At 44.3% G+C, this 126,633-nt stretch overlaps 7 protein-coding genes across 7 annotated transcripts; 1 reads left to right on the top strand and 6 right to left on the bottom strand.

Annotated features, from left to right (window-relative positions):
• The first annotated feature begins 6,066 nt into the window (after positions 1-6,066).
• LOC124707671 (WRKY transcription factor WRKY24-like) lies at positions 6,067-8,693 on the top strand. Its single transcript, XM_047239333.1, has 3 exons — positions 6,067-6,348; positions 6,452-6,688; positions 7,190-8,693. Exons 1-3 carry the CDS (start codon positions 6,244-6,246, stop codon positions 8,390-8,392), a joined length of 1,545 nt encoding a protein of 514 aa, XP_047095289.1. The 5' UTR covers positions 6,067-6,243; the 3' UTR covers positions 8,393-8,693.
• Positions 8,694-25,707: 17,014 nt separating this feature from the next.
• LOC124707036 lies at positions 25,708-26,232 on the bottom strand. Its single transcript, XM_047238697.1, has one exon. The coding sequence runs from the start codon at positions 26,230-26,232 to the stop codon at positions 25,708-25,710; it is 525 nt and encodes a 174-aa protein (XP_047094653.1).
• Positions 26,233-53,701: 27,469 nt separating this feature from the next.
• LOC124650478 (aldose reductase) lies at positions 53,702-56,362 on the bottom strand. Its single transcript, XM_047189998.1, has 9 exons — positions 56,156-56,362; positions 55,861-55,911; positions 55,706-55,779; positions 55,501-55,588; positions 54,869-55,075; positions 54,719-54,790; positions 54,546-54,605; positions 54,287-54,463; positions 53,702-53,822 (listed from the first exon to the last, which is right to left on the bottom strand). Exons 1-9 carry the CDS (start codon positions 56,294-56,296, stop codon positions 53,733-53,735), a joined length of 960 nt encoding a protein of 319 aa, XP_047045954.1. The 5' UTR covers positions 56,297-56,362; the 3' UTR covers positions 53,702-53,732.
• Positions 56,363-56,879: 517 nt separating this feature from the next.
• On the bottom strand, positions 56,880-62,824 carry LOC124648722 (protein RETICULATA-RELATED 5, chloroplastic-like). The gene is made up of 7 exons (XM_047188436.1): positions 62,247-62,824; positions 61,358-61,487; positions 60,394-60,924; positions 60,153-60,260; positions 59,411-59,956; positions 57,826-57,948; positions 56,880-57,392 (listed from the first exon to the last, which is right to left on the bottom strand). Exons 1-7 carry the CDS (start codon positions 62,822-62,824, stop codon positions 57,207-57,209), a joined length of 2,202 nt encoding a protein of 733 aa, XP_047044392.1. The 3' UTR covers positions 56,880-57,206.
• Positions 62,825-63,233: 409 nt separating this feature from the next.
• LOC124707669 (sorting nexin 2B-like) lies at positions 63,234-67,581 on the bottom strand. The gene is made up of 5 exons (XM_047239331.1): positions 66,682-67,581; positions 64,924-65,133; positions 64,557-64,817; positions 63,670-63,756; positions 63,234-63,536 (listed from the first exon to the last, which is right to left on the bottom strand). The coding sequence occupies exons 1-5, from the start codon at positions 67,579-67,581 to the stop codon at positions 63,456-63,458; spliced, it is 1,539 nt and encodes a 512-aa protein (XP_047095287.1). The 3' UTR covers positions 63,234-63,455.
• A 3,515-nt stretch (positions 67,582-71,096) lies between these two features.
• Positions 71,097-72,254, bottom strand: LOC124650477 (PRA1 family protein B2-like). The gene has a single exon (XM_047189997.1). The coding sequence runs from the start codon at positions 72,026-72,028 to the stop codon at positions 71,378-71,380; it is 651 nt and encodes a 216-aa protein (XP_047045953.1). The 5' UTR covers positions 72,029-72,254; the 3' UTR covers positions 71,097-71,377.
• Positions 72,255-113,026: 40,772 nt separating this feature from the next.
• Positions 113,027-117,791, bottom strand: LOC124707667 (protein MALE DISCOVERER 1-like). The gene is made up of 9 exons (XM_047239329.1): positions 117,337-117,791; positions 117,071-117,206; positions 116,417-116,488; positions 115,666-115,809; positions 115,460-115,579; positions 114,402-114,832; positions 114,053-114,243; positions 113,842-113,974; positions 113,027-113,748 (listed from the first exon to the last, which is right to left on the bottom strand). The coding sequence occupies exons 1-9, from the start codon at positions 117,431-117,433 to the stop codon at positions 113,183-113,185; spliced, it is 1,890 nt and encodes a 629-aa protein (XP_047095285.1). The 5' UTR covers positions 117,434-117,791; the 3' UTR covers positions 113,027-113,182.
• Between the last annotated feature and the right edge of the window lie 8,842 nt (positions 117,792-126,633).

The following is a 126,633-nucleotide window of genomic DNA, read 5'->3' as shown; positions in this document are numbered from 1 at the left end:
CGTTTGGTCATTATAAGTAAACAAACCGGCTTGTCCTTTGTGCTAAAAAGGATTGGGCCACTCGCTGCAATTATTTCTCTCGCATTTTACTTACTCGTACTTATTTCATCCGTTACATCAAAACCCCCCGAATACTTGTACGCATGAGCATTTACAGTGAATCCTTCATCGAAACTGCTTGTCAACACCTTCTGCTCCTCGTTGGGATCGACATTCTTACTTATCGAAGATACTACGATACACCCCCTATACTTGTGGGTCATCAGCGAGGCATCCCGGCCATTGCCGCCGGTGAAATGCCGATACGGACCTCGCCCTAGGCTATAAATAGGAGCTAAAGAACCACCGTGATCTCCTTGTTCTTCGCCGCCCTTCGATTATCTCTCTAGCCCTCTCTATCTCTCACAGGAACCACTCGCATGTCCGGCCAGTTCTCCGGCTAACCGTCGACTGGAACCACCCCGGAGGCTATCGCATGGACGTGGAGAAGCGCACCGTCGAGTAGAGCATCTGGGCGAAGCCGAGCATCCAGGGGAGGTCTGAGTGCGGCCAATTTCAAGATCTTCTTCCGCTGTACATCGCCGGAATCGGCGAAGTTGAAGTCGATTCCGTCTCCAATCGACATCGGCGACCATCTAGGAAGCACCAGGGTGAGCATGCGCATCTCCTAAGCCCTTTAGATCATCCTCGCATGCCCTGTAACTCGCGTTTGATTCTTCACCGGAGTGTGCCGCCGCAGCACATGGTTGCCGGCGATGCTCCGACGAGTTTCTCGCCAAACCAACACCACCATCGTGTCCAGTAGCTCGAGGGGAGTCGGAATATCCTAGTCGCGCGTCCCGGGAGGTCATAAATCGGCGGCGTCGTCCTCAGCAGGCCGCCGGCGGTTAAACGCCGGTGAGGTCAAACCCGTGGTCAAGGTTGACCGGACCTTGCCGCGTGGCTGCTGAGGTGGACACGCAGGCCCCACCAGTCAGTCTCTGCGGGTATAAGTGAACGGGTAAGTTTAGTGTTTTAGATTTATTTCAAATTCCAGAAAATCACCGAAACTTTGCAAAATTGTATAAAATCCATTTCAACTCAGAAAAATATAAATAATATATCAAAATGTTCACAAAAACAAACTCTATTCAAATAAAATATAAAATAAAAATGTGTGTCAAAATAAAAATTCACTTATTTTTAATTTTGTTAATTATGCTTTTCCAATTATTTGAAATCCAATTTGAAATCAATAAATTAGATAAGTTCAAAATTAAATATTAGTTATTCAGTAACTAAGTAAAATGTTAGGATTAATTTTATTTATCATATTTGTATTAACTTAATTATCAGTGGTAATTCATAAACCCTAATTTGAAAATTCTAAGTTACTATTTTCTTAAATAATAATAAATCAAGAAAATACTAAAAATCAATATTAATTTAGTAACTTAAATATTGTGAACTTAAATAATTTTAATTTGCAAGTTATTATTTTTAAAACCTAGTAATAATTGTTAAACCCTTATCTCTGAATTAAACTTAATTAGGAGTTACCCTAATTATTAATTCTTGTGGAAGTTAATAAAATGTCAAACCATTATTAATTATGCTTCAAAGTAATTAGTTACCACACCTATATTTCCAATCATCATTTTAGGAGTTGTACCATAATTTAGAAACCCTAGTTTCAATTTGAGTAAGACATGGATCCCATTATTTCATGTGATCATGTAAGATTTACTTGACATATAGAACCCTAATAAGCAACAATTGAATGCATGCTTATGATCCACTAGCATAAAACCAAGTCACATAAGATTATCATTTCATGTTCCTATTCTTAATTAAAACCTACATGATTCACTAGTATCACTTAGGAGCAAACCCTAATTTGTTAATTGGATTAGTACCATTGATCACCACTCCTATATACCATACCATTAGGATTAACCTCAACCATCAAACCCTAGTAGCACCATAATGATGAACCCTAGTACCAACCTTGTGTAACAATTCACATCACATGCTCATATTCCACTAAACCCTACCTAGGTAATGATAAGCCCTTAGCTTAGAAACCATTAGAGATTATTTAGTGAAGCAATTGTGAAGCCATAGTAAACCCTAACTCATAGCAAACATCTTGATAAGTATCCTTTGGTATGATGCTTAAAAGAAACCATAGTAATAACCCTACCAATACTTGCTACATATAAACCAGTTCTATTTAAGAACCCAACTAGTTCCTATTAGAGAACTAAATGAATCCAATAGTAAACCCTAGAAAGCCATAGCTCCTATGTATAGTAGTTCATATTCTTATTTAACTTGTTCTTCAAAAGTTATTCTTTTGAAGTACAAATATCAATCAAACCATAGAAGCCATAGTTCTTATTTGAAATACTTATTATCACTTAAACAACATGTTCTTCAAAAGTTATTCTTTTGAAGTATAATATAAGTAATCATCAACCATGTCCTATAAAACTTAAAATTGACAACTGTTCTTTACATTTTATTCCACTACTATCCTTTGTGTGTATGCTTGTTATGTTGCATCATATTACTTGCTTATGATCTTACTATCACCAACCTTAATAAGAACCTTGTTTGAGAACCATCCTAAAAGTGCAACACACCCTAAAGAAATTTTTACAACTTATCAAACCTAAATCATCGAGGTTAGGTTACGCTCGGGACGATTGCATCTCATACTATGCATTATAGCATTTTTGTCAGTTCTTTAAACATTGTCCTTACCGGACGATGATGGTATTTCAGCATTTGGAGTTCTCACGTATCGAAGCTTTTGCCTGCATAATCTTGCGATCAAGAAAGGCAAGTTCATCGCTTGCTCATGTCATTTGATTATTTTTATCAAATTATATGCAAAGTACTATACTTATCACTCATGCATTGAAAAGCAAAGTATTATTTTACAATTATGAATATGACTATGTGGTGGGCAATGGAACCATGGTATGTGTTGATATGGTGGAGGTTCCATTGCATGGGTTATATCACCCTAGGATTAATTACCAATGCCGTCCGGTGATTCTAGCGCCGTACAAACCGCGTTGACCATGAGATCTATAATGGCCTGCGGGAAGCCAGCCGTATCTTTTCCCTTCGCACGCCAACGGATCGGAGAGCCGGTGGGGTGCTGGAGGCATCGCCGCAATAGGTTGGGAAATCCTTTTAAATCCCCATCCATTAGTGATGATAGGCTCTACGATCTATGAGGGATTGTCCGGAGTACACCATGAGTAAAGCCGTATTATCGGGAGAAGTCTACTGGAGGTGTACGGTTGGACAAAAGGGTGGGTTTGCAGTCGCGGATAAGGCGGTGTGGGCTTGGATCTTACACCTGGCCTCACACCAAAGGAAGTGTGGACGAGCATGCTACTCGGTTGGCAACAAGGATAAGTTCTCTTATGGGAAAAGTAACGCACCTCTGCAGAGTATATCAAATTGTGGCTGTCACTCCTCGTTCGGGAAGAGAAGCTGCGAACGCGGCAGAAAGGAACTCCATGAAGTTCTAGTCAACTCGTGAAGACCGACGGGCATAGTTTTCAGAATAAAATAAACCTTTTGAAGAAATGTTTATGAAAACTTGCATTGGCCTATGACTTTCCGGTCTATGGCTGTAGCTAGTGCATGATACACCTATTTCCTATTATGAACTTGCTGAGTACGCTCGTACTCATTCTATCCCATTTGAACCCCCTTCTTAGATCAAGGCACCGAAGGAGAAACTACAGTGGAACTCGAAGACAAAGGAGTCAACTGCAACAAGATGAAGAATCCAATCAAAGAAGTCAATGGAGTCAACTTCTGCATCAGCTAGAGTGGAAACTTAGACTAGTAATAGAGGGGGATCTTTCCCAAATCATAGCACCTAAGTAGCTAGAGTTCTATAGCAAGCCAAGTAGCTCTTGAACTTGAGTTAGCAATAAGATAGACTACGAGTCATTCTTCTGGAGCTTTATTTGAAGTTTTACCTCACTGTAACGTAGGAGGATGTGTTGATCTTATGTAAACAGCTCGTGTGTACTTCTATAGACATACCTTGGACTCGCATATGTTTCTGTTGTACCACTCTGAGAGATGTAATGTGAGTGGAACGGTGTTTCACTTGTGTTATGTCAACGACTTGTGTACTACACCATGCAGTGGTACGCTGGGTCATCACAAACATTGAAACAAACTGCTACTTATAGAGCCACTAGAGTGTAGTTGCCAAGTGGTCATGGGGTTCTGACGGTGAAGACTTGGTCGGGGACGATATGTGGCAACATCGGTGATCTAGTGGTGATCGTCGATACTGCCCTCGTCATGACCTATGGGGTGACGGTGTTCTTATCCCTTAATGCGCTTTAAGGATCATCGGTTGTGATTTGTCGTGGTTTACCCGTATTTGATCATGACAAGAGGATTATCGCTTATAAATATATGTCGGTAAAAAACATGAACCAAATCCCCAAAAACTTGTTGTTTGTACCTCAAATAGGGATATGTATACGGGGTTAAGCTCCCCTTTTTTTCTCGGTTTGTCCAAGGAGTCAAGCCCAAGAATAGAACTTCAACAATAGGTGCATACAATAAGCATGCAATGCACTGATTTTTCGAAGTACTTGATTAGCCGCATAGTGAGCTACTTTGCTACACTCCCTTATAATATGGAACAATTCAACTTGTGAGAAGGTAGATAAATTTGCTTTTGCTTCTTGAATTGTTGAACTCCATGTCTCCATCTCATTGTGTCCATGCAAAGTACACAACAATCACCATTCTTTAACAAGGTCTCTCGACACGTTTAGGTGGAACTTACAGTAGAAGTTCAATATTATTTCAAACCTAAGTTCTAGCATTCATTAGTTGTGCCTCGCAATGGAGATCCTTGTTGAAGGCATTGGTTGGAGAGTTTGGAATTCGTTCTAGTTGAAAACCTACAATCCTTGTTTGGATGGCAATGGCGTTGGTGCACTGTTTTCTTCTTGGAGGTGTTACTTTTGGAGAAACTCTTATGTAGTCAGGGTGTTGTATTTGGTGGTGGTTTGAGTCCAGTTGTGGTGAATAGTTGATCATTGTGGCGGGTGGTTTTTTCTTTGTTTGTTTATTTTCCTTTTTTCGCCATGTGCATCATTAATGTCTCAATTAGTTCTTGACATTATGTTGGTATCTTGATATCAATATATTTTCCTTTATCGAAAAAGTTCAACATGCGGTGTCTAGATTTTTTCCCTTGTTGTTTAACGACTTACTTTTTATTAGAAGGTTTGTTCCACTATGTGCATGCTTATTACGGTTTGTATATCCTTAATGTAGACTCAAGAAGTTTGACTTCCTTTATGTTTGTACCACCTAGAAACACTGTGAAGAATCACATTTAGAAAAGAACCAAGGTACTGTATAAATTCTAAGTTGCTTGACTTTTTTTTAATCTTATAATTAATAGCCATTTGTAATTCCTTTTGTCAATATGTATTCACATATCATCGTCATGACTGAAAACTGAAGTAAGATCTGGCCAAAATTTGAACGATTATAATCTCTGGTTTATAATGTGTAGGTTTAGTTGAGAGATTTACAAAGGAAATTGTAGTTGATGTGTAGCGCTAGTGCGCGGGAGACCGGTAGTATCATTTTCGAGACAGTCAAACAGGTGTTCAACTAAAAACATATAAGCGACTCCTACTTCGCAGGGGAAGTCGCCTGGTCGCCACTAATCACTGTGCTGATAGGGCTTAAACTGAAACTAATCAAATCAGCACATTGTGGTTGGCCAAGCTCATGATCCTCAACGACGTACAGGAACCAGTCAGAGAAACGATCCATGGCCGTCACACCCTCCGCCCACCAAATAACGTACCCGCCTGCGCAACACCTCCTGCAAAGAGGCCCCAGTGCCGCCACGTCAGCGCCCAAGCGCCCGCCCATTGGTGGGTACGTCCGTATTAGCACCCGGGTCGCAGCCGCCAGTCAAAGTTCCCGGGATTTGACCGGTCCACGGTCAAATATTCAAACTTCTATATAAGCCTCAGGCAGTCCCGTCCTGGAGAGTCATCGCTTACCATCGTGCTCTAAGCGCTCCTCTCCCTACCTCACCGTCTGTGTCTCCCTCGCTTCCGGTGACCTCGACGTCTACGAGCTAGCTCCGGTGCAGCGCTGGCCAACTCGGGACCCGTCTCGCTCGCCTACCCGAACACCTCGTTCTCTGCTGGAGGCCGCAGCGTTGGACCGAGGCCGTCGGAATCCATGGCCATGACGCCGCCGACCTCCTTCCCTCCGGCGTCGCCGTCGTCCTACTTCAACAACATGTCCGCCGGCTTCCTCGACTCGCCGATCCTCCTCACCCCCAGCGTAAGCACAGAGACCTCCGTGCGTACGTGCTCCAAAATGGACGCGGGTGGCTAAGAATGCTTTCGTGCCTGTGGCTGACGTTAATTCTGTGTGCGTGTTGCAGCTATTCCCATCGCCGACGACGGGCTCATTCCCCTCGCAGCCGTTCAACTGGATGGGGACGGCGCCGGAGAACGACGGCAGCCTGCAGCTGGGAAACGTCAAGGACGACCAGCAGCAGCGGCAGTACTCCGGCTTCACGTTCCAGACGACGGCGACGGTTCCGGCGGCCATGGCCGGAACCAACAACACGACGGCGTCCTCCTTCCTTCCGTCGTCCATGCCCATGGCGGCTCAACTGGTAAGAAAGCTTATCTGATCAAGTTCAATTGTGCATGTAAAGCTTCGAGAACGACACTTGCATTATTGCATACGTTGACTGAGATATACGTGCCGGCCGGAGTTCTATCACATAATTTTCTCTGAGGTCATCCCGGACTTGTTCACAATACACATACACATAACTTTCTTTGTCTTTATGCCAAGATCACATACACATTATCTCTTTGAAGATCTTTTATAAACATTTCTTATTTTACATTATTCATGCGGTTTGATGGTGAGTGCTGACCTTACAATGACCAAATAGGCCATGTCGTGTCACGTACTCACCGTGTGTCTTACTACAAAATTGTTAAGCGCAATAGTCAACCTTTTGTCCTACTCTAGGCCGCCCAAGTCAAAACCAGTGCACCAATCGTGCATGTCCACGTACGTATAAACTTTTGTAAGCCAAACTGTCCGTAGGTGTAGGATTATTGGTCCACGTATGTACCAGATGTCTAACATTCCGCCATTCCAGGGGCAGGACTCGTACAACAACGGCGAGCAGCAGCAGCAGCAGCCGTGGAGCTACCAGGACGCGGGAAGCATGGACGGGATGACCACGAGGCCGGCGAGCTTCAGCACGCCGTTCGAGGCGCCTGAGATGGCCGGCAGCAACGGCAGCTACAACAGCGGTGCCCAAGTGTCGACGACGGCGGGCGGGTACGGGCGCGTGCAGAGCCGGCGGCCGTCGTCGGACGACGGGTACAACTGGCGCAAGTACGGGCAGAAGCAGATGAAGGGTAGTGAGAACCCGCGCAGCTACTACAAGTGCTCATTCGCCGGCTGCAGCACCAAGAAGAAAGTGGAGCAGGCGCCCGACGGGCAGGTGACGGAGATCGTGTACAAGGGCACGCACAACCACCCCAAGCCGCAGAACCCGCGCCGGGGATCCGTCGGCGTCCCGGCGTCGTCGTACGCCCCGGACGCGTCGAGCGACGCGCTGTCCGGCACGCCCGAGCACTCGTCGGCGTCCTACGGGGACGACGAGGCCAACAACGGCGTGAGCTCGGCGCTGGCCGGACAGTTCGGCGGCGGGGAGGAGTTCGGGGACGATGAGCCGGATTCCAAGAGGTGGAGGGGAGACGGCGACGGCGAGGGGATGCCGTTGGCGGTGGCTAACGCGAACCGGACGGTGCGGGAGCCGAGGGTGGTGGTGCAGACGATGAGCGACATCGACATCCTGGACGACGGCTACCGGTGGCGCAAGTACGGGCAGAAGGTGGTGAAGGGCAACCCGAACCCGCGGAGCTACTACAAGTGCACCACGGCGGGCTGCCCCGTGCGGAAGCACGTGGAGCGCGCGTCGCAGGACCTGCGCGCCGTGGTGACCACCTACGAGGGCAAGCACAACCACGACGTGCCCGCTCTGCGCGGCAGCGCCGCCGCCGCCGCGCGCTACCGCGCCACCGCGCCGCAGCTGGCCGTCGCGAGCTACCACCAGGGCGGCGGCTACTCCAGCCTCCGTCCCGACGGGTTCGGCGCGCCGGCGCAGCCCGCGGACCAGAGCGGGTTCGCGCTCTCCGGGTTCGGCTACGACAACACGTCTGCGTCGTCCTACTCGTACGCCGGCATGCAGCAGCAACAGCAGCAGCAGAACGACGCGATGTACTACGACGCGTCGAGGACCAAGGACGAGCCGAGGGACGACATGTTCTTCGAGCACTCGCTCATGTTCTGAACTTCTTCTGATCACTGAAACGTTTCCAGCTTCAACGCCGATCGAAACCAGATGGGAGGAAATGGGTAGTACAAATCTAGGGATATTGTTCGTTTTTTGTTCGTTTTTTTGACTGTGTGGATAGGTCTCCGGTCACGATTTTTTTTGGAGGCCACTGGCAGCTGCCGAAACGGTGGTGGAGCATGGCCTTCAGTTAACACTTTGCACAAGGCAGGGACTTAGAAAAGATTTGTTAATTTAGCTTATAGGGAATAAGACTGTAATGTAGCCGATTAATGTTCTTTTTCTGCAGTTAAGACTAGCTGACTGCCTTTTCTTCTCGGTGAAAATTTGTAGTCACACACATAACATATGTTTGAAAGTTTTTCTCTTCGATAGAAAGTTTGAATAGTACTGTCATTTGATCGATCTATCCGCGTTGTTTCCTGTGAGTCAAGTCAACAACGGTTGGCACGAGCTTGGCACGTGCCTGAAGGAAAGGAAGCTAGCGGTACGGTGCTACTACGCTGGTACAACTGGCCATTTTGGTAGGGCATAAACCCTGTCGGGCAGCCGCTAGACAATCTAGTCGTCAATTTCGGACCCGTTGCAAGCTCGCCGTCGTCGACACGTCGCGCATCGCCGTCTGTCACAGTAGATCTGAATGCTCCAGATTTTTGCAGGGTGACCGGAGGCGGCTCCTCCATGACCTTTTATTTTTTGCGGGAGGCTCCTCCATGACCTGAATCAGCTCAAAGCAGAATCTTCTCGGTGTGTAGAATCATTTTGGTAATCACATTCTACATGCCACGCACTCAATGTTAGAGCAAGCTTGTGGTAATTTGCATGGCTACAATGTCTATACTAGGAAGTTGCTGAAACCGTTGTAAAGAAGACGGTAATTGGTATCTCTCGATATTAATATATTCTCTTTATCGAAAAAAGAGGTAATGTGTTTTCTTAAATAAAAGAGGTGACAAATGGTAAAATAATTTTTAGAAGTAGGCAGTAGTATTTTTTTTCTTGGGTAAAAGATACGAGAGAACAATCCTACAATTTTTCCAAAGTACTATAAAAGGCACTGACGGTTCGGCATTCTTTTCCCGATCGAAGTTTTGAAGAAACACTAGATCAAAACACTTAGTCCCGAAGCGCTACATGAAAGCACTTCAGCCCTGATAGTGAGGAGATAAACAAAAGAAGATAACGATATTTTTGCCGAATAAGGGAGGCGAGAAATAATTGAGCATTTTTTTTCTATCATCATAGTTGACATAGCGATTTTTTCCGGATAAATGAGGGGATGAATAATGGAACATTTTTCCTATACACCACATGTCAATCATGAGACGATCAACAACAAAAGGTCTAGTAATATTTCTCCTGAAGAAATGAGGTGATGGATAATAGAGGATTATTTTGTCTCGGTCGTTTCGGAAGATACTAAGAGTAATATTTTTCCCCGAAATAAAAGAGGCAACAAATAAAGGGTTTTTTTACGCCACGGTAGAAATGAGGATTGTTTCCAAATAAAAGATGTGATGAATAATGGAGCAATTTTTAAGACGCCACGGTATACATGGATGATCTTGAGGCGGTTAAAAAAACAACGTAGTAATATTTTCCCAAGTAAAAGAGATGGCAACTAATGGAGGATTTTTTTTGGAGCCATCATAAAAAGGTAGTAGTATGTTTCTCGAATCAAAAAAGGCGACGAACTGTGCGACAATTTTCGTTTCAAAGTTACTGCAAAATAAGAGAGTGGATGTACGACCCATCCACCTAGGTTCAATTCCTCGCAAATGTGAATTTGGGTTCTTATTATTTTTAGAAAAGTCGTTGTGGGGTTCTCTGAAAGATCGAGATGTCGCCTAGAGCGGGGGGGGGGTGAATAGGCAATTACAAACTCTTGCAGATTTGTCTTGTAAGAATGCGGAATTAAACTATCATTTAGTTTACAAGCACAAACCCTAAATATGCTAAGCTCAACTAAGTGTAACAATAGCGACTAGAGCTAAGCAAGATAGGCACAAGATATATGTAACACAAGTGATAGCAAGATATATAAGTCCAAAGAGGAAGCATTGCAATGGGATAGAGATGAAGAATCATCACTATTGAGCACAATATCAACATTGCAATTTTCCTCACCACTCACCATATCATTACCTCGTGTCTTGCTACACGTTGGTGAAGTGGAAGTAGATGATATATCATCACGGCCGGAGGTGGAAGCAACTTGGAGCTCTTCATGATGTGAAGAGGAAGAGAGCTCCTCGGAGGCACCACCAACCAAATGAGAAATGGATCCACCAAACATTTCTTTAAGCTTGATCCACATCTCATGAGACGACTTTCGCTTTATATATATCAAGAACCTACGAAAATCGGGTCTCAAAGAGAATAAAAGCTCATTAGATACTTGAGATTAAAGATGTAAGTTTTTCTCATCCTCTAAAGATAGATTTTGAGAATCCATCGGAGGAGAAAAACCGACATCTAGAAATTGCTCTATATGTGGACACAAGGTCCGAAGCTTACAAAGCAAGCAATTTCTTCACAAAAGATAATTTGTGCCATTAAAGATAATTGTGTCATTGTGCACTATACTAGCCGACATCTTTACTCTCAAGGCGGTGAAGCCTTAAACAAGGAGAGAGCTTGCTCTGATACCAATTGAAAGATCGAGATGTCGCCTAGAGGGGAGGGGGTGAATAGGCAATTACAAACTCTTGCAGATTTGTCTTGTAAGAATGCGGAATTAAACTATCGTTTAGTTTACAAGCACAAACCCTAAATATGCTAAGCTCAACTAAGTGTAACAATAGCGACTAGAGCTAAGCAAGATAGGCACAAGATATATGTAGCACAAGTGATAGCAAGATATATATACTTCAAGCACGATGGCTATCACAAGGAAAGAGAGCTCGGGTATAGAAATAACCGAGGCACGTGGAGACGAGGATGTATTCCCGTGTTCCCTTGCTTTGCAACAAGGTACGTCACGTTTGGAGGAGTGGAGGTCCCACGAAGGATTCCCCGCGCCACGAAGGCTCACCCTATTCTCCGAACCACACCCACGAAGGATAATGACCCTTTCCTTATGGTTAGCTTTTCCTCGATCCGCTCCGGAGATGGCAAGCTCCACAACCACTTCACAAGCTCCACGAAGGAGAAGCCCGGGCCCCTTCACAATCTTCCACGAAGAGATCACCGGGACACCAACCAAGCCAACTAGGAGGTCACCCTCCAAGAGTAACAAGCTCACGGTCTCTCACTCGAACAAATCATGGTGGAGAGCTCAACACTATGCAATGATGCAAAGCAAGAACACCGGAGGTGTTCAAGTCCTTCACACTCAAATCCCACCAAAGCAACGAATGCTAGGATGAGATTGGAGAGGAAGAACAAGGGGGAAAGTCAACCAAAGACTCCAAGATCTAGATCCCAAGAGATTCCCTCACTTAGAGAAGAAATGGTTTGGTGGAAGTGTAGATCTAGATCTCCTCTCTCAAATCCTCAAATATGAGCAAGAATGGTTGGAGGAATCAAGGGGGAGAGCAAGTTCTTCAAATAGCAACAATGGAGGTGAGAGAATGGGAAGAGCTAGTTGCTCAAGGTGGAAGAAGGGCTATTTATAGTCTAGGGAGAAAAATAACCGTTGGGGGAAAAAACAGGTGAAAATCGGCTCAAAAACGAGTTAAAAAAGTGCCCAGGCCGGCCGGCGGGCCGGCCGGCCGGCCGGAGCTCGGGCCGGAGAGGCCGGTGGCCTGTCGGGTCGGACCGGCCCACCGACCGGGCGGGGCGGAGCGCGCGCATGGGCGGCGAGGAGCAAGGGGGCGCGCGGGGAGGTGGGCCGTGCGGGGGCGCCTAAGGCCCGGCCGGCGCCGAGCCCGGTCGGGCGGGGAAGGCTGCCGGGTGGCACGGTAGCAGGCCGGCGCACGGGCCGGACAGAGTGGCGGCCCGGTTAAGGTCCGGTTGGACCGGAGGTGGAGCTGGGCTGCTCGGCGCGTGGGCCGGTGGCCGCCCGGTCGACCGGGTGGGCCGGCATGCGGTCCGGCAGGCCGGGCGGCAACCGGCCGCCTCCCCCCTTTTTTTCTTTTCTTTTTATTTTTCTCTTTTACCTTTTCTTTAATAACTATTGCTCCCGAACTCCGATTAACATGAAACCAATTTTGTTGAAAAGATAACGACGAATAGAACCCCAACAAAAGCTGGAAATATTGAGACTCCTCACAGAACATTTTAGATGATTTTTAGAGAGGGAGTCTCCCACCGTCAAGAAACGGTGAAAACATCCAAACTCGAAAACGCAATAGAAGATGCATGCGGATTCCGTTTTCGATGAACTTGGGCTTGTTGTAAAGCTAGCAACAAGCTCAAGAACCTCACACAGAGAAACACCAAGAAGCAATAAGGATATGCAAAGTATGCAAAGGATTGAGCTCCCTAAGACGATGTGATCAAGTTACTTAACCGAAAGCCCCTCTTAATAGTGCGGCTATCTATCCTATAATCCGGTCTCCCAACATCCACCTTGAGACCGGTAAAAGGAAAACCTAGCAAGGCCATACCTTTGCCTTGCGCATCCCGCTTGATCTTGATGATAACTCTTCAAGCTTCACTCAAGCCGGAATGCCTCTCTTGATCAATGTTGCTTCGTGAAGACTCGCAAATGCTCCCCCATACACTATGATGGGAAAGCTTCATTGATGCACATCTTCACAAGTCCATTATCATCAAATGGACGGCAAGCTTCAAGTATGTGATTCACTTGAGACGCTCATCTTGAACTTGCCCAACTCAACCTTGTATCTTCACATACTCACATAAGATAGAGCATGGCTAATATTGAGTTCCACATAAGAACTCCATCTTCATTTCTTCTTATTGATCATATCACATATATATATATCTTCATACCGATGATCTTGATGCCAATACACAAGATATACCTTTATCTTCATGGCATCCATACTTGAATCCAACACATGGAGAGCAAGTAGTACCTATGGAATATTCCTTCATATAAACTCAATGAAAACATTAGTCCATAGGGGTTGTCATTAATTACCAAAACCACACATAGGGGCAATGTACCCTTACAATCTCCCCCATTTTGGTAATTGATGACAACCACAATAAGAGGGTTTATATAATGAATATTAGTGACAAGTACGCAACTTATCCGAGAATAAGTTGTATACAAGAGGTTGTATTTGATATGGTCAAGTAACACAAAGCTACTAGCCCATATCAAAACCGGCTCTACTCACACAACTACAACAAATGCAATGGATGTGAGTAGAACCAATATTTATGGAGAAAACTCCGCCACAATGTATGCACGTGTGATGAACATGAATTCATTGCGTACATTGTCAAGATTAACCTTTGGGATAGTTTCCACTATATATATACAACCATGCAAGACATATAAATATGGAATGCATGAGAGGCAAAACACTTAAGCACAATCCAAACTTAAGTATAAAACCATTCCCTTAAACCCTCTAAACTTCTCCCCCATTGGCATCGATTGTCAAAATGGGTGAAAAATTTAGAAGGCCAATATAATGTGAGTTCCTCCCCAAAGTGTGCACTTCTCATAATTTGAGTGGAATCAAGTGCACATATCCAATGATGAATACTTGAAGGAAATCAAACTATATTGAGGATTAAAGATTGCATAAATATAACATGGTGAAGTGAGCTTCAACAAATAAAGCAAGCAATCAAAGATCCAATTGGACAAACAAAGATATCATGATAAGAGAGATATAGTGCTTCTAAAAATAGGAAAGCTCCCCAAGGTTCGTGCACAATTTATAATGTTTGCATTTGAATACAATATGCACAAACATGGAATCCTCACTCCCTATATATCTTTTAGAGCACAACTAAGATAAAGAGAGTATGCTTATCAAGAACAACTTTAGTCCAACAATTACGAGATATGAGTGCATGAAGAGAAACAAATAAACCAAGCACTCATAAATCTTCTTTACCAATAACACTAAAATCAAGAGGATAAGAAGGTAGTTGGCAAAGAACAAGGATATCAAGGTGATGGATTAACGCTCTTATGTATATGAGTTTCTAAAGTGGAAAAAGTGATCCATAAATAAACATGCACACACAAGAGGTTAACAAAATAGATAAGACAAGATATCCAAGATGAAGTCATAAAATATACCAAAGGATGTTTGCTTAAGAAGCATATATAGCCTATGGCTCCAATTTACACACTTGTGGTATATGAATGAGCTTCAACCAAGAAAATCTCAAAAACATCACAACTAACAATAAGGGAAGTAAAGCTAGTTGGAATGTTTTGAGAGAGGCAACAAGTATCACAAATACGGATTTATTTCACAATTTCATCAATATTGTACAGAAGAGCTCTTTGAGGAATTGATATGCAATAAATTGCTAGAGGGCATATTTGTGATAGGTGAATCATAAATATGATATATATATAACCTATCATATGCATCTTCTCAAATTACTCAAATGTACAATAAGAAGTTTTCTTTTAAAAGTATTTTTCAAGAATTGCAATATTTTCGAAATAAAGAATTTCATGCCAAGATACAACCTACAAGAGGTTGGATGCTATATGAGAATGCATGAATAAGATACTTGTTACCGAGATAGCAATGGCATGATGTAGTAGATAAGATTTCATCGAACATCCTAGCTTGACTCTAATTATCATATGTTGACAACACCTTCCTTATAGATGAGACAAGCCTCCATTGCATCTCCAATGTACCTAAAACAACATTCAAGTACATCTTGGTCCCCAAACTCATTGGTTCCAACATGGTTTAGACTAACCACAATATATAGGACACACTCCATATAAATATGTGCATATTTAGATGAAATTTGAATTTCATGCACATCTTAGCCATTTAGGATTTGATGGAGTATACCCTATATAATGGATCAAAGAAGACAAACATGCTACAAATATAAACAAATTACATATAAGCATGCATAAAAACTTTAAAGATCCAAGAAAGATATACTTTGGACAAAACACCAAATGAATTGAAGAAGGCATAAAGGTGTGAACAAGCAAATTTGTTGTCCAAAATATATCAAAGACGCAAATCACAAAAGATTTGTTCAACAAAGTTCAACAAATGAACTAAGAAGAAACCATTGAGCATAAAGGATGAAATAAAGCAAACATGCTCAAAGATTTATCTCATTCAACAAATAAAGCATAGAAGAAGGAATGAGATAGCAAAACTCCCAAAAGAGCAAGGTTCAAACAAATAAACCAAACCCTCTACACTTTTCACAATGGCACAATGTACCGTAAGGAAAAGGTTTGTCTTCCAAAACAAACACTTGATATGAATTAAGAGAATTCATCAAAAGATTTTTCAAAGGGACAAGGAAGACACATGGGAGCAACGAAGATTTCTTGGAAATAAAATAAGTAAATAAGAAGAAATCCAAGGTGAAGATGATCCATGAGTTCAACCACATACAAGGTTATCAATTGTCAAAGACAATGGGTATATTGGAAATAATTTCCGGTGGTGAATTGACAATGATAGTAAGGATTAACTTCGCAATAAAAGGCATAGGATAAGTATATAGAATTAAGCACTATGCACGGATGAAGATTCTTGATAGCTTCAACTAGTCAAACAATCACGCACGGCAATGATTAGAATAACTTGAAGCAATCGGTGTCCCAAATAAGATATAGAGATATGTATTTGAGGAAAACCGTACCAAGAATTTCTTACTCAAACAAGAACCCATAAGATGAGTAATAAAGGATTTTTATTAGGAATGGAGCTTGTTTGAGCAAACATGCCACCTAGGAATAAGATAATTAAGAGCATCAACTCTAAGTGGCATAACCTCATATGTTCACATTTTCTAGGCTTGTGATATGTACAAAACATATTACTCCCCCATAATGTGATAAAACATTTCTTCTAAACAAGAGGCAACTAAAATTCAACTAGAGATGATTAATGGATATTTTAGAATTTGAATTTCTCATGAGTATGGCACACCACATAGTGACTAGATAATCTTGCAATATCAATACTAAGTGGTGGTACCCATGTACACACATTTTAAAGGAAGAGAAATGCACAAAGCATATCACTCCCCCAAAATGGGATGTTCCATTAATCACTTCAAAGAGAGCCAAATAAGATATCATCAAGATGCATTAGGCTCAAAACAATACACAAGTATATGATGAGTCAAACAAACATACTTGAATACACAAGATAGGCAAGTAAGACACAACACATACATACACATATTTGGTACAAAACCAAACATGTAAAGGGGCAAGTAACTTACAATAAACATGAAGAGTTGAAGTACAAGTTACCGCAAAGAGGTACATTGGATATAAGATATAGATGATAATCCATACGACTTGGCTTGGTAAAAATATAATATATGAAGATCCCTTAATTCTTCATGAAGTAGCCAAATCTCCAATGCCCTCCAAATACACCTATTGATCAAATTTGAGCTTGTTGGTCCCCAACCAAGTTGGGTCCTAAGAGGTTAGTCACAATAGGCTTGGCAACCCAAATGGTTCTTTTCTTGAAACCACTTTGAGTTCCAACAAACTTGGCAAACACATTGACATTCTTATCCTTCCCTAGAGAATAATCATCATCAACAATTATAGGGTTAGATAAGGTACCACCTAAGCAAGAAGAAGCAAAGTGCCCCTTCTCACGGCATAAGTAGCAAGTGTTCCCCTTTCTCTTCTTTATTGATTTCTTCTCTTGGGGAACAATATCTTGATTCTTCTTGGGAAGTGGCCTATCTTCAACTTGAGGTCGAGCATGAACTTGACCTTGACCTTGTGGCCGTTTCCCTTGTTGTTTCTCACTCAAGTGCTTCTTCTTCTTCAATGGGCATGATCTAACATGATGCCCTTCAACCTTGCACTTGAAGCAAACCAACTTGGCCGGATCCTTGACTTTGTCTTGGCCCTTCTTCTTGTTGCTCTTGCTCTTGGACTTGTTCTTGTTATTGGAGTTGAATCCAAGTCCTCTCTTGTCATTGGGAGATTGTTGCACACTTAGCATCTTGTCAAGTGCGGATTTCCCTTCATGACGCTTTTCCAAGTCTTTCTTCAAAGAAAGGACTTGGGCCTCGAGCTCTTTTATTTCCTCTACATGGTTAGTAGAAATACAAGTACTAGAGGAAGTAGAAGCTTCATTGTTGGAGCAACAAGGCAAAGTAAGTAATCCAACACAAGGTGTATCACTAGTTTGACTAGATGGATTACAAGGACTAGCACATGGCAATATAACATTTTGGGTTGAGGTTGTGCTAATGTCCACATGAGGCTCACAAGATGTTACCTTAGTGATACTAGCCTCATGAGCTAACTTTAGCCCATCATAGGAAATTAGAAGGTCATCATGAGAGCCCGAGAGCTTTTTATGACTTTCTTCCAATTCCCTATAATTGCTAGTTAGCAACTCAAGTTGAGCCCTTAACTCAACATTCTCCTTTAAGATAGATGCTTCACAAGAATTAGAGTTAGTAGCACAAGCATCAACAATAGTTTTCTCATTTTCATGCATATAGGATTCAAATTTTTGTGTAAGCATAAAATTAGTATGCTTCTCATCTTTTAGCTCATGCTTGAGGAGAGTGAATCTCATTTCCCCATTTTCAACATGGGACTCCAACTCCACTATGGTTTCCCTATATTTACTCAAGGTATCCATAGAGTGTTCGAGATTAGCACGAGCTTCTTTATTATCATGAAGAGAAGCATATACCATTGCCATATTATGCACCAAGATATTATATTCTTCATCATTATCATCATCATCACTCTCATCATTAGAGGAAGTGTTAGGAGTCAAAGTAGGAGATACCTTTGAACCATTTGCCATAAGGCACATGTGCATACCGGAGGATGAGGATGAAGAAATTCTTGAATCCTCATTTGAAAACATGTCTTGATCCATAGAGTGTTCGGTTTCCTCTACATTGTTAGTCAACAAACAACTAGAGGAAATAGAAGCATTTTGATTATGGGAGCAAGACAAGGCAAGCATATCATCATGGGATTTATGTAAGCAATTTACACATGATATGCAAGGACTATCAACACAAGCATGTAGATTATTTTCAATGCTAGATGTGTTTAAGTCCAAAGAGGAAGCATTGCAATGGGATAGAGATGAAGAATCATCACTATTGAGCACAATATCAACATTGCAATTTTCCTCACCACTCACCATATCATTACCTCGTGTCTTGCTACACGTTGGTGAAGTGGAAGTAGATGATATATCATCACGGCCGGAGGTGGAAGCAACTTGGAGCTCTTCATGATGTGAAGAGGAAGAGAGCTCCTCGGAGGCACCACCAACCAAATGAGAAATGGATCCACCAAACATTTCTTTAAGCTTGATCCACATCTCATGAGACGACTTTCGCTTTATATATATCAAGAACCTACGAAAATCGGGTCTCAAAGAGAATAAAAGCTCATTAGATACTTGAGATTCAAGATGTAAGTTTTTCTCATCCTCTAAAGATAGATTTTGAGAATCCATCGGAGGAGAAAAACCGACATCTAGAAATTGCTCTATATGTGGACACAAGGTCCGAAGCTTACAAAGCAAGCAATTTCTCCACAAAAGATAATTTGTGCCATTAAAGATAATTGTGTCATTGTGCACTATACTAGCCGACATCTTTACTCTCAAGGCGGTGAAGCCTTAAACAAGGAGAGAGCTTGCTCTGATACCAATTGAAAGATCGAGATGTCGCCTAGAGGGGAGGGGGTGAATAGGCAATTACAAACTCTTGCAGATTTGTCTTGTAAGAATGCGGAATTAAACTATCGTTTAGTTTACAAGCACAAACCCTAAATATGCTAAGCTCAACTAAGTGTAACAATAGCGACTAGAGCTAAGCAAGATAGGCACAAGATATATGTAGCACAAGTGATAGCAAGATATATATACTTCAAGCACGATGGCTATCACAAGGAAAGAGAGCTCGGGTATAGAAATAACCGAGGCACGTGGAGACGAGGATGTATTCCCGTGTTCCCTTGCTTTGCAACAAGGTACGTCACGTTTGGAGGAGTGGAGGTCCCACGAAGGATTCCCCGCGCCACGAAGGCTCACCCTATTCTCCGAACCACACCCACGAAGGATAATGGCCCTTTCCTTATGGTTAGCTTTTCCTCGATCCGCTCCGGAGATGGCAAGCTCCACAACCACTTCACAAGCTCCACGAAGGAGAAGCCCGGGCCCCTTCACAATCTTCCACGAAGAGATCACCGGGACACCAACCAAGCCAACTAGGAGGTCACCCTCCAAGAGTAACAAGCTCACGGTCTCTCACTCGAACAAATCATGGTGGAGAGCTCAACACTATGCAATGATGCAAAGCAAGAACACCGGAGGTGTTCAAGTCCTTCACACTCAAATCCCACCAAAGCAATGAATGCTAGGATGAGATTGGAGAGGAAGAACAAGGGGAAAGTCAACCAAAGACTCCAAGATCTAGATCCCAAGAGATTCCCTCACTTAGAGAAGAAATGGTTTGGTGGAAGTGTAGATCTAGATCTCCTCTCTCAAATCCTCAAATATGAGCAAGAATGGTTGGAGGAATCAAGGGGAGAGCAAGTTCTTCAAATAGCAACAATGGAGGTGAGAGAATGGGAAGAGCTAGTTGCTCAAGGTGGAAGAAGGGCTATTTATAGTCTAGGGAGAAAAATAACCGTTGGGGGAAAAAACAGGTGAAAATCGGCTCAAAAACGAGTTAAAAAAGTGCCCAGGCCGGCCAGCAGGCCGGCCGGCCGACCGGAGCCTGGGCCGGAGAGGCCGGTGGCCTGTCAGGTCGGACCGGCCCACCGACCGGGCGGGGCAGAGCGCGCGCATGGGCGGCGAGGAGCAAGGGGGCGCGCGGGGAGGTGGGCCGTGCGGGGGCGCCTAAGGCCCAGCCGGCGCCGAGCCCGGTCGGGCTGGGGAAGCTGTCGGGTGGCCTGGTAGCAGGCCGGCGCCTGGGCCGGACAGAGTGGCGGCCCGGTTAAGGTCTGGTTGGACCGGAGGTGGAGCTGGGCTGCCCGGCGCGTGGGCCGGTGGCCGCCCGGTCGACCGGGTGGGCCGGCATGCGGTCCGGCAGGCCGGGCGGCAACCGGCCGCCTCCCCCCTTTTTTTCTTTTCTTTTTATTTTTCTCTTTTACCTTTTCTTTAATAACTATTGCTCCCGAACTCCGATTAACATGAAACCAATTTTGTTGAAAAGATAACGACGAATAGAACCCCAACAAAAACTGGAAATATTGAGACTCCTCACAGAACATTTTAGATGATTTTTAGAGAGGGAGTCTCCCACCGTCAAGAAACGGTGAAAACATCCAAACTCGAAAACGCAATAGAAGATGCATGCGGATTCCGTTTTCGATGAACTTGGGCTTGTTGTAAAGCTAGCAACAAGCTCAAGAACCTCACACAGAGAAACACCAAGAAGCAATAAGGATATGCAAAGTATGCAAAGGATTGAGCTCCCTAAGACGATGTGATCAAGTTACTTAACCGAAAGCCCCTCTTAATAGTGCGGCTATCTATCCTATAATCCGGTCTCCCAACATCCACCTTGAGACCGGTAAAAGGAAAACCTAGCAAGGCCATACCTTTGCCTTGCGCATCCCGCTTGATCTTGATGATAACTCTTCAAGCTTCACTCAAGCCGGAATGCCTCTCTTGATCAATGTTGCTTCGTGAAGACTCGCAAATGCTCCCCCATACACTATGATGGGAAAGCTTCATTGATGCACATCTTCACAAGTCCATTATCATCAAATGGACGGCAAACTTCAAGTATGTGATTCACTTGAGACGCTCATCTTGAACTTGCCCAACTCAACCTTGTATCTTCACATACTCACATAAGATAGAGCATGGCTAATATTGAGTTCCACATAAGAACTCCATCTTCATTTCTTCTTATTGATCATATCACATATATATATATATATATATATATATATATATATATATATATATATATATATATATATCCAAAATAGTGGGCTACCATGGTGGCTAGCTGTGCACCCCCTAGCTGCCGTCTGATATCCTGTATGTAACATGAGATCTACTTCCGGGAGCACACTATTCAAACTGAACCCACTAACGCCATCTCTTGCACAGCTGGCCGGGAGCACCCTTTTCAAAAATTGAATCACAACAATTTCTGGAATACACTTTGCAATACGCTTTTCAAAATGGAATCCACAACAAAACTATACACTCCTTTTTCCATTGCAAAGTTGATGTATAAAGGTTCTGCCATTCGATTCCTTTGATCCTTACACATCCCACTCCCGCTACATTTCATCAGCATGAACAGCTTTGGCTCTTCGTGGGCTCGGCCGCTCCCGCCGACGCTGTTGTACAGATAAGGTTTAAACTCTTCAATCCATTTTCTAGTACGTACGAACTTCTGCTGCTGTTTTGCTGAGCCAGCTCGAGTCCTTCCTCACCTCCTCCTCCTTTGGAAGCAGAGCAAATTCAGTGAAAAGAATATACCTGGCAGATTTCATCGACGGAGCGAGGTTAGATGTAATTCATTCTTGATCGATAACTTTCTCCATTTTTGTTTCACCTATCAAAAGTTTTTTCGGCCATCTAATTACACATCATACTCGACCCACAGTTCTGCAGGGTATCACGCACTAAACCAGATGTTGTGCAGCGGAGCAATGACGGTTCTTCAATTGCGCTGCTTCTCATTCGCCTCGCCAGCCCCACGCTCGACGCCGCAGCCCGTCCAGCAGCACCGACGTGGACGCATGCTGCCGACGCTGTCCGTCGCCAAGGGACACAAGGCTCTTGCTCCTGCTCCTATGTTGACACTGTCACCGCAGCCGCCGCCGCAACAGTTCCCGAGGACGACATGGTCGTCGTTCCTGCAGTCCCCGTTGATGTTCCAGAAGGACGGGCAGGCCAGCCGCGAGGAGTGGGAGCGCGAGTCCTTCATGCCGTTCCTGCGTTTCTACCGCCGGCCCTATGTTACCATCGTCGATGAAAAGTTCAGGCAGAAAAGCCCAACTTGTGGGAAATATTTTTTAGAGAGATCTAGATCAGATTATTGCTTCTTTCTCCTTTTTAGTCAGTTGCAATTTCTTGTCTAGCACGTGCTCAGTCTGAGAATCTTATAATAACAATAGTATAAACTCCTCTTTGTTTTTCTTGATGACTGAAGATATAAGTACTATATTTGTTGTTGGATGATCGGAACTAGAATCTAGAAGTTTTTCCTAAGAGGTTTCAGAACTCTGAGAAACTGAAAGTGGTTGCTACTCCTCCCTCGTTGATTCACTGAATCAGCTGATAAATCTAAACAAGGTGTTATCAAAATCTGGCATATAGTTAATTAGTCTTGTTCATTTTGTTATTTCTACGCCGTGATGCTCGGAAGATTTTTTTTCCGTCCTCTTGTGCATCAAAATGTACTCCTGCTGTTTTCAAGGATATTGCCGCCACCACGGTAATCGACGCATCTATCGACCGTAGGTGGGAATTGGAATTTCAAACGTAGACTGTAATTCCAAACTCATTACTGCAGTTTTTACGCTATGTGAAGTGTGACAAATAGGGATAAGTATCTGATTCATTGCTAAGCCTGGATATGCTATATTTGATGCTAAATTAGAGGGCAAATAGTATGCGTGGAACATGTACATATCAAGGTGGCTGCTCAAAGATACTACCCATGTCTGTATGCATGAGTTGCTTCGGGGCTACTACAGAATCGATCAATTGATTTATACTCCGTACTAGCTAGGTTGATACGTGCATACAATTAGTAGTACTAAATGAAATCGATCCAGCTGCTTGTGTAGCTGCTTGGGTGATAGCTGAATAATCGAGCGTACGTGCAAATCGCATCGGAACAGAGATTCGTGTGTACGTGTGTCTCTCCAGAAACGACTCGTCGTCGATCGCCGGACTGCAAAATGCCTGCAAATGCCACCTTGCATGCATCTCAGACGGTGACTAAAACTGCTCCCTTGAAGATAGTAGTTTGAAATGCATTTCCAACAGCAATTCAATGCTCGTTGCTATATCATTGCCAGCTTATCATATGACATATCATCTGTAATTCTAAACGTATTTGCAACTGTAGTACAAGGTAGTGTAGCATGCTTGTTCAGCATGGCAAACGAAACTATCAGCATTGTAATTCCAAACGTATTTGCAACTGTAGTACAATTCTAGTTGCTTCTTTCTTTTCTTTCTTACAGCTAGCAACACGAAGGCTGCCTAACGGCTCTAACGGCAGCTTGACAACCGTGAAGAGATACCAATAGCCAGCTTTTGCTATCTTCTACCATCCAAAGATTCTACTCTCTATATCAAGCGGTTAAGAGGGGGTGCATAGCTAGCCACCATGGTAGCAAATCCGCGTCGATATATATATATATATATATATATATCTTCATACCGATGATCTTGATGCCAATACACAAGATATACCTTTATCTTCATGGCATCCATACTTGAATCCAACACATGAAGAGCAAGTAGTACCTATGGAATATTCCTTCATATAAACTCAATGAAAACATTAGTCCATAGGGGTTGTCATTAATTACCAAAACCACACATAGGGGCAATGTACCCTTACATTCTCCCCCACCGCTTTCCCTTTCAGAAAAATTCACTGCAAAGAGAACGTCGCGGTAGACATGGAGATCGTGAGGCGATCAACAAAAGAAGGTAGTAATATTTTTCTGAATAAAAATATGACGAATAATGGACAATTTTCTTGGAAGTCAGAGAAGGTAGTAGTATGTTTCACAAATAAGAGAGGTAACCAACAGTGCAACAAATTTCGTTTCGTAGTTACTGCAAAAGGCCGTTGCTGAACTGTAGAGTTGGAATTTTCCTATTCATAGCTGAGTTTTCCTGAAGTTCCATATACCGTCAATTCTATCGTTGTCATTGTTCACTTTGTTAAGGGGTATTAGTATTTGTCTAGGTCTCCATGGTGCCGTATATATCTAGGTTTGCTATTCGTGTGATTCATGTCTTTTGTACTATATATATGGTAGGCTTTGGCTCCTGATAATACAAGTTGTTGTTTGCCTATCATGGTATAGGAGCTAGGTTAGGGTTCCGCACGTTGCAACTCTGAACTGTGGCCTAGTGCGTTGCGAGGCCATGGAGTAAGGATGTCAATTTTACCCACGGGTATGGGTATCTGCGGGACCGTACGTACCCGTATGGGTATACTTTTATGCCCATGGGTAATACCCATACCCTACCCGCTAAGTAATGGGTAGGGCACGTGCATAGTCTCGTACCCACGGGTATATCCATACTCTGCCCGTTTATTGTCAATTTCTTACATGACACATCTATTTTTATTAACTTATGATTTAGAATCTGAGAATGTGATTTTTATATTTTGTTAATTGTTGTGTACTCGACTACCTGTTATTGAGTTAAGATAATTTATTTTTTAGTCAAATTTGTTATCAATAAATGTAAAAATACGAGTGACTTGTGTACAATTTAACCTATCCATTGGGACCCATCGGGTATGGGTATGAGTAAAGTTTTATACCCATGGCTACGGGTATGAGCAAAAGTTTGTACCCATTAACTATATATACGGGGTTTGGTATGGTATTGCTCTACTGTGTCCATACCCTACCTATTGCCATCCTTAGCGTGGAGTATAGCTCTATGCATGGTTGTGAATATTTAGACTCGTTTTTACAGCTTGGCTATACATAGAAAATCTATATTTTCTCTCGCACGTGCAATACTTTAGAGCTAGAGAAGAGCTTGAACAAGAAAAATTGAACTAAAAATTATTATTACAATATGTTGTCAATATCTGATTTACACCCATCTAGACAAGCTGCTGGAGATGCTCGCTAGGCTAGTTCAGGGGTGAAAATTCAAGTTGTTCCCTGTGGGTTTTACGCTTTAACCCCTGTTTGGGTCATCAGCCCAGCGTCCATGACAAAAACTGAAGTACAAGGCCGAATAGCCCGCTATTAAACAAATCAAACCCCAGTCTAAATTCTGTTTGTACAACTTAGATCTTACGATGTCAATATTTTTCCATTTTCCCATCGACTTCTGAGCCAAAATACAAGCCCCAAACTGACATGGTTACTGTCACATCAGGAGGATTCAGGAGATCGATCTGGCGGAGAACCAAAAAGTCTCCTCATCGATCGACCATTTCGTCATACTATTCACAAACAGAAGATCGATGAATTAAGCTAGCAGAAGAAAAGAGGAGAAGCAAAAGGAAATGAAAGCCCGTGGTGCTTGCTAGTCCGAGGGCTCCTCCTCTGCTATGCTCTCCAGCCGCGGCCGCCACACGCCGGCGCGCGCGCTGCTGCTGCGCCGCCGCCGGTGACTCGTCTCCCGCTTCTCGGACAGCAGCTCCCTCAGGTAGTTGTCCTGCTCCGCCGTGCTAGCCGCCGCGGCCACCGCGCTCCCGCCGCCGCCGCCGTTCTTGCGGTGGCAGTGGCCGTGGCGCCTCTTGGTCTTGGCCGCCGGGCACGCGCCGTGCTGCTTCGGCCGCTTCAGCTCGGGCGCCGTGGTGGTGGGGATGAGGAAGTAGATGCGGCCGCGCCTGAGCTCGGAGTCGGGCGACACGATGACGATCCTCCTGGCGGCGCCGGCGGAGCCCGCCGCGGTGAGCGCGTGGCTGGGGTGCGCGGCGAGCACGTCGGAGGCGATGAGCGGGCAGGTGAACTCGTCCACGTGGCCGCTCAGGTGGACGACGCGGACCACGTCCAGGGCGCCGCAGGGGAGCATGCACGCTAGGCAGCACCGCAGGCTGTTCCCCATTGCCGCCTTTCTTCTTCTTCCCTTCGCCGGCGTCGGACTACTGCTGCTCTGCTTCGTGGGCGAGAGCGGATCAGCGGGAGGAGGAGGCGCGCGCGTGCTGGCTCGGTCTTGTTTGGCTCACGGTGAGACAGTTATGATGAAGGGTGTGGCTTGGGTCGGCCCGGCCTGTCTTGTGCATATATAGAGCTGTGTTGGACTGAGGCGCATCTGATTTGCTGCATGGTGTATTGAAACGGCCAACGCAACGGGTACATGCACAATTCCACACATTGAACATTCTTTAGACTTGGAGATCATTTTTGGTTGGGTTTTGAATAAAAAAGGCAGTAGGTGCTATGGTTTGAAAACAGAATTACTCATCAATGTAGGGAGAACTTGAGTAAATCTAACAGATACCAATATGATCGGTTTTGGCTTTGTCAAAATCAAACGTATCCGATAATTTTAGGAGAAGAGCTTACTTTACATGTGTCAAGTTTGAAAAAAAAATTCCATTGTTTGCCAACATATTAATGCCATCTTCGCTATAATAAATACTAACACAACTGGAAAATACAAGAAACAATATGCATAAAGATCACATGAACAACACAATAAGATCATAAATCTTAAATATGTAAGTTTCAAACTCCATTTTTTTTTGCTAAGCACCCTAAATGTGATGTTTTACTCCTAGTAGTGATTTATTTTGTTCTGGTAAGGGGTTTTCAATGGAATCTTTTTGACGATCATTAAAAATTATCGATCAAATTCATTTTTTTAAATATTGCAAGTAAGAAGGTTAAACTCTTGATGTCCATTATAAAGTTTCAATAAGATTCCACTATGTCTTTAAAATTTCCACTAAGAAAGTATCAACCAAATTCAAATATCATTTTAATAGATAATCAAAGTGTAGTACCTAGTGAGCGAACAAACTACTCTGAGCAGCCTTAATTGTTGCAAATCAACACCCTGCCATCTGGTTTATAAGGTTGGTTCATATATCTGGATCATTAGCCCGACTAACAAAATATAAGTGGTATGACAGAAATATATCATTGAGACCCTGTTTGAAACATAGGAAAAACATGAACTTTCGGGGCATGTTTCCTATAGAAAAAATTGTGTTGAATGTTTAGGAGAAATTAAAGGGACCCTTGGCGTAAAATAAACATGAGGTATTACCCCGTGTTTTCATCTCTTTGCGTATACAAATTTCGCGCTCTTGTGTGGCATCCAAACGACTCTCTCTGGGCCTTTGGTTCGCATGATTGTAGAAGAGGAGGAGTAGGTAAACAAACAGCTTCAGTGCCACGTTTCATTTCATTCCTATTGTATTCTGGTACGTTTGATTGTGTCACGGGAAAACGAGTATAGTTTGCAAGAGGTTTAAATGGGGGCGAAATTTTGTACGAAACATGGTAAAAAGTAATCCATATATCATATATGATTAGTCATGTTGTGAAGTGTATATGTGGTTTGCCTAGCCCTTTCCATCAGTTCGGACTTTTGGTTCAAGTGGCTAGTGCATGAAGCTTAACAAGTCATACGAATCAAATGACGCCACACAGAATCCTCCCAATACCTAAACAACTCATAATTTGGTTTTATGTAGGAATTGAGGATACATGACATCTCATTTCGTGTGAATAATTGTTCCTGTGTTTCTAGTTCCAGCATCTCAAATGGGGTGTGGCTTCATATTCGAATGAAGAGTTTCAAATGACATAATTTTCATGACATACTAACTCAAAATCTAATCGATGATCTTGAAATATATGCGAGCCTTTAACCAGAGAGAGAGGCGTATACAGTAACCAGACATGCCACGGGGTGCAAGTAGCATTTTTTTCCTGAACCGTATCCAGCACAGGCAAGACAAAAAAGGGCACCATGCATCATGTTCATTTCGCTTGCAGGTTGCTGTTGAGCTCCTTTTCTTTGGCAACTCCATTGTTTGCCGTGTCTAAAGATGCCTTTTGGGGGAATCTCTCACTAGTTTTTCACGGGCGATTCAGCAGCCAAGACACAAAAAGAGCTATAATTAGCTAGCGGGAAATCGTGCTCATTCGTGGGGTCATACGAACTTGGTTTCTCAGGCAAGGAAGCTGCTAGGAAACCTGTCACCGCCGGCCATCCGTGCCGCCAATGATCGATGGAGAATAAAGCCCGTGCTCGTGCTCAATAGTAGTATCTGTTTACGATTCTGGTGGAGAACATTCCTGGTATCATGAGAATGGCGCCACATGAAGCTCTCGACGTCCCTCCTTTTGACGATTCGATAGAAATTAAGGAGAGTTCCTCTCTTCAAATCGAGCTCCATTCAGAACTAGAGAAGTTTGGCCCGTTTGTTGAGAGAATTTCTCTGCGATCCTTGAATTTCCTTGTCTAGAAAACGTGCAGCATATCGAACAGAAAGTACACCATCGAATAGACAGGGGTTGGAGGAAGCTGGGCACTTTGTGCAAGCGGCCAGCGGTGATCATGTCATGCCAGTCCCCAGACCGGACTTCAAAGCCAGCAATCCATCCAGGCAGGCAGAACCGCAGGATGGGAGACACACCAAAAAAGTTGAGTCAGGAATTTGCCTGCCTGCAAGGAGACACGCGAAAAGCTGCTCGAGCACACACCCGCGCCGGCCGCAGCCGCCCTCCCACGGCCCGGAGCTCCCCCAATAATCGACGCGTGTCTGTGCAATGCAGATCACATAATCCATCTTCCTCTGTCCAAAAAAAAAATCTGCTCAACGTTTTCTAGATATGGGTGTATCTATGTAGTAAAAAATAGCTCCATAGACCATAGTACCGTATCTAAATAAGCTTTCGGGACTGAGGGAGTACTTTTTTTTTTCTTTTTGACTAATTCCTAAAATTATTTTAGAATTTGATTGAGTTCGGCGTATTCGAAAATAGAGTTAAAATTGCGCACATTGGCGCCAACGAATGACGCCGACCAGCGTCATGTTGAGTTGGCACTGACCAACCTGTTCTCTTTTTTTACAATAGGGTTCATAGTTTTATGAAAAACGCTATCGATCAGCCGGACGATCGTTCTTGTTTCTTCCTATGACTTCTCCGTACGCCACGCGTCCTCCTGGGTGGAACAAAACCACGCCAACCACATGCCTTATCCTTTTCCAAGGTGCCTCTCATCTGCTTGTTCTTCCTTATTTTTGGTTCCTCGCTCTCTCAACTCTCTCACACAGCACCGAACGACGACATCGACACCAAGGCCGAATTCCGCCGGCCCCCAAGCCAGAATCCGCTAGCCCACTGCCTGAATCCATCGGCTCTGCGCCGGAATCTACCGCCTTTGCCGTGGGGCGCCTGTGCCAGACTTCACCGCCGTTGCGTTGTCGCGTTGCCATGGGGGAGGCGTTCCTGCGGGGACCAGGAGGGGAAACAACGTAGCGTCGCATCAATGCTACTAAAAGCGGCGGTCGGGGCAAACTTACAGAATATTTGTGGCAAATTTCTTCTTCTTATGACGCATGTTTTTTCTTCGTGTGGTGCAAACTTCTTTGTAAGCTTTGTAGCAAATTATTTCTCCCTTTGATGCAATTCGAGGGAACATTGTAGCAAATTTCTTCTTGGTACGATGTATTTTTTTATGAGTTGCATATCATTGGAATGTTTGTACTCCCTCCGATTCATATTAATTGACTTCAATATGGATGTATCTAGACACATTTTAGTTCTAGATACATCCATATTAGAGTCAATTAATATGAACCGGAGGGAGTAGCAAAAAGTACCATCATTTGATGCAAGTTCAGAAAATGGTGTAGGAGAAATCCTTTTCTTATGAAAATCTCCCTTTCGATGCAAATTTAGAGAATGGTTGTAGCAGAAATCCTTCTTTTTCGATGCAAATCTCCCTTTTGATGCAAATCTGGTGGCGAGAAGCTGCAAATGTTTGCTAAAAATGCTTTGTAGGCACGCCGTCGGTGCTACAAGCTAGGCCACCGATACTTCCATGCTAGGTAGTTGGCGCTACAAAACTTCAACTGTTGTCTGGTGCAAAGGCGAATCACCAGCGGCGAAGGGCGGCCACTTCAATTTGCAGCTGCAAAGGGTGAGCGTATGTGCTCCAAACTGCGCTCCTCCCTACCGCCACGACGTCGCAAAGGGCATCACTGTCGTTGGAGATTCTTCCGATGAGGATGACGGTGCTCCTGATGACCCACAAGTATAGGGGATCGCAACAGTCTTCGAGGGAAGTATTACCCAATTTATTGATTCGACACAAGGGGAGACAAAGAACACTTGAAAGCCTTAACAGCGGAGTTGTCAAATTCAGCTGCACCTGAAAACAGACTTGCTCGCAAGAGTTTATCAGTAGTAACAGTTTTATAGCGATAGCAGTAGTGAAATAACGACAGCAGAATAACAAAGACATCGGTAGTGATTTTAGTAAACAGCAGGATTAAAATACCGTAGGCACGGGGCCGGATGACGGACGTTGCATGGATGAGAGAAACTCATGTAACAATCATAGCGAGGGCATTTGCGAGATAATAATAAAACGGTATCCAAGTACTAATCAATCAATAGGCATGTGTTCCAATTATAGTCGTACGTGCTCGCAATGAGAAACTTGCACAACATCTTTTGTCCTACCGGCCGGTGGCAGCCGGGCCTCAAGGGAAACTATCGGATATTAAGGTACTCCTTTTAATAGAGTACCGGAGCAAAGCATTAACACTCCGTGAACACATGTGATCCTCACATCGCTACCATTCCCTCCGGTTGTCCCGATTTCGTCACTTCGGGGCCATTGGTTCCGGACAGCGACATGTGTATACAACTTGCGGGTAAGACCATAAACAATGAATATCATGATGAAATAATAACATGTTCAGATCTGAGATCATGGCACTCGGGCCCTAGTGACAAGCATTAAGCATAACAAGTTGCAACAATATCATAAAAGTACCATCTACGGACACTAGGCACTATGCCCTAACAATCTTATGCTATTACATGACCAATCTCATCCAATCCCTACCATCCCCTTCGGCCTACAGCGGGGGAATTACTCACACATGGATGGGGGAAACATGGCTGGTTGATGGAGAGGCGTTGGCGGTGATGGCGGTGATGATCTCCTCCAATTCCCCGTCCCGGCGGAGTGCCGAACGGAGACTTCTGGCTCCCGAGACGGAGTTTCGCGATGTGGCGGCGTTCTGGAGGGTTTCTGGCGACTTCGACTTCTCCTCGTGCGTTTTTAGGTCGAGGCGAATAAGTAGTCCGAAGGGGGGCGTCGGAGGCCGGCTGAGGGGGCCACACCATAGGGCTGCGCGGGCCCCCCTGGGCCGCGCCGCCCTATGGTGTGGGGCCCTCGGGCCTCCACCTGATTTGTCCTTCTGGCTCCGTCATTATTCTAGGAAAATAGGGCCTTTCGTCAAAATCCCGAGGTTTTTCCTGAAAGTTGGATTTCTGCACAAAAACGAGACACCAGAACAGTTCTGCTGAAAACAGCGTTAGTCCGCGTTAGTTGCATCCAAAATACACAAATTAGAGGGAAAACAATAGCAAAAGTGTTCGGGAAAGTAGATACGTTTTGGACGTATCAACTCCCCCCAAGCTTAGCTTATTGCTTGTCATCAAGCAATTCAGTTAACAACTGAGCGATAAAAGAACTTTCACGAACACATTTGCTCATATGATGTATATATTCTCATGATATGGCTAATACTTAAGCAGTTCATAATAAGATACATGCAAATAAGATCATCTAACAACTATGTCAATCATGAAGAGGTACCAACAATTAATAATAAGCATCATGAATCATGTATATAAGCAGGATTGCAATGTTCATAAGAGAGTATGATAAAGTGGTATCTCGCTTGCCTGTATTTCATCGGCAAAACATAAATGCCCGGGCACCTCTGGAGTTCATAGAAAGACTAGAAGTAGTGATTATCAAAGATAAAAGCATCAAAGTTATACCACAATCAATAATATTTTGAGACAAGCATATTATACTAAGAATGACAGTTGTGCTCTCAAGAAAGTGCTCAAAGAAAGGATGGAGACACAACATAAAAGTAAAGGATTGACCCTTCGCAGAGGGAAGCAGGGATTAATATGCGCTAGAGCTTTTCATTTGTAAAGCAGGAGTAAAATTATTTTGAGAGGTGTTTGTTGTTGTCAACGAATAGTAATGGGTACACCAACTACCTCGCCAACCGGACTTTCAAGAGCGGCTCCCATGAATTATTTGCATTTTTATGTGGCACTCCTTCCAACCTTTCTTACACAAACCATGGCTAACCGAATCCTCGGGTGCCTGCCAACAATCACATACCATGAAGGAGTGCATTTTTAGTTTAGTTTTATTATGATGATGACACTCCCCCCAACCTTTCCTTACACAAGCCATGGCTAACCGAATCCTTCGGGTGCCGTCCAACAATCACAAACCATGGAGGAGTGTCTATTTAAATTAATTAATTCGGGACTGGGAATCCCATTGCCAGCTCTTTTTGCAAAATTATTGGATAAGCGGATGTGCCACTATTTCATATGAGAGTCCGTCAAAAGTAAATGACAAGGTTGAAAGCTAAACACCACATACTTCCTCATGAGCTATGAAACATTAACACAAATTAAGAAGCATTTTGAAGATTTTAAAGGTAGCGCATGAGAATTTACTTGGAATGGTTTGAAATGCCATGCATAGGTATTTATGGTGGACACTCTGGAATAACTTGGTTTTCATGTATTTGGAAGCACGAGCAGCGTTCTCGCTCAGTACAAGTGAAGGCTAGCAAAAGACTAGGGAGCGACAAATCAAGAGAGCAATAACTGTCATAATCATGCTTGCGGCAAAATAAATTAACTGAGGCATAAAAGTGATACAAGAACTCTGAAGCAATGTAAATCATTGAGGCTTAATTGACTCTTGTTCAGTCATATGCATGCGTGAGCATGTGCCAAGTCGATATAAACGAATTATTCAGAGGAGGATACCACAATGCCATACTTACTTATGAATAAAACAATGCAAGCAAACATCCATGACATGCTACTCATATTAATAAATTGGAGCTAAATATGAGAGATCATGAACTACAAGACTTTCTTAAATAACATATACCTCACATGAACCAACTAAGCATGCTCACATGGATGAGTATATGTACAAAAATGAAAACAAATAGAGTTCATACCAGCCTCTCACCACAATCAGATTGTCGTAGATCGTCATTATTGCCTTTTCACTTGTGTAGCTTGGATAATATGAAATGAAAACCAAGCTCCAGCCACCGAAGACCATTGAACTCATGATGAACTTTACAAACCAAAGAAGAACAACAAATATTTTTGGTGTTTTCGAATTTGAGAACAAGAACAAAAGAAAACAAGCAAACAAAGCAAAATCTTTTTGGGTTTTCTTATAGCAAACTAGCAATAGCAATTAAAGCGAAACAAATGCAAGAAACCAAGATAAAAAAATGATGAAGAGAAACAACATAAATATTTTTGGTCTTTTTGTGTTTTGGGAAAGAAATAAAGCAAGAACAAGAAATAGCAAAATAAAAGAAACACAGAAAAGCGGAATGGCAGAAATCTGCCAAAACCTGACAGCAGTACAGAAATCGATTTTTACAAAAATCTTACGTTGCTCATTTCAAAAAGTGTTCAACTAATGAAAGTTAGATAACAACCTGGGGAACCTGCAAAAAAATTTGCAACTCAAAATAACGTTCTGGCTGTGCGCACGAATTTTTACGGTAACAGCCCAGAATCTGTTTTCAGGCAGCACTTCCCCAAATATCATCTTCCTCTCATTAGAAAACCACTCAAACAAACTAAACAAATATATACAAGTATCCAGCAACCATATATGCAAAGAATGAGTGATGTCGGTATACCTCCCCCCAAGCTTAGGCTTTTGGCCTAAGTGGAGTTCAACCCCATCGAGGGTCTGGGTTCCACGCCGGTGGATCATACATGGAGTAGTCATAATAAGGTACCGATGCAGAGGAAAAGCGTGGGGGCTCCTCATACCCAGCTTGTGGATGCGAAGAGCTTGCTGCATCGGATGACGAGTCGAGGTGTTCCTCGACCTCATCTGTGTTGTCTCGTGCACGATGGCTTCCTCCTTCGATATATGCGTTAACTGCACTTTCCGTGACTGACCAATCCTCCCTGGAATCAAGGTTAAACAGAGAAGGTGCAGGCAATCCTACTAATTTTTCAACTTTCTTAGTCCTTGTCCAAGATTTCTTGTAAAATGTTATTCTATAATACAGGTTCCCTAAATTAGACGAACCAAAAAGAAATTCATGCTTAATCATGGAAGCTATGTCAAGTTTCTCCATGGGGAGCGGAATATCAAGATGGTGAGGTCCTACATTATGCATAGCTAATAAGCGAGAGGCGATGAGACCCCCACAAATTCCTCCCCTCTCACGGTTAGTGGCAAGTCTGTTGGCTATCAAAGCTCCCAAGTTATTAGTCCTATTACCTTGTAATGCAGCAGCTAGAAAGGCTAGATCCGGGATAGTTACTTTACCTCCATTCTTTCTCGCTAGAACGCACTTGGTAATGAAATAAGCGAAGTAACGAATAGCTGGGAAATGAATACTACTGATTTTACCATCATCCTCTGAGAAGCTCCTTCCATGACAAATCATCTTGAAGAGGTCCAAGAGCTCTTGCGACGATCCCTTTATCTTCTCGCATGATTCCCATTGCGGCACTCTGATTGCTGCACAAAAATCACTGAATGGCAAGTTGACAGTTTTATTATAAATTTTGTACTGAACCATGGGGTTAGATCGTGACCAACTAAATTTAAAATCTTGCACTACTGACATAGTCAGTTTCACATATTGGCATGGTTCCCCATCAACAAAATCTTCCAATCCTGCACGAGAGATTAAATTTTGGACGTCCTGCAAGATCCCCGCACTTCTCATGAAATCCGCACACGGATAGTAAGTGGGATATACTCCTTCTTCTCGGTGAACTCTCATGACCTGTGGCACCTCCAACTCATGTTGGTTGAGTTGGTGCCTACCTCCTTCCATTTTCTGAAATTTTCAACAAACAATATAAAACTTGATTTGGTGACATATAATTGAGGAAAACTACTATAGGAACTTGCTAGAGTACTAATCATGCATCAAAACTAGTTTCTAGCACTTAGAACAAGCATGCAAGCTCACTAAACATGTTACCTACAGCAGCAAAATATTCAAGATATACTCAACCAAACAAAATTCTACTTGGATAGGCGGAGGAGTCACATACCGGAGAGCAAACATGCCAAATTTCGGGCAGAAATCTGGGCTGAGCAAAGAGATCGAAAAGTCCTGAGCTCTTGAGCAAAAACGCGAGTGAGAGAAAGTTGGTTCGAGTTTTTTCGGGAGAGAGAAGATGCTGGGAGGAAGAGATGAATAAGTGGGGCAAGGAGGGGCCCACACCACAGGGTGGCGCGCCCCCCTCCTTGGCCGCGCCGGCCTGTGGTGTGGCACCCTGTGGTGCCCCACAGGTCATCCTCTGGTGCTCCCGGGTGCCTCGTTGAAAAATAGGAACAACGGTGTAATTTTCGCGAATTTTTGAAAACTATGAAAAATGCACATTTCTGGGTATTAAATTTATTATTACTGGCCAGGAAAATTTTTGAAATCTCAAATCAACTAAGAAACTTTGCAAATTAAAAATGCTACAACAACTAAAACAAGTGGAGAAAGAAAGAGATGTTGTTTACCTCCTCTATGCATATAAAAGGTATTTGTTAACAAGGTTGATCAAGTCTTGCCACCAAATAAATTTTACATAACATGAGAAGAAATAAACCTCAAATCAATCATGTTACCTTGAATTGTATTGATATGGATCCAATCACAAGAGTTTGATATTCTTCTTTAGGCTCATATATAGGACAATCAATAGTTCCCACTTTGATAGTTCTCACATTAGAAATAGTATTAACTCCGCACGCTTTTTCAATCCTCTTGGGGAAATAGACGGTGTGTTCCTTATCATCAACATTGAAAGTAACCTTTCCTTTATTGCAATCAATAACAGCCCTCGCGGTGTTAAGAAAAGGTCTCCCAAGAATAATAGACATATTATCGTCTTCGGGCATTTCCAACACAACAAAATCAGTTAATATCAAGCGGTTATTAGTAACTTGAACAGGAACATCCTCACATATACCAACAGGAATAGCAGTAGATTTATCAGCCATTTGCAAAGATATATCAGTAGGTATCAACTTATCTAAGTAAAGTCTCTTATAAAGAGAAAAAGGCATAACACTAACACCGGCTCCCAAATCACATAGAGCAGTTTTAACATAATTATTCTTAATAGAACAAGGAATAGTAGGTATACCGGGTCGCCCAACTTCTTTGGAACTTTGCCATTGAAAGAGTAATTAGCAAGCATAGTGGAAATTTCCTCATTGGGGATTTTCCTTTTGTTAGTAACAATATCTTTCATATACTTTGAATAAGGAGGCAATTTAATAGCATCGATCAAAGGGATTTGCAAGAATAAAGGTTTCATCCAATCACAAAATTTATTATAGTGTTCTTCTTCCTTTGATTTTAGTTTCTTAGCAGGAAAAGGCATTTGCTTTTGCACCCAAGGTTCTCTTTCATTACCATGTTTCTCGGCAATAAAATCTTATTTAGTATACTTTTTATTTTTAACATGCTTTTCAGGTTCTTCTTCAACCTCTTCTTTATCAGGAGTATCATTCTTATCATTATATTTATCATGTTCATTACCACTTTCAGTTTCAGCATCAGAAATAGAAATACTATTAGGATCATTAGCAGGTTCAGAGGATTCTACAACATTCTTATGTTTCTTCTTCTTTTTCTTAGATGGAGCACTAGTTTTAGTTTGTTGAGAATCTTGTTCCATTCTTTTGGGATGCCCTTCAGGATATAGAGGATCCTGGGTAGAGACACCCCCTCTAGTTGTTACTTTATAAGCATGTTTTTCTTTAGCATTATTTCCTAACAAGTCATTTTGCACTTTAGTGAGTTGATCAATTTGAGTTTGAACCATATGAAAATGTTTAACAAGCATCTTAACATCATTGGAGGTTCTCTCCACAATATCATGCAATTGACTAATAGCTTGAGAATTTTCCATTAGATGATTCTCTACTCTCATATTAAAATTTTCTTGCTTAACAATATAATTATCAAACTCATCTAAGCATTGCGCAGGAGGTTTTGAATACGGAATATCTTCCCTAGTAAAGCGTCGAAGGGAATTTACCTCAATCATGGATGAAGGGGGAATTATCTCACATATATCTTCTATGGGAGGTAGATTCTTAACATCTTCGATTTAATACCTTTCTCCTTGAGAGACTTCTTGGCTTCCCTCATATCTTCATCATTCAATTTAATTAAACCCCTCTTCTTTACTATCGGCGTTGGAGTTGGTTCAGGCGTAGTCCAATCATCATAATTCCGGCCTATTTTAGCCAATAATTCTTCAGCTTCGTCCGGAGTTCTTTTCCTGAAAACACAACCAGCACAACTATCCAGGTATGCCCTAGACTCAATGGTTAGTCCACTATAAAATATATCAAGTAGATCATGCTTTTCTAAATCATGGTCAGGCAGAGCTCTAATAAGAGAGCAAAATCTCGCCCAAGCCTCGGGCAATTTCTCTTCATCTCCCCGATCAAAATTATAAACTCTCTCGCAAAGCGAGCATGTTGAGCACTAGCAGGAAAGTATTTCCGGAAGAAAACAACAATCAATTCTTTTGGACTTTTAATAGAGCTAGGTGGCAAACTATTATACCAAGTTTTAGCGTCATCCTTTAATGAGAATGGAAAGATTTTAGCAACAAAGTAAGTACGCTTCTTAACATCATCAGAAAACAAGCTACTCAAAGTAGATAACTCAGTCATGTGTTCAACAACACTTTCTTTTTCAGTACCACAAAAAGGTGTTTTCTCAACAATAGCTATATGAGATAGATCAAGAGAAAAATCATAATCTTTATCCCTAATGTTTATAGGAGATGTGGCAAATTTAGGATCGGGAGACAGTTTGTATCTAACGAGTATGTTCCGCAAGCAACTTTTTAATTTTTCTTGCATCAGTAGTAGCATTGCATTTTTCAATAAAATCATCATCAAGTTCCACATAATCTTCATCAAGATCATCACTAGAGTATTCAAGTTCAGGTGAATTAACAGGTGCAATAACATCAGGAGTTTCAGTATTTTCTATTTGTCTAGACCTAGCAATTGTAGCATCTAGAAAAGTTCCTAATGAACCACTATCATCAAGCACAGCAGAAGCATCATCAATATTATAAGAGTTATTTTCAGATTCAGCAGAAGTACCAGCATTTGAAGCATGTGTCGGTGAAACAAGTTTATCAATCACAGATGGTGAATCAAGAGCAGCAGAGGTACTCAGAGTTGTACCTTTTCTTGTAGTGGATGGTAATATGGCGACCTTAGTATCGCGAGGTTTACCCATGATGGAGAATTTGCAGCGAACAATATCAATCCAAGTGAACTTCCAAATAAAGCTATGCTCCCCGGCAACGGCGCCAGAAAATAGTCTTGATGACCCACAAGTATAGGGGATCGCAACAGTCTTCGAGGGAAGTATTACCCAATTTATTGATTCGACACAATGGGAGACAAAGAACACTTGAAAGCCTTAACAGCGGAGTTGTCAATTCAGCTGCACCTGGAAACGAGACTTGCTCGCAAGAGTTTATCGATAGTAACAGTTTTATAGCGATAGCGAGTAGTGAAATAACAACGACAGAGTAACAAAGACAGCGAGTAGTGATTTTAGTAAACGAGCAGGATTAAAATACCGTAGGCACGGGGACGGATGACGGGTGTTGCATGGATGAGAGAAACTCATGTAACAATCATAGCAGGGCATTTGCAGATAATAATAAAACGGTATCCAAGTACTAATCAATCAATAGGCATGTGTTCCAATTATAGTCGTACGTGCTCGCAATGAGAAACTTGCACAGCATCTTTTGTCCTACCAGCCGGTGGCAGCCGGACCTTGATGACCCACAAGTATAGGGGGTGTATCGTAGTATCTTCGATAAGTAAGAATGTTGATCCCAACGAGGAGCAGAAGGTGTTGACAGGCAGTTTTGATGAAGGATTCACTGTAAATGCTCACAGACAAGTATTCGGGGGTTTTGATGTAACAGGTGAATAAAGTACGAGTAAGTAAAATGCGAGAGAAATAATTGCAGCGAGTGGCCCAATCCTTTTTAGCACAAAGGACAAGCCGGTTTGTTTACTTATAATTACCAAACGTTCTCGAGGACACATGGGATTTTAGTCTAGTGCTTTCGCTACATACAGTTGATTAATCTTCATTGTTTTGATAAGTGTTGTGTGGGTGAACCTGTGCTAATGTACCGCCCTTCCTAGGACTAATACATACTTGTGATTATACCCCTTGCAAGCATCCGCAACTACAAGAAAGTAATTAAGATAAATCTAACCACAGCCTTAAACTGCGAGATCCTGCGATCCCTCCTGCATCGATATACCAACGGGGGTTTAGGTTTCGTCACTCCGGCAACCCCGCAATTAGCAAACGAGTACAAGATGCATTCCCCTAGGCCCATAAATGGTGAAGTGTCGTGTAGTCGACGTTCACACGACACCACTAGAAGAATAACACCACAACTTAAATATCATAACATTGAATATTACTCAACCATAGTTCACTACTAACAATTAGACTTCACCCATGTCCTCAAGAACTAAACGAACTACTCACGAGACATCATATGGAACATGATCGGAGGTGATATGATGATGAATAACAATCTGAACATAAACTTGGTTCAATGGTTTCACTCAATAGCATCAACAACAAGTATAGATCGATACCGGGAGAGTTTCCCCTATCAAACAATCAAGATCAAACCCAAATTGCTACGGCGGTGACGATGTCCAGCGGTGGAGATGGCGGTGATGATGGTGGAGATGATGATGATGGTGATGGAGATGATGTCCAGCTTGATGGCGGTGACGATGGCGTCGATTTCCCCCTCCGGGAGGGAATTTCCCCGGAGGATTCCTGCCCGCCGGAGAGCTCTTTTCTCTCTGGTGTTCTCCGCCCGCGCGAAGCGGCCGTAACCCTTCGTGAGGATTCCTCTCGTGGCTTAGGTCTTCGGGACGAAGGGTTTCGCGAAGAAAAGGAGGCGAAAGGGGTCGTGGGCCCCCGGACCACATGGCGGCGCGGCCGGGGCATGGGCCGCGCCGCCCTAGGGTGTGGGCCCACCCCGGGTCCTCCCGGCCCCTCCTTCGGCTTCCTTCGTCATCTGGAAAAATAGGATTTTTGGTAAAACTCCCTTCCACAGTTGATCTTCCGAAATATTGCATTCTGACGGTGTTTTTTCCAGCAGAATCCTGGCTCCGGTGCTTGATCCCCAAATAATCGTGAAATAGATGAAATAACATAAGTATTGTGTCCCAATATGAAATATATCAATGAATAACAGCAAATTATGATATAAAATAGTGATGCAAATTGGACGTATCAACTCCCCCCAAGCTTAGACTTCGCTTGTCCCCAAGCGAAGCCGAACTCGTAAACAGGTCCACATGTTTATGGAGTGAAGAGTCGATAAATAGAATACGGACAAGAAGCATCATATTCATTCACACAAGACATTATAGTAAACAACTTCCTCATATAATTCAACTTGAAACAAGTATAAGGTAATCACAAATAAAGGTGCATAGGAAATCATAATTGGTGATGGCAAACTTTGTTCTTGGTCAGAGAACATTTAACAGATTATATTCATCTATTGAGCAGCGCTCTCATATTAAGGCTTATGGTAAATTTGCATACTCAATCATATTAATCATTGATGACTTTCAAAGCTATATTCATTCAGGTAAAACTTGTACTAAACAAGAAAGAGTAAAGACATGATGAAACAAATCACAATATAATAGTTTAATCACAACAACTCAAATGCTTGCTTGAGATGGAGGGAAATAGGTTTACTGACTCAACATAAAGTAAAAGACAGGCCCTTCGCAGAGGGAAGCAGGGATTAAATCATGTGCTAGAGCTTTTTCAGTTTTGAAATCATATAAAGAGAATAAAAGTAAAGTTTTGAGAGGTGTTTGTTGTTGTCAACGACTGGTAGCGGGTACTCTAACCCCCTTGCCAAACAAACCTCCAAAGAGCGGCTCCCATGAAGGACGTTATCTCTACCAGCAAGGTAGATCATCCCCCTTCTCTTTTGTTTACACATGTATTTTAGTTTATTTTAAGGATGACACTCCCCCCAACCTTTGCTTACACAAGCCATGGCTAACCGAATCCTCGGGTGCCTTCCAACAATCTCATACCATGGAGGAGTGTCTATTGCAAAATTAAGTTGCTTACCTGATGAATCGGGGCAAAACATGTGAAGAGAATTATTAATGAAAGTTGATTAATTGGGGCTGGGAACCCCGTTGCCGGCTCTTATTGCAAAATTATAGGATAAGTGGATGAAGCCACTAGTCCTTTAGTGGAGGCTGCCTAACAAGACCGAAAGATAAAACACCACATACTTCCTCATGAGCTATAAAACATTGACACAAATAAGAAGTAATAAGTTTTGAATTGTTTAAAGGTAGCACATGAAGTATTTACTTGGAATGGCAGAAATTACCATGCATTAGGTAGGTATGGTGGACACAAATGGCATAGGTTTGGGTTCAGGTTTGGATGCACGAGAAGTATTCCCTCTCGGTACGAGTCTTTGGCTAGCAAGGTTGATTAGCAAGCATAAGAGTTGAGGGAAACAAACAAATATACATGTGATAGAAACAATCATGCATCTTACTTGTAAGCACAAACAGTTTTAACTTCTAGAATACTAAGCTAAGAACTGATAAGAAAGATAATAATATCTTCTACATGTATTTCCTCTATTCTTCTTAAACTCAAAGTGTTGTTGCTATTGACCATTGCTAAGTTTGCCAAAACCAAATAGATTTACTTAATGCTCCCAAAGTGGTACCAATACTAAAATCAAGATCAATCATATAGTAGAAATTGCAAACTAAAATAAGGTGTGCAATATGTAAATGATAAGACTTCTCATTAATATTCCATAACGATAACTCACACCAAGGGATACATAGGCAAACTAAAGGAGAGATACTTCCACACCGCAACCCATCTCATACGATAACTTCCCTACTCATGATATGACACTACTTGATAGTAAAAAGTAAAAGGTAATGATAATGTGATACCGCGGCACTCCCCCAAGCTTGGAACAAACCAAGGGGATGCCAATACCGATGATGGATTACTCCTTTGGCGATGGTGGTGATGAATCCCTCATGCGCTTCTTACAGATCTCCTTCAGCTTCAGCTTCTCAGCTTGGCAAATCTGCACTAAGTCTCGAAGAGATTCATTGTTATCCGAAGTCGGTGATGGCGAACCTGTGACGGGCATCAAGTAATATCCCAACAATCTACGGAGTCGGTAATTCTCCTCCTGGAGTATCTCCACTTCTCTTCTTAGAGCCCGATATTGATCGCAAAACTCATCGGTAGTCCGTAGGACTTCTTCCAGCGCAGGGAAAGAGTCGAGGCCGAGAGCAGGGGGTAAGGGTCCCTGCAAGTTATGAGAGAAAGAACGACGGGTATCAACAGATCCCACCAAGACTTGCTTGCTCCCTCCGGTTTGATGATCTTGTCTTGATGGCACCTCCTTCACTTCTTCCTTCGAAGGCCCTTTGCCCTTGTTGTCGGAGGCCATGGTGCTCCTAGATTGAAAACAGATCCTGGCAGAAACAGCTCGAAACAAAACACGTCGAGAAAACGATATACGGACCTCCAGGGGTCCGGGGGATTTTATAATAAAAAATTTCAGAACAAACGGAAAGTACCAGGTCGAACCAGAGTCGGAAAGGGGCAACGAGGCGACCAAACCATAGGTCGGCGCGGGCCCAGGTCAGGCCGCGCCGGCCTATGGTGGCACGCCCTCGTGCGTCCTTTCCACTCCGTTTCGAACTCGTAATTTTTCATATTTTCCAAAAACAACAAAAATAATGTTCGGAAAGTAAATCGCGAACCTTTCATTACCGATCTTGTTACCTATTCAAAGTCGAGTTCGGCGGATCGTCAATTTGTCCTTTGATGAAAGCCTCCGGTGTTTCCACTCGAATAATATCAACATCAACATTATAAGAATCACCTGAAATATAATGCTTGAGTCTTTGTCCATTCACCACTTGCGTAGCATTGCCTTGGAGAGAGCTAATTTTAATTGCTCCTGAACGATACACCTCCTCAACAACATATGGTCCTTCCCATTTCGAGAGTAATTTCCCTGCAAAGAATCTGAGACGAGACCGATACAATAGGACTTTATCCCCAATATTAAACTCTCTTTTGATGATCCTTCTATCATGCCATTTTTTAACTTTCTCTTTAAAGAGTTTAGCATTTTCATAAGCTTCACTTCTCCATTCATCTAGAGAACTTAATTGTAGCAACCTCTTATCACCGGCAAGTTTTGGATCTTTATTTAATTCTCTAACAACCCGATAAGCTTTGTGTTCTAGTTCTAAAGGTAAATGACAAGCTTTTCCGTAAACCATTTTATAAGGTGACATTCCCATGGGGTTTTTATAAGCAGTTCTATAAGCCCATAGTGCGTCTTTCAATTTACTAGCCCAATTCTTTCTAGATTTATTAACAGCTTTTTCCCAAAATAGATTTAATTTCTCTATTCGATAATTCTACTTGACCACTAGTTTGAGGGTGATAAGCGGAAGCAATTCTATGATTAATACCATACCTAGCAAGAGTTTTTCTAAAACCTCCATGAATAAAATGAGAACCTCCATCAGTCATAATATATCTAGGTACTCCAAATCTAGGAAAAATAATATCTAAAAGCATTTTTAAAGAGGTCTCACCATCAGCACTTTTTGTAGGTATGGCTTCCACCCATTTAGTAACATAATCAACAGCAACAAGTATATGCGTGTTACCTTCTGAGGAGGGAAAAGGTCCCATGAAGTCAAATCCCCAACAATCAAATGGTTCAATAACAAGAGTATAATTCATAGGCATTTCGTTGCGTCTGGAGATATTACCAACCCTTTGACATTCATCACAAGATAAAATAAACTTCCTTGCATCTTTGAAGAGAGTTGGCCAATAAATACCTGATTGTAGAACCTTTTGTGCGGTTCTATCTCCGGCGTGATGTCCTCCATAAGCACTGCCATGACATTTACTCAATATCTCTTGTTGTTCATATTCGGGAACACACCTTCGCATAATACCATCCACTCCTTCTTTATATAAGTGTGGGTCATCCCAAAAATAATGCCTCAAGTCATAAAAGAATTTCCTCCTTTGCTGGAGCTGAAAAGGTTGGAGGCAAGTACTTGGAAACAATAAAGTTAGCATAATCAGCATACCAAGGACTGTCTCGCGAGCTCACCTTTATTACAGCCAATTGTTCATTTGGAAAACTATCATTAACAGGAACCGGATCATAAGCAATATTTTCCAATCTAGACAAATTATCAGCAACAGGATTATCAGCACCTTTCCTATCTACAATATGTAAATCAAATTCTTGCAAGAGAAGTACCCACCTAATAAGCCTTGGCTTAGCATCTTTCTTTGTCATAAGGTATCTAATTGCAGCATGATCAGTATGAATTGTAACTTTTGAATCAACAATATAAGATCTAAATTTATCACAAGCAAAGACTACGAGCTAACAATTCTTTTTCAGTAGTAGCATAATTTCTTTGAGCAGACATCAAGAGTTTTACTAGCATAATGAATAACATTTAATTTTTTATCTACTCACTTGTCCAAGAACAAGCGCCTACAGCAAAATCACTAGCATCACACATAATTTCAAATGGTAAATTCCAATCGGGAGGTTCAACTATAGGAGCAGCTTGTTAAGGCTTTCTTTAGAGTTTCAAAAGCTTCCTTACAATCATCATCAAAAACAAAAGGTACATCTTTTTGAAGAAGATTAGTAAGAGGCTTTGAAATCTTGGAGAAATCTTTAATAAATCTCCTATAAAACCCAGCATGTCCAAGAACACTACGAATACCTTTAACATCCCTTGCATAGGGCATCTTCTCAATGGCTTCAACTTTAGCTCTATCAACTTCAATACCTCTTTCAGAAATTTTATGTCCCAATACAATTCCTTCATTAACCATAAAGTGGCATTTCTCCCAATTAAGAACAAGGTTAGTTTCTTCACATCTCTCGCAAAACTTTATCAAGGTTTCGCAAGCAACTATCAAAAGAATTCCCGTAAACGAGAAAAATCATCCATGAATACTTCCACAATACTCTCACAAAAACCATGAAAAATAGCAGACATGCATCTTTGAAAAGTAGCAGGAGCATTACATAAACCAAAAGGCATACGCCTATAAGCATAAGTTCCATAGGGACAAGTAAAAGTGGTTTTCTCTTGATCTTTAGCTTTAACGACGAATTTGTGAAAACCCGGAATAACCATCAAGAAAGCAAAAATGAGTATTTTTAGATAACCTTTCTAGCATTTGATCAATAAATGGTAAAGGGTAATGATATTTCTTAGTAACTTTATTAACTTTTCGATAATCAATGCACATTCTATACCCTACAACTACTCTTTGAGGTATGAGCTCATCATTATCATTAGGCACAACAGTCATTCCTCCTTTCTTTGGAACACAATGCACAAGACTAACCCATCTACTATCAGCAATAGGATATATAATACCAGCTTCAAGTAGTCGTAATACCTCGTTTCTTACCACATCCTTCATCTTAGGAATTAGACGACGCTGAGGTTCAACAACAGGCTTCGCATCATCTTCCATATTAATGGCATGTTGGCAAATAGAGGGAGAAATCCCCTTCAAGTCATCAAGAGTATAACCAATAGCACCTCGGTGTTTCTTCAATATTTGCAATAATCTTTCTTCTTCAAACTCTGTAAGCTTAGAACTAATAATAACATGATATATTTTCTTATCATCAATATGAGCATATTTAAGATTATCAGGCAAAGGCTTTAAATCAAAAACAGGATCTTCCTTTGGTGGCGGTGTTGTACCCAAATCTTCCACCGGTAAGTCATGCTTGAGAATAGGTTGGCGAAGAAAAATCTCCTCAAGCTCATCTCTTTCTTTCCTAAAAACTTCACTCTCGCTATCCTCCAAATGTTGCTGCAAAGGATTATTAGGAACAAGAACAATAGATGCACACTGCTCCATTTTAAAATCATTACTAGGCAAATCAGCTTTATAAGGAGTTTTAGTAAATTTGGAAAAGTTAAACTCATAAGATTCACCAGCAAATTTAGTCAAAATTTTCTCTTTCTTGCAATCTATAATAGCTCCACAAGTATTTAGAAAAGGTCTACCAAAAATGATAGGACAATAATCACTAGCAGCACAACCAAGTACCAAAAAGTCAGCAGGATATTTAATCTTACCACATAGAACTTCCACATCTCGAACAATACCAATTGGAGAAATAGTTTCTCTATTAGCCAGCTGAATAACCACATCAATATCTTCAAGTTCACAAGAATCAATTTCGTGCATAATCTCCGTGTAAAGCTCATAAGGTATAGCACTAACACTTGCACCAATATCACATAAACCATAATAGCAATGATCACCAATTTTAACGAGATAGCATAGGAACACTAGCTTGTTTGGGTTTATTAGGATGTGTAACAATATTAGAAGCATCTTCACGAGAAAATAATATGACCATCCTCTACATTTTCAGTCACAAGATCTTTAACAATTGCAACAGCGAGGTTCAACTTTTATTTGTTCTTCGAGTTCTCTAGGTTTCTTTTCACTTTTATGAACTGTACTATTTATAACGAGTACTCTTTCATTTTAGCGAGGAAAAGGAGTTTTTTCAATATAAGCTTCAGGAATAACACGATCAGCGGTTTCAACTACAACACACTTATTAATAGATGAATCAATTTTATCTTTATACGGTTCATGATACTTATCAAAATTCTTCTTAGGCAATTCATAATGAGAGGCAAAAGCTTTATAAAGATTTGCAGCAACTTGAGAATCAAGACCATATATAGCACTCATATTACGAAATGTATTAGTATCCATAAAAGCTTCAATGCATTTATAATCATAAATTATACCTGATTCTCTATCTTTGTCGTTCTCCCAACCTTCAGTATTTTCTTGGATCCGATCAAGAAGGTCCCTTTTAAACTCTTCTTTATTGCGTGTAAATGATCCAGAACAAGAAGTATCCAGCAAAGTCTTGTCTTGAAAAGAAAGTCTTGCATAGAAATTATCAATAATAACATTACCAGGAAGCTCATGAATGGGGCATTTGAGCATTAAAGACTTCAATCTCCCCCAAGCTTGGGCAATACTCTCTCCATCATGAGGCCAGAAATTATATATGCGGTTCCGATCTTTGTGAATTTCGCTTGGAGGATAAAATTTGGAATAGAATAAAGGCACAATGTCCTCCCAATCAAGAGAATCACCATTCTTCAGCAATTTATACCAATGCGCCGCTTTACCAGACAGCGATATAGAGAATAGCTTCTTCCTAACTTCACTCATAGCAATACCTGCACATTTGAATAACCCGCATAATTCATGCAAAAACAGTAAATGATCACCAGGATGGACAGTTCCATCCCCTTCATAGCGGTTATCCATAACATGTTCAATAATTTTCGTAGGTATTTTATATGGTATTACTTCTTCACCTGGCGCCTCATCCACTACCGTTGCTGTAGTAGTAGATTTCCCAAATAGAAATTGAAGAGAAGATCTCTCCATAATGACTTATAGCGAGCAGGCAGAAATAAAATCAGCACAAACGAGTAAAGGTTTTCCTTACCAATTCCGCTTACCAATAGCGCTTCACTCCCCGGCAACGGCGCCGGAAAATAGTCTTGATGACCCACAAGTATAGGGGGTGTATCGTAGTATCTTCGATAAGTAAGAATGTCGATCCCAACGAGGAGCGAGAAGGTGTTGACAGACGAGTTTTGATGAAGGATTCACTCGTAAATGCTCACAGACAAGTATTCAGGGGTTTTTGATGTAACAGATGAATAAAGTACGAGTAAGTAAAATGCGAGAGAAATAATTGCAGCGAGTGGCCCAATCCTTTTTAGCACAAAGGACAGGCCGGTTTGTTTACTTATAATTACCAAACGTTCTCGAGGACACATGGGATTTTAGTCTAGTGCTTTCGCTACATACGAGTTGATTAATCTTCATTGTTTTGATAAGTGTTGTGTGGGTGAACTCTGTGCTAATGTACCGCCCTTCCTAGGACTAATACATACTTGTGATTATACCCCTTGCAAGCATCCGCAACTACAAGAAAGTAATTAAGATAAATCTAACCACAGCCTTAAACTGCGAGATCCTGCGATCCCTCCTCGCATCGATATACCAACGGGGGTTTAGGTTTCTGTCACTCCGGCAACCCCGCAATTGGCAAACGAGTACAAGATGCATTCCCCTAGGCCCATAAATGGTGAAGTGTCGTGTAGTCGACGTTCACACGACACCACTAGAAGAATAACACCACAACTTAAATATCATAACATTGAATATTACTCAACCATAGTTCACTACTAACAATTAGACTTCACCCATGTCCTCAAGAACTAAACGAACTACTCACGAGACATCATATGGAACATGATCAGAGGTGATATGATGATGAATAACAATCTGAACATAGACCTTGGTTCAATGGTTTCACTCAATAGCATAAACAACAAGTATAAATCGATACGGGAGAGTTTCCCCTATCAAACAATCAAGATCAAACCCAAATTGCTACAGCGGTGACGATGTCCAGCGGTGGAGATGGCGGTGATGATGGTGGAGATGATGATGATGGTGATGGAGATGATGTCCAGCTTGATGGCGGTGACGATGGCGTCGATTTCCCCCTCCGGGAGGGAATTTCCCCGGCGGATTCCTGCCCGCCGGAGAGCTCTTTTCTCTCTGGTGTTCTCCGCCCCGCAGAGGCGGCCGTAACCCTTCGTGAGGATTCCTCTGTGGCTTAGGTCTTCGGGACGAAGGGTTTCGCGAAGAAAAGGAGGCGGAAGGGGTCGTGGGCGCCCCAGACCACATGGCGGCGCGGCCAGGGCATGGGCCGCGCCGCCCTAGGGTGTGGGCCCACCCTGGGTCCTCCTGGCCCCTCCTTCTGGCTTCCTTCGTCATCTGGAAAAATAGGATTTTTGGTAAAACTCCCTTCCACAGTCGATCTTCCGAAATATTGCATTCTGACGGTGCTTTTTCCAGCAGAATCCTGGCTCCGGTGCTTGATCCCCAAATAATCGTGAAACATGCAAAATAGATGAAATAACATAAGTATTGTGTCCCAATATGAAATATATCAATGAATAACAGCAAATTATGATATAAAATAGTGATGCAAATTGGACGTATCAGGCCTCAAGGGAAACTACTGGATATTAAGGTACTCCTTTTAATAGAGTACCGGAGCAAAGCATTAACACTCCGTGAACACATGTGATCCTCACATCGCTACCATTCCCTCCGGTTGTCCCGATTTCTGTCACTTCGGGGCCATTGGTTCCGGACGACGACATGTGTATACAACTTGCGGGTAAGACCATAAACAATGAATATCATGATGAAATAATAACATGTTCGGATCCGAGATCATGGCACTCGGGCCCTAGTGACAAGCATTAAGCATAACAAGTTGCAACAATATCATAAAAGTACCATCTACGGACACTAGGCACTATGCCCTAACAATCTTATGCTATTACATGACCAATCTCATCCAATCCCTACCATCCCCTTCGGCCTACGGCGGGGGAATTACTCACACATGGATGGGGGAAACATGGCTGGTTGATGGAGAGGCGTTGGCGGTGATGGCGGTGATGATCTCCTCCAATTCCCCGTCCCGGCGGAGTGCCGAACGGAGACTTCGGCTCCCGAGATGGAGTTTCGCGATGTGGCGGCGTTCTGGAGGGTTTCTGGCGACTTCGACTTCTCCTCGTGCGTTTTTAGGTCGAGGCGAATAAGTAGTCCGAAGGGGGCGTCGGAGGCCGGCCGAGGGGGCCACACCATAGGGCCGCGCGGGCCCCCCGGGCCGCGCCGCCCTATGGTGTGGGGCCCTCGGGGCTCCACCTGATTTGTCCTTCTGGCTCCGTCATTATTCTGGGAAAATAGGGCCTTTCGTCAAAATCCTGAGGTTTTTCCTGAAAGTTGGATTTCTGCACAAAAACGAGACACCGGAACATTTACGGTGAAAACAACGTTAGTCCGCGTTAGTTGCATCCAAAATACACAAATTAGAGGCAAAACAATAGCAAAAGTGTTCGGGAAAGTAGATACGTTTTGGACGTATCGGCTCCGCCGGGGCGATGGTGTTGCTTGCTGGGTAGCAGTATGGGGCGGCAAGGGTACGGGCAGGACGGCGATGCCAGGTCCGTTTGGGTGTTTTTTTTCCTTTCTTTTGGTGGGTTGTGCTTGATGTTGACCCGGGACCCAGGATGGATGGTACAAATCGTCCCATTTAACAGTTGGCGGCCCGGAGAATCGGGGATTTGATCCCCGGACGCTCAGCGAGCCCCTAGTTTTATACCGCCTCCATTTCAAACTATAAGTTTTTTTAGAAAGCAATATTATTTTAAAACAGATAATAATATCGGCTAGGGTTAGATTTGTAACGAAAAACGCAGATCGCTTCGCCCAGCGGCTACGTACGGTGTACTGTACTGAGGTACTCCTGCTGAGCGCTGAATATACTGATTGGGCGCCCGCAATCGTACGTTTCGGCACGATTGGCGCCGTACCTACAGTATCATCAGCCACGCTGCCACGGCGTCGCGGACCGACCAGTTTGGGCGGCGCTTTTGGGCGCAGGCGCTTGGGGCGTCGGGTTGGAAAGCTGCTCCGTGCGCCCCGCGGCCGGAACCCGCCACCGGCACTCGTGCTGAATGCGACGACATGTACCGACGAAGAAAGATCGCGTGCCGTTGCGGCTGTCGGCTTGAGCTCGCCTATGCTATCATGCTTTGCTAGCCATGGGCATGGCTACCCACCCGTCTGCTCAGCTACTGCTCTTGGAGCGCCGCGCACTGTGACGTCCTTATTCCTCATCCATATTTATATAGTGCACATTCTTTGGATGAGAAGTTTTTCATCTCGGGGCATATGCTCCCGTTTTTTTAAATGATATCGTACATCTCAATATTATATGTTCGTTTCACGGAACACCGTCACCTTTTGGATTGTGTGGAAAAATGACAAATTCTGGTGCTAGAAAAAGCTTTTCACAGGACATTTTTTTAAATCTTTTTTACACTTAATTTTTAGCAAACTTGACGTGCGTACATATAATGCCAACATATACATATACGTGCCAAATTTTGTTTCATATATTTTTGACATATAGAGATGTTTTTCTCAGGTACCAGGAGCATATGCTCCCAAGCTCAAAAGTGGTTTTCTGAACTTTTTTTCATATCATTTTCATTCTTTGTATTCCTTCCTCTATGCTCCCTCCATATTGGTTTATTAGGCTTCCACCTACTTCAAAACTTTGACCACCAATTTGATGAAAATAATGTGAGATAGTATACACCACAGTGGTGCTTTTGTATTTACACATATGAGTGTGGGTGTTTTCGTCGCCGTTCATTTATTTCTCGAGATTTGTAATCATCATGATTTCTTTCTCTCTTTTTATTCGAATCTCAAAGCACAACGGACGGTGACTCATCCACACCCATGCGTGTAAGTACAAAATCCACTCTAAACTTTTGTGGCATATATCTCAGATTTTGTTGACAAATTTAATGATCAAACTTAAAAATGTTACGAGTATCTCTTGGGCTCTATTCTAGAAAACCACGGGAAAAAAACTAAACTTAACATGGAGTTGAAAGATTGAAATTGAGTTTATTGATGAAAAAATGTGTTTACTAATTTGTGTTCCAAAATTAGTGATTTTGACTATCCCATCATTGATTATTTTGGAGTACTGCCAATTGACTGTTTCCATCCTCTCCCTTAAGTATCGCTTGAAGTAGCATTAAAAAACACTGACATGCATTAAAAACACTGACAATGCATGTTGTATTTTCATTCGTATTCGCCTATTCCAGAAATCAAACCAATCGTATTTCATTGGGGGCTATATTAAATCCGAATCTCAGACAACCTATTCAACGTAGCGGATTACATCCTCGCGCGTTGCCGGGTTCCGAAAGTGCGGGTTGGTCTCTAGGTGGGTTATGTTAGGATAATTTGGGTGGTTCCGCTACATTTATGAGATAAAGTAGTATCTACATATCTAGCAAATTTTTAAAAATTTACGAGATAAAGTAGTATTTATGAGTACTATACCATATCTGTCGGATATCCGTTCCATTAATACCCTCATTTACATCCATAACTAGCAATTTTTTTAAAAAATGACATACCATATCCTGAAAAGCAGACAGACTTGTGCTCAAGTGTTCCGCTCTTGTAACTAAGCCTTCTAGACAGGCATATTTTCTGCACCTTCTTCTCGAGAAAAAGATGAAAAAGAACAAGCATATGCGCACTGAAACTGGGAACGGATTGCTCGGCCGTGCAAAAACCGCAAGCTCGTGAATTTGACCGGCGCATGAAAGCGTGCTTGACCCACCGGTGAGCGATGAAGAGCCCCGGATGGCGCCATGGCGGCTCACGTGCAAGGGAGCCGGGAGGAAGCCGCTGGGAAGCTTCATGGGCTGGGAGGCATCGCCGGCCGTGTCTGTGGCAACCACGGCGCCACCACCGACCACCTCGGCATGCTGCCCACAAGATCCAATCTCTCATCTCGGCTCGAGCCTACTACTATACACCTTCCTCTTTGGACCACGCTGCTTGGGCGACCTGGGCCTGACGACCTGCGTGTGTGTGTGTGAGTCCACCTTGTGCCACTTACAGTCGGACCCACCGGAGCTTGACATGTGGACATCGATTACAAATTTCTCATCCGTACCAGAAGACGATTTATTTGAGGGAAGAACAGCCGTGCTCGTGCATACGGCCCGTACAGTCCGTGCTGTCTGGATCTCCATTAGCCCACTAGCACCTGTGTTCCATTTAGTTAAGCACAATTTCTGGACATTTTTCAGGTGGTCCGGATGATGGCTGGTGGGAAAGACAGCACATTTCGATCTTACCAAATGCAGAACTGAATCTAAGCAGGTTTGCATGGCCAGAACGTGGGTTCAAGTCACAGCAACAGTCACATAGTGTGTGTCGCCGGTGCAAGGCAATAATACAAAACCACACGAAGCATGTAGGACAGTAGGAGAAGAGCTAGGGGAAAACCCTATCGCCGTTTTTATTTATTGTACACGACGATGCTTACAGAGCTTGCATATAGAGAGCCCGCAGATCCCTGCATCAGTCCTCACTTCTTCTGCACCCATTATTCGAGTCATGCCCACCTCTTCAACATCACAGGCTGCAGCACGTAAACTCAGTTCTCGTTATCCCAGACCTCCGATGCACTCTTGTACGGCCCGTGGGTCTTGTTCACGAACAGCTCCTCTCCGGTCAGGACACGCTTCTGCAGAACCAGGTATCATTCAACGTTATTATTACATCAGACTGGAACGTATACTTACTGCTAACTTGACAGGGTTTGTGTAGTTTTTCCATAGTGCAGTAGGCCTCAGAACTGACGACACTAAGCAGATCGAGTGATGCTCTATCTGAACACCACATTGTTTTTCACGCGTGAGCTGGCTTCCGCCTGCAGGATACCCTGAAGAAACGACTAACTAAACATAGTATGCAGCACATAAACTAGCTGATGGGCCAACTGCGGCCTCTGCATCCGGCCTACTGCTTTGCATTACCATATTTAGTGTTACAGATTTCTAGGGAACATAGATCTCGTTTCACGTTCGGGTGGGTAGGCGCATCAAGTGTCTTCTGCTCTCCTCTACCGATGGCTCAAACATTTTCAAATAATGTCAATCTTAGACAGAAAGTAAATGCGCAACGTCGGAATGTACCAGCCTCACTCACCTCATCTTTGATGCCGCACAAGACCTGGAAGTCTTCCTCGGGGATCTCCCATCCAAACACCTGGATATTCTCCTTGATCCTCTCATCTTTACTTGATTTCGGGATAACACTCGTTCCCCTCTGCAGAGCCCACATGATGAGCACCTGCCCTGGGGTCTTGTTTAGTTTGTTGGCTACCTGCAGTTTCAATAGTTGAATTAAGCTATACATTATTTGAATAGCTTGAACTGAACAAAAAATGACTTCTGAATATACATACCTTTTCAACAACAGGGTCATGAGCAAGGTTCTTTTCTGAAGAACCCAATGGAGAGTAGGCCTGCAAACAAGAATACCATTAATCGCTTTTGTTTCCGAAATGAAAAAAGCTGCTTAGGTATAACATCAGAGTTGTCACATTATCATTTCCATTTTTCAGAAGAAATAACTTACAGTAACATGGATTCCACGCTTCTTGCATGCCTCAAAAATCTTATCGTTCTTCCAGCCAGGGTGCATTTCCATCTGCCAAGTTAAGCGAATAAAGGATCAGAAAAATAATTCCGATATTTGGACTACTCATCAAGTTTGAGAGTTCACAACCTGGCATACTGCCGGTGCAATTTTTGCACATCGTAGCAGCCGGTCCAGCTTGGTCACCGTGTAATTGCAGACACCGATGTTCTTAACTAGTCCATCTTTCACAAGGTTTTCCATTTCCTTCCATACTCCCTCCATGTCGAATTCTAACACTTCCCCAGCTTCCGGAGGCTGGTGTGCCCCATCTTTCAGTCGGAACGGCCAATGGATCTGCATCCATTAGGTCAACAAGAGTTTTCGCTATAAGCAGATTCTGTATAAAAATGCATCTGTGAAGTATTTTTAAAGAAGGCACACCGTATGAAGTATTTAATAGGAGTACATATATGTTCATCGGGGAAGTGCAAAACCGCGCTACTTTACAAACTATTTCTGGCATGTGTAATGGACAAGCATGCATTTGGGGTGCATGTGTAGTGGGCTCTAAGAAAAACTTAAAAGTACTCCCTCAGTCTATAAAAGGATGTCATGTATCTTTAGTCTAGATGCATCTAAATTTAGACAAAACTTTCGACAGAGGTAATATTATAAGATAACACATACCAGACATAAGCACTAATCACGGTAAGTTGCAAACAAAATAAGGATTTTTTTTTGCGGGAAGACAAAATAAGGCATTAGTTGTGATTTCTTACAAGGTAAAGATCAATATAATCCAACTGTAAATCCTTGAGTGTGTTCTCCAATGCTGGTCGCACCCTCTCAGGAGTCAAGTTTGTGCACCTAGAGCAGACAAATATTGATCAAAAGTCACATATTATAAACACACTATTATGTTACTGACAATTAATTTTACTGTTTTTACATCAAAGGACAATCTATGGTTGTGCACACAAGTACCATAGTTTTGACGTCACGAACAAATCTTTCCTGTCGATTCCATTTTGCATTGCAGCCTTAAGCCCTTTGCCGACCTGAAATCAACATAGGGTGTTTAAAGACATGTTTAACCGCTAGCCTAGTACAGAAACAGAGTATCCCTTTAATGTATATACCTCCTTTTCTATGCCATATTGAGCAGCTGTGTCGACATGCCTGTATCCAGCCTGCAGTAACCATATATTCAGATTATTACAGAGTTCTACCGGTTTCTGTAACTGTGCCCACATGTCTAGACCAAGAAGCTGCAGTAACCATGAACAAAAATTTCCTAACACGTTGCAGCTTCTTGGTCCAATAGTAGCACGATATCATGACTTTTCTGAATTCAGACACTGCCCCAAGAGCACGGAGTCACTGAACAATAATACTTCCCCAAAACAGACCAGGATAATGGCATGTTGATGTTACCTCAGTGATGGCTGTTTGAACGGAGTGAGCAGTATCTGAGCCGGCTCTCCAAGTGCCTAATCCAACGGCCGGCATAGCATGCCCGCTCTTGAGAACAAAGTGATCTCTCTCTGCCTGCCCCATTGCCTTTGCACTCGCCATGATCTTGTCACTCTAAACCTCTCTTCTGACTGGTGTCTCTCCTTTCTTGTCTTCTTGGGCAACTTGTTTATTCCACGGAGGAGATGTGGCTTCGCACTTCAATATATAGGGAGGAACTTCTAGGAAGAGATGCCACGTACATCTTTATCCATGGACAGATGGCGAGAGATCTCCACCTAAAGAACATCTGTGTCCCATGCAACGGTGCACGGAGCACGGATTGCACTGGAAGAACTTGCCAGAACCCACAGGTGTCCAGCAACACAACAAAAGTTATCAGTTAACCGATGGTACCAGAAATGAGCATGCTTACCTACCTTATTTCTCTGGACGGTGACGAGGAAAGCTTGATTAGACTCTGGCAAATCTGGCCTTATATAGCAAGCAGAAAGGTTTGGCTGCAACAGGTCAGACCTTCCAAACTTTCTACTGTATCATCAACCCAACGTTCTTTCAAACTAAATATGAATTTACGGCATGGTTAAGTTACAACTGACATCCCTTGCTGCTGCGAATCCACTAGATACTGATGGTGTCCTCCATGAATATGTTCTTTCAAACTAAATCTGGATTTACAGCATGGTTAAGTTACAACTGACAGCCCTTGCTGCTGCGAATCCACTAGATACTGATGGTGTCCTCCTTGAATATGTACAGAGTACAGATTACAACAGTATATTTATATTTACTCTAGAGAAATGACTATTAGCTGACAACAACGTCAACAACAACATCACAGCCTTTTGTTCCAAGCAAATTGGGTAGGCTAAATTGACTATACTTGAAAATGTAGTAATTTCTGTTTTCTCCCCAATACAAAATTCCACTCCTTTTTGATTCAGGAGTGAGGCTCAACATTGTCTTGATCCTATCTGGTTATGGACTTTGAAGGCGCCGCAAAGTGACCAAATCACTTGGTCAGATCACTCGATTGGTCAATATTGCTCCTGTCATCCGAATTTTGTACTTCTGTTCTACCGCCCTCTAACTGGGACACTTCTAGCTGGGATGTTTCAGGTGGTGTGGGAACCTCTTCAGAAGGAAGCGGTTCCTTGGTCTTTTGTAGCCCTGTGTACCGAGCCAGATCAACCCATTGCTGCAGAAAACTGAATAGTTAGTATGGAGAAAGGCAGAGGTACCAATATGTGTTAGGGTTAGGGATCTTTATTATTATTGTGTTTGCTTGAAAGATCAAAACCGATGTAGATTACTTCCTAAGATAGGATATAAGCACTATACAAATATTAAGGAAGTTCAGAAAATGCATAAACTAATAGAGAGAACTAACAAATAGTGAAAGGATGATTAATCCTCGTTACATCATAATTTGTCTCGTATGAGTGCCGAGCTAGCAAGCACTATGAAACAAAATATGGATGGAAATTTAAATGGACATTACTCTTCTCCAGTGTTTCTTTATGAAAATTATGTTGCTTTGCGCGAACTTGCGAGTGTTCTGTTTGTTTAGTGTAAACAGTTTAAGAGTGCAATATGCTACTAGCAACTAGAAAGATGAAGAAGTGACCAACCTGAGTTCCCAAGTATGAGTTAACCGTCCTTGCAACAAACGACAAGAGACCAGCAAGAAGTGGCTGATTATAGCGAGTTGCCAAGCTCTCTCCTAGCCGATGCTCCAATAAGCCAGCAATGATCTTCAACATAAATATAAAAATATAGATAAATTGCTCTAGAACTGAAGTAATAGACACACTGCATTTTTTTGATTTAGTAGATATGGTCTCCTAGTACAGATAAGTATGTGACAGGAAAATCACTTTAACAAGCTAGCAATGGGATAAATTTTTATTAGAACCCACTCGTAAGGCAGTAAAGCTTGGTTTAGGACTATTTTATATACAGACAAACAAACGAGAGCAGCGTTTTGGCTCTACGGTGCATATGCTCCCTTTATTTAAAATGTATTTTACACGCATTTTGAAATGTCAATCCAAAAATATATGTCGAGTGGACATCTTCACAACCTATGTGCCGACCAAGTCATTTCACAAAAAACCGACTTTATGTGTGTGGCCTATGTAAAAGAGATAAAATCTATGCCAGCTTTTCTATTTGAATGGAACCAAAACTCTGCTTTCTTTTTTTTGACCTGGAACTCTCTGCTTTCTAGATGATCCTTATAGAATAGGAGATGTCATTTATAGTCTATCTCTTTCCAATATATGGAAAGTCAAGATTTGAACCTTGTTCCTACACGGACTGATCAAACCGATCAGGCACTTGCCATCTATCTTCATTGTTCAACTCTTTGATGAAAAGATGAAAAAACCAAAAAAAAAAAAAAGCTCTGCCCTTCCATCTCTTGGATAGATAGAGAGGGAGGGCCCGTTCAGTCAAGAATTGGGAAATATTCTGCCATAGTTAGGGCAGTTAAACCAACTCTCATACGAGCTCCCGGTGTTAGGGTGTTGTATCTCCTCTTTATTATTGAGAAGAGGAGCCAACTCGGGGTTGGGGACTCTTCTGTTTGGTTGAGGATGGTTCAGGGGCTTACTGGCTAGCACATGTGATGGTGTGCTAGACAGCCTGAGTTCGAGACTCACTTCTATCTTAATAACTTACAACAACAGGGTTCCTCCCCTGTTGGTTCATTTTTAAAAATAAAAAAACAAATTTCGGTGCTAAAATAAGGGTTTGCACGAGACACTTTTTTGTCTTTTTTACACATAGCACAAAAAGTGTCAGGTTTTTTTACGTGCGCACATAGAATGTGTACACGTGAAATATTTTTTCGGAATTTTTTTCACGTTGTGAAATGTGTCTTTGGTAAAGGGAGCATATGCAGCTGAGATCAAAAGTGAATTTCCGCAAACATTACCAACATACTAAGATATAAGGTGTTATTACCACATTCTGGAGCATGGTTACAAATAAACAAGATGTTTCAATTTCCGTTGAACTGAGACTTAAACGCAGAGAAGGTTATTTACAAGCAGTACATTTAAACAGTGAGTCAGGGTTCATGATGGTTAGTTAGAGACTTCGGGTGCCACTCTGGTAGAAAGAGCAGATCTAAAGTACAGATTTCATACTTTCATAAGTAATCATAACCTAGGCCTTTCAACTGTCAGAAATTAAGCTCATCAAACAATTTACCTGATACCGTAAATTTGCTGATGTTCCAAGAAAGCCACCATAAACAGCTGCTGACTTCAAAATAGGAGCTCTCTTTCGCCCTGCTTGCGCACTCACTGAAGGTTTCAGAACTCCTCGAACAGCATACAGGAGATCTGAGGAAACTCCAGCCCCAACACTAGAAACAAACCCGACACCAGCAAGTTTTAGACCACCGATTATTACTGCTGCAACCCTCTGGTTCGTATTCCAATTCTGACCAAAGGCATTCTTCTGGAACGCATTATCTGGCAATGATCCCAAAAGGCCTTTGACAAAGTCCAAGCTCTGACCAGAGTCATTATCAGTATAAGAAAGCACTGAAATAGTTGGAGCAGGAAGCCACACTGTAAAGAAATCGACAACAGAGCCTCTGACAGTATCAGTGATGACATAGTCAATTTCTTCAAAAAATCGCCCTTTCCGTCTTTCGTACTGTGCTAACAGAGTGGTTGTAATTGATATAGCCTCTTCAATGGCTAGTCTTTGAAGGAATTTGGGGTCTGCCAGCAATCTTTCCCGGAAGCCCTGCAGAAGTTGACTGACTTAATGAATTTTGTAATAAGGGATTCGTATTTATCTATGAATAGCTTACAGCAGTTATTATGTTTCTAAATCGATAATGCATGTGCTTCAATGATGTATTACCAGAAATAACATAAACTAACAAGATAGATGGAAAGGGCTAAGGAGCAAAACGAAATTAATGGCATAGTTTCTTTACTTGGAATCGGTGAATCAATTCAGTCATAACGGGGTATTTCTCGAGGTCAAAGAAGTTCTGCAATATCTCAGGAGAAACAACTCCAAGATCTAAGCCTTTCTGAAGATCCTGCAATAGTTCAGTAAAAGAGTAGCATTATCCAGCTGATATAAAATATGATGCTTCCATAACATCAAAACGTTTTGGCTATAGAAAAGCTTTAACTAATACAGCTCTGGCCATGGCTAGTTTCAACAAATACCTGAGGTAAAGCTTCCGGCCTCCTGCCAGCAGCATTCATAACTCTAGCAATTTCAGCACGGTCAAAGCAGTTTCTACTGCAAGGTTTAGCTGCTGAATACCATAAGAAATCCGCAACTGGAATTTCACCTTCCCTCCTTATACTTTGTCTTTCAGGATCAAGAAGTACCACAACTTGTTCTTTCTTTGCTATCTTTTTAGATATTCTGGCAGGTACACCAATTCCTCGTGGCCCATATATAAGATGACTGGCGCCCGTCACAACAATTAGCATCCCTGAAGGACCTCTGTCTTTAAGTTCTTTCACAATTATCTGAGACATGGTATAGTCATCAACTACTCTTGCCTGTGCTGATAAATATGAGTCCGGACCAAAAGAAGAGTCGCGAGTTGATGTAATCTTGTCTATCAATGACCGACCCGAGATAGATGTAAAACCAGAAATGAAGCCAGAGCCTGCTGGAGGAGCATACGCCTTTCTTTCTGCTTTTGAAAGACCACTAATCCCCTCCGCTTGGACAGTTCTTTTCACCTACTCAGTAAAGATAATTTAAATTATTTATGGTGGACTAGGATGGAACTTGGAAGCATATCAATTCATAACATAAAAAATATAGAAAAGAAAGTCGTAGGTTAAACAGAATGTACACCACAACAGTATATAGAAAATCGTACATCATGGTTTTCCATAACAGGACCATACAATTTACTTTACGCCAAATTGCCTGGCACCTCGATAGTGACATGCCTGCTAAGAGGTTATGCGGAGAGACTGTTTCATGGGATGTGGCACAAGATTTAAAATATATAGCATGGAATGTATATTCACGCGTATGCATTAAGGAAAAAGTTTGCAGGTGTAAAATATTAAGACTTGGATAGGTGTTGCAGCATGGAGTTACTAAACAAATCTGTAAAAAAAATTGTGCTATTGTATCGACGCTAAACAGGAATATCCCAATCACCTGCAGTGGGGTTCCACAAGCAACAAGCTTAATTCCATTATCGCGACAGAAATTTAGAAGAGGTTCATACTCCTGCCAGCGCTCTGCTGGCCAGTGCAACGTGTACAGCTTTAAGGTGCTGCCATCAATCCTACATAAAGCATAAGCTTGCAAGTGTTATAAAAATGAACTTAAGCCTTACTCAAGAATGCATTTTCATTTGTAGGCAATGAACTTATTTTCTGGAAGATGAATTCAATGTTAGGACTTCAGTAAAGTCCATGTGCATTAAAATCCTCTGGCTTAGATTGTGATAGGATTCCTATTCTATTAATTAGAAGCAGAGATGTAGCCCCAGAAGTTGCATTGTTTTTTACAATAACGGTTGGGCATCAACGAGCAAAAGATGCTCATCTTATCCGTCTACTAACTGGAAGTCTGGAAACCAAGTGTATTTCATCTGATGAAATGAACTTTGTGAACGAAAACAACGAAATGGAAATAGCGTAGCGCTGTAGAAGGGTTGCACGCCTTACAACAAAGAAGAAAGGTGCAGACATGTCCACAGCCCCACATCACTAATCAGCACTCGAAGTTAATCCCAAGCTCAATCTGTTACCCAAACCGATCTGAACCATCCATAATGCCATATGACTGTGATGGTTCCAGGTGACACTGTTGTTCGGGCACAATCTCTTGTTAATCGCACATATGACATTATGTTCCTAAATGGTGATGGAAAATAGAGTGATCAGAGTTCATTTCTACCCACACCCATCTCCTGTCCTCAGACAACGATATGCCAATGAAACATGACATGAACGCAATGTCAACAGAGCTAAATTTCTCCCTCCTTTTTGTTTGGATAGCTTAACTGAAAAAAAGGTACTAGAGCATAAGAGCAGCGCACCTTCCGGTCATGAACTGGTCGAGTTGCTGCTGGAGGTCGCAGGGGAAGGCCTCGAGCGCGAGGGCGAGGCCCCTCTGGGCCTCCTTGCAGCGGCTCGCGAGCTTCTTGACGATCTCGAGCTGGAGCACGCGGTCGTCGGGGTCGGGCACGAGCTCGGCCTCGCCGAGGTACACGACCTTCGCGGCCGCCAGCTTGTCCCACACCCGGGGCCTGGCCTCCTTCCCCACCGCCTGCGGCTCCCCGATGACGGTCGCGTCGTACACCCTCGACATGGGCGACTCCTCGGGCTGCTTCGGCTCCGGTGGGGGAGGCGGCGGGGTGGGGGTCGGAGGATCGGCGGGAGGAGGTGGTGGGGACGCCACTTCATCGGCGGCGGCGGCGGGGAGCGGGCGGAGGATGGCCGAGGCGGCGGCGAGTGAGGGGACGAGGAGGAGGAAGTCGCGGCGGGAGGAGGCGGAGGCGACTACGCTGCGGCGGGGAAAGGGAGAGGAGGGGGCGCCGGAGCTCAGCGGCTTGGCGCGGAGGCGGGAGCTCGGAGACGGGAGGAGCGGTTTGAAGGGGGCGGCGTTTCGTGACATGCTCGGGGCCGAGCTGCGGCTGTGCTTCTCCTTCGTGGTAGCAGAGCAGCGATCTCTGGCTCTGCACAATTTTGAGATCCTCGCTTATTTTTGTGTGATGGATAAACTCGCTTATATTTTCCGACCGAAGAATTTCAAAAAGAAGCAAAACTTCAGAGGTTGAACAGGAGACCACATCACGCAGCTTAGGCATCCACATCGATAAGATTCCTACTGGACAAGAGGACGAGCCGACGAGGGGAGCAAGGTGCAGATAACAACACGCTACTAATTCCTGCGATCCGATCCAGAGGCAAGATTCAACTTATGGCATAAGTGGACAACTGTGTTATGGGAAGCCTGTGTGGATAAGCAGACACCAGCCACTAGCTCGTCAGCCAGCACAGTCAGCAAAAGCATGGAAAGCAGATTAGTTGGTGTACCACTCGCCGCAATTAAATTTCACGCAATTGTACAGAACTCAGTTGTCATTACAATGAAACCAGGGTCGCAAAACTGTTGAGAACAAGAAAGGTTGTGTCGGTGTTAAAATCGGAGCAACATAGGTCGATCAAAATCCACTGCTATGCTATCACTGTACACAGAGCCGCCGCATGTCTGAATGGCTGCATCAGTTAAAATCAGAGCAGCATCAGTTGCTCCTGTTTGCAAATACTTTAGTTTCCTCTGCTACCTTTCCCCACATAGTGGCAAAATGGTCCGAATACGAAACCTGCGAGTAAGTACATAAGAAGATAATAATTAGTTTTCGTTAAACCAATGCTGCTACATCTCTTATGTTTTCTTCTGTCCATCAGCAACTATATATTGCAGTTTCTGAGATGAATTTCCTGCTCCTTTCATACCTGGTTTACAACAAATCCTTTCAGCATCTCGATAAGATCCCTGCGCCTATCATTGTCAAACCTTTTAATTTCAATCATGTTGTTTTCCTGCATTATAATACAAGAAGTTAATAAGGGCAAGACAAAACAGAATTCTTTCGGATACAGCATGGTTTCAAAGTTCAGTAACAAACACTACTAGCGTTCCCAAAGTTCCCAAAGTTCAAATCGATGTGCCAGCTCCACTAACGAAATCAGCCTGCAGACGTTTTCTGACTCAAAAATGATCCTAAAGTTCGTAGCATGGTTTGCCGGCCCCAAAACTACATGTTGATACTCCAAAAAAAGAAGCATATATGCTCCATTACCAGAATCTTAGCAAACACACAAAGACAAAGACCACCCTCTAGGGTCTCTTGAAGTGAAGTACTAATACATTATCATACAAAACCTAGTATTCATACTTAACATCCCTTAATAGCCATTTAATTTTTTGGGAAGCTCTAAAGGGTTGCTTCTAGAACTCAACAAACACATTACATATGGATTAGCATGGATAATTTCACTAGCTAAAACTCGTCTCTGCTTTGCATTATCCCCAGCTGTAGCTATGCTATGATAAAGAGGAGCATCAAGAAGAATGACTATGAAAACATCCATGGTTAAAATATTGTTTTAGCTAATTGACTCAGATTTAGTATAACTTTGTACTAAATTCGAGTCAATTAAAAAGGACCCGAGGGAGTACTATTCAAAACTCTCTCAAGAAAATAAACTTTTTTGCATAATTATGCGCATGTACCTTGAGGAAATGCAGTTTGAGTAATTAAAAACTATAACCTTGAGCTGATTTCCATTAATAAGCAATCCCAAAAGAAAAAAATCACTTCACATTTTTTGGCAATTACCTTGATACTTTCATATTCTCTAAGAGCGTTGTTTTTCGCTTCTTCTGTTGCGCTTATTGTTTCTTTTAATCCCTCTATCTTCTGATACCGGGTCCATTCCTGCCCAATACCTCTTGATGATACAGATTCAAGTCTTCCTGCCCTGGTGTGCAAGAAAAATAGATCTGCGGACAGACTTTGCACATGTTGTAAAGCGTTTGAACGATCAGTAAATGCATGATGAACAGATATCATCATCTCCAAGTAATCATGGATACTATCCTGCAAAGTCATAAATAATTCACCGTTATAATGAAATGCATAAGAAAATTCAAAATATGCTACTCATGCGGTCATGTCCCTTTAAGTTTGTGGTATATGCACATACCAGGTGATGTACAATTTCAGAATTTAATTTTGCGTGAGATCTGCTGAACTTGACAACAGAATTTGCAAAATTGTGGATATAAACAGCTCGTCTTTTCTGGGAAATACATGTTGCCTGCTCCCTTTCAAACTTTGCCAGCTTAAGCAATGTCATTCCCAAATGAGCTGTAGTTGTTCGAAGATCATCCTGAGCTTTAACAAGTGATTCTGCCTACATAAATTGTAAAATTAGAAGATGAATAGATGATAATAGTACTTTTGTGGACCAACTTGAATAGTTTCACTTAAATGGTGACCGCGGAAATTCCGAGACTTGTTCAACAGATAATAAAAAGGAAGTGCCGAAGGTCGAACATAGTGCATTTCTATACCTAAGTTCTTATGTAAAATATCTATTCAGAGGCGACCATGCAATATGTCATGCTATCTACTAGACATCATAAATTTCACAGGCATAAGGTGAACACCGTAATACCGTATGTTACTACTGTTTTGATAATAGTTGCCAGACCCAGCTCAACAGGTGGCCAGACTGTAAAACCAGTCTCAACAGCGCAGCCAGGCCAGGCTAGTCCAGCCCATTGGATTCTTACTATGTTTTACTAACAAAATTAGGTCTAAACAGGCCAGTTTTCAAGTGGCCCAGCGAGTTGAACAGAAACCCAAACAGACCATTCCCTCGGAAAAAAAAAAGTGGAAGCAGGCTTTGAGCCCAGCACATGGCAATGCAAAGGTAAACTACGATACATGGAACATTGTTTGTTGTTGTGGACACGCAATATAAGTCATCGATACGAAGTACCAACAGCATACATTTATATTCCAATACTCTTATAAACATACATAAATTATGTAGTCCAAAAAGTGAACTGAGAGACCTTGACCAGGTCGGAGGAAAGGGCGGTCTAGTAATGCTCCTTCTGATAGGCCAATTTGTCAACTCCACAGAAAACAAAACTTAATCATCATCCTTTTGCAAACCACGAAGAATTAGATAAATACCATTAGACTAGACTAAAGTAACCTAAAAAAATGGGGTTTAAAGTAACCTAATTATCCATTAGAAAAATGAAGGTAAAATGGTCCACATAGGAATTTCGTTTGGTTGATGGAAGTGTGTTCATGTCTGTTGGCTGCAGCTGGTTCCTCTCAAAGTAAGTGAAGGCGGGAGCTGACATAACTCACAAAAAGAAGGACCGAAAGAGTGTAGCCTTCTCTACACAGATACATTATTAGATATTTAAAGATGAACCGGACGAACTGAGATCAGAAGTTATCAACAACAGATCACAGGAACTCGCATGAATCAGTGTCAGAATTTTCTGCTATGACTACATATGTTGGTAAAGCCTACTAAAACTATGAAATGCCGATAATGTTAAAAAATATCCAAGGATTGTAACCGACACGAACAAATTGAAAAGATAGTCCCTGCGATAATGTTAAAAGTAGGCGAGCACTAGACGCTGCGACTAGTCTGAGACGGTGCCCCAGTGACTACGCTTGACTCGTAATCCTTGGGTGTTGTACTCCTATCTGTGGTGGTGGTACGTGGTTCCGTACTTAGATCTCCCCTATGTGATTCAGTATGCAACAGATTCCTACGAGATCGCTGTTACTTATAGTTAAGTTACATGATGCTGGTTATAATCTACTTTTTAGCTTTGGTATACGACCGAACATATATCGCAAATTGTATTTATACACTGACGACACTGATGCTCCATCAGAGAGGCAAGCAAATGGCAGTGCTCTGTACCTGCTGAGAAGTTGTGGTGAGCTGCTGCTGCAAGTCCTGGAGCCTGGACTTGTGCGACAGGAACTCCGCATCAGTCTCCTCCTCCACCGGCGGCGGCTTCGTCGCGACCAGCCCATTCACGACGGTCTGCTTCAAATCCTTGAACATCCCAAACAGGTCCCTCCCGGCCTTCGCCGGGACCTGCTGAATCGCGGCGTTCACCGTGGTGGCCCAGTACCGCGGCGCCTCGCGCTGGAAGGCGGGGGCGGCGCCGGGCTCGGTGAGGAAGGCGCGGAGGTCGGGGCTGCCGGCGACGGCGGGGTGCGCGGCGAGGCGGCGCAGGTAGCGCTGCAGCGCGGTGCAGCGCTGGATGACGAAGTCGTGGCGCTGCATGACCTGCCCCTCCACGAGGCTCTTGTCGGGCCGGGCCGGCACGAAGACGCCGCGGTGGGCCGCGGCCAGGCGGTCCGCGAGGGCCACCACGTCGCGGAAGCGGCGGCGCACGCGGAACTCGCTGGCGGCGTCAGAGGTGCTGGCGAGGCGGGTGGTGACGAGGTAGGAGAAGTAGCTCCCGGAGCCCGGGATCACGCCGGCGGCCCCCGCGACGGGCTCCGCGTGCTTCTTCGGGTCGGAGACGGTGATCAGGGCGTACTCGGGGGAGGCTTCGGTGGAGGTGGCGGATGGGGCGCGTGAGCTGGGGGGCGGCGGCGGGGGGGCGTTGTCGTCGGAATCGTCGGAATCGAGGAAGTCGTCGATGACGAAGGGCTGGTGGTGGTTGGCGGCGCCGTTGGAGGAGGAGGGCGGGCGGAGGAGCGGGTCGGTGGAGGGCGAGGAGGAGGCGGAGTCGAGGGCGAGCGTCTCGAGGTCGTCCGCGGCGGCGGAGACGGAGGCGGCCGGCGGCGAGGGCTCGGCGGCCATCATGGTGGGAGGCGGGCGGGTGGGGTTTGGGAGGATTTAGACGCCAAGATGGGGAGATCTGAGAGCAAGGAAGACAGGAACCGATCGGGGCAGCCGAGGAGCGGAAGCAGGCCGGAATCCGGGGCTGGGTGGTGGCGTGGCGTGTTCCGCCGCGGGTATGCGTAAGGGAGGGGGCAGCCCGGCGAATCTCGAAGAGGCGGGGGACTGAGCAGTCAATGCCAAGTGGGGCCGGGATATGAACAACCAACCAGGACCGTTTATCGACGTCGATATTGTCTTCGTATCAGATGCCACACGCACACGCGTATGATGGTGCTAGATGTCGATAACCTTTGCGAAGTCATCAAACAACTTTTTATCCGTCTGTTTCCCGTTTCAACACGTGCGAGAGCCCTTTGTGCCCTCCGTCCCGTCCCGGTCAAACGCGAAATATACAGAGCCTCATTCTTCATCGGCAACACTTGAAAATTAAAATGCTGCTGACTAGTGACTATACTCATTCTTTTATTGAACATAGTTTGATCAAACTGCCCTCTCCAAAAACAGATAATACAGCGTTGGTTCAATCGAACTGGACTCTATCATCAACAAAGGTAACATAGCTCCACCAAAAGAGCTCTAAGTACATGTGGACAGAGATGAGTACAGTAGTACAAACTGATTTGCTTAAGGTGTTCGTGTAGTAGTTAGGGCATCTCCGGCGGCGCGACGCAAACGGTCGTGTCCGCCGTGACCGAAAATGCGTCGTGCACCACCTCCAGCGGCGCGACGCAAAGTGACCGGGCCGTCCGCGGAGACGCAAACCTGGCGCAAATATGCGACAAGTTTGCGTCTCGGCAGACGCTCGCCGGTCGCGGAAAATGTCCGCTCGGTCCTCGCACGGGCCCGCCTGGCAGCGGCACAACTGCTTCGTCTTCCGCTGCATTACTTCCGGGCGGCGCGCTGCAGCCTTTGCATGGCCGCGTAAATGGCGTGTCTCGGCTTCCGCGAGCGTGCGTAGCGTCGATGCGTCTTCTCCGCCAGTACTGGCACCGAGGCGTCGCTTCGGCAGTCTGCGGCCGCGTTAATGGCGAAGCCTCGCGTGCCGCGCTTGGCGATGCCCCGCGTGGCGCGGCCGTCGCCCTGTCTCCGACTTATATAAACAGGGGCGCGAGCATCTCATCTCCTCCTCACTAAACCCTAGCCGCTGGTGCCGTAGCGCCGCTTCCGCTTAGCCCTAGCAAATCCGCCATGAGCAGCGCCGGACGCGGCCAGGCTGATGCGCCTCCACCTTCACCTCCCACTCCACCTCCCCCGGCCTCGAGCTCCGACGACGAGTTGGACTCCAAAGACAACACCGACCTCCTCCACCCGGTCAGGGAGGCCGTGGCCCTGGCTGAAGCGGAGAAGGAAGCACAGGAGGAGCTGGCAGGCCACGCGGCGTTGGACGCCGAGCTGGAACAGCGCAGGCTGGCGGCCGTCGCTGCAGCCGAGGACTCCGACTCGGAGATATCTTGATCCTCCGATGACCCTGATGCGCCGACGCCGGAGGAGAAGGCGGCCAAGCAGCGGACCCTCGTCGAGTCTTTCGAGACGCTCAATGACAAGGCCGCCAGCGCGAGGCTGGAGCAGTGCCTACAAGAGGACGCGGCGGCGCACCGAACCATAGCGGCCGCGCGGGAGGCGGCGGAGAAGCAGGCGACGGGCGACGGTGTCGGCCCATGAGGAAGCAAGTAGTCTAGGCCTATAGATCTACTTTGTATAGTTTTTATGCATTTTATGTACTACTTTCAATGTTTGTACTATGTTGCAATTCAAAAAAATGGGTCGCTCCGGTGGGAGCACACCCAGACGCAAACGGACAAGCGGACAAAATATGTCCGCGAGGCGACGCAAACAGACGCTCGCGACCACTTTTGGGCGTCCGAAATGCGTCGCACCGCTGGAGATGCCCTTACGCAAAGATAGAGATCAGAGCTATTTGCTCCCAAAAATATTCCCAAGTTGCACGAATAGTATAGAACTCGTCAATAAGTATAACTTTCAGAATCATGGCATCTGTACCCATCATGTAAGCTTGCTGTCCGTATAGACAGAAACTGGTATACAATCACAATCATTTCAGCCGGTGTCATCGACCAGCTGGTATGGAACTAGCACAAAAGCATACCTGAAACATTACTATTCAAGATCATATCTATCAAATGAATTTCTCGTTGGAGCAATTCCCACTTCGGATATTCAGTCCATAAGAGCATCTCCAGTCGCGTCCCCAAAACGGCGTTTGGGGGACGGCGGACAAGAAATGGAGAAAATCGCGTCCCAGTCACGTCCCCCAAAGCTAAATAGCGCCTCATTTTGTGTCCGGCGTCCCCGGTAGAGACTCTATGTATAGAGTCTCTACCGGGAACGCCGGACACAAAATGAGACCCATATGCATGCATGCAGCCCCTAGTCCCCACATGCCATTCTCTTTCCCACACTTTCTCTCACCTACTTTTCCCACATGGGGTGGTCACTTCTATTAAAATGCATGCATCCGGACGCTGTTTGAGGGACGCGGCTGGAAAGGGTCTCTTTTCTGTACAGATTTTTGATCTCTTTTTGTCCGGCGCGGTCCTAAACGTGCTCCAAATCATTTGTGCCGGACGCTTTTTGAGGGACGCGACTGGAGATGCTCTAAGTACGATCAGGTTAAAGTTACAACATTGACTAACATTCTACAGTCAGGTAAGGAAACAAAAGGTCAAGGTGCCATTGTAAACACAATAATATCATGCTTAACTTTTGTAGTACTGTACTAAAAATAAAACCATCATAGGACTAGGCAAGTATGATTTAAAAAAAGCTGGATGATGTGCACATAGGAGTACTTTTAGCAGGTACGATACTCACTTACTCAACATGAAAAACAGTAATACATCACCAATAACATTATCGGTTTATAGGAAAGCTTCGGGAGACAGTTCAACAAGCAAGACATAGCATCTTGATCATTAGGAATCCAGCATTCTTAAGGTAAAAAAAAACAGATAAATTCTGACACAGGTTGGCATGAATTTGATGCTCCTCAGAGGCTTACCATATCTTGAGCAGAACAATTATTTCTTCAATTTCTATGGGCAAACCGACACAAAAACAAAGACCGCTGAAGAGCTCTCATACAGAAGGGCGAACTCAGAAAATCAAAGGAAACCAAGTGCTGAGCTCTAGCCTAATCTGAGAGCACTAGCACTACCATACAGCAATCTCAAAATAACATGAGCCCAAGTGCATGCTGCTGCAGCGCACCATTTATCCTATATTCCTATTCCCCACATCAGCTATTAACATACCCCAGCTTGAAAAAAATATAGATTGTCGCAAATCTCTGTTGACTACAGCACTACTCCACCAGTGCAGCATTGCAATGTCAGCTAGGAGTATTATTAAGTGAACAATGACCAGAAAATACTCAAAACATTCATTTATAATCACAAAGTAAATAACACATGCAACCAAAGAATTGTAGTACTACAGTTGTTTCATTACCATCTACATATCTGATAAAGTTAACCATCATACATTGATAAAAGTACTTGATGTATCGAACACTAAACTTCAACACAGCGTGAAACTTACAGGAGATAGGTTTGCATATATTGGTAACAGTCGGCGCAATCAATCAAGTTCAACAATGGACCAATAGATCTGTAACTACAGAGCGATGAACTGGAGAGGAAATAGGGCACAGCAACAACAGTAACAGATCTAGAGTAACTCCAGTGCAAGACGAACTTCTCGAGCCCAAAAAGCCTACCAGATCTTGTCGCCCGCCGCCTCAAACCCTAGATCCGGGTGCCCCGAGGAAGGATAGCAGACCCTGGGCCGCGCTGTTGGGGTTGGCCGCGTCGGCGTCGTCCAGGAAGAGGTCCTCTGGCATGCGGAAGGCGCCGTGGGCGGCGACGATGGCGGCGCCGACGAGCATCCCGGAGATGATGAGCGAGGCGACGGGGGTGAAGAAGAAGGCGACGATGGACGCGCCGACGAGCCCCAGTAGCGTCTCGCGGTCGGAGAAGGTGCGGCCGAAGAGCGCCACGGGCTGGTCGGAGGCGCGGAAGATGTAGAGGAAGCACCAGGCCGCGAGGACCCCGAGGAGGATGAGGAGCGAGAAGGGGTGCGCCAGGAGCGAGGCCCCGAGCGCGAAGGCCACGACGGCGGTGTAGTTGACGCGGAAGTAGGTGAGGTTGCGGCGCAGGCGGGAGGTGGCGTCGGTGAGGGAGTCCGGCCGCGAGAAGGCCGAGCGGTCGACCATCTCGGCCCACGGGCGCCGGTCCGAGAGCGAGCGCCGCGCCGAGTCGGAGATCCGGCTCAGGAAGAGGCGGAACGCCGGCGTGGCGATCGGCGCGTCGGAGCCGGCGGCGGCTGCCGAGCCCGCGGGCGTGGGGTTGGTGACCGGGAGGAGGGGCGGCGGTGTCGGCGCGGAAGCCATGGCGAGCTCTCGGAGCAGATCTCGGCGTGCTCTCCAACAATCGGGAAGGGTTGCTGCAGAAGTGGTGGTTGCCTCTTTTGCCTGGGTCCTTCCGCTTCGAGTTATTCTTCCTTGGTTTGCTCTGTAGGATCGACGGCACGTTAGGCTGTTACGAGGGTCCGCATGTCAGTGTATACCTCGTTTTGTTCGATGGAGTATTTTTCAGCATTTCGTCGGCTGAAGGAATGAGGGTTTTTTTCGTCAAAGTGGCTGAGAGAATGAGTTGTTACCAGTCATGACTCATTGACTGTGGACCGGGTCCATGAGACTATGAGATCGTCTACTTGACGGATTCGGTTCAATTTCAGCCGAACAGTGGAACAGATCGCAAAGGGTTGAATTAACGAATCTATTAATCGAGAGTTACATCAAAAATTACAACAGTAAAACACATGCAAAAAAAAACTACTATCAGAAAATAACATCAGAAATGACGGTTGAGGGAGTCTTGGTCTTCTGTTGCACCGAAACGACCGCAACCATGTCCACACCAATAAACCTCCACCGCACCAACATTGTAGCTCAGGAGGGAACTCGACGGGCTAGCAACCTAGCAGAACTTGAGGATTCAAAAGAGTAGGGGTGTTGCGGCAATGCCTTCAAGAAGGTGAATGGCACGAAAATGTGTCATCACCGTCGATAGAGACCAAGGTCCTACAAAACTTTCACCCAAACACCAAACCACCAACCCTAGAGCTCGGGCTAGAACCAAACCAAAAATAACATATTCCAATAATATTGGGAATAAGAACATCGGCCACATCTATGGTCCGACGCTAACCTAGCAAGCCTCCCAAGGCATTAGGAAGGTGGCCAGCAACCGGAGTGAGACCGTGTAAATGAATCCATGGGAACACATCTGTAGGTACATGAATCTACATCCATCCTAAAAAATTCAAATCCTCAAAAATAAAATATGTTCTTGTAAACATAGGAGCCCTGGAAAGGTCTAAGAGCATCTCCAGCCGCGTCCCCCAAAGGAATTTGGGGTGGGCCGGACGTTTGATCCTCCCCTTTCGTGCGTCCTAAAGCCCTTTTCCGTCCGGCGTGGCACAATGCGGTGTCCGAAGCCCCGAGCTCATCCCAGCTACACAGGAGACGTTGTGGGGGCGTCGGACGAAAATAAAACCCGCGTCGCTAGTGGCGGGCCAGCCTCATCAGCGACGCAGACTGTCGCGCACCCCGTCGCTTACCTCTGTCCAATGCAAATTAATTTCCGGCCAACAAAGTTGCAGTTTCCCGCATACCGAGACGTCTCGTCATGCCTTGTCGTGCGTGCCGGCGTTAAAGCGCGCTACCGCCCCCTCGTCTGCCTCCGGCGTATAAATTGTTGTGCTCGCTCATCGTCCCTCACTCACAACCCTAGCCACAGGCCGCGGACGAGGCCGCGGCCGCCGCGACCGTGGCAGGGGCAGGGCGCCGTGTTGCATGAAAGCTATCGACCGAGGAAGAGGAGTGCCCCCACGAGAAGTACTTCAAGTTCGTCATCATCATAAACGACGAACCTTTCGGCAAGAAGAAGCTCCCGGACAAGTTCGCTGAAATTCTCGCCGGCCGGCTGGCCGAGGTGACACTGCGGGAAGCAAGCTGCGGCTTCTGCCGGTGGACCGTGGAGGTCTTGTGAGATGGGGAAGGCAAGATGTACCAGCACACCGGCTGGAAGAAGTTTCCCCGCACCCACGACATCAAGGCCGGCTTCTTGGTGAACTTCTTCTACGAAGGCGGCGACGAGATGAACATCAAGGTGTTCGACAACAAGTGTTGCCGTATCTAGTACCACGGTGACGACTCGAGGGACGACAACGACAATGACGACTACGAAGTAGACGAGGGCCATCAGGACCTCTAGTCTAGGTTTTTATGCCCCCCCCCTTGGTGTATTCTAAGGTTTATGTATGTGCTTCGTGGGCCGTTTTAATAATTTTTCCATGTAAAATCTATGAAGCATCTCCAAAATTATAAATAAATCTTTAGATTTTAATAAAAATTATTTAAGGGTCGCGTTTAGGAGACGCGGCTGGAGAGGACGCCCCCAAGCGTGGCACCAAGGTGCGACGCCCCTCAAAATACTAATCCGGCTGTTGTGGGTATACTTCATGGGTGTACCATCGACGGTGGCTAGATCCGGCAAGACTGGGTGGCCCATAGACGGTGATGGTGGCGTATGGCCCATCGGTCGACCCAGTTGTTGTAGATCAAGATGGATGAAGTCCAGCCTATGAACAAGGAGCCAGATCCACCGACCAACTCTGGAAGTCGAATCCGGCCTGGCCCATCAGAGGTAGCCGGATCCAGTACGGCGTATAAGGAACTCTTCTTTAGATCTGCAGATTTTTATCATGCATATGCCACTCTTGGCGAGAGCCGTGAGAGGATCTCACGAGGATAGTCAGGTCTTGGACATATCAGCCGCATGTCTCCACACGAATGCACAATGGTGCAATGTCATAGGATTAGGTCCTTCAGGTCTAGGATGTACTAGATTTAGGATATTCATATCTGGTGAGGATAACCACACGACACGGTTCATTTGGAACCACGAGGCATGGTTGACCAATGGAGCGACACATTTGTGTCGCCACAGGATGGTGCGCATGAATAATTGGCACGATCATCATGATCTTAACCCGTTCAGTAACTTCATCTATCTGCAAACTCTGTCGCCTCTGAGTCTCCACACGTCTGCCGTGTTTCACTGTTCACTCCGCCGAAGTGTGTGTGCTCTAGAGACCACAACCACAAGCCCTACCTCCCCATCGATCACGCTAGTCCGGCAACGCCGTCTTTTCCCATGGCCCGTGCCGCGCTTTCCTTTCTGACTTTTCCACCTCCTGTCACGCTCGCGCATGTCACAGCCCTTGCCTTTCGCCTCTCTGTAAGCCATGCCATTTCACCATCGACAAATCGTCTCGTGCGCTCCCGCTCATCCAATCGTCCATACCCACCACATCCTCCGCCCTCGTCGAGTTACCCGTCCCCACGCGACACTGCCACTCGAGCGCGACCACCCGAAGCCGCGTGCGTGCCGACTGAGTGGTAGCGACGATCCATGGCGGAGGACGGCGAGGAGAATCTGCTTGCGACGGTGCATCACATCATGCAGAAAAAAAAATTCAGAAGAAATTTACTATGCCAAACATCATATGAGAGGTCATTTTTGCCGATTTTGCGTTTCCTAGGATGGTGCGCAAATAATGTAACCATAAATCCAAACTGAGGGCGGGAAACTCCCCACCCTTTACAAGATGGACTTGGTCCATGTTCGATTAAAGTGCCAGTCCATGGCAGGCGCTGAGGTCGTCAATGACGCCTCTGCTGGCAGCTTGTGCCGTCCACCCAGCCTTGCACTAAAGAGGCAAGGGCAGGGCCTTGGTCCTCTGGTTCTCGTCGAGCCCGCTTTAATCACCAAAGGGGCAATGAAATCTGGCCTACTCGGGACGGAACTTTGTGAGCTCAATCATGACGTGAGGGACGCATGCCTTGCTTGTCTTGTAGCCTGGGAACCCACTTTGGCAACCCTTGCAGCAGGCTTGGTGGATAAGGAATCCTAAGCTCCCTGATAGGTCTTGTAACCTTCAACGGGACTTTCCTGCGTGGGCAAGTCCGTGACTCGGGGACCTTTGGGAGGGAGTTCCTCCTCGAGCCCGTCTTCTTCTTTGGCTTGATGTCTCCACGAGGGTTTTACACCTCGCAGAGCCTCACTCGAGAGTTGCCTCCCGGAGTAATTGTTTCCGAGGAGCTATCATTGGCCTAGCAACCTTAGGTCCGTAGCACCCTAGTTGCCAGGGATCTCACAACGAGAAAGGATTTTTTGTGACGATACATTGTCTTCTCCAACATAATAGACATGGGTGATGTGTGTGGGTGGCGAGCACATAATTGGCGCATGAGAAGGCGGAGATTAGCAGTGAGGCTAGTAATGTAACAACGCAACATATTAGCTATGTTGATGTAAAGGAATTAGCCTTGGATTTTACCACAATATAGTCCAGTGATTTTTGTTCAATATATGCCCGTTTATACTCGTCAAGCATGATGAAACTTAATTCAAAGCATTTATCAAAGCACGGTGATCTACATACCTACACTATGAACTTTGCTATATACTTTTAATTGAAAAAAAACAGTATATAAAATCAAAACGCTTACCATGGGTCATAACGAGAGCACATGCTCACAACCATATATGGTTGCCTTTGTGGCATTTAACATTTATCACATGGTTGTTGTACAACGTGATTGTTATACAATGGTTTCCCTATTTAAGCAGGAGAGCAAGTGGTCATTGTTCGTAGAAAAAATCACATACATACCGAGGCCGAAAAGGGGTAGAGCCTAACCTTTGCTCGATCCATATTAGTTCGTACCACATGGCAACATAAGTTTCACACTTTGTTGGAATTCCCTTTGCAATGCCGTTCCAATCACCGAGCATTGTAGGATTTGGAAGCGTTGGGATTTGCGGCTTGATTGACACGGGCTTGTATATAAACTAACAAGGTTCTGGTGGTCAGTTAGATGAGGATTCTCCTCCATCCTTGAGGGTAACCATGACAATCAACATGGCTAGGGCTCTTCTTGAGATCTTTAGATTTTTGTCATGCATATGTCACGCTTAGCGAGATTCCTGAGTGGAGACCAGGATAGTCGAGTCTTGGACATATCAACCGCATGTCTCCACGCAAATGCACACTGGTACAATGGCATAGGATTAGGTTCTGTAGGTCTAGGAGGTAGTAGATACACAATTTTTTGGTCTGGCGATGATACCCAGACAACATGCTTCATTTGAAACCACGAGGCTTGGTTGACCAACGGAGCGACACATTCGTGTCGTCACAATTCCAGCTGAACGCATGTGTTACACAGGATGGTACCCATGAATAATTGGCACGATCACTATGATCTTAACCTGTTCAGCAACTTCGTTTTGCTGCAAACTCTGTCGCCTCTCACGTCTACCGTGCTTCACTGTTCACTCCGCCGAAGTGCATGTGCTCCTCCGCAAAGAAAGAAAATTGCGTGCTCCAGAGACCACAGCCACGAGCCCTACCACCCCGTCGATCACGCTGCTCCGGCAACGCCGTCATTTCCCATGGACCCGTGCCGCACTTTGCAAGCCTGCATTGGAACTCTCTAGAGGAACTTTGAATCTTATATAAAACCGAAATGTCTACCCTGGGTCGTCGTGAGAGAAAATGCTCACAATGATACATGATCGCCTATGTTGTACTTATTGCAAAATTAAACCGCATGAAAAGGCATTCATCATATCGTTGTTGCATAGCCTGCTATACAACAGTGTCCCTATTTAAGCACGAGAAGAGAGAGTGAGCGGTCAGCGTTGGCAGAAAAAACCACAAGCCCCAACAAGGGTAGAGTAACTATTCCTAGGTCCATATTATCTCGTATCATGTAGCTATACATTTTTGCACTTAGTTGAAGTTTCTTTTGCAATGTCATTAAAATCATCGATCATTATGGGACTTGGAAGCATCAGGATCTACGGCTCGATTGACATCTGCTTTTCAATAAACTAACAAATTCATGGTGGTTAGCTGGATAAGGATTCTCCTTCATCCTTGAGGTTATCCATGACAAGGAGCCTAACCAAAACTCCTTTTTGGATCTTCAGATTTTTATCAGGTACGTGAAAAGCTTGACCATAGTTGCGAGAGGAGACAAGAATGTTCCGGTCTTGGACAAACCTTCCCAATGTCGTCACCAAGAGATGGATAGCGTCATATAGTTAAGTTGTTTAGGTCGTGGATATATCATATGCAACATCTTCAGATTTGGTTGTGATAACCACACGACTATCTTGATTTATAACTGCCACACATCCGTGATCAAGATATCAAAGCATTCATGTCGATGCCAGTTCCATCTACGTACACACATAGGTTGCATTAGAATCTGAAAAAATACTATCCTGAAAAGAAAAAAAATCTAACCCCTTTTCTCCACACCCTACACAAGGGGCGTGGATGTTATAGAGGTCCACACCCGCTCCATGGAGTGGACATATTTTAGCTCTACGACACCATGTTCTATAGGCTACATGCCTTAGGGCATGGCGTGTAATCCACAATGGTTCCACAACCTCTTCCATGTCCTGGACTTGTTCTAGCTTCACGCCTCCGTGTAGGGCGTGAAGCTAAAGGATTAGATCAAAAAAATATTTTCTGAAGAATTTTGCCATGACGAACTTCTTGTGAGAGGTTATTTTGTTGATTTTCACGTGTTTCTTAGGATGGTGCGCATGAATAATGTACCTGTAAGTTGGCATGATTCTTCGCAGGTGTCGTTGTTCGTCCGGCTACCTATACGATACCATCTCACTTAATGTAAGACTTGTCTCCTACTCTCGTGCACCTAACCCGTTCAACAACTCTATTTCTCTAGAAATTATGCAAATTGCTTATGAACTTGAATTCTGACTCTCCACGCGTCTATGGCGTCGCCGTGCCTCACTCCACCAAAGTGCATGTGCTCTGGATCCCACAATGGCATGCCCAACCTTCCCGTCGATCACACCACTTTCACTATCATTTCACGTGGGTCTATGGCACACTCTCCTTTCTGACTTTCCCACCTCTTGCCGTGGATGCCACGATGCTTGCCTTTCACATGCCCGCTAGTTCCGTCTGCACACATGCGTTGCATAGGATGTTGTAATAATGTACTAGCACATGGTCACTATTCTCCATAGATGATAAATGATTTTTCATGACGATACATTGTCTTCTCCAACAGAATAGACATGGGTGATGTGGGTGGGTGGCAAGCACATAATTGGCGCATGAGAAGGTGATGACTCGTCATGTAACAACACAACATGCTAGCTATGGTTGCTATCTCTTTCATGTTGATGCGAGGGAGTTAGACGGGGATTTTATCACATCAAAGTTCGGTGATTTTTTACAATACGTGAATGTTTCTACTCGTCAAGGATGATGACACTTAATTCAAAGCTTTTCTCAAAGCATGGTGATCTACATAAACAACATTGTGAACTTTGCTATATACTTTAACTTGAAAATCAGTATATAAAAACTAAATGTCTACCATGGGTCATGGTGAGAGCACACACTCACAATGATATATGATTGCCCATGTGGTCCTTATTACAACATTGAATCACATGAAAAAGCATTCATCACATGGTTGTTGCACATTGTGATATGCAATAAAAAGCATCCAATTTTTTTATTTGAGAGTAGTATGATAGTGTGTTTGGAGGAAGTCTGGTCGCCCACTGTTTGCAATGCATATCATTTTCTTATAAATTAAATTTCTACCTTTTATAAAAATATCGTACATCATTGATGTACTCTCGAAAATAAATAAAGTGTCCCTATTTAAGGAGGAGAGGAGAGCGTGAGTGGTCATAGTTTGCAGAAAGGCCACATGCATAGTGAGGCAAACAAGGGGTAGAGCCCAACCTTTCCTCGGTCCGTATTAGCTCATACCACATACCTACAGAAATTTCACACTTTGTTGAAATTCCCTTTGCAACGCCGTTCAAATCATCGAGCATTGTAGGATTTGGAAGCGTCAGGATTTTCAGCTTGGTTGGTATGTGCTTGTACGTAAACTAACAAGGTTCTGGTGGTCAGTTAGATGAGGATTCTCCTCGATCCTTGAGGGTAACCATGACAACCAGTTTACATGGGGTTGTTCTTTAGATCTTCGGATTTTTGTCATGCACATGCCGCGCTTGGCGACAGTCGTGAGAGGAGACGAGGACAGGCAGGTGACATAGGCATCCCCAATGGGCCTGCCGAAGATAGTACCCGGGAGGCCCACGACCCGAAGGATAAGACGATTCGGGAGCCCAAGATACTATTAAGGAAAGCTAGAGTTGTAATAGGAGTCATTGTTTGTAATCTTGTGGGATGGGTTAGAAACCCTCCCGGACTCTGTAAACTTGTGTATCACGAATCCCTCGGCTCCACCTCCTATATAAGGGGGAGTCTAGGGACAAAGAAAGTATCAAATCATTGTCTCACAAACCCTAGTTTTTACATCGTCGAGTACTTTTCGGCTGAAACCTTCGAGATCTACTTGCCCTCTACATCCAACGAAACCCTAGTCTACAACTTGTAGGCATTGATAAGTTAATCCCTTGTCAATTGGCGCCGTCTGTGGGATTTAGAGGCGACAAGGAGCTGATCTCGATGGCACGTTCAAGATCGTCGACTTCATCGGTAGCAAGCAACATCATGGACAGAGGTAAACAGATCGAAACTGGTCTCGTTGATTTTGTTCCTCACCCGCCCTCCCGTTTGGATGCATATGCATATTTGGAGGAGCCCACGGAGATGACGTTCAGAAAGTTTCACTTCCGCGTCGAGAAAGAAGGAGTGTATCGTCTCGAAATTCCGATCTCGTCGGGATTATCGGCGGTTGATCCTGATTTTTCGAGCTCAGCATCATCCATCGAGTCAGGCGACGAGGAAATTTCGTCGCCACGCTTCATCAGCACCAAGGCAAGCGAAAAACTCGCCAAGATCTTCAGCGACATATCCTTCGAGTCATCCGCGGACTCCTATATAAGCGATGACTCGAGCGACACCGACAGCTTCAACTTCATCGACAAATCCATCACTATTGGAAAGGTCTTCGCCAATCTCTATGATGGTGTCACCAAACCAAGCAAGGTTCAGAATTCAAAATATCATCAGATTTACGCCATTGGAGAAGCAAGTCGCGATCAGGAGGAGACATCAGAGGCTTTCGACAAATTGGGAAATCCATATGTCGATCCCTCTGACCTAAGGCGAGGTTTGGGCAATAAATATGTCGGGCCTACACCACGTATTAGGGTTCAACTACCACAAACAGCATGGGATAGAGCCGCAAGAGCTATGGACGGTTCAGAACCAATGGCGACAACTGCTACAATTGAAGAATTGCAGGCCTACCAATATAGGCTTGCTCGAGCTGGAAGAGAATTGGAAAAAGAGACAGCTGCTCTGAATAGAAGAAAGGAGGCAGCTTCCGCATCAAGCAGGCGAAGAGCGGAGTTAAGTCGATGATGACCCACAAGTATAGGGGGTGTATCGCAGTATCTTCGATAAGTAAGAATGTCGATCCCAACGAGGAGCAGAAGGTGTTGACAAGCAGTTTCGATGAAGGATTCACTGTAAATGCTCACAGACAAGTATTCAGGGGTTTTGATGTAACGGATGAATAAAGTACAAGTAAGTAAAATGCGAGAGAAATAATTGCAGCGAGTGGCCCAATCCTTTTTAGCACAAAGGACAAGCCGGTTTGTTTACTTATAATGACCAAACGTTCTCGAGGACACACGGGATTTTAGTCTAGTGCTTTCGCTACATGCAGCTGATTAATCTTCATTGTTTTGGTAAGTGTTGTGTGGGTGAACCTATGCTAATGTACCGCCCTTCCTAGGACTAATACATACTTGTGATTATACCCCTTGCAAGCATCCGCAACTACAAGAAAGTAATTAAGATAAATCTAACCACGGCCTTAAACTCGAGATCCTCGCGATCCCTCCCGCATCGATATACCAACGGGGGTTTAGGTTTCTGTCACTCCGGCAACCCCGCAATTGGTAAACGAGTACAAGATGCATTCCCCTAGGCCCATAAATGGTGAAGTGTCGTGTAGTCGACGTTCACACGACACCACTAGAAGAATAACACCACAACTTAAATATCATAACATTGAATATTACTCAACCATAATTCACTACTAACATTTAGACTTCACCCATGTCCTCAAGAACTAAACGAACTACTCACGAGACATCATATGGAACATGATCAGAGGTGATATGATGATGAATAACAATCTGAACATAAACCTTGGTTCAATGGTTTCACTCAATAGCATCAATAACAAGTATAAATCGGTACGGGAGAGTTTCCCCTATCAAACAATCAAGATCAAACCCAAATTGCTACAGCGGTGACGATGTCCAGCGGTGGAGACGGCGGTGATGATGGTGGAGATGATGATGATGGTGATGGAGATGATGTCCAGCTCGATGACGGTGATGATGGCGTCGATTTCCCCCTCCGGGAGGGAATTTCCCCGGCGGATTCCTGCCCGCCGGAGAGCTCTTTTCTCTCTGGTGTTCTCCGCCCCGCAAGGCGGCCGTAACCCTTCGTGAGGATTCCTCTGTGGCTTAGGTCTTCGGGACGAAGGGTTTCGCGAAGAAAAGGAGGCGAAAGGGGCTGTGGGGGCCCCACACCACATGGTGGCGCGGCCAGGCCATGGGCCGCGCCGCCATATGGTGTGGGCCCACGTTGGGTCCAGCTGGCTCCCCCTTCTGGCTTCCTTCGTCATCTGGAAAAATAGGATTTTTGGTAAAATTTCCTTCCGCAGTTGATCTTCCGAAATATTGCATCCTGACGGTGCTTTTTCCAGCTAGAATCCCGGCTCCGGTGCGCGATCTCCAAATAATCATGAAACATGCAAAATAGATGAAATAACATAAGTATTGTGTCCCAATATGAAATATATCGATGAATAACAGCAAATTATGATATAAAATAGTGATGCAAATTGGACGTATCAACTCCCCCAAGCTTAGACTTCGCTTGTCCCCAAGCGAAACTGAACTCGGTAAACAGGACCACATGTTTATGGAGTGAAGAGTCGATAAATAAAATACGGACAAGAAGCATCATATTCATTCACACAAGACATTATAATAAACAACTTCCTCATATAACTCAGCTTGAAACAAGTATAAGGTAATCACAAATAAAGGTGCATAAGGAATCATAATTGGTGATGGCAAACTTTGTTCTTGGTCAGAGAACAGTTAACAGATTATACTTATCTATTGAGCAGCGCTCTCATATTAAAGCTTATGGTAAACTTGCATACTCAATCATATTAATCATTGATGACTTTCAAAGCTATATTCATCCAGGTAAAACTTGTACTCAACAAGAAAGAGTAAATACACGATGAAGCAAATCACAATATAATAGTTTGATCACAACAACTCAAATGCTTGCTTGAGATGGAGGGAAATAGGTTAACTGACTCAACATAAAGTAAAAGACAGGCCCTTCGCAGAGGGAAGCGAGGATTAAATCATGTGCTAGAGCTTTTTCAGTTTTGAAATCATATAAAGAGAATAAAAGTAAAGTTTTGAGAGGTGTTTGTCGTTGTCAACGACTGGTAGCGGGTTCTCTAACCCCCTTGCCAAACAGACCTCCAAAGAGCGGCTCCCATGAAGGACGTTATCTCTACCAGCAAGGTAGATCATCCCTCTTCTCTTTTGTTTACACATGTACTTTAGTTTGTTTAAGGATGACACTCCCCCAACCTTTGCTTACACAAGCCATGGTTAACCGAATCCTCGGGTGCCTTCCAACAATCTCATACCATGGAGGAGTGTCTATTGCAAAATTAAGTTGCTTACTGATGAATCAGGGCAAAACATGTGAAGAGAATTATTAATGAAAGTTGATTAATTGGGGCTGGGAACCCCGCTGCCGCTCTTATTGCAAAATTATAGGATAAGTGGATGAAGCCACTAGTCCATTAGTGGAGGCTGCCTAACAAGACTGAAAGATAAAACACCACATACTTCCTCATGAGCTATAAAACATTGACACAAATAAAGAGTAATAAGTTTTGAATTGTTTAAAGGTAGCACATGAAGTATTTACTTGGAGTGGCAGAAAATACCATGCAGTAGGTAGATATGGTGGACACAAATGGCATAGGTTTGGGTTCAGGTTTGGATGCACGAGAAGTTGTAAGGGTATTTTACCCTTATCCATTATTTTGGTAACAATGACACCGTGCTAGTGTATTTGGACTAATACATGACTACTAGATGATTCCCAGGTATTAGCCAAAGAGGTCATGATCTAAGGCGGAATCCTCACTAGGAAGTTCCAGCGTCTCAGATCGGATCTTCGCGACTGCGTCCTGCTCAGCGGCGGTCGCGTCAGCGCTACTTACCAGTGGGTTTCCATCGGAATCGACGGTTTCCCCGATGAAGATGTGTATGCCGCCAACTCGGGACGATGGAGAGCTTGATGGGGTCGGTTTTAGCCGGAATCCAAGCACTCATCCGGAGGGACGATCGGCAGATTTCCGGCGTAGAGGACTCGCCCCACGGCGATGGTGTCGTCGTAGCTTCCCATGGCGGAACCCTCCCGGTTCCGGCCTCCGTACGCCACAGGCCCCACGGTGGGCGCCAACTGTCGTTGCCTAATCGACGGTACCTCGGAGGAGGGATCCTCACGAGGGGGAGAAGAAGTAGGGGCCATAGGGCGGAGTGCACACGGGACGGTGGTACGCGAGTTACCCAGCTTCGGAACAAACAAGACAGTAAATAAAGTATGACATGGTATTCTCTATCCATCGGATCCCGACAAACACAACATAGAGTATTACAGATAGATGATCTTGATCATGTTAGGCAGCTCACAAGATCCAACAATGAAGCACAATGAGGAGAAGACAACCATCTAGCTACCGCTATGGACCCATAGTCCGAGGGTGAGCTACTCACTCATCACTCCGGAGGCGACCATGGCGGTGTAGAGTCCTCCGGGAGATGAATCCCCTCTCCGGCAGGGTGCCGGAGGAGATCTCCAGAATCCCCCGAGATGGGATCGGCGGCTTTTTGGAAGGGGAGGTGATCCCTGAAGGATTATGTGACTCCATCATCGTCCTAATCCCCAAGGTAACTAACCCAGACAATTTGAAAAATTTCCGTCCAATTAGCCTTTGCAATGTGCTATATAAAATTGCATCTAAGGTGTTGGCTAATCGTCTGAAGCTCATTCTTCCAGTCATTATCTCTGAGGAGCAAAGTGCCTTCGTCCCAGGCAGATTGATTACTGATAATGCCTTAATTGCCTATGAATGCCTCCACACTATCAAGAAGCAAAGGGCGAAGAAACCTTTTTTCGCTCTCAAGATTGATATAATTCAAGGCAAGATGTAACTAAACTTCTAGATATAAGACGCCACTTTGGCAGCCCACAACTCACCCTAGAGTTTGATTTGAAGTGTAAGATGTACTTTTGTATTTTTTGAAATGGATATGTCTTACTTTTGTCTATAAGAAAGCTAATGAGTAACGAGTGAGGATGTGGGATAAAAGTTTAGTTGTTGCATCGTGATATTTTTTCTTCTTTAGTATTTACCCCATTTAACATTTCTGTCTTTTTATGTCCTCTTCATTGTGCTAATTTGTACTCAAGTAATAAATGCAAAAGATTTGTGACGCCTATTACCAATGCTGAAAAAGATAGTTTTAGTGTCAGCTCGAGAAAAGTGAGCCGAGTCACACAAAGATGCGCCAGGTGCGCTCTTTCCATATGCTCCTTCATTTCGCCATCTCTTTGGAAGAGTCTCCCTCGCCGTCCGACATGGTATCGTGGGGAGATGGTGAGGAATCGTCTCATGACCACAGCTCTACCGACAACGAGGGTAGTGCCTAAATTTATGATTAGGGTAGTAAAATGAATTAACCTGGCCATCCTAAAAGGTAAAAAGAGTTGGCAGGTTGGTTAGTAGGCGAAGCCATGCTCCACGCAAGTGGCTCCCGTGTGCGTGGAAACCCCGCAGGCACTATCTGAAATGTTTCCACCCGAGTTATCCTCGGACGCGGGGTGCCAGGCTTGGGGGCCCAAGTCTTGGGGTCGTTCAAAGGGCTCAAGATTCCGCTCGACCACGGGCAGCCTCCACGGGTTGCTGGTTAGTTGTCTAAGGGAAGCGAAGCTTAGACGTAGGCAGACCCGTATTGGGCCGGTCCACAGTCGGTGCGGCGCCCTAGACGGTGCACTGCAAGACCCTGGCATGGGCTCGAGCCTACTGACCAAACGGTGCCAACTCTTTGGCCCTCCTAAGCTGGAGTCGAAGCGCTCGCCACCGCGCTCGGCCGATGCTGTCGCTGGGGCGTGCCTATTTGTCCAGCTAGCTCCTTGGCTGTAGGTGCAGACCGATCGATCTATCCGATTCTCCCCTTGGTTACATGTTGTCCATGCCGTAGTACACGACGTCGAGCTGGGTGTCGAACAGGTCGGACTGAAGGTCTACGACGACGCCGGCGTTGAGGTCGATCACGTCCGGCTGGGACGTGTAGGGGTGTAGTACGCATAGATGCTGACCATGAGGTAGGAGCCAGTCTGCTCCAGGAATTCGATCACTCGAGCATGGGCTGGTCGATGTCGTCCTGGAACGCGCCCGGGAACAACACCTTGAGCGCGGTGAATGCCATCGGCGGCGACGGCCAGCTGCCAGCGCCGCCTTCATGTTTTTCATGGCCGGGAGGAGCTTCTGCGTGAGGTCCGAGTCCGACCTCGTTCGCAGAGGCCACGCCCAGGTAGTAGCCTAGTAGGTCATGAGCCTGCTCTTGGCCCACTGGAGAGCGACGGGTCAGCGGCCACGGAGGACACCAACTCGTCGTTGGGTAGGGACACCAGCAGATCGAGCTCAGCACCGCGGCGGCATCGGTGTCGGACGCCCGCACCGCCGTGACGTCGTTCCTCTTGAGTAGCTGCACCACCGCCGCTGGCTCCATCATGTTGTCCTGCCCGGCCGGCCGATCCTCCCGTAGTTCCTCGCCATTGCCAACGTACACAAATAAACATCGGCATTGTTACCCGTGCTAGCTATTTCCATAATAAAAGGGTTATCATCACCGTGCCAGCAGATGAGAAGAAGAGATGTGGCAATGCGGTGCTAAGAATGAGAGGAGGAGGAGGAGGTGAGTGAGCGCCATGCTTTGGAGAGGCAGAGTAAGACAGCAACGGTGGGCAGGAACTTATATCGCCGTCCAGCGCCAGCCAGGAAGCCTTACCCACTTTTTCCTTTGCCATTACACTATGAATAAATGGAAGACTAGCAAGGGCGACTAGCCGTTGACTAAGTATGACTCGTCATTTGCCAGTTTACATGCTTCTTCATTTCAGATCAGGGAACTAAAGTTTTTGTGCTCAAGCAAAGACTTCCACAGAGCACTCCATTTTGACATTCTGCCAGTGTTTATTAACAAAATGAAATTCTGCAATTGTAATTTTTGGTTCTATGTACGAGTGTCTAATCATCTTTTCTGGAACGGCCAGAATCAAATCACCAGAATGAAGAATATACTGCTGGGATGTCTTTTCCTCTACAAAGACGTACTCTCCTACTACTACTGAAGATGAACTCCTATAGACAAGGGTAATTGATTCTTTCCCTACCATCTGGTTTGTATATATTCTGAAAGTATCTGACGATTAAAATGCCAGGACATTGACAGAATTTGTAGCAAAGATTCTGATTTATAACTGAGAATACACACTCCATGCTGCCGGTAGCTTCCCAGGTAACACCAGTCGCAGCCCAGCAATAGTAGGGCAGAACAATATCTCCATCTAATCTTATCAGACAAAAGCCTTCAGCGTTCACCTAATTTTCATAGAAACCAAGGCCATCAAAATGTACAAAGAATACCTGTGTGGTGTCTGGGTTCGTCTTAAAGATGGCTTCGTGCATATTGTCGTCGAAGGCATCCATGATGAGCGCAGCAATGATCAAGCCGACCAGGCTGAAATTATTGCGCATCCTCGAGCATGAAATGTACAAGTCATTCTCCATCAGTACTCAGTTTCCCCTGGGCTAGCCGATTGAGGCATGTGCTCGGCTTTCAGAAACCTGCACCCCTCCTGATTTTCCCCAACCTTCATGAACACAAAGAAAGAAAAATCCAGCTGAGCCGACCGCCTCACATGCACCATGGTCTGAGGCAAAAAGAGAGAAGCAGCAGGAAAAGAAAACAAGAGAAGATCAGAAACACTGAACTGAACCATGACACGGAGATGGAGGAAGACTCTTTCATACTTACAAGAAAAAATATTAAACTAACAAAAGATACCTCGTGACAGAATTGCTCTCTTCTATAAATTTCCAAAAACTGAACATTGACAAACCTTCTGAAAAAGAAAAAAATTGATGTTTTGGCGCAGATGAGATTAAGTGAGCACAATGACAAAGACATTTGACGCCACATAGAAGGAGCTCTGAAGTAGAATGCATTGTGCCTTTTTTTCAGGTCGGTAATCTCTGCGCCACTGCATATAGTTGTAGAACTGCATTCTTAGACATCTCATGTACGCACACCCAGCCGAAATTTTTAAAAAGATAGACAGACACATGTTTCTAATCTACAGAAGTAGGGATTTCAAAAATATTGAAAGATTGACCGCAAAAGTAGTAAAACTGAAAACTGACGAAGACTGCAGAAAAAAAAGAAAAATAAAGTACCACTGAAAAACCTAAAAACACTTGAGGAAGAATTAACTGAAAATTGAATTACTAAAAGCAGAGGGAATAAGTTGCTAACAGCTAAAGAAAGAGTGTATTAGTGAATGAAGAATGTCAATTAACAAAAAAAAAAAGAAGACCTTGCAATCACATGGCTTCTTATATACAGAAGTAGGAATTTCAGAAACGAAAATATTGACTGCAACAGCAAATACAGTCAAACTGAAACACTGATGAAGACTGAAAAATAAAGAGAAGTAGGACTGAGAAACCTAAGAGCACCAAAAGAAAAATAAACTAGTAAATGCAGAGGGACGAGGTTGCTACTTACTGAAGAAAAAAGGAATAAGGTAATGAAGAATGAATGAATGAATGAACAATGATGGACTAAAGACAGAGGAACTTAGTAGTTAAATACTGAACAAATAATTGAAGAGTTACAAGAGACTGAGACGAAAGGGTTAGTGAAGAGTTGCTAAAGATTGAAAAACTGAAATCCCTGAGTCATGAGTGAAAATTGATGAATGAAAAGATAACAACTAACGAATAAAAAGACCAAGAATGAATATAGCACAGAAGAATGAGTGAAAATTGAAGAATGGAGCACAGAAGAATGAGTGAAAATTGAAGAATTGAGCACTGAAAACTGAAGAAAGAAAGTGAATGAAAAGGAAGCTATAGAGTGAATGAGTGAAAATTTAAGAAATGCATGATCAGACTGCAACGGCCATAAAGGTTACTAGGCAAATAGCCAAGTGCACTACCTGTCGATAAAATCTGGGCATGGATGGTTCTCAACCTGCGATGATAACTATATCAATGGCAGTATGAATATATAGAGAGGAAACTTACGTCGCTAGCTTACCAGAACGAGTGCACAAATGTTTTTCCCAGCCTTTCTTTCTGTTATAGGTGTTTCCCAGGACCTTTTCTTTATCGGTGCGATCAGACGTGCAAACGAGGTTGAACAGTGCAATAGGAAAAAAGATAAAGAGGAATGGACTATCCCCAAACCTATGCCTTCACTAAACCAGGTTGAGGTCCAACATATCATCCAAAATAAAGTCCGACATATAACCAGTTTTTGCAAAAAAATAAATGATACAAGACTGCTGTAGAAGGAACTTTATGCAGTCGAAACACAGGAGACCAGCTTCCGTTATGCATACTATAAGCATTAGCAATGTTCTGACCAACTATGGCATTACAACTACAACAAACTAGAAATCACCTTGCTCAGCTGGACCAGACAACACGAAGCCAATGTCCAGCACAGGACCGAAGATTGAAAGCGAGCTAAACATAGTGATAACAACCAAAAGTCTTTAGACCAATATCACAGCAGAGCACACATCTCAGTTGCCATTACTCGCCTGGAGCTGAGATGTCTTCCTCGAAACTCAAACCTACACAAACATGGTGAGGCATAGTAAGTATGGATCCGAGATGTCCTCAATTAATATAGTCAGGAATGTCAAAGAGCATGGCTGTTTGATCTAAAAGAACTACCATGCAACTAAACCAAATTTCTTCTTTTTTACTTCAGAGAACCGGTAGGATTACTTCCCTAGCAGAAAAGTAGTTTAGGCTTTGCCATTTTGAGATGTGTCATGGCTCAAGAGGGATCCAGACTTCAGGTACTAAGTGTGAAAAAGGTACCAAATGTTAAAAATAAGCAATTTCGCCATCAATCTCTATCGATCAGACTGACAACACGCTTGGGACAACAGTAAAAAACCAGTGAGACAAAGACAGTCCTTGTTGGATGGATGTGAAGCACTACAATTTATCCCCTAATAGTTGGTGATTTTTGCCGGAATGGAATCTACCAACAGGAACAGGAGAGTGGAGATAAACCACATATCAAAATGAGAGAGCTACTGTTTTCATCAGCAATTAAGCAATAAAAAGAGAAGAAAAATCGAACCCAAATTATGTTGGATGGTACTAAATCATAGAATCGATTCCAATGCAGCCTAACTATTTTAGTCCACCACTAATTGCAGGGTAATCAATTTCGTTGAAGTTCAAAAACCATTCTAAAATCCATCAACATGCCATCGAATTAATAAAGGATACATGGATAGAGAATATGAATATATTTGTTAAAAGGTTTCATACACTGCAGTTGATCTCTAATAACAGCTTACATGCTAGAATAACTAGCAAGATTGCAGAAGCATATGATGCATGAAGAACAACAATAAGTAACTTACGGTTTGAACACGCCAGTTGAGCATTTATGCTAATTTTCTCACGAGTTATGCCACACGTATTCAATAAATTGCAAAGTTTGCGAACTCCAACATCAACTTCCCAACATTCAATGTTAACAATAAGGTGCACACACACAAATGCATGTCTTAAGGTTTCTTGGGCTCCTGTTGCTCCTACGAGGTTCTATAGGATACAAAACATTTAGTACGGTCAGTAGAACATATGTGATAACAGTAACATATTTCTATATACAGAATTTACCTTAGTGCTGCCGAGCTGAAGAGTGAGCCTCTTAAGAATTGGAGGGTGCTGGAGGATGCAAACTAGGTCAATTTCCGTAAACCACTCATTGAGTAACAGAGACTTTAAATTTCCAAATATGGGGCACCATTCCATATCCCATTTGTAGATAAACTGGACAATTCACAGATGAGCAAAATATAACCTGAGACTTTCATTTTGCATGCTATAAGACGAAATAATATAAGCTACTAGGAACTTTGGTCAGATACTTCAATTTAGAAAAACAACTAAGGAAATGCAAAACGAGGCCTTAAGCCTCTGAGCTATCGCACTTTATCCAATCAAGCCACTATGTTATTAATTCAATGACTGAGATTATTGTGGTAATGAAAAGAAGGATCATGCTTATTATATGCATGGACAGAAATATTTCAGGAGAAACTGAGGGTCGCAAATAACAATAGGAATTAGCAGTTGGTACATGCAGGCTTACCGTTGGAGGTGCAGATATCAACTCCAAATTTACAGCATTGGATAAACCATTGAGAAGCACCCCCTTGTCATTAGGATAAGCACGACAGCCGCAACTAGGATAATCGCAATGTTCCGAGATGCCATTACAGAAATCAAGGCATGCATCACCAAGCTTAACATAGGCTGTTTCTAGCAATGGCATGTTTTCAGGTAGAGGGGTCAAGCCTTAGCAAAGGGAGCAGAAATCTGAGTGTGGTAGTCGGCAGGCAAAACGCAAGAGTTCGTGATGCAGAGGCACTTGAGTGATCCGGATGATATCTTGCGTGTGTAAATGTAGCATTGTTGCATCGCTAGATCCTGTAATACCGGGCAGCCAGAGAAATCCGTGGCGGAGCATTGTAGTCTAACCCCTTGAAGGGTTAAGGTCTTGAGCTTCTGTGAGACGATGATAGGGACGTAGAATTTTGGTGGAAGTGGAAAGCACCGGCCGTCGGGAGCGCTGAGAAGGAGCGCCTTAACTGGCACGTCAGAGCGTACTCCATCAAAGACAGCGTGTTTGTGTATGTGCACTTCATCTCATCGTCGGGATATGCCTTGATTTGGCAGTTGACGAGAGGCGAGTCTCTGCGGAGGCTGATGATCAGCTTCACCAGCCGTCGGAAACGCTCGCAGCTCGGAGAACTCGAGCTCGCGTCGATGACGAAATCCAGGCTGGTCGGGCGCCTGCGGAGGTCGCGCCACCGGGTATCGAGCACGCAGGTCTGCAGGGCATCGTCCCCAGGAAGAAAGGATGTCAGGTGCCATAGGAGGTCGTCCGTTATCGCCGAAACGGTTCCTGCCGCTGTCGGCGACCGGCTCGCCCATGCCGTCGAACAGGTGGCGGGCGCTGCGGGAGGGGAAGGAAAAGAATCAGCAGAAATACGAGAAAAGAGGCAAATCTGTCTCAGCATTGCCAAGTCGGTTTGAGGAAGAGTGCCGCATCACCTGAATCGTGGACAGGCGGAAGCTCCGGCCACCGGCAGCCGCCGGCCCGCGGGGAACAACGAGTGCAAGACACCTCATCCAATCCCTCTAGTATTTCGATCACAAGGGGAGAACAGACGATTCGCCACCGCCCCTCGATCTTCCTTCCGCCATTACTGGTGTTCTCATTTCCAAGAAGACTTTTCACTGGAGTGGAGTAAGAGAACACCGCCACCAGCCATGAACGCGAGCCGAGAGGATGCCAGCTGCCACCTCCGCTGGGGTGTACAAGTAATTTCAAGATTTCAGAGGTTTGCCAAGTATCTTTAGTTTCCATATCAACTACTCCATCTATTTTAAGTTAATTACAAATTAATTGAGACAGATTTATATAGATACACAATTTATTGTGTAGATACATGTAAATCTAGATAAATCTATGATAATTAATCTAAAATTGGAAAGTATATTCACGTTTCGGAGTTTAAGAAAAATTATATAGGTGGATTGCCACCACAAGTGTCGTATTGGTTCGTCGCCTCTCTCCAATGATACCAACCCTAGCATTATGAGAATCAATCTAAAGAAAAAACCTTTGGGGCGGGGCTATATCATCTGGTTGAGCCGACCATTTTGGACAATTCTCTATGGGTCCTACTCCTGAATTTCTTGTCTTAATTTGCAATAAATTAAGACAAAGAACTAATCCCTCAAATTTGCAACAACTGAAATTTAACACTCTTTAACAAAGCCACGTGAAGAAGATAAGGAAATACTACCAAGCAAAGTTACCTGGTTTCGGGAGATCAACCTGATGTTGGTCATAGGCACTTTTTTTAAAACATAAGGCCATAGGCTCGGCTTTATATCTAAAGCCATACCGGCAACCATTAGTTAGATACAACCATCGTCTGAATGCCAAACACACACCCACCCACTACAACAAGAGTTCATACAACAGCCCCTCGGCCAGACCACACCACGCAGCACATACGGTAGTAAAGCAAGATTGACATCATGTGGCCTCCGTCCTTGTTCTCGCGTGTAGCCTCCTAAGCTCGCCCAGCGCTGCGTCCAGAAGGTCTTTGTCCGCTGTTACCCTCCAGCTCTGCATGTGAATAGACATGGTGAACAACGCGTCAGCTGGATGGCCGATCACCTTCCCCTCGATTGCTAACTTGTTACGAGTGTTCCAAAGCGTCCAGCCTAGGACTGCGAAAGTGAACCAAGCTAGCCTATGGAGAGGTCCGGAAAGACCTTGAACAATGGCGATGAAGCCACCGACCCTAGCCAGATTCTAGGTGCATGGGAGGAATTCCGTAACCCCGCCCACAAAAACCCGGCCAGGTGGCACTTGAAGAAAATGTGATCACAATCCTCCAACATGCCACAAAGTGCGCAGCTCTCGTTAGATGGACCATGTCGCTTAGCAACCAGCTCAGCTGACGGGAGCTTCCCCCTAATCATTTGCCAAAGAAAGACTCTGATCTTAGGCGGAATCCTTGTGAGCCAAAATTCTTTGAAGTAGGTAACTGACGCCCCTTGCGACAGCCTGAGGTACATTGAGTGTGTGGAATAAACCCTGGAGAGATCCAGTGCTCATAGAGCCTGGTCCTCCCCATCAGCAAAGGGGTGCAGATCAAAGATTCTGCATAGGTTCTCCCACTAGACCACCTCGTCTGTACCGAAGGTTCTCCTGAACCTGATGCGCCATCCCCCTTCCGTTCTCACCTGGTTGTCACACCAGGCGAACAACCGAGGAAACAGCTGATGGAGGGGTCCCCTCCCCGTCCACCAATCCAACCAAAAGTAGGCTCGTCTCCCATCATGGACCCGATGACGTGCCCCAATCTTAAAATTCCATTTCACCTTCTGGCCGCATCACACTTAGGGACCCTTTGGTTGGAACCGCCGGGGAAAAGAAGTCATTGTCCCCTAGGTACTTAGCCCTCGGAAGATCTGCCCACATACCATCATCCCATTGGTAAAGTTTCCATATCTATTTTAGCATAAAAGCAATGTTCATGGATTTCATATTGAGGATCCCTAATCCTCCATACTCTCTAGGCAGAGGTCATAGGCACTTTTGGGAATGTTACCGGATTGGTTGCCAATTGGCAAAAGATATTTGTTGCCCATTCCATGTGAGGATCTTGATCTTGATGAAGGTCGATTTACGGTGGTGGCGTGCCGAAATCGGCCAAGGTTCGGCCAACAGCGGCGTAGAAGGACGAGCGGGGGAAGCTAGGAAAAGTCCAAAACGACTGTTGGGGCTCCTGTGCGACGGTTTCTTTTTTGTATCGCGTGGATACATCACCCCCGGTGATGTGTATTTGCATCACCATTAAAAAAATAGGCCATTTGTTATATCTACATTATCTGCTGGAGCTGGTTTTTTGGCTCATGTGATGTAAAACGACTGCTATTATACATCTACTTCATCTACTGAAGATGCTCTGGCATGTAATGGCAAGGTTTCCAAATCAAACCAAAGTTGTTAATCCCTAGAGCCTAATATGATCTTTCATTTTCTGGTGGTTACTCCTAATGGATGAATGTCAGGCAATAGAGATTACTACTTCACGTTGCTGCGTCACCATTCGACTAACCGTATTACTCTTGATTTCCAATCCTGAAAGCAATTGCTACATGCTTACTCCTTAATCCTTGTTGATATTTTTTGATTGACCAATATACACTTAGTAGGTTTATACATATAAAGAGATCCAAGTTCAAATTTGCATTTCTCATGTTCACGTCAGAACATGAGATCCGGAACCCCCGATGTCAGATGGTCATGTGTCACTGGGGAGCACCGGCGGCGGCCGCCAGCACGGCATCAGATTCTCTAGGACTCCACCGGGTGACAGTATCAGGCTATCAGCAGGTGAGCTCCTCGCCAAATTAATCAGGTCAGCGGCTTAAAAATAATGGCAGACTGCAGACAAGTTCAGCAGTGCTCATATCTTCTGCCACAACCGCAACGATGTTACCGAAAGATGCTTCTGGTAGCATCAGCATTGAACACCTCCATACAGTACTTCAGGTAAAACAACAAGTCAGAAGTACTGCTGTTGAGTTGCCCTTCGTTTCGTGCAGAGCAGAGAGGGAATGCCAGTGACCCGATGGTACCGTTAAGGCTGTCGGCCTGTGCTTAACCACTAACTAAACGTGTCTCGTCAGAAGTAAAATCTCTCTAGTAAACCCTCTCGAGCCTGGATCCATGTGGAACAATCCAGATGGGAGCTTAAAACGGCACTAAACAAACTTACCAGATATGGCTATCGATTTGTTATGTGCTAACACATATCTTTCCACGACATACACGCTTGAAGCTGCTTTGCTATTCCTGGAAGGGAACTTTTATTGCACAGCTCGTAGTTCTTTTTAATATAGCGGGTAGATTCTTTGAAAAATTCTACTTCCTCCTACCCATATTATATGTCCCTAGAACGAGTGATAAACACATTAGATGTGTGTAGATACATACGAATTAGTGATAAGTAATATGGATAGAAAGAAGTACCAATCACTAACTGTTAGATTTTTATCAAAGCAGGGATGTCGATGCTTCGTAATGACTTTAAAATGAAGAAATTTATATGTGAAATAAAAAATCAAGAGTCTTTTGGAAATGTTGTGATATCAATTTAAAGTCACTTTTTTGGGATGGTTCACCGAATCTATTAATAATTATTAACAACATAGTATAAAGAGATCAAAAAGTAATAAACTTTCAAGTAGGTTCTTGAACCACCTAAAAATGACTACGGATACTAGAGCAAGCCAAGGGTGTGTTGCCGTCCTCGCCCCTTCAACACCAAAGCTAGGCAATACTTTTTTTTGTTTACCAACATGCTAGGCAAAACTTATCGTACACATACGAGAAATCATCGTACTAAGCCTCAAAAGGACCATCGCAGCAGAGCAACAACTATCGCCATGATGGGACCCGTTGATCAAAAGAGCCGTGCCATCAACAAAAATGAAAAATCGGCTATGTCCAAGTAGGTCTACCAGATACACAACTTCAGATGCACTCCGTCACCTCCTAGCGCATCACCGGAGCGAGGATAGGGCAAATGAACTTTTTTATTTTAAGATTTGTCCGTCGTCTCACCATTTCGAAGAAGACATTGAAGAAAAACTAACAAAAAACAAGGACCCTCTATCCGGCGAGATGTCGTGCTCCGCCGCATCTCCAAGACCCCAAGGCCATCGGAGCCGAAGCTGACCCTTGCATCACCGGCTAGGGAGAGGATAGCCTAGACGTTTCTCTCCCTTGGGTCAAAGTATGAAGTTACTTGAACCTTTTGTAGATGTACAAGCTCGGTTCAAAAGTAAGTGACTTAATTTTTTTCTAGATACGGATGTATCTACATATTAAAATGTGTTTTATATCCGTATTTGCATAAACATGAGACACTTATTTCTAAACGTAAGGAGTACTTGATTTAACTCTACGCCGATCAATCCCCCGCTCGCTAGCCTCCCCAGAGACTCCATATTGCGGAGTTGCCAGTTTTCTAGGGTTTCCTACCGCTCTGGCGATTAGGCGATTCTAGGGTTCTGTGGCGAATTTTGGTGCCCTTCGAGACCCTCTCGGCGGTGCATCTTGGTTTCTGCCCTCGGCATCTCGACGATCCCTCCCTGTCTCGCCGTGTCTCTCTCGAACCCGGTCCTCTGTCTCGTTCGGGGTGAACAAGGGGCAAACCTAGTTTGTTTCCCACCCTTGGCGGCGTGTGAGATCGGTTTGAGACGGGGCATAGATGGCTGACGGGAGGATTGAGATGGTGGTGGGCGCGGTGGCGGCGGGGTGAGATCCGTTGCGGATCAATCTACGGCGCGGCAGGTGCAGCGGCGGTCGGTAATGGCGGCGAGACCAATCCGGAGGCGAATGCCGGCGACGGTGTTGCGGCGATGATGGGACGTCTGAAGCTTACGGCCAAGGAGGCGAAGGTCTTCGTCCTGGATGACTCGAATCAGGACGTCTTCGGCGGCCCGGAGTGGGCGATTGTGGGCAAGGTCTTGGCACCCAATACCCTACACCTGGATACGATCAAGGCCGTTCTCAAGGCATCCTGGGGAAACCCTAAAGGTATGATGGTGCGATCGATGGGTCCTAATCTATTCTTGGCAGAATTTGATTCACAGACTGATATGCAACGGGTGATGGCCGGCTCACCCTGGATGCTGGGGAAAAATGCTATTCTGTTGAAAATCTTTGATCCAAGAGTAAAGGCAACGGAGGTAGTTTTTGATAAACTTCTGCTCTGGGTACGTATCTATGATCTTCCATTCCCTCTTATGAATCTCGAGAGAGGAACAACTCTGGCTAGCAACATTGGCGAAGTGGAGAAGATCGATGTGGATGAAAAAGGAAGAGCATGGGGTGGATACTTACGTGCTCGGATTAACGTGGATGTCTCCGAACCCCTTATGAGATGGGTGGCGGTGGAGTCGGCTAGTCCGAAGAAGACGAGTCTACTTTGAGGTTAAGTATGAGAAGCTTCCAATGTTCTGTTTCTCTTGCGGGTTGATTGGCCATTCCTCGCTGGTTTGCCCAACACCGGCTAGCAGAGACGAAGAAGGTAAACTGCCATGGAGCAGTGAACGTGTCTGTATTCCCGAAGACAAGAAGAGGGATCGAGAGATCCTTCTCCGGCCATGGCTCGCACTCGGGCCAAGGGTCGAGCAACCGCCCTTCAGTGCGGAGAAGAAGAATCCGGAGGTGACCTCCCTAGCTAAACCCCGTAAAACTCGTGCGCGGAAGGACCCGTCGACTGATAAAGGGCAAGCTTCTGAGCCCAAAGCTGGAGGGAGGAAACGAAAGCAAGTCTACAAGGCAAAAGTCCCAGCTCCTTTGGCAATCACAAACTTCGTTGTTAACCCAGTAAGTGGAGCTCGGTGACGAAGGAAATCTTGCTCGTTGGGGTTGCGGAGGAAGCTAACACCGGCCGGGCCTCTAGTGATGATTCAAACAAAAAACAAAAGAACAAGTGACTGCGGGGCAACCATTCGATCGGCGGATCAAGCGGCGGCCGTGGATCAGCCCCGCTGCACGCAATGAGTCTTCTTGGTTGGAACTGTCGAGGCTTGGGGTCGGACTCGACAGACGGCGAGCTTCGTTGGCTTGTCAAGAAATTCCGACCGGAGTTCCTTTTTCTTTCGGAAACGAAGATGAAGGACAAGAGGGCACAACGTTTCATGTGGTCTCTAGGTTACACAAACAGCATTGGTGTGAGTAGCGAGGGCCAGAGTGGTGGACTCGTACTCTTTTGGAAGTCGCCATATTCCGTGGAGCTGAAGGGTTGTAATTCTTATTGCATCGACGTGGTCGTCTCAGCTGATCTGGAACCTCAATGGCGGGCTACCTTTGTTTATGGCGAGCCTCGTAGGGAGAAGCGACATGAGTTCTGGAGTCTCATGCGGCAAAGGTGTACGCAATGGTCCGGTCCTTGGATTTGTTGCGGTGACTTCAACGAGGTGCTCAGCCATGATGAGCATTATGGCTCTCATGACCGCTCCGACAGTCAGATACGTCAGTTTCAGGACTGTTTGGATGACTGCGGTCTGTCCGATATGGGGTTCTCTGGTCCCATGTTCACTTGGACAAACAGACAGGAGGGGGACTGTAATGTCCGTGTCCGTCTTGACAGAGCGGTGGCAAATGGAGCGTTTACGCAACTGTTTGATGATTGTCAGGTTGAAAACGTGATCACTACCACCTCCGACCACTATGCCGTCTGTGTCAGTTTGAAAAAGCATGGTGATGCAATACTGGACAAACCGATGCAGTTGGGATTCAAATTCGAGGCAGCTTGGTTGAGATCGCCGGATTATGCCAAGGTGATGGAGCAGGCCTGGAAGGACGGACCGTCTGGGCCGTCTTCCCTGACTTCTACGTGGGCAAGGCTCCACCGAGTGGCTACTTCGTTGGGCCAATGGAACCGAGATTCTTTCGGCTCGGTTAGCAGGCAGATTCGCAAACTCGAAAGGAGGTTAAAGTATCTGCGTTTGGCGCCATGGGACGACACCTCTGATGAAGCTAGGGCCGTGGAGCGCGACCTCTGCGAGCTCTTTGAAAGGGAGGAGGTCATGGCACGGCAAAGGTCCCGAGTGGAATGGCTCAAAGAAGGGGACCGTAACACAAAAAAATTTCATGCAAGAGCATCGGCCAGAAGGAGGACAAACAAAATTAAAGCTCTTGTCCGGGACGATGGCTCGCGCTGCATGGAGTTGGTTGAAATCAAGGCTCAGGTGGAAGGATTTTATGATATGCTGTTCTCCTCTGAACCCTGTATCGATACTGATGTGGTGCTCGATTCTATTAAGGGGAAGGTTACTGATGAGTGCTGGCGTGTAGTTGACGTGGGAGTTAGAAATCTTTGTGGAGTAACTTTTCTTCGGTTCCCGACAACGGCGCCGTAAAAAGAGCTTGATGGCGTGTATTTCACACGTTCGTTGGGCAACCCCAAGAGGAAGGTATGATGCGCACAGCAGCAAGTTTTCCCTCGGAAAGAAACCAAGGTTTATCGAACCAGGAGGAGCCAAGAAGCACGTTGAAGGTTGATGGCGGCGGGATGTAGTGCGGCGCAACACCAGAGATTCCGGCGCCAACGTGGAACCTGCACAACACAACCAAAGTACTTTGCCCCAACGAAACAGTGAGGTTGTCAATCTCACCGGCTTGCTGTAACAAAGGATTAACCGTATTGTGTGGAAGATAATTGTTTGCAGAGAAAATAGTAAAAACAAGTATTGCAGCAGATTTGTATTTCGAGTATTAAAGAATGGACCGGGGTCCACAGTTCACTAGAGGTGTCTCTCCCATAAGATAAAAGCATGTTGGGTGAACAAATTACAGTCGGACAATTAACAAATAGAGAGGGCATAACAATGCACATACATGACATGATAAGTATAGTGAGATTTAATTGGGCATTACGACAAAGTACATAGACCGCCATCCAACTGCATCTATGCCTAAAAAGTCCACCTTCGGGTTATCATCCGAACCCCCTCCAGTATTAAGTTGCAAAGCAACGAGACAATTGCATTAAGTATGGTGCGTAATGTAATCAACAACTACATCCTCGGACATAGCGCCAATGTTTTATCCCTAGTGGCAACAAGCACAACACAACCTTAGAACTTTCGTCACTCGTCCCGGTGTCAATGCGGCATGAACCCACTATCGAGCATAAATACTCCCTCTTGGAGTTAAGAGTAAAAACTTGGCCGAGCCTCTACTAGTAACGGAGAGCATGCAAGATCATAAACAACACATATGTAATAACTTGATAATTAACATGACATGGTATTCTCTATCCATCGGATCCCGACAAACACAACATAGAGTATTACGGATAGATGATCTTGATCATGTTAGGCAGCTCACAAGATCCAACAATGAAGCACAATGAGGAGAAGACAACCATCTAGCTACTGCTATGGACCCATAGTCCAGGGGTGAACTACTCACTCATCACTCCGGAGGCGACCATGGCGGTGTAGAGTCCTCCGGGAGATGAATCCCCTCTCCGGCAGGGTGCCGGAGGAGATCTCCGGAATCCCCCGAGATGGGATCGGCGGCGGCGTCTCGCAAGGTTTTCCGTATCGTGGTTTTTCGCCTCGTGGGTTTCGCGACGGAGGCTTTAAGTAGGCGGAAGGGCGAGTCGGGGCCCGACGAGGGGCCCACACCATAGGGCGGCGCGGGCCCCCCCTTGGCCGCGCCGCCTTGTGGTGTCGCCACCTCGTGGCCCCACTTCGTATGTTCTTCGGTCTTCTGGAAGCTCCGTGGAAAAATAGGCCGCTGAGTCTTCGTTTCGTCCAATTCCGAGAAAATTTCGTTACTAGGATTTCTGAAACCAAAAACAGCAGAAAACGAGAACCGGCACTTCGGCATCTTGTTAATAGGTTAGTTCCGGAAAATGCACGAATATGACATAAAGTGTGCATAAAACATGTAGGTATCATCAATAATATGGCATAGAACATAAGAAATTATCGATACGTCGGAGACGTATCAAGCATCCCCAAGCTTAGTTCCGCTCGTCCCGAGCGAGTAAAACGATAACAAAGATAATTTCGAAGTGATATGCCATCATAACCTTGATCATACTATTTGTAAACATATGTAGTGGATGCAGCGATCAAAACAATGGTAATGACATGAGTAAACAAGTGAATCATAAAGCAAAGACTTTTCATGAATAGTACTTCAAGACAAGTATTAATAAGTCTTGCATAAGAGTTAACTCATAAAGCAATAAATCAAAGTAAAGGCATTGAAGCAACACAAAGGAAGATTAAGTTTCAGCGGTTGCTTTCAACTTGTAACATATATATCTCATGGATAATTGTCAACATAGAGTAATATAACAAGTACAATATGCAAGTATGTAGGAATCAATGCACGGTTCACACAAGTGTTTGCTTCTTGAGGTGGAGAGAGATAGGTGAACTGACTCAACATAAAAGTAAAAGAATGGTCCTTCAAAGAGGAAAGCATCGATTGCTATATTTGTGCTAGAGCTTTTATTTTGAAAACATGAAACAATTTTGTCAACGGTAGTAATAAAGCATATGAGTTATGTAAATTATATCTTACAAGTTGCAAGTCTCATGCATAGTATACTAATAGTGCCCGCACCTTGTCCTATTTAGCTTGGACTACCGGATCTTTGCAATGCACATGTTTTAACCAAGTGTCACAATGGGGTACCTCCATGCCGCCCGTACAAAGGTCTAAGGAGAAAGCTCGCATTTTGGATTTCTCGCTTTTGATTATTCTCAACTTAGACATCCATACCGGGACAACATAGACAACAGATAATGGACTCCTCTTTAATGCATAAGCATGTGGCAACAATTATTATTCTCATATGAGATTGAGGATATATATGTCCAAGACTGAAACTTCCACCATGAATCATGGCTTTAGTTAGCGGCCCAAAGTTCTTCTCTAACAATATGCATGCTCCAACCATGAAGGTGGTAGATCTCTCTTACTTCGTACAAGACGGACATGCATAGCAACTCACATGATATTCAACAAGGAATAGTTGATGGCGTCCCCGTAAGCATGGTTATCGCACAACAAGCAACTTAATAAGAGATAAAGTACATAAGTACATATTCAATACCACAATAGTTTTTAAGCTATTTGTCCCATGAGCTATATATTGCAAAGGTGAATGATGGAATTTTAAAGGTAGCACTCAAGCAATTTACTTTGGAATGGCGGATAAATACCATGTAGTAGGTAGGTATGGTGGACACAAATGGCATAGTGGTTGGCTCAAGTATTTTGGATGCATGAGAAGTATTCCCTCTCGATACAAGGTTTAGGCTAGCAAGGTTATTTGAAACAAACACAAGGATGAACGGTACAGCAAAACTCACATAAAAGACATATGGTAAACATTATAAGACTCCATACCGTCTTCCTTGTTGTTCAAAACTCAATACTAGATATTATCTAGACTCTAGAGAAACCAAATATGCAAACCAAATTAGCAAGCTCTAAGTATTTCTTCATTAATGGGTGCAAAGTATATGATGCAAGAGCTTAAACATGAGCACAACAATTGCCAAGTATCAAATTATCCAAGACATTTTAGAGTTACTACATGTAGCATTTTCCAATTCCAACCATATAACAATTTAACGAAGAAGAAACTTCGCCATGAATACTATGAGTAGAGCCTAAGGACATATTTGTCCATATGCTACAGCGGAGCGTGTCTCTCTCCCATAAAGTGAATGCTAGGATCCATTTTATTCAAACAAAAAAAAAACAAAAACAAACCGACGCTCCAAGCAAAGTACATAAGATGTGACGAAATAAAAATATAGTTTCAGGGGAGGAACCTGATAATGTTGTCGATGAAGAAGGGGATGCCTTGGGCATCCCCAAGCTTAGACGCTTGAGTCTTCTTAGAATATGCAGGGGTGAACCACCGGGGCATCCCCAAGCTTAGAGCTTTCACTCTCCTTGATCATATTGCATCATACTCCTCTCTTGATCCTTGAAAACTTCCTCCACACCAAACTCGAAACAACTCATTAGAGGGTTAGTGCATAATAAAAATTCACATGTTCAGAGGTGACACAATCATTCTTAACACTTCTGGACATTGCATAAAGCTACTGGACATTAGTGGATCAAAGAAATTCATCCAACATAGCAAAAGAGGCAATGCGAAATAAAAGACAGAATCGGTCAAAACAGAACAGTCCGTAAAGATGGATTTTATTAGGCCACCAGACTTGCTCAAACGAAAATCTCAAATTGAATGAAAATTGCGTACATATCTGAGGATCATGCTCGTAAATTGGCTTAATTTTCTGAGCTACCTACAGGGAGATAGACCCAGATTCGTGACAGCAAAGAAATCTGGAACTGCGCAGTAATCCAAATCTAGTACTTACTTTTCTATCAAAGACTTTACTTGGCACAACAAAACTCAAAACTAAGATAAGGATAGGTTGCTACAGTAGTAAACAACTTCCAAGACTCAAATATAAAACAAAAATACTGTAGTAAAAACATGGGTTGTCTCCCATAAGCGCTTTTCTTTAACGCCTTTCAGCCTAGGCGCAGAAACTGTATCTCAAGTAACATCAAGAGACGAAGCATCAACATCATAATTTGTTCTAATGATAGAATCATAAGGTAACTTCATTCTCTTTCTAGGGAAGTGTTCCATACCTTTCTTGAGAGGAAATTGATATTTAATATTACCTTCCTTCATATCAATAGTGGCACCAACGGTTCGAAGAAAAGGTCTTCCCAATATAATGGGGCAAGATGCATTGCATTCAATATCCAAGACAACAAAATCAACGGGGACAAGGTTATTGTTAACCATAATATGAACATTATCAACTTTCCCCAAAGGTTTCTTTTTAGCATTATCAGCGAGATTAACATCCAAATAACAATTTTTCAATGGTGGCAAGTCAAGCATATCATAGACTTTTTTAGGCATAACGTAAATACTTGCACCAAGATCACATAAAGCATTACAATCAAAATCTTTGACTCTCATTTTAATGATGGGCTCCCAACCATCCTCTAGCTTTCTAGGAATAGAAGTTTCAAGTTTTAGTTTCTCTTCTCTAGCTTTTATGAGAGCATTTGTAATATGTTTTGTGAAAGCCAAGTTTATAGCGCTAGCATTGGGACTCTTAGCAAGTTTTTGCAAGAACTTTATAACTTCAGAGATGTGGCAATCATCAAAATCTAAATCATTACAATCTAAAGCAATGGGATTATCATCCCCAAGGTTGGAAAAAATTTCAGCAGCTTTATCACAGGCAGCTTCAGCAGCTTTAGCAGCTTCAGGTAATTTTGCGCGCTTTGCACTAGGAGTAGAAGCATTGCCAACACCAATTATTTTACCATTGATAGTAGGAGGTGCAGCAACATATGAATCATTAGCATTGCTAGTGGTGGTAATTGTCCAAACTTTAGCTACATTTTCCTTTTTAGCTAGTTTTTCATTTTCTTCTCTATCCCACCTAGCACGCAGCTCAGCCATTAATCTTATATTCTCATTAATTCTAACTTGGATGGCATTTGCTGTAGTAAAAATTTTATTTTCAATATCCCTATTAGGCATAACTTTCGATTTCAAAAGATCAACATCGTAGGCAAGACTATCAACTCTAGAAACAAGAATATCAATTTTATTGAGCTTTTCCTCAACAGATTTGTTAAAGGCAGTTTGTGTACTAATAAATTCTTTAAGCATGGCTTCAAGTCCAGGGGGTGTATTCCTATTATTGTTGTAAGAATTCCCATAAGAATTAGCATAACCGTTACCATTATTATAAGGATATGGCCTATAGTTATTACTAGAATTGTTCCGATAAGCATTGTTGTTGAAATTATTATTTTTAATGAAGTTTACATCAACATGTTCTTCTTGGGCAACCAATGAAGCTAATGGAACATTACTAGGATCAACATTAGTCCTATCATTCGCAAGCATAGACATAATAGCATCAACCTTATCATTCAAGGAAGAGGATTCTTCAACAGAATTTACTTTCTTACCTTGTGGAGCTCTTTCCGTGTGCCATTCAGAGTAATTAACCATCATATTATCAAGGATCTTTGTTGCTTCACCAAGAGTGATGGACATAAAGGTACCTCCAGCAGCTGAATCCAATAAATTCCGCGAAGAAAAATTTAGTCCTGCATAGAAGGTTTGGATGATCATCCAAGTAGTCAATCCATGGGTTGGGCAATTTTTAACCAGAGATTTCATTCTTTCCCAAGCTTGAGCAACATGTTCATTATCCAATTGTTTAAAATTCATTATGCTACTCCTCAAAGATATAATTTTAGCAGGGGGATAATATCTACCAATAAAAGCATCCTTGCATTTAGTCCATGAATCAATACTATTCTTAGGCGAGATAGCAACCAATCTTTAGCTCTTCCTCTTAATGAGAAAGGAAACAATTTTAATTTTATAATTTCACCATCTACATCTTTATATTTTTGCATTTCACATAGTTCAACAAAATTATTGAGATGGGCAGCAGCATCATCAGAACTAATACCAGAAAATTGCTCTCGCATAACAAGATTTAGTAAAGCAGGTTTAATTTCAAAGAATTATGCTGTAGTAGCAGGTGGAGCAATAGGTGTGCATAAGAAATCATTATTATTTGTGCTAGTGAAGTCACACAACTTAGTATTTTCAGGGGTAGCCATTTTAGCAGTAGTAAATAAAGCAAACTAGATAAAGTAAATGCAAGTAAACTAATTTTTTTGTGTTTTCTGATATAGCAAACAAGACAGTAAATAAAGTAAAACTAGCAACTAATTTTTTTGTGTTTTGATATAAGTGCAGCAAACAAAGTAGTAAATAAAATAAAGCAAGACAAAAACAAAGTAAAGAGATTGAGAAGTGGAGACTCCCCTTGCAGCAGTGTCTTGATCTCCTCGGCAACGGCGCCGAAAAAGAGTTGCCGGCGTGTAGTTGACGTGGGAGTTGAAAATCTTTGTGGTGTAACTTTTCTTCAGTTCCCCGGCAACGGCGCCAGAAAAGAGCTTGATGGCGTGTATTTCACACGTTCGTTGGGCAACCCCAAGAGGAAGGTATGATGCGCACAGCAGCAAGTTTTCCCTCAGAAAGAAACCAAGGTTTATCGAACCAGGAGGAGCCAAGAAGCACGTTGAAGGTTGATGGCGGCGGGATGTAGTGCGGCGCAACACCAGAGATTCCGGCGCCAACGTGGAACCTGCACAACACAACCAAAGTACTTTGCCCCAACGAAACAGTGAGGTTGTCAATCTCACCGGCTTGCTGTAACAAAGGATTAACCGTATTGTGTGGAAGATAATTGTTTGCAGAGAAAATAGTAAAAACAAGTATTGCAGCAGATTTGTATTTCAAGATTAAAGAATGGACCGGGGTCCACAGCTCACTAGAGGTGTCTCTCCCATAAGATAAAAGCATGTTGGGTGAACAAATTACAGTCGGGCAATTAACAAATAGAGAGGGCATAACAATGCACATACATGACATGATAAGTATAGTGAGATTTAATTGGGCATTACGACAAAGTACATAGACCGCCATCCAACCGCATCTATGCCTAAAAAGTCCACCTTCAGAGTTATCATCCGAACCCCCTCCAGTATTAAGTTGCAAAGCAACGTGACAATTGCATTAAGTATGGTGCGTAATGTAATCAACAACTACATCCTCGGATATAGCGCCAATGTTTTATCCCTAGTGGCAACAAGCACAACACAACCTTAGAACTTTCTGTCACTCGTCCCAGGTGTCAATGCGGGCATGAACCCACTATCGAGCATAAATACTCCCTCTTGGAGTTAAGAGTAAAAACTTGGCCGAGCCTCTACTAGTAACGGAGAGCATGCAAGATCATAAACAACACATATGTAATAACTTGATAATTAACATGACATGGTATTCTCTATCCATCGGATCCCGACAAACACAACATAGAGTATTACGGATAGATGATCTTGATCATGTTAGGCAGCTCACAAGATCCAACAATGAAGCACAATGAGGAGAAGACAACCATCTAGCTACCGCTATGGACCCATAGTCCAGGGGTGAGCTACTCACTCATCACTCCGGAGGCGACCATGGCGGTGTAGAGTCCTCCGGGAGATGAATCCCCTCTCCGGCGAGGTGCCGGAGGAGATCTCCCGGAATCCCCCGAGATGGGATCGGCGGCGGCGGCGTCTCGCAAGGTTTTCCGTATCGTGGTTTTTCGCCTCGGGGGTTTCGCGACGGAGGCTTTAAGTAGGCGGAAGGGCAGAGTCGGGGGCCCGACGAGGGGCCCACACCATAGGGCGGCGCGGCCCCCTTGGCCGCGCCGCCTTGTGGTGTCGCCACCTCGTGGCCCCACTTCGTATGTTCTTCGGTCTTCCGGAAGCTCCGTGGAAAAATAGGCCCCCGGGTCTTCGTTTCGTCCAATTCCGAGAATATTTCGTTACTAGGATTTCCGAAACCAAAAACAGCAGAAACAGAACCGGCACTTCGGCATCTTGTTAATAGGTTAGTTCCAGAAAATGCACGAATATGACATAAAGTGTGCATAAAACATGTAGGTATCATCAATAATATGGCATAGAACATAAGAAATTATCGATACGTCGGAGACGTATCAATGAGATGAACTCGGATCTATGCAAACCTTACTCCAACGAAGAGATTAAAATTGCTTTGTTCCAAATGGGCCCTACAAAGGCACCAGGGCCGGATGGATTTCCCGCCCTTTTTTACCAAACCCACTGGAACCTTATCGACCATGAAATATGCTCGGCTGTCAGGGGCTTTTTGGAAGGGGAGGTGATCCCTGAAGGATTATGTGACTCCATCATCGTCCTAATCCCCAAGGTAACTAACCCGGACAATTTGAAAAATTTCCGTCCAATTAGCCTTTGCAATGTGCTATATAAAATTGCATCTAAGGTGTTGGCTAATCGTCCGAAGCTCATTCTTCCGAGTCATTATCTCCGAGGAGCAAAGTTCCTTCGTCCCAGGCAGATTGATTACTGATAATGCCTTAATTGCCTATGAATGCCTCCACACTATCAAGAAGCAAAGGGCGAAGAAACCTTTTTTCGCTCTCAAGATTGATATGATGAAAGCTTATGATAGAGTGGAATGGAGCTATCTACATGGCTGTTTGGTGAAGCTCGGGTTTGCCCCGGCTTGGATTTCATCGGTCATGAGATGTGTCACTATGGTTCGCTATGCAGTGAAAGTCAATGGTGATCTCACAAAACCAGTGATACCCACCCGTGGTATAAGACAAGGGGACCCCATTAGCCCCTATCTGTTTCTGCTCTGCACGGAGGGTTTATCATGCTTATTGCATCAACAGGAGGAGGCAGGACAGTTACAAGGTATTCGTAATGGCCGATCGGGTCCAGCCATCTCTCACCTTCGTTTGCCGATGATAGCATCTTCTTCGCCCGCGGTGACCGAGATGAGTGTTGATGCCCTACAGGCCACTCTGAAACTATACTGTGAAGGGTCGGGGCAGAAGATAAACCTTGACAAGTCCACGATTTTCTTCGGCAATCACTGTGGACATGTGGTCAAAAATTCTGTCATGGATCAACTTGGTGTTCGGAATGAAGCACTTCAGGAGTCCTACCTTGGTATGCCTACGGAGGTGGGCAGGGCTCCCATTGGCTGTTTCCGCTTCCTGTCGGATAGATCATGGAAGAGACTCAACACCTATTCGGACAGGCCGTTGTCTCGCTCGGGGAAAGAGACCTTGATCAAAGCGGTGATTCAGGCCATCTCTACGTACATTATGAGCTGCTTTCAAGTGCCGGTGGGTGTATGTTCAACCATCAGGAAGGCGATTGCAAATTTCTGGTGGGGGATTGAGGATGGGAAGAAGAAAATGCACTGGAAATCATGGGATTGGCTATCTACACCCAAATCCTTTGGAGGGATGGGTTTTCGTGACATGGTCCTCTTCAACAAGGCAATGTTAGGACGACAGTGTTGGCACCTCCTAACTGAACCTGATACCTTGTGTGCTCGTGTCCTGAAGGGACGGTATTACCCAGACACCAATTTCTGGAATGCTGCACAACCTCGTACCTCTTCCTTTACTTGGCGTAGCATTCTATTTGGGAAGGAACTTCTGGTCCAGGGTGTGAGATGGGGCATTGGCAACGGGGAGAACACGAGGATCTTAACAGATAACTGGATCCCAGGGGTCGCCTCGGAAGGCTTGTCTACTCTGATACCGCTACCCGCGGACGCCTCAGTGGCTACTCTTCTGGACCCTGTTTCTATGTCTTGGAAGGAGGATATAATCAGGCGGTTCTTTGCTGATCCGGTGGCCGAGAAGATCTTGGCGATTCCTCTGGGACATCATGGTGGAGATGATTTTATGTCGTGGCCGCATGCTCGCTTTGGGGTATATACGGTGCGCTCCGCATACAACCTTGCAAGGACGCACCAGTTCCTTCGCAAGCGCTAGCCGATCAGGTCACGGCATTCCTTCCGACCTCACGGAGGAGTCCATGCGCCGGAAGAAACTCCGGAATATTCAGGTGCCGTGGAAGATGAAGATAAACCTATGGCGCTTCGCCCATGACCGCTACCGTCGGGCACGCAACTACTTCGCCGTCGGATTCCTGCTTCGGGCGTGTGTCTTCTGTGGCCGAGAAGAACAAGTGGAGCATACTCGCTCTTCTGCCCTTACGCTAGGGAGGTCTGGCACGCGGTGAAGGGTAAGTTCCCATGTCAGATTGCTAGGCGCGGCTTCACTACAGCCAAGGCTTGGGTCTTTGACCTCTTGGGAAGAGCTGATGATAAAGCTCTGGTCACGATGACGGTGACTATTTGGCACATCTGGGATGCTCGGAACGCGGTTCGTAATGATGAACAGTTGAAGCATCCTCGTAGCCTTGCTGAACAGATTATGGCATATATTGATATGATCATGCTGCACCTCTTCAAACAGCCTACCAGCCAAAGACGTGAGACTTCTCCTTCAGTTCCAGTTTGGTCTCCGCCACCGGAAGGTACTGCTGTTGTTAATGTTGATGCAGCTTTGTTCATTCCTTCGTCTCGGATAGGGGTTGGCGTGGTGATCAGGAGCCACAAAGGTGATTTCCTGACTGCTCTTAGTCAGGTTCATAATCAGATCATGACGCCAGAAATAGCAGAAGCACACGCGGTGAGATGTGCAGTCGCCCTTGCTCGAGATGAAGATTTGGACAAGATCATTCTTCTGTCCAATTGTTTGTCGGTGATTCAGCGGATCAAGACCCCTGGGAGGGATAGGTCCCTGATTGGAGTGGTGATCGAGGATATAAAAACCCTTGCTCGCCTGTTCTCGTCGGTGACGTTTCGTCATGTTAGTCGGTTGTGTAATAATTCAGCACATATCCTAGCTCGTCGAGCTGAACTTTGTGGTAGTGTTTACTTTCGTGTTTTTGCTCCGGAGTGCATCCGTGAGAAACTTTGTATTGATGTTATTTGATCAATAAAGTGCTGAATTCTCTCAAAAAAAAAAAAACTCTACGCCGATCTTGTAAATATTGTGCCTAATATGACTATAGCATCCTGCGAAAGAAAATGAAGCGTATAGGGCCATCACAGAACAAAGAAATTTGAAGCAAATTACGCAAGAATTCCACGAACAATAAAAGAGGGCCTAAAGTTTCCACCGGAAGCGCGGCTCCGTTTGGCTCCCTTCCCTTTCGGCAACCTCAATGGAGGCTATAAACAGCATCACGAGAAGTAGAGCGACAGAGCTCCCTACGCGGCCGCACGCCGGCCGAACCAACTACAGCTCAACCACTAGCGTCGCGTCGCCTTTGCCGGTGAGCTCCATCGCGCCGACAACCACCTCCCTACGCCGCCTTTTATACGCGCCCGCGATCGTACACTACTCGGCCGTGCACCACTGTTGCATGCACTGCAGCGCCGGCGCGTCGCGGTAGTAGCAGCGGTGGTTGCCTACTCGGCTGGCGACTGGGCCAGCTCGCTCGCCGGCATGGAGATCGTCACGACAAGGAGCGCCTCCGGGGAGCAGGATCAGCAGCGTCAGGGCCGGCGGCGGCGCAGGCCGAGCGACGGGCACGTCGTGGCGCAGCTGCTCGACTCGCCACTCCCCACGCCGCGCCGCTCGTGCTGCGGGTCGGCAGCCGGCACGCCGCGCAGCGCGCGCGCCGCGTCGCCGCAGCGCACGCACGTGCCCTTCTCCTGGGAGAGCTCCCCGGGCGTGCCCAAGGCCCGCAGCGCCAGCGCGTTCGGCGGAGAGGTGCTGCCCCCGAGGCCGCCGCCGGGGCGGTGCCGCGGCGGCATTGGCATGGGCACGCCGTGCCACGCCCGGGCGTACTACGGCAACGGCAACGCGACAACCGACGCGACGAGCAGCGACGACAACGGCGGCGGCGGCAGCGAGGACGACGCCTTCTCCGACGCGCTCGACAGGATCTCGTCGTCCGACCGGCTCGCCACGCTCTCCGCTCGCCTGAGCTCCGTCGACGGCGGCGGCGCGTCGCGCCGCCTGTCGAGCTTCATCATGGACCGGTTCCTCCCTGCGGCCAACGCCATCGCCACCACGTCTACGGAGAAGCGCGCGAACAAGTCCCCGCGCCGAGGCCGCGGCGCGCGCCGCTCCAAGCACGACGACGAGGATGTGGCGCCGGCCCACGCCAGGGGCGAGCGCGACGTGCACACGCTGTGCCGCGCCCCCTCCTGCGAGCACCACGTCCCCGCTCTCCAGCGGGAGGATAGCTGGGATGACGACACGCACACGCCGCCGCAGCAGAACGCAGGGCAGGCGCAGCACGACGAGGAGGCGCGAGACGACGATGATACGTCTCCGAGGGCGTGCGGGTTCGTGGTGCTCTTCCCCTGGAGCGTGAAGCCGGTGTTCTGCGGGTTCCCGTGGAGCCCGGCGCGTTCCCGGACTCCTCACCGGGGCAGCACGCCCGGCGGCGTGCTGGTTAAGGACAGCGGGCCAGACGACGGCGACCTGTCGCACTGGTACGAGGAGAAGATGAGCGGCAGTGGGCGCAGGGGGTGGTCGAGCCCCGGCGGTCCCGGGCTGGGCATGTCGATCATCGGCACGAGCAGGAGGTACTGCGCCGACGCAAGGAAGGCTCTAAGCAGGCTGGCGCGTTCGGCCACAGATGGCGGCGGCGGCGGCAACAGCCCGAGGATGATGAGCAGGGAGAGGAGGAGCGGCAAGGCGGCGTCCTCGACGCTGCAGCTGCACTCAACGTCCGGTAGGATGCCACAGCTGACGCCGCCGTCCGAGTCGTGGCTCCGTCACGCACGCGGGAGCGATACTGTGAATAACAAAAGATGAGGAGGTTTTTATGACCAGCACGAGCCAAAAACTGCACATATATATTTTTTCAACTTTCTTCAAGTGCCATATGATCTACTCCCTCTGTCCCAAATTACATGTCGCATCTAGACATGCTATAGATGCTAAACAAATCTGCGCATCCAATTCGGAACTGAGGGAGTACAATAAACCATTAATTCGTTGCCGAAGTATCTGTGTTCTCTTGACTGTTGAAACAGAATACTCCAATGTAGGAAACTCTGCAAACATATATTTTGTTCACTTTATTCACAATTGTCTGGCATATCCTTCAACTGTACAAGCTCTCCAGGATTTCCTAGGGAATTTCATTTCAAAGAGAAAAGAAAAGGATGTACTACGTCCTTTTCGAAATATAAGCCTTTTTAGAAAGCTAAAAAGTCTTGTATTTCGGAACGGAGGTAATGCTAAAGAATGAAAGAATGGTGAGTGCACTGCAGGCATATCTGTACAACTGCATGCCCTGCCTAAAGAGTAAGAACACCAAACTGTACAATTTTCTATGTTCCTTCTGTCAGTAGACAGTATTACTACTGCCGAATTTCTGCAAAACAATTCCACAATGGACTAGTATATATTTCTCTATGACGTGAGGATTTCAATTTCAGCCCACCACAATGCGCTGTTCCTTGGGGTCGAATGATCTTCAGAAAACCCAGTGATCTCTTGCATCCATCTGGTTACCTCTGCCACTGTCGGTCTCAGCCAGGGGTTATCATTTATGCACAATTTTACCAGCTCTGTGAGTGCTCTGACCTGCTCCTCGGGGACTGATTTGAGTGTTGGATCCACCATATCCAACAAGGGCTTTTCACCAGTGAGGTAACGGTGTGCCCACAGAATCAAGAGCCCGTTATCATTGGAAAACGGACGCCTTCCAGAGATCGTCTCAAGCAGAAGCAAGGCAAACTTATACACTATGGCGCACTCCTCAGGCTCATCGAATTCATCTTCGCTGTCTCTCTTGTCACCGCCAAAACTATCGTCTGAAATCTTTGCAGCGTTGTCTTCAGTCAGGTATATGCATGAAGAGTCTAGATTTCTTAGGATCATAGGAGGAATCTCCTGGTACAAGTGCTTCACACAGTATATTACTCCCATCAATATCCGTACGCGTGCCTGCCAATCCAAATGCTCCGCCTCTTTAACTGCAACAGAAATGTATCGATTTTATTAATTAATAATAAGACCATGAGTGATCTTGGCTAGAAGAATAACAAAATGAAGTTGGGAATGCTTACCATGCAAGTGCTCAAATAGTGATCCATTTGAAACATATTCAAACACCATCATCCGGGTGAATGGTTCTTCATCTTCACAGTAACCCAAAAGTTTCACAAAATTCTTGTGGTTCACTTGCGACAAGGTTTCAACCTAGAATACCACATCATATCTATGTTAGAGACTCTTACAGCATGACAAAACAATTAAACAGAAAGAACAGCTACATACCTTATTCCTGAATTGTGCTTCAGCTGTAGGAGACCACCCGTAGGCATATTTTATCAATGTAGACACGACAGCTATTTCCGCTCCGCATGGGAGGGTTCCTTTATACAATGTACATCCAGGTAGTGTACCAATTACATTGCTGAAATCTTCACAGGCTGTTTCGAGTTCTGACCGTCTGAACGAAGTTATGCCTGTAAACAGAAGTTAGTAGTTGACTCTAAATTTCTGTTGCATGCGTTAAAAGAAACAGACACTACTGCAAAATATGACAAAATCAAATGAAGGCAGTTTACTACGAATATTTAATAAACAATAAATCAAGAAAAAGCAAATCCATCAGCATACTAACCTCCCAGGATAGTGGTCTCGGTCTGCAATTGCCTACTTGAAGACAAGGGCACAACACTGCTAGTATTCCTACGGCGGTAGCAAAGAAATATTGCAGCTGACAAGGATAGAACCACAGAAAAAATCGCTGCTCCTATTAATGCATATGCTCGTCTCTTTTGGCTTGCGGTTTGGTCTACGTTGGGAGATAGAGGAGGGGCAACAGAAGGAACAGATTCAGAATGGGGTGGTGGTGCCAGTGGAGGACTTGGTCGAGTTGGGCCATTCCGCAAATGTGGCCGTGTTGGACTCTCGGGGGGATATTCGATTGAGAAAAAAGGGGTAACATCTGATGGTTCAAATACAGAATTTTCAGAACCAAGCATCTCGTTCTTTGGGGAATGTTTTTGTTTGCTTAGTAGAAGTCTTCTGATTGTAGAATTCTCCTTGCTCCTACATAAATAACTGACTGTTAGGGGAAACAAGCGTAGTAAAAAATTCAAGCAAAGAAGCAGTAAAATTTGCACGTTGTCCTTCGTAGATAATCCTAACCAAAAGACATTTAATGAAAGTTTCATCCATCACGAACACTTTATAGACCAAAACAAGTATACCTACTAAACGAGTAATGGTGTCTCGTGCCATAGACTAAAGTACTGAACTCCAAAGATACGTTATATAATTAGTCCTCGTGACAAAATATCTACATTGGTTTTCATAATCACTGCCTTAGTGCCTTACTGATGGTCAAGTAAAGGTACATTCAGCAGCCATACATCCATTTGTCACATTGTGGTAGCCTTAGACTGCTACTAAAGACTGGAATGTAATTTACAACAATTTTTGCAGAGGGACAGTTTCTAAAAGAAGTTTGGCTTTCCCTAACATTTCTTAAGTTGAAACAGATAATTTTTTTTAATATTTCTGATATCATTGACATCATGTGGCTGTAGGTTTTTTTTAAATCGAAATCAAGCTGCCCTAACACCTGCTTGATTTGAACTTCAACTCAATCTTTGCATGATAGCAAGTTTAACAGTCACATATGAGAGCAGAAGCAGCTTAGAGCCTTGGACAGACCTTGCAGTGGACATCCTATTTGACAAAGTCCTGTCTTGGTAAATCTGAGACTCGCACAGACTGATGAGCTCATTAAATTCAGAAGGTAATCCGCCATGAAGTCTGTTTCCTTTAAGAAAGCTGTAATTCAAGTAGTCAAGTTAGTCAAGTTTTGAAGTTAAAGTGAGATGGAAAAAAAAAAAAAGCATATCAAAAATCTCACTCACATGAACTCCAGGGATAAAATGTTTACTAGCTCTGATGGAATTGGTCCATTGAAGTTATTGTACCCCAGATCTAACACCTTCAGCTCCCGTAAATCTCCTATCTCTGTAGGGATAATACCATAGAAAAAGTTCTTGTGCAGTATGCTGTACGGATGGATGAAAAATATATCAGAATAATTTGAAGAAAACACCATTTCACAAGTAACAAAAGTACATAACATAAACAAAAATAATATATCTGTAGATATAAGATGCTTTCTCCGTGAATGCCTGAATGGACATATATAATTCAACAGATATTCTAGTAATAATAGGAAGATCATATTTATTCAGTTAGTAATTCCGAGACCATTTCTTATCAAACAATCATATACACGAATTCCCTATCAAAAAATGATATCTGATAAACTATTCCACACCCCTCACCACTATGATATTCTCAGAAGTCCCTTAGATTCAACAAAAAACACATGTCCTGTATCCAACTAGATTCCAAGAAAGACTATACAACATGCTAACTGACGTGCACAAATTGAAAGCTCGAAAGAAGGTGATAAGCCTCATCAAGAGAGCATGCGCGCTACATAAAATCCTGAATCCTCAATCGAAGTACAAAATGATTCTGATTCAGTGGTAGTTTCAGAAATGTCAAATGCTATCAGAGTATCCTCAAAACCCAAGTGTTTCCTGGCAAGAAAAAAACAAGGTGTACCAAAATAATATTATTGAAGGAAGTGCAGAATATGCTTACAGAGACTGCATAGAAGTAAGCTGCCCAATCTCCGGAGGTAACATGCCCTTGAGACCAAGATTTGCCAAGTTCCTAGAACAAGTGGACACACAAAATTAGGCGAAACATGGGCATACATCTGACCAATCAGAACGCAGGGAGATGTTGCAAACATGAAGCATTAAAAAATATTGGCTACTTGTAGCGGGAGCAAACGTAGCTGCATAAGGTGTGCATCCTATACTAAACAGCCCCTGCATGTCAATGGAACCAGATGTTCAATAAAATGTGCCCACAAACAGATAAGCTGATGTTCCACAGCCAAATTTGTTAAGGGTCCTCTTTCTCTCTATCAGGATGATCAGCAAAATTGTCAAAATCGAAAGAAGGATGCTCCCTAATAAATGCAGTTGGAACGTCTTATTTTAGAAGAAGAAAATGCCAACCATCCTTCCAACGATGCAAGAGGACATACTATGATTCTTCTTCTAATGACCACAAATAGGAAAAGAAATATCCTACCTAATAAACAAGTAAAGTACTCGTATAAGATTGCTCTCTGTTTCCTACAGAACAGTTGAATTCAGGCGTTGATTGATTTCGTCCACAAAGGTAGAAACGATAAAGGGAATTTCGCGTTCAATATTTTGCGGGTGCAAAAGGGCAACAACTTACAGGCCTAGGACCCGCCCATCCTCCGAGCACGCCACGCCGAACCAGGAACAGGGGCTAGCGTCCGCCCCATCCCAACCCGCCAGAGCGCCAGACGGATCGGCCTCCACCGTCTCCCTGAACCTGAGGAGCGCGAGACCTGCGAAATCCAGCACGCAAAACCCTAAGCAGAGGTCAAACCGACTGAGGTGTCGGGCGACAGTAACCGCCGCCGAGAAGAAGGCGGCGACCGAAGAAGAAGAAGAAGAATCGCCGATTCCGGCCGGTACCTTCGTGGCTCAGGGCCGCGCACGGCTCGAACCCCAGCAGGAAGCAGAGCAGGAGGCACAGCGCCGCCGGTGGGCCTCTCCGCCCGCAGTTCCCCATGGCTGAAGCAGCTTCGAGAGAACGCCCGCCGCGCTCGCGCTCGCGCGGTTCGTCCGAGAAGTTGTTGCACGGAGATCGGTAGTTCGGATCTTCCTTCCTGCGCGCGCGCTCGGGCGACTCGAGACTAGAACGCGGGCTGACTGGGGCGGAGAACGCGGAGCGGATTAAGCGCGGGGAGGGAAACAAACCAGCGGAACAGCCGCCGGGAAAGAATCAAGACCCCGGGGAGCAAAGAGCGACCAAATCGCGCCGCTGCCGCGAGAATCCGGAGAAAAGTAGTGCTGCTTAGTTGCTATCAGCGGTGACGAACAGGGAGAAGCGGTGTGAATGGTGGTGGCGATGACGACGGTGGGAGGGACGCGTAGTGGTGGTGGCGTGGAAGCGCACGCGGGGGAGGGGAGGAATGGAATGGTTCAAACGGACTGAGAGGGAAATGGCGGCGGCCGCTCGGCTCGGTCGGTCCACAGAAGATCCAAGCGGCTATACAGTGTAGAAAATAATGTGTGCATATCCGATTGGGGTATGATTTTGACTTGTTCAGTGTATTGTGTTTTTTTTTTCTGTGCAGAGGCAGAGGGAGGTCAATAGGATGGAATGGTTGTTGGAACGGAACGTGGATTGAACGTGCGACAACGACACAAGAGCATAGTAGCCTTTATGTCAAAAACAAAAACAAAAAAAAGAGCATAGTAGCCTTGTTCCGAGAAAATCAGTCTAACATTATCCCTTTGTGGCCAAGTGTGGTTAGATGAGCTCCCTCAGTTTTTCTTTTTTTGAACAAGCGCCGGGTGAACACACCCGATCAAAGCTGCTAATTAAAAACCTGGAGTACAAACAGACCCTATGATTACAAAGAATTACACAGGGGTCCAAAACAAATAGCAAAGAAGACCCTAGATAAAACTCGACACGCAATCAAGTCCTCCATCGTCTTCTTCCTCCAGTTCCAGCTCCGACGACGGTCTGCAGCTGCATCTCCGGGGAACAAGCCACTTGGAGACGAAGCCGAGTAGAACACCGACAGCCAGAGCAAGCAGCATCGGAGCGGCAGCCCTACTGCCTTTGAGTCCGACGTGAAGACGGAAGCCGCCTTAGAGACGTCGGAGATGAGCTCCAAAGAGAAACCATCACCGGCAGCACACCAATCCCGAGCTCACACCACCACCATGGGGTATGAGGGATCGAGAGAGGGACCAGCAGCGACAAGTACATCATCATCAGGAAGAAAGAAAGAGCAAGAACTGATCTGCAACTCCGTCCCCATCACCACCACGACCGGTCAGGTCGGAAACCACACCTCAACTTACCTCTACGCCCCTCCCCCACCACCATGGCCGGCCAAGGGAGCAGAGAGGCCACCTTCTTCTTCGACTGATGATTCCTAGGCACCTTATCAAAGGGTTGCGTCACTGAAGAGCTCCAGATCCAGATCCACCACGGATCTGGAGGGAGGCCACCAGCGACGGCCACCCGGTGCCGTGCCAGAGCACCGGAGAAGCAAACAGCCCTTGTCACCTCCAAAGCAAGCCTCTGACAACCTCCTCGACCCCTGCTGTCCACAACTGGCGCGTGGTTGACGTGGGAGGTTTAATGGCGGTTGACGGGCTTGATGGAGTGTCTTGATTCGTCCCCGGCAACGGCGCCAGAAAATAGCTTGATGTCTACGGGTGCTTCTATTCTTGTAGACAGTGTTGGGCCTCCAAGAGTAGAGGTTTGTAGAACAGCAGCAAGTTTCCCTTAAGTGGATCACCCAAGGTTTATCGAACTCGAGGAGGAAGAGGTCAAAGATATCCCTCTCATGCAACCTTGCAACCACAAAGCAAGAAGTCTCTTGTGTCCCCAACACACCAAATAGGTGCACTAGTTCGGCGAAGAGATAGTGAAATACAGGTGGTATGAATAAGTAGCAACGACACCAGAAAAGTGCTTTGCCCAGGACAGTAAACAAGCAGTAGTAACGCAAGAAAACAAGAAACAAGCAACGATAGCGATATTTAGGAACAAGGCCTAGGGATCAGACTTTCACTAGTGGACACTCTCAACATTGATCACATAACGTAATAGATAAATGCATACTCTACACTCTTGTTGGATGATGAACACCATTGCGTAGGATTACACGAACCCTCAATGCCGGAGTTAACAAGCTCCACAATTCAATGTTCATATTTAAATAACCTTAGAGTGCATGAAAGATCAATACGACTAAACCAAGTACTAACATAGCATGCACACTCGTCACCTTCACACTATGTAGGAGGAATAGATCACATCAATACCATCATAGCAATAGTTAACTTCATAATCTACAAGAAATCATAATCATAGCCTACGCCAAGTACTAACACGGATGCACACACTCGTCACCTTTACACACGTGCAGGAGGAATAAAACTACTTTAATAACATCACTAGAGTAGCACATAGATAAATTGTGATACAAAACACATTGCAATCATAAAGAGATATAAATAAGCACCTCACTATGCCATTCAACAATGAATAAGTATTCTGTGAAATATAGCCTAAGAGACCCACACGGTGCACACACTGTCACCTTTACACACGTGGGACAAGGAGTCTCCGGAGATCACATAAGTAAAATTCACTTGACTAGCATAACGATATCTAGATTACAAGCATCATCATATGAATCTCAATCATGTAAGGCAGCTCATGAGATTATTGTATTGAAGTACATAGGAGAGAGATGAACCACATAGCTACCGGTACTGCCCCGAGCCTCGATGGAGAACTACTCCCTCCTCATGGGAGACAGCAGCGTTGATGGAGATGGCGGTGGTGTCGATGGAGGAGCCTTCCGGGGGCACTTCCCCGTCCCGGCGGCGTGCCGGAACGAGAGTCCCGTCCCCCAGATCTTGGCTTCGCGATGGCGGCGGCTCTGGAAGGTTTCTCGTACCGTGGCTTTTTCGTCTCGAGGTTTTAGGTCGAGGGGCTTCTTATAGGCGAAGAGGCGGCGTCAGAAGGTCAACAGGGCGACGACACTATAGGGCGGCGCGGCCAGGGCCTGGGCCGCGCCGGCCTATGGTCTGGGGGCCCAGTGCCCCCTCTCTGGTGGTTCTTGTGTGTTCTGGATGCTTCCGGGCAAAATAGGAACCTGGGCGTTGATTTCGTCCATTTCCGAGAATATTTCTTTACTAGGATTTCTGAAACCAAAAACAGCAGAAAATAGCAACTGGCACTTCGGCATATTGTTAATAGGTTAGTTCCAGAAAATGCACGAATATGACATAAAGTGTGCATAAAACATGTAGATATCATAAATAATGTGGCATAGAACATAAGAAATTATCGATACGTCGGAGACGTATCAGCATCCCCAAGCTTAGTTTCTGCTCGTCCCGAGCAGGTAAACGATAACAAAGATAATTTCTGAAGTGACATGCCATCATAACCTTGATCATACTATTGTAAGCATATGTAATGAATGTAGTGATCAAAACAATGTAAATGACATGAGTAAACAAATGAATCATAAAGCAAAGACTTTTCATGAATAGTACTTCAAGACAAGCATCAATAAGTCTTGCATAAGAGTTAACTCATAAAGCAATAATTCATAGTAAAGCATTGAAGCAACACAATGGAAGATTAAGTTTCAGCGGTTGCTTTCAACTTGTAACAAGTATATCTCATGGATAGTTGTCAACATAGAGTAATATAACAAATGCAATATGCAAGTATGTAGGAATCAATGCACAGTTCACACAAGTGTTTGCTTCTTGAGATGGAGAGAAATACGTGAACTGACTCAACAATAAAAGTAAAAGAATGGTCCTTCAAAGAGGAAAGCATCGATTGCTATATTTGTGCTAGAGCTTTGATTTTGAAAACAAGAAACAATTTTGTCAACGATAGTAATAAAGCATATGTATCATGTAAATTATATCTTACAAGTTGCAAGCCTCATGCATAGTATACTAATAGTGCCCGCACCTTGTCCTAATTAGCTTGGACTACCTGGATCATCGCAATGCACATATTTTAACCAAGTGTCACAAAGGGGTACCTCTATGCCGCCCGTACAAAGGTCTAAGGAGAAAGCTCGCATCGGATTTCTCGCTATTGATTATTCTCAACTTAGACATCCATACCGGGACAACATAGACAACGAGATAATGGACTCCTCTTTTATGCATAAGCATGTAGCAACAATTATTTTTCTCATTTGAGATTGAGGATATATGTCCAAAACTCGAAACTTCCACCATGGATCATGGCTTTAGTTAGCGGCCCAATGTTCTTCTCTAACAATATGCATGCTCCAACCATAAGGTGGTAGATCGCTCTTACTTCAGACAAGACGAACATGCATAGCAACTCACATGAAATTCAACAAAAGGTAGTTGATGGCGTCCCCAGTGAACATGGTTATCGCACAACGAGCAACTTAATAAGAGATAAAGTGCATAAGTACATATTCAATACCACAATAGTTTTTAAGCTATTTGTCCCATGAGCTATATATTGTAAAGGTGAAGAATGGAAATTTAAAGGTAGCACTCAAGCAATTTACTTTGTAATGGCGGAGAAATACCATGTAGTAGGTAGGTATGGTGGACACAAATGGCATAGTGGTTGGCTCAAGTATTTGGATGCATGAGAAGTATTCCCTCTCGATACAAGGTTTAGGCTAGCAAGGCTATTTGAAACAAACACAAGGATGAAGCGGTGCAGCAAAACTCACATAAAAGACATATTGAAAACATTATAAGACTCTACACCGTCTTCCTTGTTGTTCAAACTCAATACTAGAAATTATCTAGACTTTAGAGAGACCAATTATGCAAACCAAATTTTAGCAAGCTCTATGTATTTCTTCATTAATAGGTGCAAACTATATGATGCAAGAGCTTAAACATGAGCACAACAATTGCCAAGTATCAAATTATCCAAGACATTCTACCAATTACTACATGTAGCATTTTCCGTTTCCAACCATATAATAATTAACGAAGCAGTTTCAACCTTCGCCATGAAAATTAAAAGCTAAGAACACATGTATTCATACGAACCAGCGGAGCGTGTCTCTCTCCCACACAAGCATTTATTCAAACAAAAACAAAAACAAAAGCACACAGACGCTCCAAGTAAAGTACATAAGATGTGACCGAATAAAAATATAGTTTCAGGGGAGGAACCTGATAATGTTGTCGATGAAGAAGGGGATGCCTTGGGCATCCCCAAGCTTAGATGCTTGAGTCTTCTTGAAATATGCAGGGATGAACCACCGGGGCATCCCCAAGCTTAGACTTTTCACTCTTCTTGATCATAGTATATCATCCTCCTCTCTTGACCCTTGAAAACTTCCTCCACACCAAACTCGAAACAAACTCATTAGAGGGTTAGTGCATAATCAAAAACTCACATGTTCAGAGGTGACACAATCATTCTTAACACTTCTGGACATTGCCCAAAGCTACTGGAAGTTAATGGAACAAAGAAATCCATCCAACATAGCAAAAGAAGCAATGCGAAATAAAAGGCAGAATCTGTCAAAACAGAACAGTCCGTAAAGACGAATTTTATTGGGGCACCAGACTTGCTCAAATGAAAATGCTCAAATGAAAATGCTCAAATTGAATGAAAGTTGCGTACATATCTGAGGATCACTCACGTAAATTGGCTTAATTTTCTGAGTTACCTACAGAGAATTTAGCCCAGATTCGTGACAAAGAAAGAAATCTGTTTCTGCGCAAGAATCCAAATCTAGTATGAACTTTTCTATCAACGACTTTACTTGGCACAACAAAACACAAAACTAAGATAAGGAGAGGTTGCTACAGTAGTAAACAACTTCCAAGACACAAATATAAAACAAAGTACTGTAGCAAAATAACACATGGGTTATCTCCCAAGAAGTTCTTTCTTTATAGCCATTAAGATGGGCTCAGCAGCTTTAATGATCCATTCGCAGGAAATAGTATTTGAAGCAAAAGAGAGCATCAAGAAGCAAATTCAAAACAACTTTAAGCCTAACCCACTTCCTATGCAAAGGAATCTTATACACAAATGAATTCATGAAGAACAAAGTGACAAGCATAAGAGGATAAAACACGAGTAACTTTAAGATTCTCAACATAAAGAGGGGAAACTTAATATTATTAAGATGCATATAACCATATTTCCCTCTCTCATAATAACTTTCAGTAGCATCATTGATGAAATCCACAATATACCCATCACTTAAAACATTCTTATCATGGTTCATATGCATAGAAGTATCATTAAATTTGGCATAAGAAGAGTTATTCTCATTAATAGTAATTGGAGCAAGATTATTATCAAGAATTTGAACATTGTAAACAAATTGCATATTAAAGGAATTGTTTTTGGTAATCCAATCATGACTATGACAAGTTTCATAAGGATAGTTAGAACCTATATCATAGCATTCTTTATAATAATCATTAGAGATCGGAGGCACAGTGTCATCATAAGAAATAGAATAGTTATCTTTCATAGTCGGTTTATCTGTGTCCACACCATCATTGTTATTAGAAGGAGATGTATCAAGAACATAATGACTAGTAGCTAAAGGATTTCCAAACACCTCTTCCCCAAGCTTAGAGCTTTCTATATCATTATGGGAGGAAGCATGGATAGCACTGACACTATGGCAATTATTATCATCATCATTTTCAGAATTAATTTCCCAGAGATTCGCAATATCAAAAGTAGTGTGCTCATTCAAATCATAATTGCTAATGTATGTAAAGGGCATAGGAAGATCATCGTATTCAGATTCATTATCACAATAATCGTTAGGAGCAACATACTTACGGTTACCTAGCGTTATCTCATTCACGCGGGGATACGCCGTTACCTCTTTCTTTTTATTCTCCTTCTTCTTCTTCTTCTTCGTTCTTTTTTTCTTCTTCTTCTCTTCCTTCTCCTCGTTCCTTTCTTTAGGAGGAAGAGGCTTGAAGGGTGGCTTGTCCGCATAACCTGATTTACTTTCAGAAACAATGGAAGAAACTTGGGAGGATCCCTCCTTTTCATTAATTAGTTGAAAACACACAATGGTCCTATCATATTTTGGCAAGGTGTCATCTTCTAAAATATTTTGTATGTAAGTATTCGTATGGCTATTATCAATGCAATAAGAAAAACACCCATGCAGGACATCATCAACATCAAGATCACTCATATGTAACAAAGAGATTTTTCTCGATAGTTCTTCACACCCCAAAAATAAAGTAAGTTCATCATGCTGATTAGGAGTAATTTCATCATCACAATACAAATTTGCAGCACTCATTGGGTTCAAATTATCATTGGAGGAGCATTGAAAATTAAAATGACCCACTTCATGGCAAACTTCACAAATAAAAGGATAGAGGGCACAAACTTTTTTACCAAGATCATCTAGAGCCCTAAACCACTTTCTAGTTTTTTCATTAGCATGATGGATACAATATTCATCTTTGATTTGATTAATTCCACAAGGTCTATGTATTCCACAAAAATTAACATGCTTATAGGAAATAGCATTCTTAGGAGTTTGAGCATGCTTATTGCAATAATTAACAACAATTTCATTCTTCATGCAAGCCTCTTTAAAAGGTTCATGATATTTATCAAAATTCTTTTTAGGTAATTCAAAATGAGAAGCAAAGGCTTTATAAAGATTTGCAGCAACTTGAGAGTCAAGACCATAAGTAGCACTCATATTTCGAAATTTATCGGTATCCATAAAAGCTTCAATGCATTCATAATCATAATTTATACCTGACTCTTTACCTTTGTCGTTCTCCCATCCTTCAGCCGTTGTCCTCAATCCGATCAAGAAGATCCCACCTAGCTTCAACCTCCTTGCTTGTGAAAGATCCCTCCGAACATGCGTCCAGCATAGTCCTTATGTTGTCCCGAAAGCCTCGCATAAAAATTGTTAACAATAACATTACCTGGAAGCTCATGATTGGGGCATTTGAGCATTAAAGACTTCAATCTCTCCCACGCTTGAGAAATACTCTCTCCATCACGAGGATAAAAGTTATAAATATAATTCCTATCAATATGCACTTCATGAGGAGGATAAAATTTTGAATAAAAGAGAGATGCAATTTCCTCCCAACCAAGAGAATGACTATTCTCCAACAATTTATACCAATGTGCCGCTTTACCGGACAACGAAACAGAGAATAGCTTCTTCCTCACTTCATCCATAGAGATACCCGCACACTTGAATAACCCGCATAATTCATGCAAAAACAAGTAAATGATCTCTAGGGTGGACAGTTCCATCCCCTTTATAGTGATTATCCATAACACGTTCAATAATTTTCATAGGTATTTTATACGGAATACTTTCAGCAGGTGGATTTAAAATATCACAAGCATCATTAGAGTTATTGCATATGGGAGATAAAGTATTATCAGAGCAAATTTTTTTCCCTAAAGATGGGAAGCTAAAAAGATCACAAAAACTAGCTTCCCCAAGCTTAGACTTCTCCATAGCATTAGCAGTAATTGCATTCATACTAATAACATCGCTACTAGCATGCAAATAAGGTTCCATAGGTTTTTTAATTTTCGCACCAAACAATTCTAAATCAGGAAAAGATTAAAAAGCTCACCAATTTTTTTGTTGTTTTCCATTATGCCTAACTAGTGAAAATAAAAACAAGAAACAAAAAGATGCAATTGCAGAATCTAAAGGAAATAGCTTCGAGCACAAACACAATGGCGCCAGAAAAGTGCTGTTACCTGGAACCAGAGTATGAGTGCCTTTTACCTTTCCTCCCCGGCAACGGCGCCAGAAAATAGCTTGCTGTCCACAACTGGCGCGTGGTTGACGTGGGAGGTTTAATGGCGGTTGACGGGCTTGATGGAGTGTCTTGATTCGTCCCCGGCAACGGCGCCAGAAAATAGCTTGATGTCTATGGGTGCTTCTATTCTTGTAGACAGTGTTGGGCCTTGATACGTCTCCGACGTATCGATAATTTCTTATGTTCCATGCCACATTATTGATGTTATCTACATGTTTTATGCACACTTTATGTCATATTCGTGCATTTTCTGGAACTAATCTATTAACAAGATGCCGAAGTGCCGCTTGCTCGTTTTCTGCTGTTTTTGGTTTCGTAAATCCTAGTAAGGAAATATTCTCGGAATTGGACGAAATCAAAGCCCGAGGCCTATTTTCTCACGAAGCTTCCGAAGTCCGAAGGAGAGAC

The sequence above is a fragment of the Lolium rigidum genome, chromosome 4, assembly GCF_022539505.1.
Source record: "Lolium rigidum isolate FL_2022 chromosome 4, APGP_CSIRO_Lrig_0.1, whole genome shotgun sequence".
NCBI classification, from domain to species: domain Eukaryota; kingdom Viridiplantae; phylum Streptophyta; class Magnoliopsida; order Poales; family Poaceae; genus Lolium; species Lolium rigidum.
The sequence above is the reverse complement of the archived record's forward strand: the minus strand, read 5'-3'. Positions and strand labels throughout refer to the sequence as shown.

What these genes read in the sequence shown, in the direction of transcription:
- LOC124707036 (XM_047238697.1), bottom strand. Translation starts at nt 26,232, where the DNA reads ATGGGGAACAGCCTGCGGTGCTGCCTAGCGTGCATGCTCCCCTGCGGC.
- LOC124707669 (XM_047239331.1), bottom strand. Translation starts at nt 67,581, where the DNA reads ATGATGGCCGCCGAGCCCTCGCCGCCGGCCGCCTCCGTCTCCGCCGCC. An exon ending in TCACCACAACTTCTCAGCAG is followed by an intron (nt 65,134 to 66,681) that starts GTACAGAGCACT and finishes CAATTTATGTAG; the next exon opens with GCAGAATCACTTGTTAAAGC. An exon ending in GAGAATATGAAAGTATCAAG is followed by an intron (nt 63,757 to 64,556) that starts GTAATTGCCAAA and finishes ATTATAATGCAG; the next exon opens with GAAAACAACATGATTGAAAT.
- LOC124707667 (XM_047239329.1), bottom strand. Translation starts at nt 117,433, where the DNA reads ATGGGGAACTGCGGGCGGAGAGGCCCACCGGCGGCGCTGTGCCTCCTG. An exon ending in ATTTTATCCCTGGAGTTCAT is followed by an intron (nt 115,580 to 115,665) that starts GTGAGTGAGATT and finishes CTTGAATTACAG; the next exon opens with CTTTCTTAAAGGAAACAGAC. An exon ending in CGAGACCACTATCCTGGGAG is followed by an intron (nt 114,244 to 114,401) that starts GTTAGTATGCTG and finishes TTCTGTTTACAG; the next exon opens with GCATAACTTCGTTCAGACGG.
- LOC124650477 (XM_047189997.1), bottom strand. Translation starts at nt 72,028, where the DNA reads ATGGCTTCCGCGCCGACACCGCCGCCCCTCCTCCCGGTCACCAACCCC.
- LOC124707671 (XM_047239333.1), top strand. Translation starts at nt 6,244, where the DNA reads ATGGCCATGACGCCGCCGACCTCCTTCCCTCCGGCGTCGCCGTCGTCC. An exon ending in CGATCCTCCTCACCCCCAGC is followed by an intron (nt 6,349 to 6,451) that starts GTAAGCACAGAG and finishes TGCGTGTTGCAG; the next exon opens with CTATTCCCATCGCCGACGAC. An exon ending in TGCCCATGGCGGCTCAACTG is followed by an intron (nt 6,689 to 7,189) that starts GTAAGAAAGCTT and finishes CCGCCATTCCAG; the next exon opens with GGGCAGGACTCGTACAACAA.
- LOC124648722 (XM_047188436.1), bottom strand. Translation starts at nt 62,824, where the DNA reads ATGTCACGAAACGCCGCCCCCTTCAAACCGCTCCTCCCGTCTCCGAGC. An exon ending in GACCAGTTCATGACCGGAAG is followed by an intron (nt 61,488 to 62,246) that starts GTGCGCTGCTCT and finishes TGCTTTATGTAG; the next exon opens with GATTGATGGCAGCACCTTAA. An exon ending in CTTGTGGAACCCCACTGCAG is followed by an intron (nt 60,925 to 61,357) that starts GTGATTGGGATA and finishes TTTACTGAGTAG; the next exon opens with GTGAAAAGAACTGTCCAAGC.
- LOC124650478 (XM_047189998.1), bottom strand. Translation starts at nt 56,296, where the DNA reads ATGGCGAGTGCAAAGGCAATGGGGCAGGCAGAGAGAGATCACTTTGTT. An exon ending in TTCGTGACGTCAAAACTATG is followed by an intron (nt 55,589 to 55,705) that starts GTACTTGTGTGC and finishes TGTCTGCTCTAG; the next exon opens with GTGCACAAACTTGACTCCTG. An exon ending in TTGCACCGGCAGTATGCCAG is followed by an intron (nt 54,791 to 54,868) that starts GTTGTGAACTCT and finishes TTAACTTGGCAG; the next exon opens with ATGGAAATGCACCCTGGCTG.